Source organism: Hemiscyllium ocellatum, chromosome 4 (assembly GCF_020745735.1).
Source record: "Hemiscyllium ocellatum isolate sHemOce1 chromosome 4, sHemOce1.pat.X.cur, whole genome shotgun sequence".
Lineage (NCBI taxonomy): Eukaryota > Metazoa > Chordata > Chondrichthyes > Orectolobiformes > Hemiscylliidae > Hemiscyllium > Hemiscyllium ocellatum.
In genome coordinates, this window is record NC_083404.1 from 68,895,771 (window position 1) to 69,039,949 (window position 144,179).

Here is a 144,179-nt window from a genome sequence, read left to right on the forward strand (position 1 = left end):
TGGTGAGCTGCCTTTTTCAACTGCTTTGTCCTTGAGGTGCAGGTAGTTACACTATGACAGTAGAAGGGAGTGATAGGATTTGTGACTCTTAGGCAAGTTACTACAGACACCTTGACAAGTTACTACAGTGCATTTTATAGATGGCGCACATGGCTGCTACTGGGAATTGAGTTTTTTTGAGTCAGTTAAAGATGGTGAAATTAAGTATCAATCAAGTGGACTACATTGCCCTGGATAGTATTAACCTTCTTGACTGTTCATTCATTCAGGCAAGTGAAGAATATTTCACCACATTTCTGACATGTGCCTTGACATGTGGAGAGACATTAGGAAATCCGAGTCTAAGTTAGTTGCCACAAAATTCACAGCTTAAATATTTAGATTCTTTCTTGGTGGCAATAGCCATTGCTTGGCACTTGTGTGACCCAAATGTTACTTGCCATATAACAGCCCATTCCTGAGTATAATCTGGATCTTAACGCTCTTCAAGCAAAGTGCTTCCATATGTTATGATGCTATCACTTTAACACGGTTATTTTGTCCTTGGGTCTTTGAAAGAGAGGTTGTAAAGGCAGAGGTGCCGAAATGTCTCAGAGGAGCCAAGTCTAACAATGGCAGGAGCATGTCCAGTTCAGGATTTTTCTATTTTGGTTTATTTTCAGCAGAAAATATATTGGTAGCAGGCATAGAACTGCTGCAGATGATCCCTGGCTGACTTTTCTCTCTGAAATCTTTCCTGCCTGTAAGAACTTGTGTTTGAATTTACCTATTGCCAAGGTGTGTGTTTATGATAGGTTATAGCTCCTTAATTAAGTTGCAGTTTTGAGTCAGTTGAGTTTTCAAATAGTTGTTATTCTAAATGGTTTTCTTTTGTTTGTGGTTCAACTATAGTAATTAAATGTGCTTTGCTTAAAGCTTGACCAGTTGCATTACATCTGGACTATCCACTTCACATCTGCCTTTAAAATAAGAAAAGTTAGGGTCTCGGTTATCTTCTTAAATATTTAGAGGGGGTCTGGTCCATAACACATACCTGTAGAAAAAAGTAAAAGTAGGACTGGCAGCATCTATGGAGGGAGAAACAGTTAATGTGGAGTCCTGTATTCCTTTGTAGTCAGCATCCAAATGTTAACTTTTTCTCTACAGATGCAGCCAGACCTCTTAAGTTTTTTCAGCATTCTCTGTGTTTTAACATTTTCAACATCTGCAGTATTTTGCATTTATAGAAGTGGAATGTTCTGCTACAGCTGTACAAAGTATTAGTGGGATCACATCTTGAATATGAGAAAATTATCTCATTTAGAAAAAAATATAAATGAAGATGTAGTTTAGAGAAGGTTCGTTTGATGTGTCAAATAGATTGATTTTAAAAAATGAAAAAAATAAACACTTTGTGAATAAATCTACTTAAAGACTGGCTTTTTTTTGCCTTCACCAACTGACTATCGAGAGTATAACATCCTGTTATAACACCCTTGTGATGAAGGGATGGTCATTGGTGAAGTGAGAAGATGCAGATGGTTGGCCCTAGGACACCAACTTGAGAAATTTTCATAATATTATCCAGGGGTGAGATCCAGCCTCCAGCAGCCACATTTCCCTTGCACGAGGTAGGACTTCAAAAGCACAGAAACTGCCTCCACCCACCAATTCCTATTGACTCCAGTTTTGCTAGAGCCACTTAATATCATTGACTGTCAAATATTGCCTTGCTTTCAAGGGCAGTCATTTTCATCTCGTTTTTGGAATTGAACTCTTGTGTATATTGGGACCAAGTCTAAAAGAAGATTCAGCCCATAGCTTTTGCAGTTATGAGTATGTATAGTTAGTATCTTGCTATCAAGTGGAACAAATTATATGTTTTTTTCCTTTAATGTGTAAGGCTCTGAAGTCATTAAGGGTAGGTATATTTATGTGGCAACCCTCTCCAGTGATATAGTTTACCAGCATTCACAAGTGGATATAGCAGGACAGCGGATCCATCGTTCACGGAATCACTTAACTCTACCACTTACTGTTTCGACTGTTTAGCACATAAATAGCTCCATTCAGTAACTTAGGTTGATACCTTATTTTAGGTATGCCTGGTGCTGCTCCAGGTACACTCCCTTGCACTCTTCATTTAACAAAAGTTGATCTCCTGGTGGAACAGAGAAACCATGAGGTTACAGTTTGTGATTAAGTACAATTCTGCTCCTTATGGTCCATATTAATTCTTGGAAGCCCAATTTTGAATCATCAGATCTGTTCGAAATCTATCCCATTTAGCTCTGAGGTAATGCTACACAACTTGATGTGAAGACAAACTTCACCTTTCCACAACAATTGGCAAGAGTAACCACTGCGCAATGCCATGGACTGATGCATGTGGCAGGCTGGTTGGTGAGGAATACAAAGTTTTTTCCCCTTGTTGGTTCCCTCATCACTGCAACAGACCCAATCTAGCAGCTATGACCTTTTGGACCTGACTAGTAGTGGTGCTACGGATTACTCTTGTTGGATATTGAAGACCTCAACCCAGAGTATATTCTGTGCCCTTGCTATGCTCAGTGTTTCCTCCAAAAAATTAGAGGTTTACAGATTTACGAGGTGAAGGAGAGTTTTGGAGGAGAGTCAATAGAAAGCAATCAGAAAGTTCCCTGACTTGCATTTGACTTGATGCGTTTGAGACTTCTTACACTCTGGAGTCAGTGGGAACACCCAGGGCAGCTCCCTCCTGACTGTATAACAGTATGCCACCATCTCTGCTGACTCTGTACTGCTGATAGGACAGGATACAATCAGGGATGGTGGTATCATACACACAATTATACTTCTAGACAATATAAAGCTGTTGTTCAACTAGTCTGTGGGACACCTCTCTCAACTATGTTAAGCCCACTTTGTTAGCAAAGAATGTTTTTCAGGCCGTTGTCTGTGACACTTTGGTTGATGCCAGAAAGTCTATGTTGTTATGACATTTTCTTTTTTAAGAACATTAGTGAACCAGATGGGATTTTGCTACAATCTACAATGTTTTTGTAGTCAACATTAAGCTAGCTTTTAATTCAAGAGTTATTACTTGAATTTAAATTCAATTACATTCCATGATAGGGATTGAACCCAAGACTCTAGAGCCGAAGTCTGGGGACCTGGATTACTAGGAGAAAGTGAGGACTGCAGATGCTGGAGATCAGAGCTTAAAAATGTGTTGCTGGAAAAGCACAGCAGCATCAAAGGACTTATGCCCATAACATCGATTCTCCTGTTCCTTTGATGCTGCCTGACCTGCTGCGCTTTTTCAGCAACACATTTTTAAGACCTGGATTACTAGCCCAGGGTACATTAATACTAAGCCACCACGATGAATGATTATAGGGGGCATGCAGGAATATAGAGTTAAGATTAAAATCAGATGAGGCATGACTTTACTGAATGCAGAAGCAAGCTCGGAGAGCCACTTTTGTTTCTATGTTTTCACCTAGATTTTTTTCTGTCATTAGTAAACCATAACAAAAGTGTTCAATTTTTATGAAGTAAAGTTACAACCTTTTGGCAGGGATGAAGTAATGGTGAAGAGACAAAGACTATGCATTATTGCATCATCCTGTAGGGAATGGTACTGACAATTTCTGGTTTGACTAAATTCATCACGTGGAGTGAACAACAAAAAATCTGACTTCGTCAAGAGGAGAAAAAACTCCAGGTTCATGAAACATGCAAGGGAACTTCTTGCCATACCTGAAGATTTAGTCCTAGCGTTTTGCCTGTTGCCTGACAGTTCAGAGACAAGTCTTTGCCTATAATCATCTGGAGAGCAAATGCCAACTGTGTTAAGTACTGAGTTGTGCAACTAAATTGAAAGCAGAAGTAAGTATCTTGGAAATAGATCTATCAATGTTAGTCAAACTGTTACCAGCATAATAGGGAATATTCAAATGTTTTTTATATTCACTGTTTGATAATTTTCAAGCACAAAAACGGTGTTCATGGCTCAATAGCGTGTGAACAAAAGATGGAGATGCGAACTGGATGCTTCAGCTCACTCCAACCATACAAAACGCTAGGTCTAAATCTTCAGGTATGGCAAGAAGTTCCCTTGCAAATCCATTCTTCTTTCAACATTATTCTGGTTTGTCTGCAATTCTTAAGCTTAAGTTTGAACTGATTAAAATGTTGAAACACCACTGAATTTACCATTTATGAATATAACCAGGCATGCATAACTACATTCCCCAAAAGCAAAACCAGCTGTACCAAATATTTTAGGAAGAATATTCAATTACATACATCAAATGCTCACCTTCAAGTGGTATGACTATTTCATGAAATACACAAGAACATATAAATTAGCAGATCATTCAGCCCTCGAGCTAGTTCAGCCTTTTAAGATGATCATGGGTTAATTTGGTGTTGACTTGCACACTCCCCTCTATGCCAATAACCTTAGACTTTCTAACCTTACAGGAAGTTACCTACCTCCATCTCAATAGTATTCAATGAGCTAGCCTCCTTAAACAGAGTATTCCAGAGTCGTATGTTGTTTTGAGAGAAAAACAAATTCTTCTCATCTCCATTTTAAAAGGGTGACCCTGATTTTAAAAATTGCCGTCTGGTTCTGGACTCAAGAGGAAACATCCGTTCAATATCCACATTGTTGAGACCATTTAGGGTCTTAAGGCAGTTCAATCAAATCATCCGTAAATCTTCTGAACAAGAACAGTCTGTCCAATCTATCCTCAAATTAACCCATTTATTTCTTTAATCAAGCTAGCTAACCCCTTCCAAACTGCCTCCTATGCATTAACACTTTTTCTTACAGAGCAAAACTGCACACAATTTAAGATATGGTCAAGGCTCCATAAAATTGAAGCGTAATATCCTTCGTTTTATGTTCAATTCCTTGTGAAATAATGAATTGCATCCATTAGTCTTCTTAATTATTGGCTGTATTTGCATACTAATGTCTTGCTACTTGTGTCCAAAAATACTCAGATTTCTCCATTTCAGAATTGTGCATTCTTCATTTATGTAAAAATGTTTTTTTCAATTCTTCTTGCCTAAATGAAAAAAATCACATTTTCCCACTTCATACCCCCAACGGCCAGATTTTCACCGACCTTTGTAATTTTGAAATTTAGTTTTCAGTGACCATAATTCAGTTATGTTTAGTTTAGTGATGGAAACAAATAGGTACATGCCACAGGGCAAAAGTTATCGATGGGGCAAGGACAATTATAATGCAATTAGACAAGACTTAGGATGCATAGAATGGGGCAGCAAAATGCAGGGGATGGGGACAATCAAAATGTGGACCTGGTTTAAGGAACAGATATTGGATGTTCTTGATAGGTATGTCCCTGTCAGGCAGGGAGGAAATGATAAAGGTAAGAGAACCGTGGTTTACTACAGAAATTGCATCTCTTGTTAAGTGGAAGAAGGAGATTTATATGATGAGACGAGATGGTGCAGATGAGGCGATGGAGCGTTACAGGTTAGCTAGGAAGAATTTAAAGAGAGGGTTAAGAAGAGCAAAGAGGGGACATGAGCAGTCTTCAAAATAAAGGAGAACCCTAAAGCTTTCTATAGGTATGTGAGGAATAAAAAGGATGACTAGGGTAGGAATAGGGTCAGTCAAAGATAGAAGTGGGAAGTTGTGTGTAGACCCTGTGGAGATCAGAGAGATGCTAAATGAATATTTCTCATTAGTTTTCACTCAGGAAAAGGAGAATACTATAGATGAGAAGAATGAGGTACGAGATATTAGACTAGAAATGATCAAGGCTAGTAAGGAAGAGGAGTTATCAATTCTAGGAGTGAAAAGTAGACAAGTCCTCTGAGCCAGATGGGATTTATCCAAGGATTCTCTGGGAAGCAAGGGAGAAGATGTTGGCATCTTTGGCTTTGATCTTTGAGTCATCATTTTCTACAGGTTTAGTACCAGAGGACTGGAAGATTGCAAATGTTGCACCCTTGTTCAAGAAGGGCAGTAGATATGACCTAGGTAATTATTGACCAGTGAGCCTTACATCTGTTGTAGGAGAAGTTTTGGAAAGGATTATAAGAGATAGAATTTATAATCATCTAGCAAGTAACAGTTTGATTGGAGATAGTCAACTTAGTTTCGTCAAGGGCATGTCATGTCTCACAAACCTGAGTTTTTTGAGAAGATGACCAAGCATATGGATGAGGGTAGGGCAGTTGACGTGGTGTACGTGGACTTCCGTAAAGCCTTTGATAAGGTTCCACATGGTAGGCTGTTGGAGAAAATGCAGAGGCATGGGATTGAGGGTGATTTAGCAGTTTGGATTAGAAACTGGCTTTCTGAAAGAAGGCAGCGAGTGGGGTTGATGGAAAATATTCAGCCTGGAGTCCAGTTGCTAGTGGTGTGCCACAAGGATCTGTTTTGAGACCACTGCTGTTTGTCATTTTTATAAATGACTTGGAAGCAGGCATAGGTGGATGGGTTAGTAAGTTTGCAGATGACACTAAAGCCGGTGGAGTAGTGGACAGTGTGGAAGAATGTTGTAGGTTGCAGGGGACTTGGATAAACTGCAGAATTGGGCTGAGATGTGGCAAATGGAGTTCAATGCAGATAAATGTGAGGTGATTCACTTTACAGGAAGGCAGAATATTGTGTCAATGGAAAGATTCTTGGTAGAGTGGATATGCAGAGGGATCTTGCAGTCCATATACATAGATCCCTAAAGTTGCCACCCAAGGTTGAGAGTGCTGTTAAGAAGGCATACGGTGTATTAAGTTTTATTGGTAGAGGGACTGAGTTCTGGAGCAGTAATGTCATGCTGCAACTATACAAAACGCTAGTGCGGCTGTACTTGGAATATTGTATACAGTTCTGGTTGCCCCATTACAGGAAGGATGTGGAAGCACTGGAAAAGGTGCAGAGATTTACCAAGATGTTGCCTGGTCTGGAGGAAAAGTCTTATGAGGAAGGGCTAAGAGACTTGGGTCTGCTCTCATTGGAAAGAATAAGGATAAGAAGGGATTTGATAGAGACATACAAGATGATCAGAGCATTAGATAGAGTGGACAGTGAAAGTCTTTTTCCTAGGATGAAGATGTCAGCTTGTATGAGAGGGCATATCTACTAATTGAGGGATGATAGATTTAAGATAGATGTCAGAGGCTGGTTCTTTTACTCAGAATGGTAAGGGCATGGAATGCCTTACCTGCCAATGTAGTTAACTCAGCCACATTTGGGAGATTTAAACAATCCTTGGATAAGTACATGGATGATGATGGGATAGTGTAGGGGGGTGGGCTTAGATTAGTTCACAGGGCGGTGCAACAAAGGCCTTTCTTCGCTATATTGTTTCATGTTCAATATTCCCTCATCTAAGTCCAGCATATAAATTGCAAAAAGATTGAAGCACTTGTTACATCCTGTCAATATGGAAACAATCTATATTTATGCATACTCTTTTCAGTCAGACTGTCTCCTATGTATGCTGGCATGCTATCCACCACACCACATCCTTTTATTTTTTGCAAAAGCTGTTACATGCAACTTATGCGAACAGATTTTCCTTGTTTATTCCTTTAAAGAATTCCAATAAATTGATCAAAGATGATTTGCATTTTACAAAAACCATTCTGACTCACGATTATCTTGAGTTTTTTTTTATTCCCAGTTAGAACCTTCTCATGATTAATTCAAACAAACATCAGACTAACTAGCCCAGACTTTGCAGTTTTCTGCCTCTCTCTCTCTCTCATGGGCTAAATTTGCTACTTTCCAGTGTTATGCAACTGTTTCATAATCCAAATTTTATAAAATTAACACCAATTAATCTATTACTCCATGAACTACCTCTTAAGACTCTAAAATGAAGTAATCAACAATTGTAAGAGGAGACAAAATAACTTAATTTATTCAGAAAATATGCTTCATAATTACTGGATCAAACAATTTAGCTTCTGCAGGGTTATTTTATTGCATGGAGATAAAAAAGGGAAAGGGGCATAGTAGTAAACAAAAAATATTTTCCTTGATGCCAAAATGGATTTTTATTTGTTTACATTTCTCTTCAGGTTCGAGACTCAGTTTTCAGGACATCCAATGAGTCTAAATGGCTAAAAATAAAAAATAATGCAATTCATATCAAGAGAAATAAATAAATAAAGACAACATCTTAGAAAGTTATGGAAAAGATGTGTAAAAGCAGAAACTTAAGTTATAATTTATTTCCATTCTACATATTAAAACATATTTATACATTCATATTTTGAATGCATAATACAAACCAAAAATATCATATGGAAGATGTTACTATGTATTTGGTTGATTCCCATAAATCAAAGTAAAAGGCAATAAATATTGTATGACAGCCAGAAAAATCCAGTTTTCTTTCCAAGTACCAAAAGAATTTCAAAGTCACAATGTGCACTGTACCAACAGGAGCATAAATAAAATTAGTTGATGTACTTAATGTTTAGCAGACAAGCAAGGATTCATCATCACTGGTTTCATTCTTCAATGTTGCTTCAAGGCATTCCTCAGGGATCTGGGCTGTATGTACCATCCCACAGTTCTCACAAGGTCCATCTCTATTATTAGACTGTTCTCTGTGAGGAAGTGAAACGCAATTCTTCCTGCATCCCTGCAAACTATTAGAGCCAGGGTCAGTTACTGGTCTGCAATGGTCCCTCACATCCACACCTGATGCTGCATCAGAAATTGGAATTAACAATTCAACATCATCATCATCATCATTATCATCTCTTCCATGCACTCTATTATCAAGCTGTCTCAAGGGACTCTGGTTCTGTCCTGCTAAACTGCATCTCCCAATAGAAATCCGCACTCTGCGCAAACTCTGTGTTACCCTACTCAGTGCGCTGCTCAACTGCTGTCTTGCTGGACTAATGCTTGGCTGCTCTGAGGTTCCCAATTGTGAAGGAACAATGTCTGTAGTAATAGTAGTATGGCAGCCAGTGGAGATTCCAGTTGCTCCAACAATAGCTTCTACTACAGAGGTTGGTGCAGCTTTTTGAGGTAGAGGGGCAACAACACCACCAACCGCCCCTGGTATGTCTCGCTGCTCATCATCTCTATCTGCATCATCAGAATCAAGCATCAAAAGACTTCTGTGCAGACTGCTCCTTTCTGGTTCTCTTGTAACGTGTTGCTCACCAGCTGTGTCACTTCCATCAGTTGACACAAGCGCTAGAGATCCTGAATTCCTGGATCTTGCAAAGCTAAAGACACGGTTCCAGAGGTTAGATTGTCGAGTGGATGTGGTGGATCGAAAAGAGGTTAATCCAAGTTGTGATCGTACTGCCAATCGGAGATTTTCCAAAATGGATGCCTAAAACATAATTGAAGACAATTAGCTTCAGTAGCAAACCTTACAAAAACTAGTTTATATTGTTCCAATCATGTTCTCTTCAAATCCTTGAGAAACTTAAAACAAATATTACAATAAAAAACATTTTGCAAACAACCATGCAGCAGAAAATAATTTATTGGTTTTGGTACTGTTGGGTGAAAGAAAAACATTTAGTTGTATATGAAAGCTTTCATTAATCAGATTGATTGAGTTTTTTGAAGAAGTAACACAAAGAATTGATGAGGACAGAACGGTGGATGTGATCTATATGGACTTCAGTAAGGTATTTGACAAGGTTCCCCATGGGAGACTAGCTAGCAAAGTTAGATCTCATGCAATACAGGGAGAACTAGCCTTCTGGATACAGAACTGGCTCAAAGTTAGAAGACAGAGGGTGGTGGTGGAGGGTTGCTTCTCAGACTGGAGGTCTGTGACCAGTGGAATGCCACAAGGATTGGTGCTGGGTCCACTATTTTTCGTCATTTATATAAATGATTTTGATGTGAGTATAAGAGGTATAGTTAGTAAGTTTGCAGATAAAACCAAAATTGAAGGCGTAGAGGACAGTAAAGAAGGTTATCTCAGATTACAACGGGATATTGATCAGATGGGCCAATGGGCTGAGAAATGGCAGATGGAGTTTAATTTAGATAAATGCGAGATGCTGCATTTTGGGAAAGTAAATCTCAGCAGGACTTATACACTTATTGGTAAGGTCCGAGGGAGTGTTGCTGAATAAAGAGACCATGAAGTGCAAGTTCATATCTCCTTGAAAGTAGAGTCGCAGGTAGAAAGAATAGTGAAGGTGTCTAGATTAGATTAGATTACTTACAGTGTGGAAACAGGCCCTTCGGCCCAACAAGTCCACACCGACCCGCCGAAGCGCAACCCTCCCATACCCCTACATTTTACCATTACCTAACACTATGGACAATTTAGCATAGCCAATTCACCTAACCCGCACATCTTTGGACTGTGGGAGGAAACCGGAGCACCCGGAGGAAACTCACGCAGACACGGGGAGAACGTGCAAACTCCACACAGTCAGTCACCTGAGGCGGGAATTGAACCCGGGTCTCTGGCGCTATGAGGCAACAGTGCTAACTGCTGTGCCACCGTGTCGTTTGGTATGCTTTCCTTTATTTGTCAGAATATTGAGTACAGGAGTTGGAACGTCATATTGCAGCTTTACAGGACATTGGTTAGGCCACTGTTGGAACATTGCATTGAATTCTGGTCTCCTTCCTATCCAGCATTTATTGCCCAACCCTAGTCACCCTTGTAGTGATGGTGATGATCTGCCTTCTTAAACTGCTACAGTTCACATGTTGTAAGTTGACTCAAAATTTGGTGATTTATAGTGAAGCAGATTTGATTAGGGGACAGTGTATAACATGATAGAATTGGGTATCCAATGAACACAGTCGCTGATTTCTCAGCAACAAACCCAATCAAGCAGACAAAATGCATCCTAGCCACTCTCCCCTACATCGAAAACATTTCGGAAATGACTGCCAGAATACTCAGACCCCTTTTGCATTATGGTAGCCCACAAACTCACCAACACACTAAAACAGCAGTTAATGAACATGAAAGACGCTATACAGACAACAAGCAAAATTAATGTCATTTACAAAACACCATGCAAAAACTGTAACAAACACTACATTGGATAAACAGGCAGAAAACTAGCCACCAGGATACATCAACATCAACTAACCACAAAACGACATGACCCTCTCTCATTAGCACCCTTGCAAACAGATAAGGACGGACACCACTTCGACTGGGACAACACATCCAATCTAGGCCAAGCCAAACAGAGACATACACAAGAATTCCTAGATGACTGGCATTCCAACTGGAACTCTATCAACAAACACACTGACTTGGACCCCATTTACCACTCCCTGGGAAAATGAACAGGAAATGACATCACCAGAGGAAATGACGTTATCAATCCAAGGAAACTCCAACATATAAATAGAAAGCAGGAAACACCATCAGTGCTTCATCCGGAGATTAACTGAAGATGTTACCTAGTATGGTGTTGAAATGTCTGAAAATGAACCTTCTAGCTCAGTGAGCAAACCTACATTCAGATGGCAATAACTTGTGCCAAAATGCTATCACAGGCATTACATTGTCAATTGACCTTTTAAATCCACAAAACATTGTCAATAACAGAACAATGCAGCATTACCACAGGTTAAACAAATATTACAAATCACAAAATCTACGATTTACAGGGAAAAGAAAAACAGATAATGTTGCCTTAGAGAGACACGTGGGCTGTATGAGAGTTCCTACATTGCAGAAATCTATTATTAATTTTGAAACTAATCTGGGTATGTTCAAAAACAATGTGTTGAATTTACAGAATTGTAAGCACTGGTTATTACTCACTTCTAAAGCTGAAAATAATGGAGAAAATATCATTCTTTGCAAATGTAAAACTACCCTGCGTGACAGTCTAACTAATTAGATATATCTGAGCAGCATGCTATATTATTTTAATTTTCTTTTTGCACGTTAAACCACTCTTCTTCACTTCAAATGCTCAGTTCGATTTTTCTTTGCTACAGTATTGCAAAATTAAATGAAGGAAAATTACATACAGCATACTCCTAACTCTATCAGAGGAGTGATACACTTTATTTCCTCTTATATTCCAGGCATACAGTCTCTTCAAATGTACCTTGTTGAATAGGATTTAACAATAAAGGATGCAGGGCACAAGAATCTCAACTTCTAGAGCTTTACCAATGCCAGCACCACGAATCCCTAGGATTAGCATATTTGTAGGAACACCACCATTTCCTAACACATATCATTCTGACTTGGAATGTCCCTGTCCCTTCATTGTAGTTGGGTCAAGATCCTGAAACTCTTAAGCAGCACTCCCTACACCTTATGAGCTTATGAAGGTGGATAACCCATCATCTTTCCCGAGCGTGGGCCATAAGTGCTGTCTGAGCATCCTGTGAATGAACTAATAAAAAAGTGGGCAGCAGACATTAAGGAAATTGTATAATAGATGGAGGGGTCAAATCAGTAGGAACTTCACCTCATTTCTGATGGCCTGCGATAAAATGGGAACCCCACCTTTTAAAATGAAAGGGGTCACTTGTGACATTTTTGTACCTTTATCCCATGCAGTAGTCCTTTGGGGGTCCTGTACTTCTGCTCACTTACAGTTACAGGATTTCTTAGCTGACAAAGATTATTTTTGCAGTTGGAATGACTCCAGTGCAAGAATTCCTTCTCTGTTTCAGGTATAGCAGGATTAAGTGGGGGAAGTGCAGAGTCCAGCAAATTACACATCTTCACTCTGAGCACAGAAGCAGGTCCTTCTGTCTATTTAATTCTAGGTAGATATTCACAGCTAACAGTCACACAACCATCTCTTGGATTGCTATACTGGTGTATTGTCATGGTGTGCATATCTATGCTTTACCTTGTTGCCTTTGTGTACTAGCTACAATCAGCTATATAAAGATACAGCTATGTGCTGCACTAACAAACTTCTCATGTTGGAATTTCAATGTAAAACACCCAGATGGCAAATGCTAAATGAGTTGAAGATCTCAATTATTCAAAGACACTCACTAGTTCAGTTCAACACATGGTTCTGAATCTAAACAACTTCATCTAATACAATGAATCCATTGTTTTGATATATTAATGAGATGTTAACCAGATGGTTTATTTTATGATAATATCACCATTAGACTGGCTTTTAATTGCAGATTTTAATCAAGTCCAAATTTCACAAACTACCATGCTGGAATTTGAGCCCAGAACAGCTTGCGTCTCTGAATTACTAGTCCAGTGACATTACAATTACACCACTGCCCTTCCATATTATTGGAATTGAAAGTGATCACCTATTAATCACAACATCTGAAATGAAAATTTCATATCTATTTAAAATTAAGTTGCTTGCAACTTTCCTCTTAATATTTCATGAGAATTCCTATACCACAATGTCACAAAAGCGTCAAAATGTAATCATAGTAAATGCTAGGATTTTTGAATGCTAATTGTCATGTATGCATAGGTGATCTGACAGATTAGCGATTGAACCAAAAATAGTTTATTTACTTGCAGTTGAAGATGCTTGTCCAAGGTATGATAAATTAACTAAATTTTACAGCTCAGGAGGCTAATTTGTCTTTGACTGCTTTGAACAAGATATTCAATTCATCCTACTTTTCTGGTCTTTTCCAATAGTTCACACATTTTCAAATTTTCTTCCTTTCAAATATTTATCCAAGTACTTTTTGAAAAGCAATTGAATCTGCTTCTTCTACACTTTGTGCACACTTCTAATCACAATATCTTGCTTAATATAAGCATTTTTTTTAGATTATTCACAGTGTGGAAACAGGCCCTTCAGCCCAACAAGTCCACGCTGACCCACTGAAGTGCAACTCACCCAGACCCATTCCTCTACATTTATCCCTTAACCTAACACCATGGACAATTTAGCATGGCCAATTCACCTAACCTGCACATTTTTTGGACTGTGGGAGGTAACCGGAGCACTCGGAGGAAACTCACGCAGACACGGGGAGAATGTGCAAATTCCACACAGTCAGTCGCCTGAGGCGGGAATTGAACCTGGATCTCTGGCGCTGTGAGGCAGCAGTGCTAACCACCGTGCCGCCCACTATAGAAAGCAGGAATTTTCAGCAGTGCTTTGCCTGAGGCCCACCTAAAATGTTTTGATTAGATTAAATTAGATTACTTACAGTGTGGAAACAGGCTCTTCGACCCAACAAGTCCATACCGACCCTCCGAAAAGCAACCCACCCAGATCCATTACCCTATATTTACCCCTTCAGCTAATACTATGGACAATTTGGTATGGCCAATTCACCTAACCTGCACATTTTTTGGATTGTGGGAGGTAACCGGAGCACCCGGAGGAAACCCACGCAGACACGGGGAGAATGTGCAAACTCCACACAGTCAGTCAGTCTACTGAGGCGGGAATTGAACCCGGGTCTCTGGCACTGTGAGGCAGCAGTGCTAATCACTGTGCCACCGTGAATCTTACCAATCATAACAAAAGTGAAGACTCTGATGGAAAATTCTCATTCCAAACTAAATAGGAAATCACAAGATGGCTGGGAAAGTGTGGGCTTTTATTGGGAATTTGTGCCTAACTTCAGCATAATAGCTGCTTCTTTTGTAGATTTGATATGAAAATAGGCAAAACAGCATAGTCAGCAGAGTCATAAGCAGCTTTAAGTAAGTGAATCGATATCAGTTGCCCCTGACTTTTAAAATGTCTTTCGGACCTATATACCTCAGAAGTTTATAAACGTCTATCAAGTTTCCCCTCAGCCCCCGCCGCTGCAGAAAAAACAACTTGGGTTTTTCTAGCCTCTCTTTTCAGCTCATACCCTATAATCCAGGCAGCATCCTGGTAAAATTCTGTTGCATTCTCTCCAAAGCCTCCACATCCTGTTGTGGTTCTATTCGCTGAGCTGGGAATTTGTGTTGCAGATGTTTCGTCCCCTGTCTAGGTGACATCCTCAGTGCTTGGGAGCCTCCTGCAAAGCACTTCTGTGATGTTTCCTCCGGCATTTATAGTGATTTGTACCTGCCGCTTCCGGTTGTCAGTTCCAGCTGTCCACTGCAGTGGCTGGTATATTGGGTCCAGGTCGATGTGCTTATTGATTGAATCTGTGGATGAGTGCCATGCCTCGAGGAATTCTCTGGCTATTCTCTGTTTGGCTTGTTCTATAATAGTAGCGTTGTCCCATGTTCTATAATGTTGCTTGTCATCTGAGTGTGTGGCTACTAAGAATAGCTGGTCACGTTGTTTCGTGGCTAGTTGGTGTTCACGGATGTGGACCATTAGCTGTCTTCCTGTTTGTCCTATGTAGTGTTTTGTGCAGTCCTTGCATGGGATTTTGTACACTACATTGGTTTTGTTCATGCTGGGTATCGGGTCTTTCGTCCTGGTGAGTTGTTGTCTGAGAGTGGCTGTTGGTTTGTGTGCTGTTATGAGTCCTAGTGGTCGCAGTAGTCTGGCTGTCAGTTCGGAAATGTTTTTGATGTATGGTAGTGTGGCTAGTCCTTTGGGTTGTGGCATGTCCTCATTCCGTCATCCTTCCCTTAGGCATCTGTTGATGAAATTGCGGGGGTATCCGTTTTTGGTGAATACATTGTATAGGTGTTCTTCTTCCTCTTTTTGCAGTTCTGGTGTACTGCAGGTGTGTTGTGGCCCTTTTGAACAGTGTCTTGATGCAACTTCTTTTGTGTTGGGGTGGTTGCTTTCATAGTTTAAGACTTGGTCTGTGTGAGTGGCTTTCCTGTATACCTTTGTGGTGAATTTTCCGTTCGGTGTTCTCTGTACCATCATATTCGTAAACCGATTTGTTCGTATGTCGAGGCGCTACTGTATTTTCCATATATTTCATGTACAAGTCAACCCTACTATATTGCATTAAATCGTATTCATTCACTCATACCAGTAACTCTATTGATTGCTCTTTGTTTACTATATCACACTTCATTCATAACACTACTCACCACACTTGGTTTACTCCAGCATGTTTTGATTCATTCATTCAGATCGGTACTAAGTCTATTTGTACTTATCACACTTCGTTCACTATATATCCAAAAGTTAATATCGTTCAAAAGTTAACCATTATGCCATTATATCTGAATAAGAGAGAGAGATATTAGTTACATAATGTATATCTTTAAATTCTTTGACAAATGTGTTAATATTGCTGAGGTTCATAACATACGAGATTAAATGGGAGGGAAACGGGACAATTTGGTGGGAAAGTTCAAGACAGTTACACATTCAGAATTTAATAAATGTTTCATTTTAAATGTGCCATTTATAACAGGCCATGATGATGTTGAACAGTGGGATTCTGCCGGATTTCAATGAAACTTTCACGTGTTAAATTTTCATACCAGTGTCTTGCTTTTATCCAGTAATTACCTTTACTGTAATTCATTGTTTTTTCAGAATTTGAGCCCTTCAAAACTTATGCCTGTGTATTAGTTGACCCCTCTAATTTCAGCTTTAAAAAATGTCTTCAAAATTTGATGTATACACAAGTATATATGGTCGACCTTGCCTTTCCAAACTGCCATAAAGCCCATTCCTGAGAATTCTCTCCAATAAGCTTTCCAACCACCGATGTGAGACTCTCTGATCTATGGTTTCCTGGATTGTCTCCATCTCCCTTCTTGAATTGAGGACCAACATTAGTTACTCGTCAGTTTTCCAGGTCCTCTCCAGTGGCTAGCGAGGACACAAAGATCTTGGTCAAGTCTCCAGCAATCTCCTCTCTTGGTAGATACCATTGAGCACTGGGGACTTACTCACCCTATTGCTCTTCAAGAGACCCAACATTACTTCTTTCTTGATCTCAAAATGCCCGAGCATATTAGCATGTTGCACACAAATCTCACTATTCTCCATATCCTTCTCCTAGGTGAAAACTGATACTAAGTACTCATGTAGGACCTCACCCACATCCTCTGCCTCCAAGCACAAGTTCCCTCATTTACCCTTCAGTAGTCTTACCTTCAGGTTGTAAGTTTGCTCACTGAGTTGGTGGGATTGTGCTCAGATTAACATAATCAGTGAGCCTCTGGTGAAAAGTCAACGTTGTCCCGCTTGCTATTTATCTGTCTTGGTTTGTTGTGGTGATATAATTTCCAGTTGTTTCTGAGTGGTGTAAGTTTGCTTACTGAACTGATGGGTTTGTGCTCAAATGTTTCATCAACATGCTAGGTAACATCATCAGCGGGCTTCTAGTGAAGCATTGATGTTCTGTCCCGCTAGCTACTCGTGTCTTGGTTTGTTGTGGTAATGATATCATTTCCAGTTCTGAATTTTATGTAACTGCTCAGAGACACCTTGACCCTGGCACCTGGGAGGCAACATACCATCCTGGAGTCTCAAGTGTGGCCTGTCTGTGCTTCTAGCTAGCAAGTCTTCTACCACTATCACTCGATTGGATCTCTTCCATTCCAGCTCTGCAGCAGAGCTGGTTGTGGTGCCACAGATTTTGCTGCTGCTGTTAACTCCCCTAAGAGACTACTAAGCAGATGCATCACTAAAAGTCCTGGTGAAGTTATATACTGAGAGGATGTGTAGAATTGGGCTTTTTGGGTTAACCATAGGGATGTGTAAGATGATCCAGAGGTGCAGAAAATTATCAGCAAACATAAGTCCATCTTTGCAACCCATAAACATGATTGCAGTCAAATAATGGGTTAAGTGTTCATAGAGGGAATTGTTCCTAAGCTACAGAAACAGAGTCTCGGTTTCCAAAGCACGCAGAAAAAGAAGTTCTGAAAGTGATAACCAGTTTGTTACAACTGAGATTGTGCCCCACGGCATCACCAGGAAGGCAGTTTAAAAGATTTTGGAGGGAAATACAGAGGCAATGTGAAGAACAACTTTTCATTCAGCAAGTGGTAATAATCTGGCACTCATTGTAAGGGTGATGAAAGCAAGCACCAATGATTTTGAAAGGGCACTTGCAGAAAATAAACTTGCAGGCTTTTGAGGGAATTAATTTAAGCGATTGGTCCATAAAGAAATGGCATGGTCTTGATGTGTTAAATGGCCATATTTGACTCTTTTACACTGATCTTTCCTAAACCTCTGTCAATCTAATTCCATGATCTCCGGTTTCTGGCCTGTCACTCCAGCTGAGCCTAGACTACTGAATGGTTGAGGCAAGATTGCAGAGAACACTAACTTACCAGGGCAGTGAGACAGACAAAGAAATGGTAGCTACCCAATTGAAATAAGCTTCAAGGCCTTCTAGACGGAAGATAAACACTGGTGAGCACTTACAGTTGATTAATGCATGTGAGCTTGGGTAACAGTTTTCTCTTTTCCTTTCTTAGCAGGCGACGTCTCTTTGTAAATTACGGAAATGGGAAATGGAGCCACAGCCAGTGCCTCTCCATGAACAGGAATGGGGGGCACCCAGGACATGGCCCAAAGATGGAAAAGTGAACAAAACAAAGACATTGTAAAGTGATAAGATCATGGCAACAGGCAGGAAACCCCATTATTCCAACAGGATCACCAGCAGATATGGTGTGGCGTGAAACATGAGATTCCAGATATGCCATTCCTTTTAGCAATGATGTTTACGAATGGTCCCAGGGCATGATGGTTGGTTTTACGGAGGCTCTTTTGACTTAAGTAAATTTAAGGAATGGCAAGAAATTACTCAGGGTGGAGGTAACGATTCCCCCTTGTGACAAAAAAAAAATTGGAGGTCTCGCTGACAGCGAGGGTTACTTGAGAATACAATGGGATCTTGATCATATGGGCCAACTGGCTGAAGAATGGCAGTTGGAGTTTAATTTAAATAAATGTGGAAGTACTACATTTTGGAAAGGCAAATTAGGGCAGAACTTAGATATTGAATATCAGGTTCATGGGGAGTGTTGTTGAATAAAGAGACTTGGAATACAGGTTCACAGTTCCTTGAAATTGGAGAGCCAGGTAGTCAGGATAGTTGAAGGTATTTGGTACGCTTTCCTTTATTGGTCAGTGCATCGAATACAAGAATTGTGAGGTCATATTGCAGCTGCACAGGACGTTGGTTTGGCCACTATTGGAATACTGCATTCAATTCTGATCTCCCTGCTTACAGGAAGGATGTTGTGAAACTTGAAAGAGTTCAGAAAAGATTTTCAAGGATTTTGGCAGGGCTGGAGAGTTTGAGCCATAGGGAGAAGCTGAATAGGTTGGGGCAATTTTCCCTGGAGCATCAGAGGCTGAGGGATGACGATATAGAAGTTTATAAAATCATGACTGGCATGATAGGGTGAATAATCAAAGTCTTTTCTCTGAGGTGGGGGAGTCCAAAACTAGAGGGCATAGGTTTAAGGTGAGATGGGAAAGATTCAAAAGGGACCTAAGTGGCAATAATTTCCCGCAGAGGGTAGTGCATGTATGGAATGAGCTGCCAGAGGAAGTGGTAGAGGCCAGTATAATGGCAACATTTAATGGTTATATGAATAGGTAAGGTTTAGAGAAATATGGAGCAAATGCTGGTAGATGGGTCTAGATTAATCTAGGATGTCTGGGTGGATTTGACGAGTTGGACTGAAGGGTCTGTTTCCATGCTATACAGCTCTATGATTCTAAATGCTATACGAAGTCATTGTTTTGTTAAATGGTTAGAGGCTGTGAAGTGTTGCCATCCTCCCAAATCTAAACCTAAGAAAGATGCTAGTGCCTCGATGGGGCTCTACCCCTGGCTTGAATCACTTGAGGATACAGTTATGGAAAGCATCATCCTAACAGCAACTGTGCAAGAACAGATGGTCGATGAAATAGTTGTCCTGAAGCCTTGGTCCCCCTTTGAGGTTAGAAGCATGATCAATGAGGCTTCAAACCCAGTGAAGAACCCAATAACACTTCCATAACTGGCTGGTCCAAACCTGCCAAATTTATGACCCCTTTCCTGGAGATGTTCTTCTCCTACTCAAAGTTGCAAATGGCACCTCCTGGGTGGCTATTAAAGATTCCTTTTCAGTCCTGGCCAGGGAAAATGGGGATTGGATAGAGGAACCCACCCAGGAGTAGTGGGGTCAGGAAAATATCCTTAGGAACAGTAGCTCTTAGAAACAAGCTATGCAAGCCATTTTAAATGGAGCCACGCAGCACAGTGACTTTGGGGAGGTCACTCAATGCCTTCAGAAGAAAGGGGTATCCCTTGTTGATTTTGTTGCCTATTTTAAGGGCAGATGGGAATCATCCGCGGGAGTGCCTCTGGAAGGAAGTGATCCTTTGGTGGTACAGATTCTGTTAAATTATGTTGAGCTCCAGATAGCTCAGGCTTTCAAGTTTACCAATCTCACCTAGCAACAACAGAATTGGGGATGGCTGTAGTTAGTTCCCTCACTAATGTGGGCCGACAAGATCTATTCAGTTAAAAGTCTGAAGGTCCCAAGGATCAGTTTGTCCAATATCACCAATCTTATAACAAAAAAGATAAAGATATTTGCTGTCAGTGTGGTGGGAAGGGTCATTGGACTAGGGGCTGTTGGATGCAGTTGGCTGCTCCACTGCAGTAATTCAACCCTGTGTTCCTGCCCCAAATTTTATCCTCATTGACCCTATCCAGACTACATAATAAGGGTTAACTGCACAGGCTGTCTTGATCCAGCTACCTTCCTCTCTCCACAAAGACCCACTGATGGAAAGTAATGCTCAGGGGAAGCGAGTTAAGGTTTTAGTCGACTCTGTCGACTAGTCACCTATTTTTGTCTGTACTCCACCTCCATAGAACTTCCGATAGGCACTACAGCTGTATCCATCATCAGTAAAGCCAGAATTCCCATGGTGGGATCTCTCTCCCAACCTGCTCCTATTCAGATAGGTCAGCTCCATGCAGAGGAGTAATTTGTCATTGCCAAAAATTCACCTGTTCGCCTGTTGGGTCGGCAAGACCTGTGTAAACTCGGTGCTTTGACCCACTGTTCTGATCAGGGCCTGTTTGAGGAGCTCCTTGATCACTCTATGGCGCAAGTCCTGAGTTTGCCGATGCAATGCTCTGACCCTGTGACACAGACTGTAATGTATTGCTGCCAATTACAGAACAACCCTGTTGAACCTCTCTTGCGCCCCTGATGACTGACCTAGAAAGAAGCACCGATCCCACTGAAATGCAAGCCTCGCTGCCTTTTGATTAGGTCAGTCAGGTTCACTGCAGTTCAACGGCGAGTTTATTTCAGTCCTGTGGGTGTAGGGGCTTCCATCCAGCTTGATCTGTACACTCACCCTTGTACGCAATGGATCCCTCCTCAGTGCCCTATGCCACTGTCTCTTTTAAGTCCCCGCATTGGCCTGAGGAAATTGGTCCTATGATCTAATCCTTGTCCTGTGGTGAATCTTTAAGGGAGACCCACTGCGTGAACTTTTGGATTACTGTATTCTCCGATGAGGCCAGTTGTGTCTGGGTTCCTTCTGCCCACTGGCTGGTAGTTTTTCTTCAGTATCAGCCACCATCACCCCATGGCTATATGTTCCCATCGCTCCTAGCATTCATCCACTCTTCCCTGTGGGCACTCCATAAACATCATGTGGGTTTGGTGCTTACTGCACTGCCGCGTTGTATTACTGTCTGTCCAGGCATCCGTCAATATAATCTGTACCCTGACTTGGAAATAGGCATTTGGCCTGTTATTAATGTTCTGCTCTCTCAGGGTGCGTTACGCCCAACTTGGAAGTTTCAGAAATATTCCCATTTTACCTATTCCTAAACTGGGGAAGAACAATGAGGGGTGGTCTGTTCAGTATTTGCGCACCATTAATCAGATTGTTATCCCTATGGACCGGTTGTCCCTGATGCTACCCCCGGATTTGGCTTATTGTACTGTCAAAGACCTCTGCTCAGCGCTTCTCTCCATTCCTCTGCATTAAAATAGCCAGGATCGCTTTGCCTTCACCTACGGGAGCCGACACCTGGACACATCTGCCTCAGGCAGTGTGCGCTGTGGTGGTTCAAAGGGATCGGTTTCAACTTTCCTGGCCTTGTGGAAGCACGGAGTTGCAATATGCTGATGACCTCGTCACCTCATGGCCCACACTGATGCTCAGTGGTACTCTATATGACTTTGCTGAACCACCTAGCCTCCTAAGGGCACAGTGTTTCTGTTGCCAAGCTACAATTATGTCAGAGCTCAGTACAATATCTAGGCTGCATCCTGGAGAACGTTCCTGTCGCCTGGGTCCTGATCATGTTGCTGCTATTCTCAACGCCCCGTCTACACAACTGAGGATGCTGTCTTTTCTTGGCATGGTGAACTATTGCTGTCAATGGTGCCTGAATATTGGTGCATGGAGGCGATTTTGTGTTAGGTAACGCTCGAAGGTCAGCTTTGTTCTATTAATTGGACCCCTGAGTGGCTGCGAACGTTAGAGGAACTCTGGACTACTCTGACATTGGCCCCAGCCTTGGGCGGACCCAATTATCACAAGCCTTTCATCCTTTATATTAATGAATGAGAGGGCTTCGCCAGCAAAGTCCTCGTCCAAAACCATGGGAACTTACAGATTGCTCTTGGCCATATGACTCCCTTAGGAGGGTTCAAGTACATGCTAGTCATAATAGATATGTTCTCTAGATGGATAGAGGCATTGCCCAACAGTAGTAAAGTGTATTATGAAACCGACTTGGAATATGGGACAAAAGAATAGTGATGGGGTACCCACTTTACTGGGAAAATTGTAAAGCACCATGTGTAATATTGGGATTTGTGTGGAAGGTTCATATCCCCTATCAACCCCAGTCCTCAGGATTAGAAGACTGAACTAAAGGGATGCTAAAAAAAATACCTTTGCAAAGACTTGCCAGAAAACTGGACTAAAGTGGCCTGGGACCTTGTCTATTACCCTGTACATCCTCCAAAACCTGGTTAATAAAACCATGGGTCTAACCCTATTTTAAACTCTTATGGAAAGGCCTATGACTATAAGTACACAATTCCCTCTGTCTACATCGGAAATAGGATTCTGGATCAGTGGTGCTGGATGAGCACAGCAGTTCAGGCAACATCCAACGAGCAGCGAAATCGACGTTTCAGGCAAAAGCCCTTAATCAGGAATAAAGGCAGTGAGCCGGAAGCATGGAGAGATAAGCTAGGGGAGGGTGGGGGTGGGGAGAGAGTAGCATAGAGTACAATGTGTGAGTGGGGGAGGAGATGAAGGTGATAGGTCAGGGAGGAGAGGGTGGAGTGGATAGGTGGAAAAGGAGCAAGGGAGGTCGGACAGGTCCAGACAAGTCATGGGGACGGTGCTGAGCTGGAAGTTTGAAACTAGGATGAAGTGGGGGAAGGGGAAATGAGGAAGCTGTTGAAGTCCACATTGATGCCCTGGAGTTGAAGTATTCTGAGGCGGAAGATGAGGCATTCTTCCTCCAGGCGTCTGGTGGTGAGGGAGCGGCAGTGAAGGAGGCCCAGGACCTCCATGTCCTCGGCAGAGTGGGAGGCGGAGTTGAAATGTTGGGCCACGGGGTGAAATGTTGGGTGTGGTTGATTGGTGCGGGTGTCTCGGAGATGTCCCCTAAAGCGCTCTACTAGGAGGCGCCCAGTCTCCCCAATGTAGAGGAGACCGCATCGGGAGCAACGGATACAATAAATGATATTAGTGGATGTGCAGGTAAAACTTTCATGGATGTGGAAGGCTCCTTTAGGGTCTTGGATAGAGGTGAAGGAGGAGGTGTGGGCACAGGTTTTACAGTTCCTGCGGTGGCAGGGGAAAGTGCCAGGATGGGAGGGTGGGTCGTAGGGGGCGTGGACCTGACCTCCAGCACCACTGATCCAGAATCTGGTTTCCAGCATCTGCAGTCATTGTTTTTACCTCGCTGATTTTAACCCTACTGCGAACCCTCTTTGCAAGGATGCCTGCCTTGAAGAAGTTTTCCTCCTCTTTCTACAAGAATCTCAGGAAGTCCCTCTCTCACTGCAACTCCCAGGTCATTTCCTCTGCCCTGAAGCTCATCAACCATGTTGTGCTATGCTATTCTCTCCCCACCCCCGCCCTCCCCTAGCTTATCTCTCCATGCTTCCGGCTCACTGCCTTTATTCCTGTTGAAGGGCTTTTGCTGCTCGTTGGATGCTGCCTGAACTGCTGTGCTCTTCCAGCACCACTGATCCAGAATCTGGTTTCCAGCATCTGCAGTCATTGTTTTTACGTCGGAAATAACCTTGATATGGATAAATGAGAAAATCCTACAGTATACCCGGGCCCTGAGTGAAGCGGCCTGGGCCAATCATTCAAAGGTGGAAAGGACCACATCAAGTATTACTGACAACTCAAACTACAGTTCAATTGGAAGGATGTAAGGAATGGGTGCATGCAACTGATTGTAAAATATATAAGCCCATCAAAACAAATGAAAAGAATTCTGTGGATGCAATTCCTGGGCCTCTTCAACCTGCAAACAACCGAAACTAGAGATGTATGGCCTTGTGGAGGGCATGTCCAAAGTACTCATCAGTTATAAAAACTGATGACATAATACAATGCATCTCGCACTCTAACACAGAAGATAAAGGAATGAGTTAGGGTCTGGGAAGAATTCCTGATGAAGGGCTCTGGCCCGAAACGTTGAATTTCCTGTTCCTTGGATGCTGCCTAACCTGCTGTGCTTTAACCAGCAACACATTTTCAGCTCTGGGAAGAATGAACCATCTTTCCTCCACTGTAGTGAGAGGTCAAAAAGTGCATTAGAGATTTTGCAATGTTGGTCCTTGTAAGTTAAGCTTCCGCTGTCTGGAAGATTTTACAGGATTCCCTTGTGTTGGGGGGACAGATCACAATCTGCAAGGAAATGGGGCAGATTGCAGGGATATGTCAGACAGAGAGATTTGAATTGCTCCCGATCCCATATCAAAATCACCGATAATTCTCATATGATACACTGGGCTTGTCAAATCAGGAGTTGGGGAGGCAGAGTGTATTTTTCCTGGTGCAGAATCTCAGGTTCGACTTTTAGAGATGCCTTGGCTGCTGGAGAGTATGGCTCAGACAAACGACTTCCCCTCTGTTATGAGAATTAAGCAACTAAAACCATCAATACACCCTAATACCTTTTGTATCTGGCCTATCAAAGCAACCGTATGGCAGAAAAAGAAACTGCCTGTTGGGCATGTGCCCATATACCGACCCATTCACAGGGGGTATTCCCTTTGTGGCCTATATCCTTTAGCTGGCCTGAAGTTGGCAAATAACCAATACGCCAAAACTCCTCAGGCAAATCCAATAACTGAGGACGTGCAGGAGTGGAACTCAGCAGGGTATAATAATCTGGCCTAATTTCAAGACTGGTACCAACCTGACTATAACAGATCCCATATGCCCCCTTTCCTTGTGGTCCTTAACAATACTGTTAGAGATACGATTTGTTCCACACGAAGTGGGAGCGTCTCTACTGACACTAATGTGGGAACAACGTTCTTTTATTATCCCTTGGACTGAACCATCCAATGAACCAAGGTCACTTTTCGTTTAATTGGTCTAGTGTCCCAAGTTGTCGAGGGTCGGAGATTCTAACTTAACTTTGTACCTATTTTGTTTGCAGTCTTAAGGCCTATTCTAGGCTTCCCTCAGATTGAAGGGGCTCGTGTTTTATGGGCTACATGGTACCTTGCATCAGAGTTTTGGATGGGTCACCTTCACCCCTGAAGCCCAAGAGATCCCTCATCAGACTCCTTACCTGGATTGTGATGGCTTTTCCTTCTACTGGAATCTAGCTGCATTTCCAAGGATTGAGCAAATTAAAAACAGGATTGGAAACTGTTGCCATTTATGTTGCTGAGGCCCTAACTGGGATCAATGCTGAGCTAGTCGCAGTTAGATCAGTGGCCCTTCAGAATTGCTTGGCCTTGGATTTTCTATTATCCAAGGAGGTGGGTACGTGTTCTGTTACCGGGCAGGAATGCTGTACCTACATATTGGACGTTTCTAATTTGGTGACTTTCATCAGCCCAGAAATCAAGTGATTAAGCTCCCCTTTTGATTCTGGGTGGTCTTTTGACCTCACCAGGCTGAGTAAGTGGGGATCCTACTTAGTCATTGGGCTCGTCACCTTTACCATCATACTCCTGATATTTAATCTCATATGGAGAACTACAGGCTGTTGTTGTGCACAGTTTATTGCTACCACATTTTCCAATCAAAACCGGTGATCATCTACTGGCCTGTACCCCATAACAACCCCTACGATTAACAGGCATGTATGACCATGCGCCCTTTTCCAGAATGATATGCGCCCTCTTTTGTTTGGGCGAACCGGTATTCTTAACTTTGGTGTCTATCTGGAAGAAATCAACGAGGAGGGAATTGCGGAAGTAGTAAGGACTTGGCGTACTGCTGCATAATGGGACACTTGACCAAGGTAAAGTTATCTGGCTCGCAGTTGTAGTGGAACAATGTTGCTGGAGATAAAGATCGAGGTTGTGTAATTATAACGAAATATAGGGAGTGAATCTTAAGCTTGTTAGACTCTCTGTCCTTGAGCAACATCAGGAACAAAGGTAGTAGCTGCATTGTGCGTTTCGTTATCTTTAATTATTGTACTCAACATTATTTGAGTGCTGAATGTAATCTCAGTGAAACAAGCAAAGTTATTTGTATCGTTGTATAAATACAGGCTGATTGTTCAGCTTGCGAGGGCTGAGACACAGACAGTGAACACTGTGGTAGCCTCTCCGTAAATTCATGAAAAATAAAGCTTCTTGAAACAAGACTCGAAGTCTCAGACTCCGTAATTTCCTCAACAACCTGAAACACTAAAGTTGATTTCCTCAAGGTGCTATAGTGATGCAAGCTAGCTAAATATATTCCATTGTATACTGTGTGCCACTGCATTGGCATAGGATGACTGTGCCACTGATGACATGAATGAGCTACAAATTAGAACTAAGCATCAACTACAGCCACATGCACAATGCCTCTAATGCTCAAAGAACGTTTGCCAAACTCAGTTTGCTTGCAGTGCCATTCTGCATGCCCCAGCATCTGCTTGCCTCTTCATCTGGGCCCTGCTCGGTTATATGGCACACTTCGCCCCACCTGCTTACTATCTCCCTGTATTCCCACTTACGACCTAGTTCCTTGGTCTCGGAGACAGTGATGTAGCACAGTGGTGAGCAGGGGAGAACCAGTGAGGGGTTAATGGCAGGGGAGACAAGTGTTTGGAACAGAGCAGCAATTGAGTTGTAATTTCTGGATGTGAACTAATTTAAAACGTATGAAAAAACAAAATTCTTTCATTTTTGCTCCTGTCTCAGTATCCATCCCATAATTGTAACTTATTCACCAGCCAATATCATGCCCCCCAAGTCCATAGACCTCATTGCTGTTCTAGTGAATTCAGTAATAATCTGATACCATAATCCATTAGATGCTAGAGGCAATCCAGAATACAAGTAATTAACTGGAGAAGTGACAATTTTACTGAGGTTTGAACAGATCTGTTCCACGACAGAAAAATGAATCGGACCATCAGGCAACCTTTGAAGAAATTGTTTTAAGTACAGGTGAGGTATATTCACAAAATGGCACAGTGGTAGTGACCTTAACGTTCTGTAAAGAAACACAAGTTCAAATCCCACTTGCTTCAGACATGCATAATACCCTCTCTGAACAAGCTGATTAGTAAATATTTTAGAAATCTTCTTGACGAAAAACAAGATAGAGATTTTAGTGAAGTAGCAGAAAGCCACACATGACAGATGTCATGTTGCTATGATAGTAATAGCCAAACTGCAAAACCACAGATTAACAATCAGAAAAAAAAACACAAAACTGTGACTAAATAAATAAATGAGCATGACTCCAGAAAAAGCAATGGCACAGCAATTTCAATTTCTGTTCAATTATACCTTAATATCTGTCCATGGGTTTGTATTCAAGTTCTTACTGATTTATATTCTAGATCAGATTCACTTGATTAAAATCTTACAGAAAAAAGCATTTGCAGTCCCGTAATGTTACTTGTACAAAAAGATGGAAAACAGGGAGAACTAACCATTTGGACACAGAACTGGCTCAAAGGTAGAAAACAGAAGGTGGTAGTGGAGGGTTGTTTTTCAGATTGGAGGCCTGTGACCAGTGGAGTGCAACAAGGATTGGTGCTGTGTCTACTAATTTCATCATATATATGAATGACTTGTATGCGAGCATAAGAGGTATAGTTAGTAAGTTTGCAGATGAGACCAAAATTGGAGGTGTAGTGGACAGCGAAGAAGGTTACCTCAGATTACAACGGATTCATGATCAGATAAGCCAACGGACTGAGGAGTGGCAGATGGAGTTTAATTTAGATAAATGTGAGGCGCTGCATTTTGGGAAAACAAATCTTAGCAGGACCTATACACTTAATGGTAAGGTCTGAGGAAACGTTGCTGAACAAAGAAACATTGGAGTGCAGGCTCATAGCTCTTTGATGGTGGAGTCACGGTAGATAGGATAGTGAAGGCGGCATTTGGTACTGAGTACGGGAGTTGGGAGGTCATGTTGCAGCTGTACAGGACAATGGTTAGGCCACTTTTGGAATATTGCGTGCAATTCTGGTCTCCTTCCTATGTGAAGGCTGTTGTGAAACTTGAAAGGGTTCAGAAAAGATTTACAAAGGATGTTGTCAGGGGTGGAGGATTTGAGCTATAAGGAGAGGTTGAATAGGCTGGGCTGTTTTCCCTGGAGCATCGGAGGCTGAGGAGTGACCATATAGAGGTTTATAAAATCATGAGGGGCATGGATGGGATAAATAGACAAAGTCTCTTCCCTAGGGTGGAAGTGTCCTGAACGAGAAGGGTGAGAGGGGAAACATACAGGAGAGACCTATGGGGCAACGTTTTCATGCAGACAGTAGTACGTGTATGGAATGAGCTGCCAGAGGAAGTGGTGGAGGCTGGTACGATTGCAAAATTTAAAAGGTATCTAGATGGGTATTTGAATTGGAGGGGTGTGGAGGGATATGGGCTGGGTGCTGGCAGCTGGGACTAGATTGGGTTGGGATATCTGGTCGACATGGGCGAGTTGGACCGAAATGTCTGTTTCCATGCTGTACATGCTGACTCTATATCCAAAATAACACTGCTTGGAGCAGGAATGTGTCAATCAAGAGACAAACTAAAAATCTTACAAGTTACTACCTGATTTGATGAACAAACAGGGAAATCTTCAACTGGTGGAATCAAGCCCTGTGCAATTAACTGGCCATAGGATGGAGGAGCCTCCCTTCGCAAAAGCTCAGCTTCAACTCTTGATAGATGGGTTTCAAAAGATCTTAGAAACAAAGATGGAAACAACAGAGTCATCCTGACACTGACATAAATACAGCAGCAGTTATCAAAAAAGTGCCAAATTCAACTCTATGGATTAACCACATCTCTCTTCAGAGACTGCCAGACCTGCTTAAGATTTCCAGCACTTTGTTTTCATTGCAGCAATGTTAAAAATCACACAACACCAAGTTATAATCTAATAGGTTTTCTTTGGAAGCATTAGCTTTCAAAGCGCTGTTTTTTCATCAGGTGATTGCGAAGCAGGATCATAAGACACTGAATTTATAGCAAAACATTCTGTAGCAGAATTTATAGCAAATTTATTGCAGCAGTTAGAGATTTATCATTTCCTCTGTTCGAGCTAAAGAAAACAAATTATTGGGTTAAAAGATATTTCATTCAAACAGCAGCTAATGGACAATTAGGGATGGCGGCCTTGTCAGTGACATGTACCGCCTGTGAAAACATTAATTTCATATATGATCTGATAAATGGTGCCTTGCCATCTCCAACTTTTCCATTTGGGCTTTCAATTTTCTCAATCTTCAAAGACATTAAACAACTGCCTTATGAAACTGAGTGACCAAATTTTCTTCTGAAGAAATGACCTTGCTCCAATTAGGTATTTGCATGCTTGGTGAACCTCGTACTGAGCATTTGCACTGAACTCCATTTAGTCAAACGAACCTGCTGCATGGTGCAATAGACTCACAAAAGATCTTTTAGCTCAATTTCACCTTAGACTTGATTACAAGGATCAAAGGATTAAATGCGTTGATTGAGATATTATACTGCATTAAGTATTTTTAGTCATATTTTTGAAATTGCAGGTCTCCTCTGCATGACTAGTCTGAAGATTGCAATGGTACTGCTCTCATTGATCAACCTCCTATAAAATAGTTAGTTTCTAGTTTTTTTTTAAAATCACATTACTCATTGCATTCTCTAATCAAACTGCTCAGATGCGAAGTAAGGCACAAGCCATTTCACAACAGTGTGACAATAAAGACTCTGATACACTAAGGCACTTTCACACAACCATTATTATGTAAATTGTATGAATTCTGATTTTAAAAATAGTCTAATTTGACTCAAGTGATAAATTCTTGATAATTCTGCTATCAGGTGACTTTACCCATTAGAAATCTCTACTTGCAAATCAAGTCCGCAAATGTTCTAAACTTCTCTTCACAGCTAGCAATTTGGATTCAAAATTGGTTTGAAGATCGGAGACAAAGGGTGTTAGTGGAGGATTATTTTTCCGCCTGGAGGCCAGCAGTTTGTTGCAAGGATTGGTACTTTTTGTCAAATATAGAAATGATTTGGATGAGAGTATAGGATGAATGATTAGTAAGTTTGCAGATAACACCAAATAGGTAGTGTAGTGGACAGTGAAGAAGCTTATCACAACAATAACGTGACGTTGATCAGATGGTCCAATCGGCCCAGGAGTAGCAGGTGAAGTTTGTTTAAATAAATGTGAGGTGTTGCATTCGAGTAAGACACGACATATACACAGTAGGAGCCTGGGAAGTGTTGCTGAACAGAGACCTCGGGGTGCAGGTTCATAGTTCCTTGAAGATGGAGTCACAGGTAGGCACGGTAGCGAAGGCGGCGTTTGGTAAATTTGCTTTTGTTGGTCAGTGCATTGAGTATAGGAGTTGGGATGTCATATTGTAGCAGTACAGGACATTGGTTCGGTCACTTTCAGAATACTATGTTCAATTCTGGTCTCCCTGCTTTCGGAAAGATGTTGTTAAACTTTAAAGAATGCAGAACAGATTTCACAATGTTGCCAGGTTTCGAGGGTTTGAACTATAAGGAGACGCTGAACAGGCTGGGGCTGCTTTCCTGGAGCATCAGAGCCAACAGGTCATAGAGTCATAGAGGAGATGTACAGCACAGAAACAGACCCTTAGGTCCAGCTTGTCCATGCCAACCTGATATCCCAACCCAATCTCGTCCCACTGCTAGCACCTGGCCCATATCCCTCCAAAGCCTTCCTACTCATATACCCATCCGGATGCCTTTTAAATGTTGCAATTGTACAGCCTCCACCACTTCCTCTGGCAGCCCATGTACCACTGCCTGCGTGAAAAAAGTTGCCCTTTAAGTTTCTTTTATATCTTTCCCCTCTCACTCTAAACCTACGTCCTCTAGTTCTGGATTCCCCCACCCCAGGGAAGAGACTTTGTCTATTTATCCTATCTATGCCCTTCATGATTTTATAAACTTCTATGAGGTGACCCCTCAAGCCTCTGGCACTCCAAGGAAGGGTCGGGTATGTTTTGGCACCGTCCTTTTGGCTCTAGACTGTTTTGGCGCTCATTACTTTGGCGCTAAACTGTTTTGGCACCAATTCAGAATAATAAAACAGTCTTGCTTGGTTAAAGAAGAGAGGACGACCCGATGTAATTTTCTCAACTAGCAAGAGTTGATAGTCAAAGCTGTAATGACCCGCTGTAGATTCAAATCTTGTTTTGTAATCAATTTCTCATTTAACAATTGTTAGTAGTCATCTACTGCCTTGATGATACTTAAGTCCTTCTTTCTTCACATTGGAAAGCTGAAATATAATTTTCTATTTTCTTGTAGAGCCCATACCAGAAATGGCTGAAAACATTCTAAGCAAGTGAGACAAACCAAAATTTTCACACGATGGTTATCTACATGAATTGGCGCCAAAACAGCTCAGCGCCAAAGTAATGAGTGCCAAAACAGTTTAGATCCAAAACGACGGGGCCAAATGTTTGGTGCCAAATAGTCCCATTCCGCCAGGGAAAACAGTCCATGCTATTCAACCTCTCCCTATAGCTCAAATCCTGCAACATCCTTGTAAATCTTTTCTGAACCCTTTCAAGTTGACCTGAGAAGGGTTTATAAAATCATAAGGGGCCTGGATAGGGTGAATAGCCAAGGTTTCTTTTCCAGGGTAGGGGACTCCAAAACTAGAGCGAATAGGTTTATGGTGACAGGGAAACAATTTAAAAAGGATGTTTGGGACAACCTTTCCATGCGGAAAGTGGTGTGTAAATGGAATGAGCTGCCAGTGGAGGAGACTGGTACAATTACAACATCTAAAAGGCATCTGGACAGGTACATGAATATGAAGAGTTTGGAGGGACATGGGCCAGTTGCATCAAGATTAATTTGGGATATTTGGTTGGCATGGGAGAGTTGGACCGAAGGGTCTGTTTCTGTGTTGTACAATTCTATGAAAATCAAGGTGCAGAATAAAATTATTAGATAATACAACACAAAAATACGTAGAATTATCGCTATACTCCACATTCAGGTGGAGACCAAGGGAAGGGTTTGTGATAATTCTATTCAACAAATGCTACAATTTACAACAATGAGTCAATTTCAATTATCCTCAAAAGCAATGAGCCTGCAGATTTGCTGAACAAAGTTGTAATTTTACCTACAATCTGATGTAAAGGCAAGTTGAGTCTCAACAGCTCCTGGATTGTGGAGCTCTCACTTTATTAAGCAAAAACATCACTACTTATTCTATTCCTGAACTCCAGTCTAGATGAAAGTACAACAAGATAACACCATCCATTATCTGTACAAACAAACAATTTTAATGGAGGGAATTATGTAACCATTGTGAATAAACAGTATTGATTTTGCTCTAAAGTTCAAATTAAGGTTTGATTATCAGATGTGAAAAAAAGCTTTGCTCTGCCACTAGATTGTAATGCACCTTAACATAAATTAGGTGACCTGTTGTGAAAGTGAAAACTGATAATGCATCCCAGGAACATTAAAAGTGGAAACAAAAGCCTTAAATTATTGACTTAGCATACAAAAATATTGTGGACACAGCTCTTATTTAACCGTTACTACCTGGAAGAATAAGTGTACAAAATAAAGTATAAAACTTTGGTTAGGCCACAGCTGGAGTACTGTATGCTGTTCTGGTCACCACATAAAAAGGAGGATGTGACTGCAATGGACAGCATACAGAGGAGGTTCATCAGGATGTTGCCAGGGATGGAGCACTTTACCTATGAAGGAAGGCTGGATAAACTTGGATTGTTTTCTTTAGAGCAGAGAATGCTGACAGTGAACCTGATTGAGGTGTATAAGTTATGAGAGGCAGATGGGTGAATAGAAACAGCTGTTCCCTTAGATGAAATGTTAATAAGAAAGGGTCATAATTTTAAGGTGAAAGGCAGAGATTTAGAGAGGATTTAAGGAAACATTTGCTCCACCCACCAGAGTTGGTGAGAATCTGGGATGCACTGCCTGGGAGGGTAGCTGAGGCAAGAAGCTTCATAATCTTGGGATGACATTTTAAATGTCATAACAGTATGGGCCAAGTGCTGGAAAGCTGGACGAGTGCAGTTTTTGTCAGTGCAGACCCGACGGGTCGATGGGTTTGTTTTTGTACTGTATAATTCCAAGTGCTATGGTCACAAAATTATCCATGCCCAACAATAAAAATGTATTTCAAACTACGGTTGGTTCTGCTATAACACGAATTGGGTTTAATGCAATTGAAGAATTTAGATCGTTATTTGTAGAATGTGAACTTTCCTTACCTATATTGGCTATAACATGATTCCAGCCCCATTAGTTTAAATGGTGTAGCTGCTGCACAATTTTCTTAATATGTGAGATCACACAAGAATGGAACTATCGCATTTTATCAGAACTGACCGCAATAAATACCTGACCAAAAATACCTCAGCTTTAGAGAAGGGAAGGCCTTGTTGGTCAGGTTGAAAATAATTGAGCTCCCTTCCATTAATTATTAGCCGCAGTATTGATTCACAGTCAACTGACATTTAATAAATATTGACATTACAACATCAGAATTTTAACACGAGTATTACAACAAGAACAACTAATGGTTTGTACAATAAAAAGTGTGTTATTGCAGCCAGCATATTGGCATTCTTGCCAGATTTGGAATCCATTCAAAATACATACTTGCCTCTCCATGAAGCCGCCTTCTCTCTGCAGAAACATAATTTATTGGTACAGACAAGGCCTAAGAACAAGTTTAATTAACTATTCTAGTTCAGAGATTCCACAATAACATTCTCATTTTTCCCTCTCTCCACTTATAATACAGCTATTCTAAATCTCTGCGTGATGAGACTACCACCATCTTTTGAATATAATGGAGAGAAAAATCTTTCTTCCTCAGCCCACAGCAAGAACAAATGCATCTGCTAGGTCCATTCAGATTGGCAAAAGACAAAGTTAAAATAAATTATCTTGCATCTGAAATGCTAGGATTCTGCTTCAATTCTTCTACAAATCAATCTATTTAACTTTTGCAGTCAGCACTTACCTGCGTTCAAACATTCTCAGAGAGTACAGTTTGCAGGTACATCCTAGTGCAATCACAAGGAGTAGCCCACAGATTAAACTTCCAATGACTGCTGCAGTTATCACCCGCGTTGGTACAATCACAGGACAGCTCTCTTCATCACTGCCATCACCACAGTCATCCTGTGCATCGCAAACCCAGCTCTCAAACACACAGCGGTTGTTCTTGCAGTGGAAGTTACCAGGCTGACAAAAGAAGCAGTTCTTCTCATCTGACCCATTCGGGCAATGGTTCTGGTAATTGCACCGGTCTGCTAGAGGATAGCACACTCCATTGCGAGAGCAGGGAAACTCATCCTTTTGGCATGAGCTACAGTTGAGCTCATCTCGTCCATTTGGGCAATGCCAATAACCATCACAGCGCTGTTGCTCAGTATAGCAACCCCAATTGCCTCCACAGGGAATCTCCCATGGAAGGCAAAACCCTGCAACTTGATAGGTGGCATTAAAACCTCTGGCTGCATTAACTTTGTCAGCATAAAAATGCACCCGCACCTGTCCAGAAGAAGAGACAACAGTGATTGGTGGCCGAGAATCAAAGGATGTCAGGACACGTAGCAGTCTGTGAGAGTTCTCCTCCAGGCCATCATACACTTTAATATAATCTCCATAGCCAGTGCCATCCAGCTTCAAATCTGTGATACGTAAAATGACTTTGCGTCTGTCTCCAGTGTCAATCAGCCATGTGCAATTGCTGCCAGGTGGATAAAATGCAGGATAATTAGGAGAACTGAATGTTCCATAAAAGTTTCTCAGCCACTCGCCACAACTAGGGGGTTCACAATCTATTTCATCTTCCAAATCAAGGCAGTCAATATTTCCATCACATTGCAAGGTCTCAGGTAAGCATGTATAAGCTGCTGTATACCTTGACAAACATTGGAACTGATCATATGTGCAAGGCTGAAATGGAAAGGCAGTTGGTGGAATTGGCCGTTCGCACAGCTCTTCATCAGAGTTGTCTCCACATTCATCCATTGTGTTACATTTCCAAATTTCAGGGATACATTTTCCATTGTTACAGTGGAACTGGTCCCAGTCACAGCCTACTTCCTCAGATCTTCCTGAAAGGAAAACATACTCAAACTCACTATGGAAAAAAGTAGCAATTGTTGAAGTGAATAAATTGCTTTTATTTCTTTAGAAACTAGAGAAACAGACTAAAAATTAAACTTGAAAAATGTGTTGCTGGAAAAGCGCAGCAGGTCAGGCAGCATCCAAGGAGCAGGAGAATCGACGTTTTGGGCATAAATCCTTCTTCAGGCTGTTACGGGATGTCCAGGTGGATGGGGTGTGTTGGAGGCAGGAGAAGGGGTCGTCAGAGTGTAGGCGAGAATCCTGGTTGAAGTAGTAGGCGCGGAGGCGAAGGCGGAAGAATTGTTCGATGTCTCGCCGCATGTTGAACTTGTTAATCCACGAGCGTAGGGGGATGAAGATAAGGCCTCTGCTGAGGACTGATCTTTCATCCTCAGAGAGGAGGTCTGGAGGGATGGTGAAAATACGGCAGGGCTGGGAGCTAGGACCTGGTGTGGGGGTGGAGTTAGGTGTGGGGGCGGGGATCGGCGTGGGGGCGGGTACGCATGCGCGTGGTCATTGTGCAGGTGAGTGACATCACTGGGGGCGGAAGTAGATGCGGCGACGGCAACTCCAGGGGTGGAAGTGGCTGTGGCGACGGCAGAAACGGTGTTGTTCCCGGTGGCTGTGGACCCTGCGGAGGCCGCGAATCTGTCGGCAATGATCTTGCTGGTGATCGTGGAGGCGGTTGTCTGAGCAGCGATCGTGGAGTCTGCTTGGTCGGTGAGGGCAGAAGTAACATCATGGTTCGCTTATGCCCAAAACATCGATTCTCCTGTTCCTTGGATGCTGCCTGACCAGCTGCGCTTTTCCAGCAACACACTTTTCAGCTCTGATCTCCAGCATCTGCAGTCCTTACTTTCTCCTAAAAATTAAACTTGAAAGCATACTTTTGTTTTACAGAATATTTCAGAATAAACAATCACCTTCAGGGCCAAGCTTTGCGCTTGACACATTACAATGAATACTGATGCTGCTATTACATGTCTCCTATTGGAATGACAAACTTCGTTTCACTGTAAACAAAATGCGTGTGCACATCTCCATCTCTACATAGTTCCATATGCCAAAAAGGTGATAGTTCAGAGGGGGTGGAGGAAGGATAGAGAATGAGCCATTTCTGAAAAGATTCTTCATACTTCTTTCCTAATAAAGTCTCAATACAAAATACAGAGAGGGCAGAAATGGAAACAGGAATCGGCAAAGTCATTGATTTAAGCTAGACTGTTCCTGCTTTTCACTTCTTAAACTTTCAGAAGTCGGGCATCTTTACCTTCATACCAGGGAACAACACTGCTCCATGACATGTACCTTGTGCACTGAAGGCAAAAAGATAAGCTGCCAGCTTTATGGTTGTTAGCAAGCAATTACTTTGATAGTGGTCTGGAACTACACAAGAAGAGCCCACTGGAGATTTGGGTGACAGGGGAAAGATATAAAAGAGACCTAAAGGTCAACAATTTCATGCAGAGGGTGGTATGTGTACAGATGAGTTGCCTGAGGTGATGATGGAGACTCGTACAATTGCAACATTAAAAGGCAACTGGATGGGTATATGAATAGGAAGGGTTTGATGGGACTAAATTGGGTTGGGATATCTGCTCAGCGTGGACAAATTGGACCGAAAGGTCTGTTTCGTGTTGCACATCTCTATGATATGTCTGGAATAGGTGGGATTTGAACCCAGCCCTCCTGAAGATATAGAATTCAACAACTATTTAAAAGGTCAGTGACAATAATAAAATAACAGGAAGAAAACATGCAACCTGCTTCTTTGGAAATCTTAACTGAACAAACATTGTGCTTGGCCAATAATGAATGCATTAAGGATTCAGCAATATGGAACTGGAAAGGTTTTAGCTGTTCATACATTCAAATTATATTTAAAGCAATTGACATTTCAAAATTAGTTTAATTGTCCTGTTAGTTAATCAATAGCATACATAATAATGAAAGATGTAATTCAAAGTGGAGGATATGAAAGCATACAACTCAAGACAGTTGGTAGGTTAGAGGGTAAAAGATACCTCATGTACCTTCAAATTTCACCTACATATGTAGGATCTCTCTAACCAGGAATGGGACTTGCCAGCTTCTATTCACTACATTGGGCAGGGTAACAAATCCTATAGCCCCAGGAATTTAAATTCTTTGAGGTTTGGTCTAGGTTACTTGCAACCTTTGATTCATAACGTAATTCCCTTTCTTTCTTTGCCTCCAACTTTGTCTTCTCAACTGTTCTTCTACAAACAAGCGGATACTACATGGTTCTCCAGTGCATCACTCCCTTTAGTTTACTATAATTTAAGTCAGAGAACAGCGGTCAGCAGTCGTCTAAGTTCTGATTAAAAAGTGATTACCTTAAAAATACTGTTTCTCAAAGCATGATTGCTGCCTGATTGACTAATCATTTCTAATGTTCAACTTGTATTTCAGATTCCCAGGATCAGGAGTATCCTGCATTTACGTTTCTAATCTTAAACCATTACTATTTTTAATCAGAGGTCACAAATACACGCTCTGTTTTCTGCTATGACTTGCTGGAGAGGAGCATCACTTTTATTTTGAGAGAGTCAAGGGTGTCTATTGATTGACACCATCGAAGCAGCTGCTTTTTTTAATCTGCTGTGTAAGTAGTAATGGGTTCAGATAATGGATCAATCCAGGTTGATTTCAGGATTTTACTTTTGGGTTTGGTTTTTATTCTCAGTTTGTTTCTTGAAAATGTATTCCTCTTTCTTTTACATCATAAACCACCAGGTTCAAAGAGCAAATACATCCTTCTGGTTCTCCATTAACACTTCGATCTGCTTAAACACTAACTTGAGCTTGGCAAAGATGCTGTCCATTAAATCATCTTAAACTCTCACACCACTATACATAATCAGAAGTCAAATTTCAACATTGTGCAGAATTGCTAAACCAGAAATATAAAATCTCCAATTTAAGTCTGTGACAAGAGAGGAGAATCTGTTTACAAGACAATTGAGGCAGATGTAAAAAGATCCCAATGCATTAAAGAGGAGCTGCGGATTTCCCAAATCATTTCTCAGAGAGATTGCTCATGAAATTGGGAGGACATCAAACTTTCAAGCAATCCACTGACAAATAGATATTGGTTTATAGGCAGAAGATAGATACAATGGGCCAACTGACAAAACGTAATTAGAAGTAACTTAAAAACATCTGTAGAAGGCCACCATCATTTCGCTAAACAGAGGAACCTCAATTATCCGAAAGACACAAGTGGAGATTATTTCATTCAGTTAATCGAATGCTGGATAACGTAGTTTAGCCAAGCATCGGGACCTTGCGATCTTGTTCGGATAATTTGAAATTTGGATAATTGAGTTTCCTCTCTAGTTTTCAGTGACTTGGAAGATAAAATAGAGACATTAGATCCAAGTTTACTGACTTCACAAAGTTAGGCCCTTTGGCCCAAGAAACATAGATCAGAATTTTTTAAAAATCAATTTTTTTTTGTTTGAGATATAAAAACTGACTAAGGTGGTTGACTTTTATTTCAAGAGGGTTGGGTTTCAACAGATGTGCAAGCATACCGATTGAAAATTTGCAAGCTACTAGTGAGACTATGTCGGGAGTAATGTGAACAATTTTAGCTCCCTTATTTAAGGCATCATTTCATTGAGGCACTTCAGAAAAAGTTCACAAGGATGTTTCATGAATGGAGGAATTGTCTTATACGCAAAGGAACACTACAGCGTGAGCACGAAGCAGAGAGAGAGAAAACACGTGAGGAAGAGAGAGCAAGACAGAGAGCGCAACAGCAGAGAGGTGGAGAGAAAGCTGTCAAGAGATGGGCAGAGGAGGAGGCTAACAGCAGGGCAGGCAAACTTGAGGGGGGGCTGAGCAGGCATGGGCGAGATATGGAGTGTGGGTACGGGGCGGGCAAGAGGGAGTGCTTTGGGTATGGAGAGCAAGAGGGAGAGTGAGTGGTACAGGGAGAGAGGACGAGGAGTACAAACAGAGAGAGAGGGGGAGAACGAGCCACAAAGAGAAAGAGAGAGGGCGAGAGTGTGAGCAGTGAGAGGGGGAGACAGAGAGAGAGAGCTAGCGAGAGTGAAGGGGGCCGAGAGGGAGCACGAGGCATCGAGAGTGCGGGCGAGGGGGCACAGTGAGAGAGGAAGCGAGAGGTAAAAAGAGCGAGAATACGTGAGAGGTACAGAGAGCACAAGCATGAAAGCAAGGGTAAACAGGGAGAACACGAGAGCGCGAGGGATACAGAGAGCACGCGAGGGGTACAGAACAGAGAGCGCGAGAGGGTGTGCAAGGGGGAGCGAGAGAGTGTGAGGGGGACCGGGCGAGAGCGAGGGGTACAGAGAAAGCGAGAGCGAGGGGTACAGAGAAAGCGAGAGCAAGGGGCATAGAGAGAGCAAGCAGAAGGTACAGAGGGAAAGAGCGAGTGAGAGGTACAGAGAGAGCACAAGAGCAAGGGGTACAGTGAGAGAGGGGTACATAGAGCGCAAGTGACAGACAGCGAGGAGTACAGAGAGCGAGCGAGAGAGCACAAGAAAGAGAGCGCGCATGCGCGAGAGGTACAAAGAGCATGCGTGAGGGGTACGGAGAGCGTGCGCGAGGGGTACGGACAAACAGCTCGCAAGGGGTATGGAGGGGGACAGCAAGGGTAACAGAGAGAGGGGAAAGCAAGGAGTACAGAGAGAGGGAGGGGTATAGAGGGACAGAAGAGTGAGGGCAGAGATGGGTAGTGGAGGTATGGGGGGGCAGAGAGAGAGAATGTTGGGGAGAGAGAGAGAGGGAGGGGAGCAGAGAGGGGGTAAGGGGCAGAGGGGTGAGGGGAGGGAGAGAGAGAGAGATCTTTGATCAATCAGGGAATAAGGGTGATGGGGAAAATGCAGGAAAGGAAGAATGTTGGAACAGTTATGAACCTACTGAATGCCCAATGGCTTACTGCTGTTTCTACCTCCTATCGCCTTTTAAATTAGTGCTTATACACTCTACACTCAAAAATGATTGTTCCGAATATGTTAGAAATGGGAAAAGCTCGGATCCTTGCAGCAAAGTTTAAGGATCAAGCCTCCAAGCATTACTAAAAGCTAGTAAATATGACGTTCTTTTCTTTCATATCCATCATAGACAAGGAATGGAGAAACAATAATGTGGAGTCTTTACCAATAAATTTATCTGAAGGCTGTATATGCTATATCTGGTCACTGTTTGCATACTGACTGCAAATTATGTGACAGATACATCACATCCTGTTTCAACATGGTAATGACTGGCAGTAGTAAAGGTATTTGCACATCATCCTGCAACATTAGACTGATGCAAAAAATAATTCAATTAATTTAACAGGGTGACAGTAACATGAAAAGGTGAAAACTGATTTACAATTATAACAATCTAGTTAGATTTCCAGTTAAACTATTACTTTCATTCCTGGACACTGAACCTCAAGAAATCTTCAACAGCCTCGAAGAGCAGACCTAACAGAATTATGCCAAGGCTAGAAGATTTAAAATTCTGGCGACAAATTGCTGACAATCTTTATACTTCACAGGATAGCAGAATAAGATCCAATCTAATTGTATTTAAAGATTGAAGGTAAACAGAAACTTCTATTGGGGGATACTTCATAGGGAATTACCCCCCATAGTGCGGCACGGTGGCTCAGTGGTTAGCACTGCTGCCTCACAGCACCTGGGTTCCAGGTTCAATTCCAGCCTTGGGCAACTGTGTGTGGAATTTGCACATTCTCCCCGTGTCTACGTGGGTCTCCTCCGGGTGCTCCTGTTTCCTCCTACAGTCCAAAGGTGTGCAGGACAGGTGGATTGTCCATGCTAAATTGCCCAGACTGTTGGGTGCATTAGTCAGAGCGAAATAGGTCTAGGTGGGTTACTCTTTGGAGGATCGGTATGGACTTGTTGGGCCGAAGGGCCTGTTTCCACACAATAGGGAATTTAATCTAATCAAAATTCATGGAGACTGGTAGGAAGCATTTCTTTACACAAAGGCATTGGAAATCAGGCACTCTCATCAAAATCAAGAATTTTATGACTGAGTTTAACAGTTTTGTTAGGCAAGGTAGCAAGGACTACAGAACCAATAAGACATAGATCAGTAATGATCTAAGTAAATGTCAAAATAGTTCTAAGTGGTGAAAGGCTTAAGTCCCCAGTGTCATGACAACTTTCTCAGTCAGCCCACATCCCAATTCAAAATATCTCCCTACTTTATCTGGGACACTGCTTTATGCCAACTGGCTAGACATTTTGCCTCTACAACAGCAACTTGATTTCAAAAGTTATTAATTAGTGAGTTGTGATGCACTTTGAGACATGAAACAAATTACAAAAAAAAGTTCACAAGCACCATATTCTATTAGTGTATGGGCACATTCATTGTCAAAATCCACTGCTTATAAAGTTAAACGAGGATAGATCTCAGAAGGCCCCAGTGGTGGAATGATTAAAATTAAGAGTGTGAAGGACTGAAAATTATAGGAATGCAGAGGCCTAGAGAGTGATTGGGCTGAAAGAGACTGAAGAGATTAGGAGGGGCATTAGAACGAACAAACTAGCTGCATTTCAACTCAAAGAAAAAGGCCACCAAGTTTACACATACCTGTGACATAAGACAGTCGGAAACCTTTTCCAGTATACCTGTCATCTGAATGAAACTTAATCCAGACATGGTCCTTTGAAGAAATGTAAGGTGCTGGAATGGATGAGCCACACACTCTAATTCCGTCAACATTTTTATATGCTCCTATAGTTAGCCAGTCGGAACTACACCAAGCAGAGCTCTGGATATCAAAATCCTGGAAGCTAAGGCAAAAAAAAATGCAATAATGTTCAACTTGCAAACAAAATATCTATCAAGATGAATAGATTAGATTAGATTAGATTAGATTAGATTTACAGTGTGGAAACAGGCCCAACAAGTCCACACCGACCCACCGAAGCGAAACCCACCCATACCCCAACATTTACCCCTTACCTAACACTACGGGCAATTTAGCATGGCCAATTCACCTGACCCGCACATCTTTGGACTGTGGGAGGAAACCGGAGCACCCGGAGGATACCCACGCAGACACGGGGAGAATGTGCAAACTCCACACAGTCAGTCCGCTGAGGCGGGAATTGAACCTAGGGCTCTGGCGCTGTGAGGCAGCAGTGCTAATCTTGTGCCATCATGCCAACCGCTGCAGACCATTTGGATTAGGTAGACACTGTTGTTAGGAAGGGAATTTGATCCATTGACATTGAAGGAACAGTGGCATACTTCCAAGTTTGAATTTTAAGTGGCTTGGGGAGATGCTTGTAGATTGTGGTGCTGCTATCAATCTGCTGCCCTTGTCCTGCTACAGAGGAACCTCGATTATCCGAATACCTATCATCCGAAAATCAGATTATCTGAAGGAGATCCCGAGGTCCTCATAGAAACATTACATCAAAGACCTGTTTCCAACAGTGATCGCATCTTTTGTTAACAGTAATTAAACAGGCACTGTCTCTAAATGACTGACCTCCCGGCCTCTGTCTCTGCCCACACTTTCCTGGGAATTCTTCAGAGGGATGTACCCTAACCCCACCCCCCCTGCTTCCCCAGATGATCTCTTGAACAGGGTAAAGGTGGAACCTGTCAAAAAGTTGCATTAAAAAGTTGTGTGTGTGTGTACACGCGCTCTGTTTGGAGACTTACCCTACAAAGGCAGTAGTAGCAGCAGCAACTATTGTTGATGTATAGTCCAGCTGCTCTGGAGAAGGGGCAGGGGTGTGATGTTGGATGGGGTTAGGGGAGGGGGCGGAGGGGTTTGGACAGGGTTGGGGCGTCTGGACAGGGTTGGGGTGTCAGCGTTGGACAGGGTTGGGGGGGTAGGAACAGAGTTCTGAGGGCAGGGGGTGTTGGAAGGAGTTTGAGGGAGCAGGCGGGAGTGGTACTGGACGGGGGTAGTGGGCGGTGGTGGGGGCAGGGGCTCACGCTACGTGCTGCTGCAGTCTCCTGAATGAGGAGCAGACTTTAAAAACGCTGAGCCCCAGAGGAAATCAATGAAACGAATAATCGATTATCCAAACGAAATAGTACCTGTCCATCTCATTCGGATAATCAAGGTTCCCCTGTAATAGATAATCAGCGATTTGGGACATGCTGTCAAAGCCGCCTTGGTGAATGTCTGCAGTCCATCTTAGATACAGTACACACCGCTGTTACGCTCGTGATGGAGGGAGTGAATGGTTTTAAATGTTTTGCTTCTAAATAAATTAATTTGTTAGAACACTCCTTAGACTTTCCTGATGATACAAAGCCCAACATAAATGCAAGATTTCCTTATACTTACTTCATTTGCTTTAAAATCTTTCTGATCTACAGATTTGCTTGCATAGCAAGTCAATCCGCAGTGAAGAAGACCTATGGGTGCTTTGAAATTTTGTTGTATTTTACAAAACTCACTATCAAAATATTGTTGCTGTATCCTGCCTTGCACTGTTATAGATATCAGGAATTCAAGAGTTTTTTTTAAAGTATGCACGCTAGCTTGCTGAGCTTGAAGGTTTGGTTTTAGATGTTTCGTCTACATAGTAGGTAACATAATCAGTGAGAGTCTCCAGTGAAGCGCTGGTGGTATGTCCCGCCTCTCTTTTTAAAGGTGTTGAGTTCTTAAGGTGGGTAATGTTATTTCCGGCTTTTTCAAGGGAAGGTAGATAGGATCTAAATCGATGTGTTTATTGGTGGAGCTCTGATTAGAATGCCATGCCTTTAAAGAATTCCTGTGCATGTCTTTGTTTCGCCTGTCCTAGGATGTGTGCGTTTTCCCAGTCAAAGTGGTGTCCTTCTGTGTCTGTATGCATAGAAACTAGTGATAGTGAATCGTGGGTTTTGGTGTTGGTTTTGGTTTTGGCCAGTTGGTGTTCATGAATCCTGGTGGTAAGTTTCCTGCTAGTTTGTCCGATATATTGTTATAGTTCTTGCATGGTAACATGGTTAGTTTTACTGGTAGTATCTAATAGATCCTTTAGGTTCATTTGTCGCTATTAAGTGCGTTGGTAGATTTGTGGGCTACCATGATGCCAAAGGGTCTGAGTAGCCTGGAAGTCATTTCTGATATGCCTTTGATGTAAGGTAATGTGGCTAAAGTTTTTGGTTGTGTTGTGTCTGCTTGGTTGGGTTCGTTTCTGAGGGATCGGCGGATTGTGTTTACTGGGCACTCGTTTTTCTTGAAAACATTGTGTAAATATTTTTCTTCTGTTTTTTCTAGTACTTGGATGCTGCAGTGCGATGTAGCTCATTGAAATAATGTCCTGATGCAGCTCCATTTGTGGGTGATGGGATGATTGCTTCTGAAATTAAGTATTTGATCTGCGTTTGTTGTTTTTCTGTAGACGCTGGTTTGAAGCTCCCTGTTAATTGTATGTTCAACTGTCACGTTTAGGTGTATGTTGTCATTCTCCTCCTCTTGACAAAAGTGTCATCTATTTAGTGGACGTAAAGTTTGGATTGGATAGGTGGGAGGACAGCTTGTTCAAGTCTCTGCATTACTGATTCCGGTCTCATAGATATTGGTGACCCCACAAGCGTTCAATTGTTTGGAAGTTTTGTTATTGAATATGATGTGGGTGGTGAGGTACAAGTCAACTAGCTTGGAGGATGTTGTGTTTGCTGATGAATTTGGTGCTGTCAGGTGTTTGTGGTCCTGGCTTTCCTAGTAGTGATACCAGTGTTTCTTTGGCCAGGTCGAGGTTAATTGATGTGCAGACCATTATTTCGTCGTCTTCTATCTTGTTGTGTACGATGGTGCTCAGGAATTTTTGGGTGTAATGAATAGAGTGATGTGAATCTTTAAATAAGTGTTTTAGTTTTTGGTGGAGTTCTTTGGCTAGTCTGTATGTTGGTGTACCACGTAGGAAGACTATGGTCAAAGGGGGCACCAGGTTTGTGTATTTTTAGTAATCCATAAAAGTATGGTGTGTTGGATCAATCTGGTTTCGTGTTTTGGATGTCTGTCTTGTTTAATTCTCCTGATCTTTTAAGTTCTGTTAAAAAGGATGGAATTCTGTTTAGTTGTTGTGGGGTCGGGTCTATTGCCACCTGCTGGTAAGTTGCATATATCTGCAAACAGAGCATTTGCCTTTTAAGACAGTCAGATTTTTAAAAAAAAAGTCATGTGTCCCTTGTCTGCAGGTAGAATAATGATGTTTTTGCTATTTTTAAGTCTTTCTAAGGCTTTATTTTCTTAAGCATTAAGTGTGTTTCTTTCCTTCTCTTGGCCTGATATAGGTGCAACAGCTTGTCTTATGGTCTGCTGTATTTATTCTGAAAGACTTATTTATTTGTGCCTTTTAAATTGAATGCCATGCCTCTAAAGAATTCCCATGCATGTCTTTGTTTCGCCTGTCCTAGGGTGTGTGCTGGATTTAAAGAAAAATCTTTCAGACCGTCAACTTACTGATACAGAAAAAAAACAGTCCTAGTCAGAGGGTTAAACTACAATTACAAAGACAATTACAAAGATTCACAACACTCTATTCACTCCATTCATGAATTACTGAACACCAATGACACAAAAGATGGAAGAAAATGAAATAATGGTCTCCTTTAACATTACAGCCCTTTTCACATTATTTAACACTGACCTGGCCAAAGAAACACTGGTATCACTATTAGAAAAACAAGGACTACAACACAAGACAGCACTAACTTCATCAGCAAACACAACATCCTCCAAAGTAGTGAATTTGAGCCTCACCACCTACTTTACATTCAATAACAAAACTTCCAAACAAGTCAAAAGAACACCTATGGGATCACCAATATCAGGTCTCACAGCGGAAGTAGTAATGCAGAGACTTGAACAACCTGCCTCCCATCTATCCAACCCAAACTTTGAGTCCGCTAAGTAGATGACACCTTTGTCATCACAACACGGAACAAATTAGAGGAAACATACAATACCATCAACACTATCCTGCAGGCATAAATTTCACAAAAGAGGAGGAGAACGACAACAGACTCCCATTCCTAGACATGACAGTTGAATGTACAGTTAATGGAGAGCTTCAAAACAATATCTGCAGAAAAATAACACACATGGACCAATCATCCCAACACCCACAAATGGAGCTGCATCAAGACATTATTTCAACAAGCTCAATGACACTGCAGCACCCAATTCCTCAGAAACAAACCCAAACAAGCAGACAGAACGCAACCAAAAACCATAGTCATGCTCCCTTACATCAAAGACATATCAGAAATTACTTCCACACTACTCAGACCCCTTGGCATCGTGGTAGCCTACAAACCTGCCAACACACTTAACAGCAACTAATGAACCTAAAAGATCCATTAGATACCACCAGCAAAATTAACATCATTTACAAGATACCATGCAAGAACTATTACAAACACGATATCAGACAAACTAGCAAGAAACTTGCCACCAGTATACATGACCTCCTATCGCTAGTTTCCATACATACAGACAAAGAAGAGCACCATTTTGACTAGGACAACACACACATCCTAGGCAAAACAAAGATACAGACATGAATTCTTAGATGCATGGCATTCTAACCAGAACTCCATCAATAAACAAATCGAATTTCAATCCTATCTACCTTCCTTGAAAAAAAGAAGCGGAAATGACATCACCCACCTTATGAAACCAAGACCTATAAAAAGGAGAGCTGGGACATACTACCAACGCTTCACCAGAGACTCTCACTGATGTTGTTACCTAGTATTATGATGAAACATCTGAAAACAAACCTTAAAGCTCAGAAAGCTAACTTACATACTTATCAACCTGAGCTACAAATCTTCTCAAAAAATTTGTTTTTTTAAATTTCTTCAGAATGTTTGAAGCATATAATATGCTACCAGTCAGAACGGATTTTGGCTTAGAGGGAAACTTAAAGGTGGAGGCATTTCCATTTATCTACTTCCAAGTGGTAAAGTCTTGATTTGGAAGGGATGTCTGAGGAGCATTGGTAAGTCGCTGCAATATATTTTGTAGATGTATGAAGGGTATGAATGTTGAAGATAGTGGATAAGATGCCAGTCGAATGAGCTGCTTTATTCTCGATGGTGTTGAGCTTGAGTGTTGCTGAAAGTGGAGAATATTCCATCATAAGCCTGATTTGGTCTTTGTAGATGACAGTGAAAGGGAGAGTATTTTGCAACTGATTTCCTAGCTTCTTTGATACAGTGGTTACATGGTTGGTGCACTGACTGCTTCACTTTCTGAGAAATCAGAAAATGGTGCTGAACATTGTTCATTCATTGGCAAAATGACTTTATGCTGGTGGAAGCATCTGATGATGGTTGGCAGCTGAATGGCATTGCTGAAATCCAAGTGTTGACGTAGGAGAGGACTGCAGATGCTGGAGATCAGAATTGAAGAGTGTGGTGCTGGAAAAGTACAGCAAGTCAGGCAGCATCCAAGGAGCAGGAGAATTGATGTTTCGGGCATAAGCCCTTCATCAGGAATGAGGCTTGTGGGCAGGGGGGAGCTGAGAGATAAATGGGAGGGGGGTGAGATTTGAGAATGCGATAGATTGGTGAAGGTAGGGGAGAAGGTGATAGTTCGGAAAGGAGGGTGGAGCAGATAGATGGGAAAGTTGATGGACAGGTCACGAAGGTGGTGCCATATTGGAGACTTGGGACAGGGATAATGTGGGGAAGGGGAAATGAAGAGACTGGTGAAATCCACATTCATCCCGTGTGGTTGGTGGGTCCAAAGACGGAATATGAGGCGTTCTTCCTCTAGGCGTCAGGTGGTAAGCATTTGGTGATGGAGGCGGCCCAGGACCTGCATGCCCTTAATGGAGAGGGAGTTGAAGTGTTGAGCGACTGGGCAGGGGAGTTGGTTGGTGCGGGTGTCCCAGAGAGGTTCTCTGAAACAATCCACAAGTTGGCATCCTGTCTCCCTGATATAGAGGAGACCACATCGGGTGCAACTTATACAGTAGATAATATTGGAGGAGGTACAGGCGAATGTCTGTTGGATGTAGAAGGACCTTTTGGGACCTCGGATGGAGGTGAAAGGAGTGGTGTAGGCATTGGCTTTACACTTCCTACAGTGGCAGGGGAAGGTGTTGGGAGTGGGGTGTGGGCTGGTGGAGGGCATGGACCTGACGAGGACATCTCTCTGGAACACAGATAGGGATGGGGAGGGGAATAGATCTCTGGTACGTTTGTAGGTGGCAGAAGTGGCAGAGAATGACACGATGTATGTGGGGTTGGTGGGGTTGGTGGGGTGGAAGGTGAGGACCAGAGGGACTGTCTTTGTTGCATTGGGAGGAGTGGTGTTCAATAGCAGTGGTGCAGGAAGTGGAGGAGATGCGCTGGAGGGCATCGATGATCTCATGGGAATGGAATTTGCAATCCTGGAAGAAGGTGGCCATCTGGGATTTTTCTAAGGTGGAATTGGTTACCCTTGGAACAGATGCGGTGGAGGCAGAGGATTTGGGAGTAAGGAATGGGGTTTTTAAACAGGCGGTAGGGTGAGATGAGGTCTAGTCCAGGTAGCTATGGGAGTCGGTGGGCTTGCAGTAAATGTTCGTGGTTAGTCGGTCGCTGGAGAGGGAGAGGTCCAGGAAGGGGAGGGAGGAGTCCAAGATGGTCCAGGTGAATTCAAAAGGTTTTGGTGAAAGTGATTAACTGTTCAATCTCCTCGTGGGAGCATGAGATAGCATTGATACAGTCATTGATGTAGCGGAGGAACAAGCGGGTGGTGGTGCCAGTGTAGCTGCAGAAAATGGACTGTTCCACGTACCCAACAAAGAGGCAGACATAGCTGGGTCCCATGCAGGTGTCCATGGCTACCTCTTTGGTTTGGAGGAAGTAGGAGGATTGGAAGGAGAAGTTGTTGAGGGTGAAGGCCAGTTCAGCCAGGCGGATGAGCATTGGTTGGGTTGGCGTCAGAGGAAGAAACGGAAGGCTTGGAGGCCTTTGTTGTGGCAGATGGATGCGTACACGGATGGATGTCCGTTGTGAAGATGAAGCGTTGGGGGCCAGGTAAATGAAAATCTTGGAGGAGGCGAAGGGTGTGGGTGATGTCCTGAACGGAGATGGGGAGCTCCTGGACTAAGGGGGACAGGAAGGTATCAAGATATGCAGAGATGAGTTCAGTGGGACAGGCGCAGGCTGAGGCAATAGGTTGACCAGGGAGATCAGGCTTGTGAATCTTAGGAAGGAGGTAGAAACGGGCAGCGCAGGGTTCGGCCTAGCAGGGGTAAGCTGCAGAGACTGGGTCTCTGGCACGAGGTCCGGCTTGGAGGTCAGAAGAGAAAGGGGGAAGAGGAGGAGAGCGCTAGTTATAGGAGACTTTATAGTAAGAGGGACAGACAAGCGGTTCTGTGGACATGGGCGAGATTCTCGGATGGTTTGTTGCCTCCAGGGTGCCAAAGTCTGAGACGTCTCGGAGCGTGTCTTCAGAATCCTTAAGGGGGAGGGTGTGCAGCCAGAAGTCGTGGTGCACATTGGCACTAACGACATAGGTAGGAAGAGGGGTGGGGAGGTCATTCATGACTCAGGGAGTTAGGCTGGAAGCTAAAAGTTAGGACGGACAGAGTCGTCATCTCTGGGTTGTTGCTGGTGCCCCGTGACAATGAGGCAAGGAATAGAGAGAGTGTGCAGTTGAACACGTGGCTGCAAGGATGGTGTAGGAGGGAGGGCTTCAGATATTTAGACAATTGCACTGCATTCTGGGGAAGGTGGGACCTGTACAAGCAGGACGGGTTGCACCTGAACCAGAAGGGCACCAATATCCTGGGAGGTAGGTTTGCTAGCACTCTTCGGGGGGGGGGTTTAAACTAATTTGGCAGGGGGATGGGATCCGGACTTGTAGTCCAGCAAGTAGGTTACCTGTTTTTCAGGATGTCTAATAATGTAGGGAGGCTGTGGAGAAGGTAGCACCGACAGGGAATACTTGCGGACACAGAGATGGGTTCAAATGTGTATACTTCAACGCAAGGAGTATCAGAAATAAGGTGGATAAACTTAAGGAGTGAATTGGTACTTGGAACTACGATGTTGTGGCCATCACGGAAACGTGGATAGAAGAGGGACAGGAATGGTTGTTGGAGGTTCCTGGTTACAGATGCTTCAGTAAGATTAGGGAGGGTGGTAAAAAAGGAGGGGGTGTGGCGTTGCTAATTAGAAACGGTATAATGGCTGCAGAAAGGCAGTTCGAGGGGGATCTGCCTTTGGAGGTAGTATGGGCTGAAGTCAGAAATAAGAAAGGCGCAGTCACCTTATTGGGTGTTTACTATAGGCCCCCCAATAGCAGCAGAGATGTGGAGAAACAGATTGGGAAGCAGATTTTCCCAACAAGGGCCACAGGGTAGTAGTCATGGGTGATTTCAACTTCCCAAATATTGATTGCTGCTCTTTAGATCAACTAGATTGGACAGGGCGGTGTTTGAGCAGTGTGTCCAGGAAGCTTTTCTAACTCAGTATGTAGATTGCCCGACCAGAGGAGAGGCCATATTGGATTTGGTACTCGGTAATGAACCGGGACAAGTGATGGGCTTGTTAGTGGGTGAGCATTTTGGTGATGGTGACCACAATTCTGTGACTTTCACCTTGGTTATGGAGAGAGATAGGTGCGTGCAACAGGGTAGGTTTTACAACTGGGGGAAGGGTAAATACGATGCTGCAAGACATGACCTGAGGAGCATAAGTTGGGAGCATAGGCTGTCAGGGAAGGATGTCATTGAAATGTGGAACTTTTTCAAGGAACAGATATGACGTGTCCTTGATATGTACGTACCTGTCAGGCAGGAAAGAAATGGCCGTGTGAGGGAACCTTGGTTGACGAGGGAGGTTGAATGTCTAGTAAAGAGGAAGAAGGAGGCTTACATAAGGTTGAGGAAACAAGGTTAGACAGAGCGTTGGAGGGATACAGGATAGCTAGGAGGGAGCTGAAGGGATTAGGAGAGCTAAGAGAGGGCATGAAAAATCTTTGGTGGGTAGGATCAAGGATAACCCCGAGGCCTTTTATGCTTATGTGAGAAACATGAGATTGAGGGTAGGTCCGATCAAGGACAGTAGTGGGAAACTGTGTATTGAATCGGAGAGGTCTTGAATGAGTATTTTTCTTCAGTATGTACAAATGAGAGGGACCATATTGTTGAAGAGGAGAGTATGAAACGGACTGGTTAGCTAGAGATACTTGTTAGGAACGAATATGTGTTGGGCATTTTGAAAAACTTGAGGATAGACAAGTCCCCTGGGCCTGACGGGATATATCGTAGGATTATGTGGTAAGCAAGAGAGGAAATTGCAGAACCGTTGGCAATGATCTTTTCATTCTTCACTGTCAACGGGGGTGGTACCAGGGGACTAGAGAGTGGCGAATGTTGTGTCCCTGTTCAAAAAAGGGAATAGGGATAATCCCGGGAATTACAGGCCAGTTAGTCTTACTTCGGTGGTAGGCAAAATAATGGAAAGGGTACTGAGGGATAGGATTTATGAGTATCTGGAAAGACACTGCTTGATTAGGGACAGCCAGCATGGATTTGTGAGGGGTAGGTCTTGCCTTACAAGTCTGATTGAATTCTTTGATGAGGGTAGAGAAGTGGATGTAGTGTACATGGATTTTAGTAAGGCATTTGATAAGGTTCCCCATCGTAGGCTTATGTGGAAAGTCAGGAGGCATGGGATAGTGGGAAGTTTGGCCAGTTGGATAGAGAACTGGCTCACTGGTCGAAGTCAGAGAGTGGTGGTAGTTGGTAAATATTCAGCCTGGAGCTCAGTTACAAGTGGAGTTCCGTAGGGATCAGCTCTAGGTCCTCTATTGTTTATAATTTTTATTAATGACTTGGAAGAGGGAGTCGAAGGGTGGGTCAGTAAATTTGCAGACGATACGAAGATTGGTGGAGTTGTGGATAGTGAGGAGGGCAGTTGTCAGCTGCAAAGGGACTTAGATATGATGCAGAGTTGGGCTGAGGAGTGGCAGATGGAATTTCAACCCTGTCAAGTGTGAGGTTGTCCATTTTGGAAGGACAAATAAGAATGCAGAATACAGGGTTAACGGTAGGGTTCTTAGTAAGGTGGAGGAGCAGAGGGATCTTGGGGTCTATGTTCACAGCTCTTTGAAAGTTGCCACTCAGGTGGATAGAGCTTGTAAGAAGGCCTATGGTGTATTAGCGTTCATTAGCAGAGGGATTGAATTCAAGAGTCGTGAGGTGATGTTGCAGCTGTACAGGTCCTTGGTAAGGCCACATTTGGAGTACTGTGTGCAGTTCTGGTCGCCTCACTTTAGGAAAGATGTCGAAGCTTTGGAGAGGGTGCAGAGGGGATTTACCAGGATGTTGCCTGGAAAGGAGAATAGGTCGTACGAGGATAGGTTGAGAGTGTTAGGCCTTTTCTCATTAGAACGGCGAAGGATGAGGGGTGACTTGATAGAGGTTTATAAGATGATCAGGGGAATAGATAGAGTAGTCAGTCAGAGACCTTTTCCCCGGGTACAACAGAGTGTTACAAGGGGACATAAATTTATGGTGAAGGGTGGAAGGTATGGGGGGCATGTCAGGGGTAGGTTCTTTACCCAGAGAATGGTGGGGCATGGAATGCACTGCCTGTGGGAGTGGCAGAGTCAGAATCATTGGTGACCTTTATGCGGCAATTGGATAGGTACATGGATAGGTGCTTAAGCTAGGACAAATGTTCGGCACAACATCGTGGGCCGAAGGGCCTGTTCTGTGCTGTATTGTTCTATATTCTATGTTCACGGACAATAAGGTTGGAGTCTGTGGATGGGAGATCCTCAGAGGGGATGAGACTCCGGACTGTCTGGGAGTTGATGGTTTGGTGATGAGAGGGGAGGTCGTGGTCGAGGGGCCAGTAGGAGGTGTCTATGAGTTAGCACCTGGCTTCAGTGATGCAGAGGTCAGTGTGCCAAACTACTACTGTGCAACCCCCCAGCCTCATGACTGATGAAGGCTTATGCCCAAATTTCTCCTGCTCCTCAGATGCTGCCTGACCTGCTATGCTTTTCCAGACACGACGTTGATTCCATAAGGACTATGTGGTGGTCATGTCTACAATACTGTCATGGATGGATACATCTCTGACAAGTGGTCTGGCGAAGACGAGGTCAAGTCATTTTGGTTTTAAACATCAGGTTGACTTCCTCACTAACTACTAGGCTGCATCTGTGGCTGGTGCCTCTTAAGGACTTAGGAAGCTCAGTTCAGTAGTTATACAACTGAACCAATTTTTATGGTGGACATTGAAGTCCTCCACAGAGTACTTTCTGTTTTCTGACTGCCCTCAGTGCTTCTTCCAGCTGGTATTCATCGTGGATGAGAACTGACGAATCTCCAGGAGGAGTTAGCTGGTAAACAGCAGAGATCTTCTGTTTTAACCTGATACCATGAGACTTCAAGGGGCCCAGTGTTTACGTTGAAGACTCCCAGGGCAAGTTCTTTCCAACTATACAACAGTACCACCACCTCTGATCTGACTCCATGTGTGTAAAGCATGATTCCATTAGCACAACTATCCAGGCTATTGCTCACGTAGATGGGACTAAATAGGGCAGACTTTGTTTCCTAAAGGATATTAATAAACCAGATGGTTTTTCATAACAATCGATAATGATTGTATGGTGACCAATAGAGTTGAGTGAGACAGCACCAAAACAGACTCTTTGGTCCAATCCGCCCATGCCAAATTTCCCAAACTAAACTATTCTTGTTTGCCTGCATTCGGTCCATATCCCTCCAAACTTTTCCTATTCACGTACCTATCCAAATGTTTCTTAAATATTGCAACTATACCTGGCTCAACTCCTTTCTCTGACAGTTTATTCCAGGGCTGTTTTCTCTGAATGGTTGGAGGCTGAAGGTTGACCTTATAGAGGTTTATAAAATCATGAGCAGCATGGACAAAGTAAATAAAGTCTTTTCTCTGGGATGGCGAGTCCAGAACTACAGGGCATGGTTTAGGGCTCGAAGGGAAAAATTTAAAAGGGACCTAAGAAGCAACCCTTTCAAGCAGAGGGTGGTGCTTGTGTGGAGTGAGCTGCCAGAGGAAGTGGTGGAGGCTAGTATAATTGCAGCATTTAAAAGGCAGTTGGATGGGTAAATGAATAGGAAGGGTTTAGAGGGATATGGGTCAAGTGCTGGCAAATGGGACTAGATTAAGTTAAGATATCTGGTTGGCATGGACGAGATGGGCCAAAGAGTCTGTTGCCATGCTGTACATCTCTGTGACTCTTATACAGACCACCCTGTGTGAAAATGTTGCCCGTCAGGTCCCTTTTAAAACTTACTCCTGAAAAATATGCTCTCTAGTTTTTAACACCCCTATCCTACAGAAGCAACCATTGCTATTCACCTTATCCAAGCCTATGATTTATAAACCTCTAAGGTCATCCCTCAATCTCCTACGCTGCGGTGATAAAGTCCCAACCTATCCAGCGTTTCCACATGACTCAAACCTTCTCGTCCTGGTAATATCCTTGTCCATCTTTTCTGCACTCTCTCCAATTTAATAGTATCCTTCCTTAAGCAGGATGGCCAGAATTGTACACAGTACTCCAAAAGTAGCCTTACCAATATCATGTGTAACTGCAACATGATGCCTAACTCCTATACTAACTGGTCTGAGCAATGAAGCCAATCGTGCCAAACGTCCTCTTTGTCATCCTGTTTACCTTTGATGTAACTTTCAAAAAACAATGTACCTGAATGCCTAGGTCACCCTGTTTGGCAACACACCCTAGGGCCCTACCATTAACTGTATTAGTCCTGCCTTTGTCGGTCTTACCAAAATGCAACACCTCACATTCATCCAAATTAAACTCATCTGCCATTCATCAACCCATTTACCCAATTGTTCAAGCTCCCTTTGTAATTTTAGATAACCTGTCCACTATACCTCCAATTTTGGTGCCTAAATTCTAATGCAACTTTTTATATAAATGACAAACCGAGACTAGTATTTTTAATTCCAGATTTTGATTAGTTCGATTTAAATTTCACCAGCTATTGCCATGGGATTTGAACTCATGTCCCCAGAGTATAAGTCTCGGGCACTGAATCCTAGCCCTTTTAATCCTGTACAGTTATGCCAACACCTCACCCTAACTTCATTAGTGACGAAGAAAATAGCTGGATTTTAAAACTGTCACAAGTCACAATTATTGTGATGGTTGCACACTGATTTGTTTGAGCATGTATAGCTTTGCTGATTTGCTAGGTGCTACAAATGCAATGAAAAGAAATAAGTTTTAAAAAATGTCAAGAAAATAGCAAATTATTGTCCTGTGTTCACTGCCTCAACATCTGTGGTTGAATGACTAATTCCAGAGAATTATAAACTTTGTTTGGCTTCAATTCATTTTGGCATTTGTATAGTTATTTATATGGTTATTTGTATAGTTATAAAATAATAAGTTATTTTAAAAATGTCAAGTAGAAAGTTTACTTAACAATTTACTTAACAGTGAAACCAAGAAAAAGTGTCCTAAAGATTTGATTAGATTAGATTAGATTAGACTTAGATTAGACTTACAGTGTGGAAACAGGCCCTTCGGCCCAACAAGTCCACACCGACCCGCCGAAGCGCAACCCACCCATACCCCTACATTTACCCCTTACCTAACACTACGGGCAATTTAGCTTAGCCAATTCACCTGACCCGCACATCTTTGGACTGTGGGAGGAAACCGGAGCACCCGGAGGAAACCCACGCAGACACGGGGAGAACGTGCAAACTCCACACAGTCAGTCGCCTGAGTCGGGAATTGAACCCGGGTCTACAGGCGCTGTGAGGCAGCAGTGCTAACCACTGTGCCACCGTGCCGCCCACTAAATTTGATATTAAACTAATTTGTTGAAACATTTTCTGATATTCTTAACAATTTCAGTGGAGAGAGATGGCTTTAAGGGAGTTAATAAGATCATAAGTAGTGGGCGGCACGGTAGCACAGTGGTTAGCACTGCGGTCTCACAGCGCCTGAGACCCGGGTTCAATTCCCAACTCAGGCGACTGACTATGTGGAGTTTGCACGTTCTCCCCGTGTCTGCGTGGGTTTCCTCCGGGTGCTCCGGTTTCCTCCCACAGTCCAAAGATGTGCGAGCCAGGTGAATTGGCCATGCTAAATTGCCCGTAGTGTTAGGTAAGGGGTAAATGTAGGGGTATGGGTGGGTTGCGCTTCAGCGGGTCGGTGTGGACTTGTTGGGCCGAAAGGCCTGTTTCCACACTGTAAGTAATCTAAAAAACAGAAGTAGGCCATTCAGCCCCTCAAGCCTTCCACCTTTCAATAAGAAGATGGCTGATCTGACATTCTCACATCTACTTTCCTGTCTTTTCCCTGTAACAATGCACAAACCTCAGAGGCTTTTTCTCATCAGTCTTACACTGGTGCCCCTTCAGTCTGAGACAATGCCTTCCGGTCTTAGACTCTCATGAGGGAGAACATCCGTCTGTATTCATCCTATCAAGTCCCTTGAGAATCCTATCACATGACCTGGGATGGGGTGGACGGAATGGATGGACAACTGTAACTAAGGTTAAAGAATGTGTTTTTTTTATAGTTTTATATCACTTCCTTTCAAAATACGGTGGCAAATTGGAGAGATGTGCAAGTTGATGATGTAGATGTAGTCCAGCAGATGTAGAGAGTAAGAGTTGGAAGCAATGCAGTCTCTCATTCCATCAATTAAGGCTAAAATATACAGGTGGAGGTCAGTGGTTGAATGGCAACTTGACCATATCTAAAGAGAGACTTGGGTGGAGAGGTAGCATGCAACAGTGGCATGCCTGAGTGCTTTGGAGACTGGTGGGCACCGCAAGGACTATAGTGCATTATTTTGGCAAAAGTAACAATTTAATTTTAAACTCATTTTGAACATTTTATTTTGCTACAGTTCAACATTTAAGGGGTTTATATTTTAATTTAGCTTAATTTGATTTAATTGGCTAAATTAAATGTTTATTAAAAGTATAAAAAGTATAAATCTGTTAAAAGACTACAGGGAAGTCAGAAGTCAAAATTATAATATTTCACTGTGAATAAAACTATGGCAAACAAAGATTAGTCCTTAATAAAAATCAAAAGAACTGCAGATGCGATAAATCAAAAACAAAACAGATTGCTGGAAAAACTCAGCATGTCTGGCAGCACCCAGAGCTAATACTTTAGGACAAAGGACCCTTCCTCAATGTGGAAAGGTCATTTGACTCAAAATGTTAACCGTTTCTTTCCACAGATGCTGCAAGACCTGCTGAGCTTTTCTAGCAAAGACTCATCCTGGTTTCTTCCTTCACCAACTGTCTGTGTATCAGAAGTATATAATCTTATTATTACTTTCAACCTTTGTAAGCATCCTCATAAGATGTCAATCGGAATTCAGAGCTTCAGTCTCCTGTGTGGATTTCCTCACACAGAGGCAGAAATGTCAACAATGAAGACAAAGATTCATTCTATTTGAGATAATTCTCTCACAAATTAGCAAATCCAATTCTGAAGAACAGTCAGATCGAACTTGAAGCCTTAACTGTTTCTCTCTCCACAGATGCTGTCAGACCTGAGCTTCTCCAGCACGTTGTTTTATCATTTATAAATAGAATGACATTTTGCTTTGCGTCCCTTCCTTTCCTTGACTTTGTGCTTCACACTTTGAAGAACAAAGATGTAAACAATTTGCTCAAGTTTGTGTATAGTTCCAGGTTGTACAAGGGATACAGGCTTCCCTGCTCAACGCATTGTACGACTGTAAACCTGCTTTCCTTTTTCCCCAATAAGAACCTCATCCTGGGATTCAGAACGCAGATGAAAAGAAAATTCCCCCAGCCATGTCTGCAGTTAAAAAAAAATAAGTTGGGTTAAGAAAACGGTAGTGGAGGGAGAGGAGTTCCCCTATCATATACTGCATGGCTTAATTCAGCTCCAACAGAGCTTAGCCCAGCTTAGATTGCTTTAGTATCATGCCTATTTGCTCCATATACACAAAGCCACATTGAAATGTGAGGCCAATGATGCAATGGAAACAAATCCTTGACAGATATAAAGCAAAAATACACTGTTCAACATCTATATTTAGGGTTGATCTTCAACAGCTGATTCAATTTTTCGCAATGTTATCTGTGGTAAGAATCATGGATGGAAATAAAACCCTGCAGGAACAGAACTTCCCTTTATCTTCAAACACTTTCCTCCATCAATCATCCAAATATTGCAGCTGGCAACATGGAAGACTAAAACTGTTCTTCACACAAAATAGAAAGGGGGATTTTTTTTTGACATTAACATTTTGACTAACTTGATTTGCCATCTGGTCCCTGAAAAAGATCATTTTTTTGCTGAAAAAGTCTGTCCAACTTCGATGGCAGATATGGTCATGTTGCAAAATTCAGTATCGTATTGTGCCACACAACATGTACAGCCAGCACATAAAAATGCAACAGTTTTTATACGTTGTGTCTGGTTAGTGCCTTTACTGCAGTAGAATTTGAACTTTATAGATCCAAGGTCATTTAACACTGTACCAAAGATCTCTGCCCCTCAACAAACAAACCCTTTTAATTTCGCCTATATAACAATTCTAAACAGTTTACAATGACAGTATTATCTCAAAGCCATTGCTGAAGTGAAAAGAAACGTGTGACTATGCTAAATTTATAAACAACAGATAAATAATCACAGAAGATTAAACAGCTAATCTTCCACTATCATGATAAAATCAGAAAATCCTCAGTGCAAAATGTCACTCAGCGCAGCATGCTTCTTCCAGCTCTTTGAATACGCTATCCAATTAATTGTTACACTGCTCATTCCCAAGAGCCCTCAAATTTTCTTCCCTTCAAGTAATAATTTAACAGCTTGTTTATAGTTAGTACTAAATGTACTTCCACCAATTCATAACTACAGGCAGTCTGAATCGCAAATGAGTCCCAAATGAGAATTTGGTCGCAAGTCGCTTTGTCTGCAAGTTGGAACATGGCAGGACAATGTAAAACAGCCAACGCTTGTATATCAGGTCATAGAGTCATAGAGATGTACAGCATGGCAACAGACCCTTCGGTCCAATCCGTCGATGCCGACCAGATATCCCAACCCAATCTAGTCCGACATGCCAACACCCAGCCCATATTCCTCCAAACCCTTCCTATTTGTATACCCATCCAAATGCCTCTTAAATGTTGCAATTGTACCAGCCTCCACTACATCCTCTGGCAGCTCATTCCAAACACGTACCACCTTCTGCGTGAAAAAGTTGCCCGTCAGGTCTCTTTTCTATCTTTCCCCTCTCACCCTAAACCTATGCCCTCTAGTTCTGGACTCCCTTACCCCAGGGAAAAGACTTTGTCTATTTATCCTATCCATGACCCTCATTATTTTGTAAACCTCTATAAGGTCACCCCTCAGCCTCCGACGCTCCATGGAAAACAGCCCCAGCTGTTCAGCCTCTCCCTGTAGCTCAGATCCTCCAAACCTGACAACATCCTTGTACATCTTTTCTGAACCCTTTCAAGTTTCACAACATCTTTCCGATAGGAAGGAGATCAGATTGCACACAATACTCCAACAGTGGCCTAACCAATGTCCCGTACAGTTGCAACATGACCTCCCAACTCCTGTACTCAATACTGTGACTAATAAAGGAAAGCATACCAAACGCCTTCTTTACTATCCTATCTACCTGCGACTCCACTTTCAAGGAGCTATGAACCTGCACTCCAAGGTCTCTTTGTTCAGCAACACTCCCTAGGACCTTACCATTAAGTGTATAAGTCCTGCTAAGATTTGCTTTCCCAAAATGCAGCACCTCGCATTTACCTGAATTAAATTCCATCTGCCACTTCTCAACCCACTGGCCCAGATCCTGTTGTAATCTGAGCTAACCCTCTTTGCTGTCCACGACACCTCCAATTTTGGTGTCATCTGCAAACTTACTAACTGTACCTCTTATGCTCGCATCCAAATCATTCATGTAAATGACAAAAAGTAGAGGACTCAGCACCGATCCTTGTGGAACTCCACTGGTCGCAGGTCTCCAGTCTGAAAAACAACCCTCCACCACCACCCTCTGTCTTCTACCTTTGAGCCAGTTCTGTACCCAAATGGCTAGTTCTCCTTGTATTCCATGAGATCTAACCTTGCTAATCAGTCTCCCATGGGGAACCTTGTCAAACGCCTTACTGAAGTCCATATAGATCACATCTACTGCTCTGCCCTCATCAATCTTCTTTGTTACTTCTTCAAAAAACTCAATCAAGTTTGTGAGACATGATTTCCCACACAAAAAGCCATGTTGACTATTCCTAATCAGTCCTTGCCTTTCCAAATACATGTACATCCTGTCCCTCAGGATTCCCTCCAACAATTTGCCCACCAGTCTATAGTTAGTGGCACCACGTTTGCCAACCTCCAGTCTTCCAGCACCTCACTTGTGACTATCAATGAGACAAATATCTCAGCCAAAGGCCCAACAATCACTTCCCTAGCTTTCCACAGAGTTCTCAGGTACACCTGATCAGGTCCTGGGGATTTATCCACTTGTAACTATTCCAAGACATCCAGCACTTCCTCCTCTGTAATCTGACGTTCTGCAACATGTCACCATCTATTTTCCTACAGTCTATATCTTCCATATCTTTTTCCACAGTAAATATTGATGCAAAATATTCATTTAGTATCTCCCCCATTTTCTGTGGCTCCACACAAAGGCCGCCTTGCTGATCTTTGAGGGGCCAACCCTTTGGATTCTCCTTAATTCTATTTGCCAAAGCTATCTCATGTCCCCGTTGTGCCCTCCTGATTTCTGTCAAGTATACTCCTACTTCCTTTATACTCTTCAAGGATTCACTTGATCTATTCTGTCTATACCTGACATATACTTCCTTCTTTTTCTTAACCAAACCCACAATTTCTTTAGTCATCCAGCATTCCCTATACTTACCAGCCTTCCCTTTCACCCTGACAGAAATATACTTTCTCTGGATTCCTGTTATCTCATTTCTGAAGGCTTCCCATTTTCCAGCCGTCTCTTTACCTGTGAACATCTGCCTCCAATCTGCTTTCGAAAGTTTTTGCCTAATAACGTCTAAATTGGCCTTTCTCCAATTTGAACTACAACTTTTAGATCTGGTCTATCCTTTTCCATCATTATTTTAAAATGAATAGAATTATGGTCGCTGGCTCCAAAGTGCTCCCTCATTGACACCTCAGTCACTTGCCCTGCCTTATTTCCCAAGAGTAGGTCTAGTTTTGCACCTTCTCTAGTAGGTACATCCACATACTGAAACAGAAAATTATCTTGTACACACTTAAGAATTTCCTCTCCATCTAAACCTTTAACACTATGGCAGTCCCAATCGATGTTTGAAATGTTAAAATCCCCTTCCATAATTACCCTATTATTCTTACAGATAGCTGAGGTCTCCTTACAAGTTTGTTTCTCAATTTCCCTCTGATTATTGGGGGGTCTATAATACAATCCCAATAAGGTGATCATCCCTTTCTTATTTCTCAGTTCCACCCAAATAACATCTCTGGATGTATTTCCGGGAATATCCTCCCTCAGCACAGCTGTAATGCTATCCCTTATCAAAAATGCCACTCCCCCTCCTCTCTTGTCTTCCTTTCTACCCTTCCTGAAGCATTTGTATCCTGGAACATTAAGCTGCCAGTCCTGCCCATCCCTGAGCCATGTTTCCGTAATTGCTATGATATCCCAGTCCCATGTTCCTAACCATGCCCTGAGTTCATCTGCCTTCCCTGTTAGGCCCCTTGCATTGAAATAAATGCAGTTTAATTTATTAGTCCTTCCTTGTCCCTGACTGCCCTGTTTGACTCACTTCTGTTCTCAGCTGTATCCATCTCAGATCGATCTCTTTCCTCACTATCTCCCTGGATCCCTCCCCCCTCCCCACCCTGTCCTCACCATGTGCTTTGACTGCTCTTCTCCCTTTTAAGCTGTTGTTTTGACTTTTTTTCCCCAAAGTTCCAAAACAATGCAACAGCATATAAAACAGTATTCGTTACTCCTGGATTTCAAGGAAATCACCTCCAACACCAACTCCAGCTCCTCAAAAAGAGGAGCTCTTACAACCAGAAACTTTTCCTGTCCTTCAAATTGGATTACCCAGAATCCTCTGGTCCTTAAAATTACACCCGATATGGAATAGTGCTTTTAAGTATGAGTATTCATAAAGCAAACACTTGCCAATCAAGGACCCAGTCTATCAATTTTAATATTTATTCTTTCGCAAGAAAAAATATGCGCATCTACTGAACCATAAGTATCTGAGTGACAACAATAATTTCACAATCACATGGTTACTTCCAGTTCTGGACTTGCTTAATAAGTGAATTTAGATTCCTCAGCTGTCATAGTAGGAGTTGAACATGCACTAGCCTGGGCTGTTGGATTATTAGTGACGTTACCTCTATGACACAGACTCCCTCAATTCTCTACTCCCACCTCAGTTTCTTTTGTCAATTGCCAACGATCTGTACTGCCTCATTGTTTTCACTGTAAAGAGGGTTAGCAGTTTCATCAGATTTATTCTTTCATGATTATGAAAGACTTAAATTTCCCCTTCACCTTCACAGCTTCAAGAGCAACTTCAGTTCTTCAGTCTCACCATATGACTGAAACCCTTCACCCTTGGTACCATTGATGTACACTTTACCCCAAAGCCTGGCTACCCTTCCTAGGACGTTGTGCTCCAGCTGGGCCTAAGCCAGACTACTGCGACCCTTAGGACTCATAACAGCACACAAGCCAACTTCCACACTCAGACAACAACTCACTAGAACAAAGGACCCAATAGCCAGCACGAGCCAAACCAACGTAGTTTACAAAATACCATGCAAGGACTGCACAAAACACTATATAGGACAAACAGGAAGACAGCTAACAATCCGCATCCACGAACATCAGCTAGCCACAAAACGACACGACCAGCTATCCCTAGTAGCCATACACTCAGACAACCAGGAACATGTATTTGACTGGGAAAACACTACCATCATAGGACAAGCCAGACAGAGAACAGCCAGAGAATTCCTAGAGGCATGGCATTCATCCACAAACTCCATTAACAGACACATAGACCTGGACCCCATATACAAACCACTACAGCTGAAACTGACACCCGGAAACGGCAAGAAGATCCATCAACAGACACATCGACCTGGACCCCACATACAAACTACTACAGCTGAAACTGACACCCGGAAGCGGCAAGAACAAACCACTATAGACACTGGAAGAAACATCAAAGCAGCGCTTCACAGGAGGCTCCAATAGCACTGATGATGTTCCCTAGCCAGGGAACGAAACGTTTGCAGCAAGAACTTCCAGTTCGGCGAACAGAACCACAACAACGGACACCCGAGCTACAAATCTTCAACCAGACTTTAAGCACAAAAGTATGATGTAATGACTGCCACCTCCTTGGATGTGCGCAGCCCAAATAACACTCAAGCTCAACAACACCCAGAAAAAAGCAGACTGCTACACAGATGCTCCATCCATCATTCATTCCCTCTATCAACAGAGCACAATGGCAACATGTACAACCCTGAAGATGCACTAATCTTTCATGAAGGCACCTAAGACAACACCTTCCAAACATACAATCTCTACCATTTAGAAAGACAAGGGCAGCAAACATATGGGAATATGACCTGCAAGGTCCACTCCAACTCACTCACAGACTGACTTGGAATTACTATTGCTGGGTCCTCCCTAAAGCACAGGGCTGCAGCAATGCAAGAAAGCAACTTACGACCACTTGCTCTAGGATAAATACAGATGGGAAACAAATGCTGCCCAAGCCCAAATCCATGAACATTTTGTTTTGAAATACAAGAGTGACTTGAAGGGCTGTTAAACAAATTGGTATACAATCAGAATACAGTTTGCAAATTAAAACTAGCGGCAGTTTATAAGAAACATATTGTCCAAATGCTGTTGGTTTAGGCCTGGCGATGCTTGGCTTTTGAGCAGGGAATTGGTAGCTGAGTTTAAGTCAGGTGCTGTGAAATGGTGCGATCTTGCAAAAGGAACAATTTGGAATATTAATAAGAGACATTCACACGATCAGTCCAGTGAACTGGATAGCAAATAAAATGCTCAGCTGCATTATGAATAATGCAAGATATAAATCAAGAAGGGATTTTAAATGTGTATAATCATGGACAAGACTATGTTTTGTTCAACTCAGCTTCCAAGTTGTTTGGTAAAATTGCCTAACAACAGATGTCTCCTCTTTGTTGCACACTAATATTTCTCAGTATTAATTTTCATAACTCTATCTCCCTGAAGCAGTTTATTATTGTGAATATAGACACTGAATTTTGGTCACTGAGAACAAACCTTTAAAGCTAACCTTTAATCTGTTCTCATTCAATGGCTGCAACCATTCACTTCCAGCAGAAGTCCCTGCACTTCTAGCAAGAATACAAATGACATATTTTTTCATGCCTTGAGACAGTTGTGTTGCCTTCTACGCAATTACACTAACATGTTTGAGAGGTTCGAATCCAAGATCCACTGATCTGATTGATAACATATCATGCATTCTTTACTTATCAGGGTCATTCAGCACCAGCCAATTTTCCTTCCACATCTGTGCTGGATAGTACACATGGGACAAGTAAGCTATTGCATTACACTGTTCAAACTTACCTGATGGTGATGACTTCCTCCCGGTTAGCCTGTATGTGCCAGCTACAATTAACTCGGGTTTGATAGTTAAAGGGCCAGCCTGGACTTGTAATTATTCCACTTGGCGCACTGAGCTGTTCTGGTGTATCACCACATGCTAACAGAAAGAGATGTTGGATAATTAATACAGTAAGTGCATGTAACATTGCGTCTGTACAAGTGTAACAAGAGGAAAAGAAAAATATCAATAAACATCACAACTTCAAATACACAACCCCTTTAAAAATGGAAAAGCTTCCACAGAGACACAAACAAAAATTAGACTCTGATCCAAAGAGACAAAAAAAAAGACATCAAGGAGTTTTTTAAAACTAGAGACTGTGGAATAAGCAGGAAGGGTGCTGCCGCAAGGAACTCCCTCTCTCACATTCTCTGGGAAAGTGTTCACACTATCCTTCAACTGTACATACCAAAACTCCCTCCCTCCAGTCCATCTACACACAACACTCCTCTTTTTTATGCAGTAAAGTGAATTATGTGCAAACGTTCCCAGCATTCTTTTAAGTGCAAAATCACACGCACTCTACTTCTTCACGTGAATAAAAAATTCTCCCATCGAATATGAACAGTACAGAAAGAGGCAATTTGACCCACCTTATCTGTTTCAGGTCCCAAAACAGCTCCCCAGCTAGTCCCACTCTATAGGCCTATCCATATAGCCCTCTCAATTCATCACTTTCAAATATACATCTAGCTCTCTTTTGAAACGTCACATGGAATCTACCTCCCTCACTCTCCCGGACAGCACATTCTAAATCATAACTCCTGAGTAAAGAAGTTTCCAATCTCATCACTAGCTCTCTTCCCGACAATCTTTAAATTGTGATCCCTAGTTACTGATGTACACCAACTGGGAAACAGAATACCCTTATTTACCCTGTCAAAATTGTTCATAATTTTGAACACCTCAATAAGGTCACCTCAACCTTCCCTACTCCAAAGAGACTGAGCCCATTTGTCTAAACACCTTGTATCTAAAATGCGTCAATCACAGAACACTGAACGTTACAGCGCAATACAGGCCCTTCAGCCCATGATGTTGCGCCGACCTGTGAAACCAATCTGAAGCCCATCTAGCCTATTCCATTTTCGTCCGTATGTCTATCCAATGACCATTTAAATGCCCTTAAAGTTGGTGAGTCCACTACTGTTGCAGTAGTGCATTCCATGTCCCTAGTACTGAGTAAAGAAACTATCTCTGATGTCTGTCTTATATCTATCACCCCTCAAATTAAAGTTATGTCCTCTCGTGCTAACCATCACTATTAGAGGAAAAAAGCTTTCACTGCCCACACTATCTAACTCTCTGATTACCTTCTATGTCTCAATTAAGTCACATCTCAACCTTCTTCACTCCAATGAAAATAGTCTTAAGTGCCTTAGCCTTTCCTCATAAGACCAGGCAACCCTTTTCAAAGCTCCAAATCCTTCCTATCATGCGGTGACCAGAACTGTACTCAATACTCCAAGTGTGGCCGCACCAGAGCTTTTACAGCGGCATGACGTCATGGTTCCAAAATTCAATCTCCCTAACAATAAAAGCTAACACACCGTATGCCTTCTTAACGACCGTAGTAACCTGGGTGGCAACTTTCAGGGATCTATGTACATGGACACAGAGATCCCTCTGCTTATCTACACTACTAAACATCCTACCATTAGCCCAGTACTCTGCATTCCTGTTGCACCTTCCAAAGCGAATCACCCCATACTTTTCTACATTAAACTCCATTTGCCTCCTCCCAGCCTAGCTCTGCAGCTGATCTATGTTCCTCTGTAACCTACAACATCCTTCTGCACGATCTACAACTCTACTGACCTTAATGGCATCTGCAAATTTACTAACACATCTTTCTACGTCCTCGCCCAGGTCGCTTATAAAAATGACAAACAGCCATGGACCCAAACAGATCCGTGTGGTACACCATTCGTAACTGAACTCCAGGATGAACATTTCCCATCAACCATCACCCTCTGTCTCCTTTCAGCTAGCCAATTTCTGATCCAAACTGCTAAATCACCTTCAAACCCATGCCTCTGTATTTTTGTGCAATAGCCTACCATGGGGAACCTTATCAAGCGCCTTACTGAAATCCATAAACACCACAACTGCTTTACTTCATCCACCTGTTTGGTCACATTCTCAAAGAACTCAATAAGGCTTGTAAGGCATGACTTATCCTTCACAAAACTGGCTGGCTATCCTTAATCAACTTAATTCTTTCTAGGTGATCCTAGCATCATTCTTGTAAATATCCTTTAAAATTTCTCCAAGGCTTTAACACACTTCCTTAAATAAGGTGCCCAGAACTGAGCACAACATTCCAAATGTGGTCTGTCCAAAGATTTGCGAAGGTGTTGCACCATTTCCTTGCTTTTATAAACTCTGCCTCTATTTATAACACCATGTACATTTACAGGGCAACACGGTGGCACTGTGGCTAGCACTGCTGCCTCACAGTGCCAGAGACGCAGGTTCAATTCCCGCCTCAGGCAACTGTCTGTGTGGAGTTTGCACACTCTCCCTGTGTCTGTGTGGGTTTCCTCCCACAGTCCAAAAATGTGCAGGTTAGGTGAATTCGCCATGCTAAATTGCCTGTAGTGTTAGGTGAAGGGGTAAATGTAGGGGAATGAGTCTGGGTGGGTTGCTCTTCGGAGGGTCGATGTGGACTTGTTGGGCTGAAGGGCCTGTTTCCACACTGTAAGTAATCTAATTGACTCTAATCTAATCTAAAAGTACCCTTCCCCGATTTGCATGTACGCATTCCCTCCTTCAACCTTCACATACAAGCGTAAACACGTGTGTGTGTGTGTGTGTGTTTGTGTAAGAGAGTGAGATAGACATGCAAGGGAGGATTAGGTTGTATATGCGTGCATGCAAGGGAGGGAGTTCATATGTGCATTTATAAATAAAAGGAAGGAAGGAAGGAAGGAAGGAAGGAAGGGTCAGCTTTTGAATGTGCATATGTATAGGGTGAAGAGCTGAAGGGAGAGAGTGAGGGAGGTGGAGAGGGAGTGAATATACTGATGCGTATGCATATATGATGTGTGTGGGAGACAACTGATAGCACGAGGTAGAGACAGGGAGGAAGGGTTTATTTGCGCAGGCATATGAGGGAGAACAACGTACATGCATTAGGTGAAGGGAATGGAGATGGGGAGATTGTATGACGGAAGGGTGACTTGGGGCATACAAAATGATGGACTAAGTGATGTAAAATGGGATGCCTTGACTTGTGCAGATGCAATCAGCTAAAGGGCCCTTTTCTGAGCCATAGGCATCTACAGGGAGTGAGTGCCTCTGTGCATGTGTGAAGGAGATCAAAGCATATGCTTGACAGATGAAGACAGAGTTGGGTGCATTTGTATACGAACGCAGGGGTTGATGAGGGAGTGTGGGTGCATTTCTCCAGGGTGCACATGTACATGTGTGCATTCAAGAGAAGGTCATGGGTAAATGTGTGAAAGAGGGAGAGAGGGGAAAGGGAGGTCAGCCTATGGATGCATGTGTTTAGGGTGGGGAGTTGAAGACTGAACGTAAGGTGGCGAGGGACTGAGTACGTGGGTATGTATGCACAAGAGAGAAGGAGCGTTTGCATGGGCAAGGGATGTGGAGAGACAGTGTATATGGTTGAGGTAGAAATGTGTATGCATATGCAGGAGGGGGAGAACCAGTACATATAGATTGGAGTCATACACATGTAGTGGTGGAAGGGGTTGTGTGCGCACATGTACATGCTCAAGAGGGAGGGGAAGGGAGTGTGTGACTGTAGCAGGGAGGGCAGTGGGTTGTGTTTGACGGTTTTCTCAATGAGCTGCTGAGAGCAATTATCACTGATCCAAACTGAATGTTACCCAGTTTCACATATTTCCAAACTTTAAAATTCAATCAAAAAGGTTGTGAATATATACTGTGCAGCAAAAGGTTCCTGTATTCATAGAGAAAAGGAAGAGCTGGGAATGGACACTTATGCACCAAGAACAGGATTGCACAGTTTCTGTGATTCCGATGGGATAGGCAAAGTTATATCAAGTAATGACTGGACAGCAGAGTACAGTAGTTGGAGGATTCATTAAAAGATATTAAGTGACCATAGGAATCCCAGAGAGATAACATACTGTAGGAAAGTTACAACGGCATACACAGAATTAGAGAATGGTTAAAGTGCAGGAACCAACCTTGGAGTCAGCAAATTGGGTGATCAGGTGTTTACTGGAAAGCAGAAAATTCTCATGGACAAGGTAAGCTTGGAGTGGTCACCAGCGAGAAACAGACTTCAGACTGGTATAAGTAGCACTGAAATGCCTACCGTTGCTAGTGTATTAACCAAGAGAATTAACCAAGATACTAAAAAACTATCATAAACAAATTTCATGCAGTTATGTTTATTTGAAAAATAATAGCCCTCAAATTCCAAAGCAAAGTGAGTGGATGTTCCCTTGCAAAGCAGCAAGCCTTCTGAAGGACACAAAGCACAGGGAGACTGCAAGGTGACATCACTGATGTGTGTAAAATTATGAGGGGCATGGATAGGGTAGATCAGGAGAAACTTTTCCCTTGGGTGGATCAATGACAAGGGACACACATTTGAGGTTAACGTTTAATGGAGATGTGAGAAGGAAAATTTTTCATGGGTGGTACAGGCAGAAACCTTCATAACAGTGAAGAAGTGTTCAGATGTGCATTTGTGATGCCAAGGGGAGGAGCGGGTCAGCTATAGGCAAAGTGCTGGAAAACTATATCACAGTAGTTAGGTAATTGTTTTTGACGGGTGTGGATGTGATGGGCTGTAGATCTCTGTGATTCTCTGTAAACAGCTAAAACTCAAGTTGAGAGTGCCAGTGGTAAAGGAGTCAGAGATTTTTAAGAATAGCAAAAGGTCCTTCAACCCATCTCATCCAAGCAGGTCAAAAATAACCACCTCAAGATCAGCCATTCTATATGCTCCTGTAATCGAAGCTTGTCCTCCTCACTACTTACTACCTAACCAGTTTTTGTATCATCTGCAAACTTACAAATCAACCCTCCTCCATTCAAGTGTAAAATCATTTATACAAACTACAAGCAGCAAAGGTTCCAACACTGATCCCTGTGGGACCCCACTGGACACAGATTTCTCATTAATTATTTTCTTTGTTCTGGGAACTAATGCAATACAAAATTTTCAAATAATATTCTAGTTATGGCATTTTGCTGCAAATACTGTCTCACTTTAGTTTCATAGCAAACACTGTGGAACTTGAAGTAACTAATGCTGGCAACAAGAGATCCCTGAAAAAAACAGAAGATACAAACTTTACAATTGCTGAGAGTGGGGGCAAAAAAGGCAGTTGATATCTGACTTGAAAATATTGCAACAATAAACTCCAAAGTATCACTTTAATGATCTAAGTTACATTAAAGGTCACATTAATCAAGATGCTTCAACTTGCATGTTACTGGGGAATTACTATTTTTTTAAAAAATCACACTTGCTCTGGGACAGGAAACAAAAGAATTAGGAAATTCCTGCATAATGCAGTATCATCATCATCATCCCCTTGTGCATTAGAGCAATCAAAGTAGCTTGGCGAAACGTGTTTAAATGGATGTACTAAAGCCAAAAGCATTACTATGGAACAAATCTGTATTTATAACCAATGCAGCTTTGGATAGCATCTGGAACAGTCATTAATTGCAACAATGCAAAATAAATGTTTAAGTAGACAAACACACAAGGCACTATTACAGACCAATCTAACGTCTCTTTCCTAATGAATATGACCAGGAACTTAATTGATCACTGAACCGATATTAATCTCATTTACTTAATAACACTACTGTAAGCACTCAACATTTAAAATGTATATACCAGATTTATTGAATCCTGCCAATAAAAATAAAATAATCCCTTCATTGCTATAAGCATTATGTCAGGTCCTACATCAACTGTTAATTTCCTTCACATCTGAAAAGAACAAACATACCAGCTGAGATCTTTGAAATCCGTGTATTTCCTGAAACATACTTTCCACCTAGAACGCCATTTCCTGAAACAAAGTTTAAAAAAAATAAATTTAGTATGTCAAGAATAACACCATTTAGCAGGTTTTGTTTACTTCACCTATAAAGAAAGACATTTCCTAATAGGTCTAGAATATATACATATACACATTCAAATGGTTCACTAAAAACTTGATAAAGTGCATCACCTGAAATAAGTTAAAAGACCTCAGCAGCAAAAGTATCATCCTCCACTGTTTCCATCAGGATCCACCACCAAATACATCTCCCCTATCCACCACACTGTTCTGCAGGGACCACTCCCTGAGAGACACTGGTCCACTCCATCATTCTGAATACTCATTCACTCTCCTACGCAATCGCGCAAGGTTTAACACTTGACTAGCCACCTTCTCCTTCTTCATTGTCCAAGGCCCTAAACACCTTACAGAGAAAGCAATGCTTCATTTGTAGTTTTTTCAAACTGCATTTATTACTCTCAATGCAGTCTTCTTTACACCACGTCAACTGCCCTGTCCTCATCTACATGTTTGGTCACCTTCTCAAAAAATTGAATGAGGTTTATGAGACACAACCTGCCCTTGACGAAACCATGTTGACTATCTCCAATCAAACTGTTGCTTGCTAGATGATTATAAATCCTATCTCTTATAATCCTTTCTAAAACTTTTCCTCCTCCAGACATAAGGCTCCCTGGTCTATAATTACCTGGGTCATCTCTGCTGCCCTTCTTGAACAAAGGCACAACATTTGCAATCCTCCAGTCCTCTGGTACTAAACCTGTAGAAAATGATGACTCAAAGATTAAAGCCAAAGGCTCCGCCATCTCCTCCCTAGCATCACAGAGAATCCTCTGATAAATCCCATTCAGCCCAGGGGACTAGTCTGCGTTCACTTCTTCGATAATTGATAACACCTTCTCCTGACTAACCTCGATCCCTTCTAGTCTAATAGCCAGTATTTCAGTCTTCTCCTCTACATTATTCTCCTTTTCCTGAGAGAAAACAAATGACAAATATTCGTTTAGCACTTCTCCGATCTCCACAGGGTCCACACAAAACTTCCAATTCTTCCTTTGACTGGCCCTATTCCTAAGATGTCATCCTTTTACTCCTCACATACCTACAGAAAGCTTTAGGATTCTCCTTTATTTTACCTGCTAAAGATTTCTTATGAACCCTCGTTGCTCTTCTTAACTCTTAAAATCCTTCCTAGCTAACCTATAACTCTCCATCGCCTCATCTGAACCATCTTGCCTCAACGTCACATAAGCCTCGCTCTTCTGCTAACAAAAGATGCAATTTCTGTAGTAAAACACAATTCCCTTACCTTATCATTTCCTCCTTGCCCGACAGGGACATAGCCATCAAGAACATGCAATTTCTGTTCCTTAAACCAGCACCATGCTTCGACTGTCCCCATCTCCTGCATTTTGCTAGCTCATTCTATGCACCCTATATCTTGCCTAATCGCATTCTAATTGCCCTTCCCCCACTTAAAACTCTCGTCCTGTGGCACATACTTTCCATCACTAAACTAAACGTAACTGAATTATGGTCACTCTCTCCAAAGTGCTCACCTACCACTAAATCAAACACCTGACCTGATTCATTACCAAGTACCAGATCCAGTGTAGCCTTCTCTCTTGTCAGCCCTTCGACATACTGTGTCAGGAAACCCTCCTGCACACACTGGACAAACTGATCCATCCAACGTATTATTGTTATAGCATTTCCAGTCAATGTTGGGAAAGTTAAAGTCCCTCATAATGATCACCCTGTTCCTTTCACTCCTGCCCAGAATCTCCTCCACATCCCTGGAACTTTGTGGCAGCCCATAAAAAAACTCCCAACAGCGTGACCTCTCCTCTCTTGTTTCTAACCTCAGCCCATTCTACCTTCCCTGATCTTAATGAAAGCTCTAAACCCTGGAACCTGCAACATTCGTTCCTGACCTCGCTCAATCCATGTCTCTGAAATGACTACCAGGTATCTGTCCATGCTGCAAGTTCACCTGACCTTATTCTGGATACTCCTGGTGTTAAAGTAGATACACTTCAAACCAGCTTGCTGTCTGCCAGCACACTCCTGTGACCATGAAATCCTGCCCATGTCCTCCCTACTCTCATCCTCCTCCGTACCACAGGTTCCCATCCCCCTACTGAGATAGTTTAAAACCGCCCCAATCGCACTTGCAAATTTTCCACCCAGGATATTAGTACCTCTCTGGTTCAAGTGAAGATCACCCTATTTGTAGAGATCCCACCTTCCCTAGAATGAGCCCCAATTATCCATATACCTGAAACCATCCTTCCTGCACCATCCCTGCAGTCACATGTTCAGCTGATATCTCTCCCAGTTCTTCGCTTCACTATCACATGGCACGGGTAACAACTCTAAGATAACAACTGTTTGTTCTAGCTCTCAGCTTCCACCCTAGCTGCCTGACATCCTACCCTCTTTCTGCCTATGTCGCTGGTACATATGTGGACCATGACTTGGGGATGGTCACCATCTCCCTTCAGGACTTCAAAGACACAATCCGAGACACCACGGACCCTGGCACCTGGGAGGCAACACACCAACCGTGAGTCTCTTTTGTTCACAATAAACCTTCTGACTCTCTTACTATTGAGTCCCCATAGAATAATATGCTCCTTCTTGTCCCCCCCTTCCCTTCTATGCAACAGAGACAGACTTTGTGCCAGAGACCTGCACCCCAATGCATGCCCCCTGGTAAGTCGCCCCCCCCCCACCCCCTCCCCCAACATTACATAAAATGGTATACATGTTTTTGAGGGAAATGACCACGGGGGATCCCTGCACTGACAGTTTTCCCCACTTCTAACAGTTACCCAGCTTCCTTCGAACGTAGGAGTAACTACTTCCCTGTCACGCTTATCTATCACAGACTCTTCCTCCTGAATGATCCGAAGTTCATCCAGCTCCTGCTCTAATTCCCTAACGCAGTCTTGGAGAGCAAGAGTTGGTGCACTTCCTGCAGATGTACTTGGATGGGACCGAATGGGATTCCTCACCTCAAACATCACGGAGGAACACTCCTCGCCCTGCACTGCCATCCCTGCTAGTCCCCTAATCAAAGTTAAAAAAAAGAGAAGCTTACCTGATATGTCCCTGGTGTTTAAGGTTAGAGGAGGAGGATTGGTGGGAGGCCCTACGAGGGTAGGGTCTCACATATAGCTGAGGGGGAAAAAAAAAAGTCCCTCCTTTCCCAGAAACCTCTGCTCTCCGAAGCAAGCTTTTAAAAATTTAAATCAGTGACTCGCCTTTCTCGACAGGCCCCTGGTCCAAGCTCCCGTTCTTTCTACTGCTGAAAACAGAAATGCTTTCAGCAGCAGGAAAAAAAAACAAAATATTTCAAAACAAAACAAAAATATAATGTCTGTCCTCCATTTTTTTTGTACACAGTCTCTCTTCACCTCCAGCCTTCACTTGTTTGTGTCTTGTTGGTACTGCTCTTTGTAGAGGGGACCTATTCTCTCCCTTCTATATTGAATATATTTCCACTTTATGTCTCTTTAACTCTATCAAGCACCATTAACAACCCCTTTGACTTTTACAAAGAGTCTTTACATAGGGAACCTTTGCTCGTTCCCCTCTTCTGTCAAAAGTGTAAAAACACATTTTGAACACATTTCAATTCTGAAGTCAGACCTGAAACATTATGATTAGATTAGATTCCCTACAGTGTGGAAACAGGCCCTTCGGCCCAACAAGTCCACACCGAACCTCTGAAGCGTAACCCATCCAGACCCATTTCCCTCTGACGAATGCAACTAACACTATGGGCAATTTAGTGTGGCCAATTCACCTGACATGCACATCTTTGGACTGTGGGAGGAAAGCCATGCAGACACGGTGAGATTGTGCAAAATCCACATAGACAGTCGCTCAAGGCAGAATCCAGCCCGGGTCCCTGGCGCTATGAGGCAGCAGTGCTAACCACTGAGCCACCGTGCTGAAACTGTTTCTTTCTCCACAGAGATCGCCAGACCTGCTACTGTATTTCTAGTATGGTTTTCGTTTCACATATTTGTTTCAATATCCTCAACACTTTAACTTTATTTCCTCTTAGACAGGACATGCTGCTGAAAACAAAATCAGATATGCCAATTCAAGATAGAAGTGATTTAAGATGATGAAATAAAAACACTTCATTTATTGAGAGGGAACTGAACTTTTTGAAAAGCCTGCCAAGTCCAAAGAATTTTTGCTTTAAAAAAGCAAACATTCATCCAAAAATTGAGCTTGAAAGAAGCTTAATTAAGCTGCACAATCTAATCCAAACTGTTTGTAAAATGGATATTTAAAAATAACTGACATGAAACAGCAGCAGCCTGGTATTATTATATTGGCCATTGGGAAGGGTTCACATGGCAACCTCAAAAGGCTTTTGCAATGTTTTTCGATTTCACAACCCATTGAAAACTCTTTTTGCAAGGTTGTGAAGGTTTGTGGCTCAGGTTGAGGTTTAGACTTCAGGTTTGCTTGCTGAGCTGTAGGTTTGATATCCAGACATTTCATTACCTGACTAGGTAACACCATCAGTGGTGACCTCCAAGTGAAGGAAAGCTGTTGTCTCCTGCTTTCTATTTGTTTGTTTGTCCTGGATGGGGTTCCTGGTGGTGATGTCATTTCCTGTTCGTTTTCTGAGGGGTTGATAGATGGTATCTAGATCTATGTGTTTGTTTAAGGCATTGTGGTTGGAGTGCCAGGCCTCTAGGAATTCTCTGGCATGTCTTAGCTTAGTCTGTCCCACAATAGATGAGTTATCCCAGTCGAATTGGTGTTTTTTTTAAAATCCGTGTGTAAGGCTACGAGGGAGAGAGGGTCGTGTCTTTTTGTGGCTAGCTGGTGTTCATGTATCCTGGTGGCTAACTTTCTTCCTGTTTGTCCTACGTAGTGTTTGTGGCAGTCCTTGCATGAAATTTTGTAGATGATGTTGGTTTTGTCCATGGGTTGTACTGAGTCTTTTAAGTTTGTTAGTTTCTGTTTGAGGGCGTTGGTGGGGTTTGTGTGCTACTAGGATTCAGAGGGGTCTTAGTGGTCTGGCTGTCATTTCTGAAACTTCTTTGATGTATGGTAAGGTGGTTAAGATTTTTGGCTGTGTTTGGTCTGCTTGTCGTGGTTCGTTCTTGAGGAATCTGCGGACTGTATTTTTTCAGTATCCATTCTTCTTGAATACGTTGTATAGGTGGTTTTCCGAAGTTTGGCTGTGCTGCAGTGAGTGGTGGCATAAATTGGCTTTTGGCCTCAATAGCAGCAAGGCAAATTGGTCAAGTTAGAGGTCTAACTGGGATGGCTTGCGGGCCAACCCTTTACAGTCAAGGAGTAATAAAAATGCTTGCAAGTCCAGGATATTTGTAAGAGGATTACACCAGACTGGATATGGAATTTTTCTAAATGGAAAAGGTTGCAGTATGACTCTACCAGGTTTCGCATTCTAAAATGAGATGCATTGAACAAGAACAATAAAAAGGACAGAACAATACAGCACAGGAATAGGCCCTTCGGCCCTCCAACCCTGAGCCTGCACAACCAGATCCCTGTGCATATCAGTACTCCCAGGGGTTCTGCCATTCACTGCATAAATTTCAACCTCTACCTGACTTCCGAAATGCATCACCTCACATTTGTCTGAATTAAACCCCACCTGCCATTTTTCTGCCCATTGGAACATTATTTATTGTTACCTGTATTTTACACCAAAATACAATAAAATAGTGAAAAGCTTTAATTTGTTGCCATAATCCAGCACCACTTTAATAATTTAAGAATAAGAGAAAGTGAAAAGATATAGCTGAAGGAGACATTCATCTAGATAGGAGTTCTGAGCTGGCTCAAAATCACCACCGTTTCGCCAGACCCAACTAAAGTCAAACTTGCTGATCCTCAGGTGCCATCTTCACTGCTGGGCTTGCTCTCTTCCCCCACAAGTCTTGCTGATATCAATGCCCAGAGGAGCCAGCTCTGTTGCTGCCTCGCATGCCCTAAAGCGTTTGAAGCAACGAAAACCATTCTGCTGTTGGAACGTAAATCCATTGGGGATATCTACGACATAACAAAAGTCATACTGCTGGAATTAGCAAATAAATTAAAAGTAGAATTGCCTGCTAGAGCTAAGAAGGCAAACATAATGAACATATTGTAAAATGGGGCTGGTGGAAATACAGGAGTGATTAATTATTTAAATGGTGAGTCACTTTAGTTAGCGAGGATTTGAATTATAGTTACAGCAGCTTGAATTTGAAGTGACAAAGCAAATAGAAGTTGATAAAGGAGACGGTTTGGAGTTTAAAACAAAAGATTGAAAGAGAAATGGAATTTAAAGACTTGAGCTTGAAGAAAAGGTAAAAAAGAACTTCAGAAAGAAGAAAAGGACAAAAAGGGTGAGGGTTGAGGGGCAAAAAAAGGGTCGCTTGATGCTTCAGATCCACAATGTCTGGGTGCATCTCGGAAAAGTTTAGATTAGGGTAGGGTATTGATGTAGTACATATGGATTTCAGCAAGGTCGTTGACAAAATCTCACATGGGAAACTCATACAAAAAGAGTAAAGACTCATCCAAAGTAACTTGATATGTTGGATCGAAAATTGGCCGAGTTGGCAGGAGATAGAGGATGATGGTAGAAGAACAATTATGTGACTAGGGGCCAGTTTCCAGTAGTATTCGATAGGGATCAGTGCTGGGTCCCTTATTGTTCCATGAGAACACTTGGGACCGTTGATAAGTCAGTTATGGATGATACAAAAATTGGACAGGTTCTTGACTGAGGAAGAAGGGTTTGTCATGAAGTTGGTGTGAATAAAATGGTAAAATTGTAAAAATGGGGGAAAGCACTGACATCCCTTTAAAAGCTGGTGTCCTATTTGTTGCTTAAAGATTTAAAAAATGAATGTCTCTGGACAAGCAGCTGCAGGTGCTCGAACTGACACAATGTATCAAAAAGCCATTCAGTTGGCAGACCCAAGCAGCATTTTTTTAACAAAGTGGCATCTGAGAAAGAAATAAGAAGCTCTCACAAGAAATCTCCACACTCTTTAAGAAAGCACTATATATCTATAAAGGTACACGGCACGTTTAGCAAACATTCTTAACACTATGATCAGAAAATTATTCAAAAGCATTTTGAAAAACGATAGAAGATGATACAGAAACGCCAGGAAGATAGTTTCTCAAAGTTCACACAGAATGTAAGTTTAGTTTATTGTTCTTATTAATTGGATTTATAAGTGGGACCTGAAACAGCATGCCTATTAGAATTTAGTCCAGTAAAGGAATAGGTAGTTAGAAGAGATTTATTCCGTTTGTTAATAATTCTGTTCATTTGTTCACTGCTCGAGTTAAATAAATAAATTGTTACTTGTTTATTATGGTGTGGGTGAAAGGATTCCATTTCATTTAACATTCTTTTATAACAGATTGGGGGTAAGAGGTAGATTGGAGCTGAAAAATGCTGGAAAAGCGCAGCAGGTCAGGCAGCATCCAAGGAGCAGGAGAATTGACATTTCAGGTATAAGCCCTTCTTCAGGAATGCTGATGCCCGAAATGTCGATTCTCCTGCTCCTTGAATGCTGCCTGACCTGCTGTGCTTTTCCAGGAACACATTTTTTAGCTCTGATCGCCAGCATCTGCAGTCCTCCCTTTCTCCTAAGAGGTAGATTATACCACTTGTCATACTCCTTTATAAGATTACTACGTGAGGCGGTCTTTTCTGATGTTTCAGTTTTAATTGTCAGAGGGATGTCATCCTCCACTTCTTAACAGGTTACAGCAAGAAAGACATGTTTGTCAAATGGGCAGATCAGTGTCAGATGGAATTTAACCTTGATAAATATGAGGTGATCCACTTTGGAAGTAATAAGATGGTAAGGGAGGACTCAATGAATGGCAGGGAACTAGGAAGCTCAGAGAATCCTGGGGTGCCTGAATACGGTTGGACAGGTTAATAAGGTAGTTAAGGATGATGCTTGCTTTTAGCAGTCAAGGCATGTACAGGAGCTGTATAGGACTATATTTTGATCACAGCTATGGTTCTGTATACAGGTCTGGTTGTGCACTGCATTATAGGAAGGAAGCAGAGGATATTTATCAGAATGTTGCCTGGGTTGTAGAACTTTAGCTATGAGGACAGCTGGATAAGCTCAAGTTGTGTTCTTTGGAGCAGTGAAGGTTGGGAAAGACCTGATAGAAGTATACAAAGATTGAGGGGCATAGACAAGGTGAATGTAAAGCAACTGTCGCCCTTAGTTGAAAAGTCAAAAACAAGGGGACACAGTTTTAAAGTGAAATGCAGAAGGTTTAAAGGGATTAGAGGAAAATGCTTTTCATCTGAGGGTGTGGTAGGAATCTGGAATGCTCTACTGAAAGAGATAATTAAGGCAGGTAACCTCAACCTTTAAAAAGTATTCGGATGAGCACTTGAAATGTCATTGCATTCAAGGCTATGGGCCGAATGTCAGAAAGTGGGACGAGGTAGCAGTGTATTTTTTCGTAGCACAGACTCAATGGGCCAAAGGGCCTCTTCTGTACTGTATAATTCATTCTGAGAATTGGAACTAGAATTATAAAAGAAAAAGAGTAAAGATAGATAAGGGATACTGGCTTCAAATGTTGCAGTCAACACTGGAAGTTGAAAAGGGTAAGGACACTGTAAAAACAAAGGCTCATCTCTGCGTGTATGCATTAGTTCCTGATGCATAAAAGCCAAAGTTTAGAAATTTGCAGAAGCAGTCTTTGCAAACATATAGTGAATTCGAAAAGGGTGAAGTAATTTTGACAGGTGGATATGAAAATTACGGGTAAATACTCTATATGAAATTCTCAGAAATCATTCTCTTAGAAGAATTTAAAAACAAAATCTGTCTTATAGTAAGAATCCAGGTTGAAGACCAGAGTTGCATTATTAGACAGGCAGTAATAATGATTTAGCAATGTCCCAAGATCACCCCCTCTTCAGTTCAGGAAAGAGGGCACTGAAAGTGGGGTGGAAATTGAAGGCTGAAGTGTTTCTGTTGTAATAAAGTTGGATATCTCCAGTTACCGTACAATGTTGGAAGCTGCCTGGAAAGCCAATGGCACCTGTTAATGTTCGTATGAACGAGTCTTTTAAAAAAGGGAACTCAAAAGACAAATACCATGGATCAAATCGTAGCGTTGATTGCAACCAGAAAAGGAGATGTTAACACGGGCTGGATGCAAAAGATGAATATGATAAATGAGAGATGAAGGGCTTCTGCAAAGGGAAAGACAAGCCTTTTTCTTCAAATGATGCACAGAACATAAATTTACGCTCTTTAGCTGGAGAAGAGCATGGATTTCCCTTTAAAATGTGGAATGAAATCCAAAATGAGCATAAATGGGGTACATGAATGCAGAGAGTATGTCCTGATTCTGTTATACAAAGAGCATTTGGAATTCAACTTGCTGTCTGGAACAGTGGTAGACGCAGTTAAGAAATTACCTAGAGAAGGAATTGACTTACTCCAAGATAATAACATGACTTTAGTGCAAGCTATAGCTTTGCCTAAATTCAGAGACAGTCCGAGTCAAGTTAAGCCCAGAAAAACAAGCTTCCGATGAAAATGTGTATTCAATATGCACTAGAAAATAAACTGATAAAACTTAGTCAAAGCAGTTGGAGCTCACCCATTGCATTATTCTTAAATCAGATAGGCATACTAGGTTCTGCATAGATTGCTGAAAAATAAATGCAGTAACAAAAACAAATTAACAATCCATTCCTTGGTTAAAAGATTGTGTCGATAGAAGGAAATGAAGCACTGCCCAACCGAAGGTTAATCTATTGATGGTACAGGTGAGTACCATTTAAAAAATCTGAATGAGGTATCAGCCTCTGCTACAGAAAAGGGTAACTATATCACAGTCAAATGAAGCCATTTTATCTTAGAAATATCCAAACAGCATTCTAAAAGCCTCTGAATCAAGCCACTGCCTAACTGTGCAAGTTATTCAGTTGAAGCTATAATATATACCTGCGAAGAATATGTAAAGCAACTAGATCATTTAAGCAACCACTTAGAGTCATAAAGGTGTACAGCATGGAAACAGACCCTTCGGTCCAACCCGTCCATGCCGACCAGATATCCCAACCCAATCCAGGCCCACCTGCCAGCACCAGGCCCATATTCCTCCAAATCTTTCCTATTCATATACCCATCCAAATGCCTCTTAAATGTTGCAATTGTACCAGCCTCCACCATGTCCTCTGGCAGCTCATTCCATACACGTACCACCCTCTACGTAAAAAAGTTGCCCCTTAGGTCTCTTTTATATCTTTCTCCTCTAACCCTAAACCTATGCCCTCTTGTTCTGGACTCCCCAACCCCAGGGAAAAGACTTTGTCTATTTATTCTATCCATGCCCCTCAATATTTTGTAAACCTCTATAAGGTCACCCCTCAGCCTCCGACGATCCAGGGAAAACAGCCCCAGCCTGTTCAGCCTCTCCCTGTAGCTCAGATCCTCCAACCCTGGCAACATCCTTGTAAATCCTTTCTGAACCCTTTCAAGTTTCACAACATCTTTCCGATAGGAAGAAGACCAGAATTGCACGCAATATTCCAACAGTGGCCTAATCAATGTCCTGAACAGCCGCAACATGACCTCCCAACTCCTGTACTCAATACTGTTGATATATCTTTGTTTTAATTTGATTGCAATAAAGTTGGTCATAACATTTCCAGCTTTAAGATTGTTTAGCTGGCTTAACAAAATCTCTCATGAGCAGAGCAAATTAGATTAGATTACTTACAGTGTGGAAACAGGCCCTTTGGCCCAACAAGTCCACACCGACCCACCGAAGTGCAATCCACCCAGGCCCATTCTCCTACATTTACCCATTTACCCTTTCACTTAACACTACGGACAATGTAGCATGGCCAATTCACCTAACCTGCACATTTTTGGGAGGAAACCAGAGTACCCGGAGGAAACCCACGCAGATACGGGGAGAATGTGCAAACTCCACACAGTCAGTCGCCTGAGGCGGGAATTGAACCCGGGTCTCTGGCACTGTGAGGCAGCAGTGCTAATCACTGTGCCACCGTGAATCTTACCAATCATAACGAAAGTGAAGACTCTGATGGAAAATTCTCATTCCAAACTAAATAGGAAATCACAAGATGGCTGGGGAAGTGTGGGCTTTTATTGGGAATTTGTGCCTAACTTCAGCATAATAGCTGTTTCTTTAGTAGATTTGTTATGAAAATAGGCAAAATAGCATAGTCAGCAGAGTCACAAACAACTTTTGAGAAAGTATGTGAATCGATATCAGTTATCCCTGACTGTTAAACTGTCAGTTGATGCTGATAACTGAGGTGTAAATGTAATCTTATTACAATACTATTAATTAGGCATAGAGAAGCCAGTAGGAAACTTTTCTGATACTGCTTTAATTTCTTAGAAGTACTCCAAAGTGAAAAGGTAATTTTTAAATTATTATTGGCTCCAACATGTTGAAATCTATTTCCAACATGGTTGTAAAGAAATATCATGAACATAATTCATTAGCTTTTGTAGACAACTTCCATGATTCAAAACACAAGACGGTTCTGATGGAGGTTATTAATTCAACCAGTTAATGTAGTAACCATTGACACTGTAAGAAAAGATAATTTTATACCAGATGTTTTATCAAGAGTGTGATTATATTGAAATGAATAAGCATGTGGGAAGAAAATAACAAGATATTGTTTAAAAATTGCATTAAGGAATGAGCGAAGGTGGATGCACATATGTGCATTAGTGAGTTTTGAGAAGATTTGTAGCTCAGGTTGAGGTTCTGCATGTTAAGCTTGCTTGTTGAGCTGGAAGGTTCATTTTCAGACATTTCATCACCATACTGGGTAACATCATCAGTGAGCCTTTGGTGAATCGCTGATGTTAGTGACCTGTTTTCTATTTATACATAAATAGAAAGCTGGTCACTAACACCAGTGCTTCACTGGAGGCTCACTGATGATGATACCTAACATGGTGATGAAACGTCTGAAAATGAACCTTCCAGCTCAGCGAGCAAAACTACATATATTGCATGTCGTATCAATTAGTGATAAAATGCATTTAACAAAACCATTTCATTTAAGGCGAATGTAACAGAGCCCAATCTTTGTTTTCTTTGGGAGGGAATTTTAAACTGAAATGGAAATGGGACTATTAGATAGCTAAAATACCAGGAGTGTTTTCTGAGTTGAAAAATAAGTGCTACGTAATTTTGGCCATACTAGCCAATGCTGCTGTTTGAAGCAGCAATGGAGAGAAATTGAGATGCGGCTCAAGTTATAAGAATGTCTACACTGCAACATGTAACAGTATCTACCAAGAAAAGTCTAACATTGTCCAGGCATATCCTGTCCATATTTGCAGTCTAAGAACATCCCATGAAACTTGAAAGGGTTCAGAAAAAATTTACAAGGATGTTGCCAGAGTTGCAAGATTTGAACCAAGATTGTGGTTTTGGAAAAGCATAGCAGGTCAAGCAGCATCTGAGGAGCAGAAAAATTGACATTTCGGGCAAAAGCCCTTCATCAGGAATGAGGCTGGGAGCCTCGGGAGTGGAGCTGGGGGAGGTAGCTGCGTGTGCAAAGGTGGATGGAGGTGGGGGTAAAGATGATAGGTCACAGGGGAGGATGGAGTGGATAGGTGGGAACGAAGACAGACAAATGGGATGAGTCATGAAGACGGTGCTGAGCTGGAAGGTTGGAACTGGGGGAAGGTGGGGAAGAGGGAAAATGACGAAACAGGTGAAATCCATTGATGCCACGTGGTTGGAGGGTCCCGAGGTGGAAGATGAGGTGATCTTCCTCCAGGTGTTGGGTGCTAAGACAGTGGCAATGGAGGAGGCTCAGGACCTGCATATCCTCGGCAGAGTGGGAGGGGGAGTTAAAGTGTTCGGCCAGGGGGCGGTGGGGTTGATTGGTGAGGGTATCCCGGAGATGTTCTCCAAAGCATTCTGCGAATATGCGGCCTGTCTCCCCAATGTAGAGACCGCATCGGGAGCAACGGATACAGTAACTGACGTGTGGAAGTGGAGGTGAAACTCTGATGGATGTTGAAGGTTCCTTTGGGTCTTGGACGGAGGTGAGCAGGGAGGTGTGGGCGCAGGTTTTACAACTGCTGTGGTGGGAGGGGAAGGTGCTAAGAGGGAAGGGTGGATAGTTGGGGGCATGGACCTGACGAGGTACTCATGAGGTGGGGGGGAAAATGGTCCAGAAACGTCAATTTTCCTGCTCCTCGGATGCTGCTTGAACCTGCTGTGCTTTTCCAGCACCACACTCTTGACTCTAATCTCCAGTATCTGTAGTACTCACTTTCACCTGGAAGGTTTGAGATATAGGAAGAGGCTGAATAGGTTGGGGCTATTTTTTCCAGATCTTCAGAGGCTGAGGGGGTTACCTTATAGAAGTTAATAAAATCATGAAAGGCACAGATAAGGAGAAAGGTCTTTTCTCTAGGGTTGGGAGTCCAAAACTAGAGGGACTAGGTTTGAGGGGAGAGATTTAAAAAGGGACCCAAGGGGCAACTTTTCCACACTGAAGGTGGTGGATTCATGGAACAAACTGTCAGAGAAAGTTGAGGAGGCCAGTACAATTACAACACTTAAAAGGCATCTGGATGGATGTATGAATAAGGAGTTTATAGGGATAGGGGGCAAATGCTAGCAAATGGGACTAGATTGATTTGGGCTATCTGGTCGGCATAGACATGTTGGATGGAAGGGTCTGTTTCCACGCTGCAGGAGAAAGTGAGGACTGCAGATGCTGGAGATCAGAGCTGAAAATGTGTTGCTAGAAAAGCGCAGGTCAGGCAGCATCCAAGGAGCAGGAGAATCGACGTTTCGGGCATGAGTCCTTCTTCAGGATTGAGGAAAGTGTGTCCAGCAGGCTAAGATAAAAGGTAGGGAGGAGAGACTTGGGGGAGGGGCATTGGAAATGCGATAGGTGGAAGGAGGTCAAGGTGAGGGTGATAGGCCAGAGTAGGGATGGGGGCGGAGAGGTCAGGAAGAAGATTGCAGGTTAGGAAGGTGGTGCTAAGTTCGAGGGATTTGACTGAGACAAGGTGGGAGATGGGGAAATGAGGAAACTGGAGACTTGCACCTCCCCCCTTACTTCCCTCCAAGGCCCCAAGGGATCCTTCCATATCCGCCACAAATTCACCTGCACCTCCACACACATCATTTGCTGCATCCGCTGCACCCGACGTGGCCTCCTCTATATTGGGAAGACAGGCTGCCTATTTGCGGAACGTTTCAGAGAACAACTCTAGGACACCCGGACCAACCAACCCAACCACCCCGTGGCTCAACACTCAAGGAATCCTGATGAAGGGCTTATGCCCGAAACGTCGAATTTCCTGTTCCTTGGATGCTGCCTAACCTGCTGTGCTTTAACCAGCAACACATTTTCAGCTGTACAGTCTATGTGTCCATTTACTATCAATCACCAGCCATATGATGTAAGGAGTGCCACATTTAGCAATGCTCAGTTTGTATTCCACTAGGACTACTTGGCCCCAGAAGAGTTGAAATTCTAAACACAAATAGCACCAAGGGCTTTGGGAATAGGGTGTATAAATATCTTGAAAGTAAGGGACAAACCCTGACCGGGAATGACAGAGCAGCCAAATCACTAATCATGCTCCTGTGTCCAGTTTTGATTAAAGTATGACTAAGGATCCTTGTAAAGTTAAAGTTATTCGGAATTGGGAACAAATTCTCCATTCGAGTCCTATCAAGGGACCAAGAGATGGTCTTCATTGTTGGACATCAATAATCTCAACCCCAATACATCTCTGCAGGAGTTCCTTAAGTAATGTCCAAACATCATCAGCTGCTTCCTGAATGGCCTTTCTTCCGTAAGGTTAGAAGTGGGGCTTCTGCTGGTGAAACAGGATGTTCAATACAATTCCTCTGACACTGGAGTAATCCATATGTGCATGCATCAACACCTATATAATTTGCAGGCTTGAACTGAAAAGTGGCAGTTAACATTTATGGCAGAATTGCCAAGCAATGACCATCTCCAAAGTGAAAGAATCTAATAGTTATCCCTTGAAATTCAATGGTATTAAAACTATCATCAACATTCTGGGGTTACAAATGCTCAGAATCCAAACTGAGCCCATACAATAACTCTGGCTACAAGTGCAGGTCACTGCCGGAAAGTAACTTCTCGTGAACTTCCTAAAGCTTATCCACCATCTATAATGCATATGTCAGGACTGTGATGGAATACTCCCTACTTTCCAAGATCAATTAGTTCCAATAAAACTACTGGATTGCTACCTTAAATATTCACACTGGCTACACAGTGGCAGCAGCACATACTATCTACAAGGTGCACTCCAATAACCAGTCAAGGCTCCTTCAACAGAATCTTCAAATCTCTCAACTTTTACCACCTAGATCAAGGCTTCCTTCTGATCCTAAACTCAAAACAAGTACGCAGTCAAGCCTCCTAAGATTCTTGTGTGTTTCAATAAGGTCTCCTTTCATTTTTCTAAATTTATAAGGTAGATGGGGAGATGTTTTTTCCCTACTTGTGGGAGAGTTGAGGACCAGAGGCCATACTCTCAGTTTAAGGGGGCATCCATTGAAGAGAAAGGGAATACACTCTGAGGTTAGGGAATTTGCAGAATTCTTTACAATGGAGGGTTGTTGATACTCGGTCATTTAGTATATTCATGGTGAGTTAGAATTTTTAATCAGTAAGGGAACCAAAGATTATGGGGAAATGGCAGGGAACTGGAGTTGAGGATTATCAGATCAGCCAAAGTCTCATCAAATGGCAAAATAGATTTAATGGGCTGAATACTGTCAAAAAGTGTGGTGCTGGAAAAGCACAGCCAGTCAGGCAGCATGTGAGGAGCAAGACAGTCAACGTTTCAATCATAAGCTCTTCATCAGGCTTTTACAACGTTACACTTTTTGACTCTGATCTCCAGCAGTTGCAGTCCTCGCTTTCTCCTTATCAATGGGTTGAATAGTCTATTTACGTTCTTGTGCATGTGAACTCCACTATCCTCGAGAGCTGATCCAAGTAAAACACCATTTTGACATTGATGAAGGAATGGCAAATATAGTCACAAGTGCAATGCTTCAAGAAGGGAGTCAACCCCACTTCAAGAAAAGTAAGGATGAGAAAATTAATGCTGTATTTGCTCATGATGCCCACATTCCATTAATGAACATTTTAAACTACCCAATGGCACACACAATCAAATTTTTTGCATGGAATACAAGTGTCACATTTTTTTTTGCCATAAAGTTTGTAACTAATTTGTAACATAATTCCTGGTTCCACAAAAGGATGTACACATCATCATATAATACAAGCATCAACAAGTCCTATTTTTAAAAAGCAGTGATATCATTTTTTCCCCTTGATTAAAAAGCAATATACTACAACACTTTCTCCAAACTCAACAAAATAAGAGCTGAAGTGAATCTAAATGTGGGCAGTCCTCTTACAGCATTCACAAAGTAGACCAAATTAGTGTGCAAGTCAGCTGTGATTCATTACAACTCCTAGCAGATGAGGCAGCTTAAATCACAATGATGACGCACTCTACGTCAACTGTTTTTAGCAACCTTTAGACTTCCAGTAACTTGCTTAATGATGCAATCTTCTACTCCCAGAGGAAGACAAGCAGCAGATAATGGGTACAATCTAGCGTCCTCCATCACAGACACTGCTTGCTGAACTTTAGCTACAGCTGCTGCATCTGGATTCCATTGTGTTATGGTCAAGAGCTCAGTCAGCAAGATTAAAATGAAAACAATCTGGAAGGGATCAACATTTAGAATAGTTACAAAAACAAGATTTGGGTGAACAAAACTAAGTCTAAATGATTAATGTCACCTGTGGAAATACTTACAATAAATGTTTGCTCCCATTGTTTTGTGGATATCAGATGGAAAGCATTACTGCTTGAATAGATTAGATTCCCAACAGTATGGAAACAGACCCTTCAATCCAACAAGTCCACACCTCCGAAGAGTAACCCACCCAGACCCATTGTACCCATGTATGTTTTTAGCAAGTGTGTAAGAAATTATACCGTGTTGAACAACCCATCTAGCTCACTCTGCCTTTCATTAAGATCATACTGATCCGACTTGAATTTAACTTTAATATTATTTTGTTGCACATCCCCCTTAACTCTTGATTTGGAGATGCTGGTGTTGGACTGGGCTGTACGAAGTTAAAAATCACACAACACCAGGTTACAGTCCAACAGGTTCACCCGGAAGTACCAGCCCTTGGAGCGCTGCTCCCCCACCGGGTGATTGCGACCTGATGAAGGTGCAGCGCTCCGAAAGCCAACGCCTCCAAACAAACCTGCTGCACCACAAAACTGGTGCTGTGCGACCTCCAACTCTTAATTCTTGACATCCTTCCAAATTAAACTTCTGTCTAATTCAGACTTGAATACATTCAATGCCCTATCTTCACTGTTCTCTGTGGAAGAGAATTGTAAACATTAACACTGAGAAAAGAAATTTCTCCTCACCTGTATATAAATGGGAGATCTCCAACTTTGAAACTGTGCCCCCTACTTCTAGATTCTTCCACAGAGTAAACATCCTCTAAGTATCTTTCTTGTTGGACTTTTAAATCTTTCAAGAAGATGACACCTCATTCTTTTAAACTCCAATGAATATAGGCTCAACTTGCTAATATGAGGATTGAGCACTATGACCATATAACAAGATATTAGTACTGACCATTAACCACTGGTTGAATTTGGTTGTTAAAAGAAAATTATCTTGGAGCAGGAAGATCTCAGTTCCCATGCGACCATCCTGTTCCTTAAAAAAAAACATTATTCCTGACAATTTTAAAAAAAATGGGCCCAAAGTTCAAGAAAATAAACAGAAGAAATGACAAAGAGAGACAGAGATCAAAACCTTTATCAGATGTTGAGAGAGAATCAAGGGATGGAATTCAAATCTATTGGGCTGAAGTATTTCAAGGTGTAATTGAAGCATGATCACATCAGATGTCATGACATACCTGCATTTTGATGATCTACGTAAGAGGAACTGAATACAAAGTGCTCGTGGTGGAGTAGCAGTGCTTACCTCTGGGTAGAAGATCTATGCTCAAGTCCCATTTGTCATGGAGCTATGCTATACCATAACCAAACAGGCTTATAAAAATTATAAAGCGCCACTAGTTCCAGGTGAATTCTGAAGCAAACGGAGCAGTGGTCAGACTTTGTCCATTCAAACTTGGAGAGAACACTTTGCGCCATACAACAGAGGGAAGTTGCAGGTGGTTACATGGCATCATAATAAGCGTTAACTTAGTGTCATCGAGCTATACAATATGGAGACAGACCGTTTGGTCCAACTCATCTAGGCCGACCAGATATCCTAAATTAATCTAGTCTTATTTGCCAACATTTATCCAATATCCTTCTAAATTCTTCCTATTCAAGTGCCAATCCAGATGGCTTTTAAATGCTGTAACTGTACCAGCCTCCAACACTTCCTCTAGTAGCTTATTCCATAGATGGAGTTTAATTTCAATAAATATGAGGTGCTGCATTCGGAAAGGCAAATCAGGGCAGGACGTATACACTTAATGGTAAGATCCTGGGGAGTGTTGCTAAACAAAGAGATCTTGGAGCGCAGGTTCACAGTTTCTTGAAAGTGGAGTTGCATTTTGTATGCTTACCTTTATTAGTCAGTGCATTGAGTATGGGAGGCAGTGTTGCAGCTGTATATTGGTTGGGACATTGGATAGGGTACTTTTGGAATACTGTGTTCAATTCTGGTCTCTATGCTATAAAAAGGATACTGTGAAGCTCGAAAAGGTTTAGAAAAGATTTACAAGGATATTGTCAGGGGTTGAAGGGTTTGATTGATAGGGAGAAGCTGAAGAGACTGGGGCTATTTTCCCTGGAGTGTCTGAGGCTGAGGGGTGACCTTAGAGAAGTTTATAAAATCATGAGGGGTAGAGATAGGGTGAATAGCCAACATTGTTTCCCTGGGGTAGGGGAGACCAAAACTAAATGCCATGGATTTATGGTGAGAGAGGTAAGATTTAAAAGGGACAACTTTTTCACCGAGGGTGGTACTACATTAAAGTATCCGTGTGTTCAAATGCAATTATTCATAAATTGCAATTGGACTAGCATATTTTAGCCTGTCTAGGAACTGTATGACAAGCTGTAGAACATTTTTCACACTGTTGCAGCATGGAACACAGTACAATTAACTTCAAGCTACCTGCATCTAGATTAGAATGGTGCTGGAAAAGCACAGCAATTCAGGCAGCATCCGAGGAGCAGTAAAATCGACGTTTCGGGCAAAAGCCCTTCATCAGGAAAACAGGCAGAGAGCCTGAAGGGTGGAGAGATAACTTCAAATCAAGAAAATTAAATGGTTTAAACAGCTTGTTTAAAAATTCTAGAGACTTTATGCTTCTAAAAAATGCACAGTTCATGGGTCAGGCAAATCATTTAACATAGCCCAAAGCTATTATAAATGGTGCAACATCCCAATTGGAGTAGTTTGATCTCAACTGCATACAATATTTTCTCCTTCAGAAGGACATAGACAGTTAGCAGACAGAAAAAAAAGTACAATAGAAATGAACAAACAGAAAATATAATTTTCACATAATTCAACAGAGATGTGGTATGGGGGCAGTGTACCCATAAACACGACACTACATGGTGAAATAACAGATGTACAGCTAAAACTCACAATAAGTTCATGATCCCAAATTGACCCTCAAGGGAAATATCAATGAAGACTGTTCCCCATTAATAGAAAAAAAGCAGACAGGTCAACACTGACAGCTCAAATATTGCATAGCATCTGCTTATACAAACAGGATCAGCAGATGGACCTTGAAGCAAATTAAAAATTGCTAGCTCAAACAAGACATTGGGAATCTACATATAGGGAGGTGAGGAATACAAGAAGACATTACGAGATAAAAACGACTAGATAATTTTCCACACAGATAACTTCTTTTACTTGAAAAAGATCAGGAGATTCTGATCTAACACCTTTGAAAACTTCCAAGTCTCCCATTGTGTAAGAAAGTTGATGCTTACATGTTTTTTTATTAATCGAGGTTTTACAGTTTACAATGAACGTAAAAGTAAATCGCGGAGACAGCTTTAGCTCCTGCCAAGAATAGCCAACAGCATCGATGACCTCTACTTTGAGACTGAAGTGGAACAAAGGAGAACAATGACCTCTTTCCGTTTCAGATGAATTTATTCAGATTAGATAGAAGTTCTATACTCACCAGGGAAGACGAGGAGAATAATAATGACGAGGAGTGCTGATAGCCCGGCCCCCGGTGATGGACGGGAGCTGGACAAGATTCTCCGACCACAGTTGTACGAGTAGGCGAGGGCCATAACCAGGCCCTGGGAGAAGGAGACCCGGGTTGAGGTGAAGAAGAAGCCTGGACACGCGAGAGGCGGCAGGGAGAAGCCTGGAGACGCCGGGAGAAAAGGAGAGCTGTGTGATCCCGGCTCCAGCCTCAGGGTCGAGCGGCCCTCCTCTTCCCGCTCACACGTACCATCATCCCGGCAGCGAATAACTCGAGAGTCCCGGTCCCAGCAAGCGGCCGAGCGTTGCTCCGGGCCTCGCCGCGTTTAGGGAGGTGGGCAGTTAAACAAAAATAGTAGTAACACCAGGCCGTGGTTCTCAGAATTTGCTTGAAAACCAAACGCTTCCCACTGTCTACTTCAGCCCCAGGCTCTACCTCCAATTGTCTGCCCGGTGACCAGGGAAGGTCCGCACTCGCCAGCGTCACCGCCGCTCAGCCAGGGAGGGAGTGAGGCCAGTACCGCCCGCCCTGTTAGTCCAACCCCCAAAACATTTCCCCGCATCGATCTCCATCCCAGTCACAGTACTTCATCCCTCTTCCTCATACCTCCTCTCTTGTCATCAAACCCATCCTTTCTACATTTAATTCCTCTCCTTATCCTCCCTCTCCTTCACACATGGGGGTAATCATGTTTGACAAATATATTGGAATTTTTTGAGAATGCAGTTAGAAGGTTGACATGGAAGAACCATTGGAATCGGTCTACTTAGACTTTCAGAACGTGTTCAATAAGATCCCACATAAGAGATTGGCATGACAAATCGAAACACGATTGAGAGTAGTGCACTGACATAAATAGACTATAAGATAAAGGGATATAATAAGGCCGTTCAGCCCATTGTGTCTGCTCTGCCATTCAGTCATGACTGATATGTTTCTCAACCACATTCTGCTGCCTTCTTCCAGTAACTCTTCTTTCCACAGCCTTTTGTGGCAATGTGTTCCACTGATTCACCAGTGTCTGGTTGGAAAAAATCTTCATCTCAGCTCTGAAGAATTGTCCCTTCATTCTGAGACTGTACTGTTGGGTCATAGTCTATCCTGCTAGTGGAAATGTCTTCTTCAATCTCTCCAAGCCTTTCCATATTCTGTAACTTTCAATGAGTATGATTCCGCACACTCACCACCCCCCCCCCATCTTTCTAAACTCCAAGTACAGACACAGAGCCCTCAATCCCTCCTCATATGACAAGCCATTCATTCCCAGGATCGTGTCTGTGAACTTCATGTGGACACCCTCCACAGGAATCAATGCTTGGATCCAGCTATTCACAATGTTTATTAAAGATTTAAATGTACTAAGCTGAAAAGATGACACTAAGCAGGGAAGAGGATGCAGAGATGACTCAATGTGATTTAAATAAGTTGAATGAATGGGCAAATATACAATAGATAAAATACAGTGAGGAAAATGTAGGATTATCCACATTGAGAGTAAAAACAGGCAGGCAGATTGTGATCGATTGGAAAAGAGGGAGATACAATGAGACCTGAGTGTCCTTGTACACCAGTCATTAAATGTAAGTAGGCAGTGAAGAAGGGAATTTGATGTTGGCCTTCATAGTGAGAGTTTGAGGAAAAAAGCAAGGATCTTTTGCTACAATTGTGCAAATTTGTGGTGAGACTACACTTGGAATATCATATGTAGTTATGGTCTCCTTACCCAAGGAATGATGTTTTGGGGATGGAGGGAGTGCAGTAGAGGTTTACCAGACGGATTCCTGAGATGGCAGGACTGGATTGGTTAGGACTTACCTATCATTCTACCAGCATCCACATCTGGAGGATCATTAGCTGCAATTTCCACCACGTTCAGCGAGGTATCAGCACCAGACACATATGCCCTTCCCCTCCCTTATCAGTCTTCCGCAGGGACCATTCCCTCTGGGATGTTCTGATCCACTCTTCTTTCACTCCCAACACTCCCCGCGCCCCCCCTCCCCCCACCAAACACACACACACAGCCTCACGGCACCTTCTGCTGCAACTGCAGAAAATGAAACACTTGTCTGTTTCATTCCTCCCTCCTCAGTATCCAGGTGAAGCAGCACAATCTAGTCTACTATATTCACTGCTCACAATATGGTTTCCTCTACACTGAGGAAATGAAGTGTAGACTCAGTGACGGCTTTGCAGAACTCTTGTGTTCTATTCACAAAAAGGAGCTTGAACTTTTAGTTTCCTGCCACTTCAACACAGCAGCTAGTTCCCTGGCCAACGTATCAGTCTCAGGCTTGCTGCAGTGCTCCAGTGAAGCTCAACTCAAGCTGGAAGAATAGCAACACTTTACAACTGGGTACCCTGCAGCCTTCCGGGCTCAATATCAAATTCAATAATTTTAGGGTTTGAGCTGTCTCATGTCCTTACCCAAACACTAGACTTTGTTATCCATAGTCTGCTATTACACACCACTAACCACAAACAGTCCCAAATAACAGCTATTCACCCTCCTAGCCAAACCATTATCCAATTCTCTCTTTAACAACTTTCCTCTCTCTTTGGATTCTATTCTCACCAATTGTTTTCTCCTTAACCCCTCCCACCACTGGATCTTCTGTAAATAAACCAACATATTCCCAGCTACCATCAGTACTGAGAAAGAGTCACCTGACTCAAAATGTTAACTCTGATTTCACTTCACAAATGCCGCCAGATCCGCTGAACTTTTCCAGCAATTTCTGTTTTTGTCTTTGGCTAGGACAATATTCATTAGTTGAAAAATATGGTGTTGGAAAATCACAGCAGGCCAGGCAGCATCTGTGGAGCAGGAGAATCGACGTTTCGGGCATAAGCCCTTCTTCAGGAATGAGGCTGGTGTGCCAAGCGGACTGAGATAAAAGGTTGGGGGGAGGGAATTTGGGGAGGGGCACTGGGAATACGATAGGTGGAAGGAGGTGAGGGTGAGGGTGATAGACCGGAGAGAGGGTGGGAGCGGAGAGGTCGGGAAGAAGATTGCAGGTCAAGAGGGCAGTGCTGAATCTGGGGATTGGGACTGAGATAAGGTGGGGGGGAGGGGAAATGAGGAAACTGGAGAAATCTGCATTCATCCTGTGTGGTTGGAGGGTTCCTAGGCGGAAGATGAGGCGCTCTTCCTCCAGGCGTCATGTGGCCAGGGTCTGGCGATGGAGGAGGCCAAGGACCTGCATGTCCTTGGCGGAGTGGGAGGGGGAGTTAAAGTGTTCAGCCACGGGATGGTTGGGTTGGTTGGTGCGGGTGTCCCAGAGGTGTTCCCTGAAATGTTCCACAAGTAGGCGGCCTGTCTCCCCAATGTCGAGGAGACCACATCGGGTGCAGTGGATACAATAAATGATGTGTGTAGAGGTGCAGGTGAATTTTTGACGGATATGGAAGGATCCCTTGGGGCCTTGGAAGGAGATGAGGGGGGAGGTGTGGGCGCAAGTTTTGCACTTCTTGCGGTTGCAGGGGAAGGTGCCGGGAGTGGAGGCTGGATTGGTGGGGGATGTGGACCTGACGAGGGAGTCGCGGAGGGAGTGGTCTCTCTAGAACGCTGATAGGGGTGGGGAGGGAAATATATCCTTGGTGGTGGGGTCTGTTTGGAGGTGGCGGAAATGACGGAGGATGATACGATGTATCCTGAGGTTGGTGGGGTGGAAGGTGAGGACCAGTGGAGTTCTGTCCTGGTGGCGATTGGATGGGCAGGAAGATATTAGGAAGGCTACATTTGGAGTACTGTGTTCAATTCTGGTCACCTTGCTATATGAAGGATGTTATTGAACTGAAAAGGGTGCAAAAAAAATTGACATGAATGTTCCTGCGAATGGAGGATTTGAAGTATAACATGATATCTTGATTTGATTTGTTGTAGTCACAAGGGTGGCAAGTTGGCTCAGTGGTCAGCACTGCTGCCTCATTGTGCCGGGGAACCTGGGTTCAATTCCAAAATTGAGCAACTGTCTATGTGGAATTTGCATGTTCTCCCAGTGTCTGTGTGGATTTCCTCCAGGTGCTCTGGTTTCCTTCCACAATCTAAAGATGAGCAGGTTAGGTAGACTGGGCATGCTAAATTGCCCATAAAATCCAGGGATGTGTAGGCTAGGTAGATTATCCATGGGAAATTTAGGGTTTCAGAGATGGGGTGGGTCTGGATGGAAGCTTTTCAGAGGGTTGGTGTTGACTCCATGGGCCAAATAGCCCACTTACACACTATAGGATTCTATGATTCTACATATAACTAAGTACACTGAGAAGTATTGTTTTGCAAGTAGTAAAGACAGATCATAGCAAACAAGGACATACAGATCATAGAGTACTCAGACAGAATGAGACAAACAAGGTTATGGCAGCACAGGAGGTGCACAAAGCAAGATCAACATTATTTGAAGTTAGAGATCCATTCAGCAGTCTAATAACAGCAGAGAAGCTGTTGGTGTGTGTGTGTGTGTGTGTGTGTGTGTGTGTGTGTGTGTGTGTGTGTGTGTGTGTGTGTGTGTGTGTGTTCAAGCTTCTGTGTCTTCTGCCTGACAGAAGAAGTTGGAAGAGAGCATCACTGGGGAGGGAGGGGTCTTTAATGATATTGGCAGCTTTTCTGCAGCAATGAGAAGTATTAGAACATAAGAACATATCATTTAAGAGAAGGAGTAGGCCATCTGGCCCTTTGAGCCTGCTCTGCCATTCAGTAAGATCATGGCTAATCTTTTCGTGCCCTCAGCTCCACTTACTCACCCTGTCACCATAAATCTTAATTTTTTTTACTGTTCAAAAAAATTATCTTAGCTTTAAAAACATTTACTGAGTTACCTCAACCACTTCACTAGTCAGGGAATTCCACAGATTTACAATCGTCTGGGTGTAGGAGTTCCTTCTCAATTCAGTTCTAAATCTGCTCCCCCTAATTCTGAGGGTATGCCCTTTTGTCATAGTTTCACCTGCCAGTGGAAACATCCTCTCCACTTCTATCTTATCTATTCCCTTAAAAATTTTATATGATTCCATAAGATCCCCTCATTCTTCTAAATTCCAATGAATAAAGTCCCAGACTATCAGTCTGTCCTCATAAGCAAAGCCCCTCAACTCTGGATTCAACCTAGTGAATCTCCTTGGCACTCCATCTAGTGCCATTACATCCTTTCTTAGGTAAGGAGACCAAAACTGCACGCAGGACTGCAGGTGCGACCTCATCAACATCCTACACAGCTGCAACATCACCTTCCTGCTTTTAAATTCAGTCCTTTACCAATGAAGGACAAATTTCCATTTGCCTTCTTAATTATCTATTGCACCAGCAAACCAACCTTCTGTGATTCATGCACAAGGTTACCCAGGTCTCTTTGCATGGCAGAATGCTGCAATTTTTTACCATTAAAGTAATAGTCCTTTTTACTGTTATTCCTACCAAAATGGATGGCTTCACATTATTTAACATTGTACTCCATTTGCCAGAGTTTTGCCTACTCACTTAAACTATCTATATCCCTTTGCAAAGTTTCATACCCTCTGCACACTTTAGTCTGCCACACATTTTAGTGTCATCTGCAAATTTTAACACATTACACTTGGTCCCCAGCTCCAAATCATCTAAGTAAGTTGTGAATAATTGCAGTCTCAACACTAATCCCTGAGCCACAACACTCATCACTGCTTGCCAACCAGAAAACCACTCATTTATCCTCACCAATCCTCTATACATGTTAATATATTGCCCGTAATGACATGCATCTTTATCTTATGCAACAGCATTTTGTGCAGCACCTTGTCAAATGTCTTTTGGAAATCTAGATACACCACATCTACTGGGTCCCCATTGTCCATCGTGCTCATAATGTCTTCATAGAATTCCAGTAGATTAGTTAAGCATGACCTGCCCTTCATTAACCCATGCTGCATCTATCCAATGGCATAATTTCTATCAAGATACTATTTCTTCCTTGATAACAGACTCAAGCATTTTCCCTATTACAGAGATTAAGCTAACCTGCCCATAATTCATTTTTGTCCACCTCCTTTTTTAAACAGTGGTGTCACATTTGCTATTTTCCAATCTGCTGGAACTGCCCAAGAGTACAGTGAATTTTTAAAAATTACCACAAATACATTTGCTTTATTTCCCGCCGTCTGTTTTAGTACCCTGGGATGCATTCCATCAGGGCCAGGAGACTTGTCTACCCTGAGCTCCATTAGCTTGTCAATGCAGTTCATGGAAAGGAGGTTGGCGTCCATGATAGATTGGGCTGTGCACACAACTTTCTATCATTTCTTACAGTCCTGGACCGAGCAGTTGCTGTACCAGGCCATTATGCACCTGGATATATTTCTACCCGTATCTGTGTGGGTTTCCTCTGGGTGTTTCAGTTTCTTCCCACAGTCTAAAAATGTCAGTATTAGGCAGGAGGTAAATGTGTTGCTGGAAAGGCGCAGCAGGTCAGGCAACATCCAAGGAGCAGGAGAATCGATGTTTCGAGCATGAGCCCTTCTTCAGGAATGAAGAAAATGTGTCCAGCAGGCTAAGATAAAAGGTAGGGAGGAGGGGCTTGGGGGATGGGCGTTGGAAATGCGATAGGTGGAAGGAGGTCAAGGTGAGGGTGATAGGCCGGAGTGGGGGTGGAGGCGGAGAGGTCAGGAAGAAGATTACAGGTTAGGAAGGCGGTGCTGAGTTTGAGGGATTTGACTGAGACAAGGTGGGGGGAGGGGAAATGAGGAGTTAATTGAGAGGAGTTAGGATCAGACAAGTCCACATTTGAAATGTGGGAATTGTTTAAAGACTGGCTGATGAGACTTCAGGACCAGCATGTTCCATTAAGGAGGAAGTACAAGGATGGCAAGGTAAGGGACCCTTGCATAATGAGGGAGGTTGTGAATTTAGTCAAAAGGAAAAAAAAGCATATGTAAGGGTTAGGAAGCTAAAATAGGACAGTGCCCATGAAGAAAATGAAGAAACCAGGAAAGAACTCAAGCAAGAAATTAGGAGAGCAAGAAGGGGCCAAGGCATTCTATACATATAGTCAGTTCTTTTATAATGCAATGGCTGCATTCTTGTGCAACCAAGCATTGTAGAAAAATCCGCTTTAGAAACAGTGCTTAGCATTAATGCGGTAATCATGTTACAGCCAACACGTTTTAAAAACTTGTGCTTTAGAAACAGAGTCCATTATTTGTCAATTGCATTACAGTGAATTTGTGTTGACAAAAAGCGCGTTGTAACAGAATAACCTGTACATTAAAAATAATAGGATAGCTAGGACCACTCGAGGATAAAGGAGGAAATCTGTTCTTGGAGGCAGAGGATGTAAGTAAGATCCTAAATGAGTACTTTGCATCGGTATTCACCCAGAAGGAGAGGGAGGATAGTGAGATTTGTTTGGAGCATGCTAATATGTTGCAAATATGTTCTGAAATCAAGAAAGAATGAATCTCTTGAAGAGCATTAAGGTGGGTATGTCCTCAGGGCCTGATAATATTTCCCCAGCTGGTTGAGAGGCACAAGACAGAAGATTACTTGGGCCTTGACCAAGATCTTTGTATCCTCTTTAGTAACTGGAAAGGTCTCAGAGGACTGGTGAGTAGCTAATGTTGTTCATGTCTTATTAATGTAATTGAATTTTTCAAGGAGGTTACAAAGGTGATCGATAAGGATAGAGCTATGAATGTTGTGTACATGAATTTTAGTAAGGCTTTTGACAAGATCCCTCATAATAGGTTCATCCAGAAAATTAAGATGCATCAGATCTATGTGAATTCAGAATTGGCTTGTCCATAGAAGACTGGGGAAAGTTGTGGAAGGGTGTTTTTCAGGCTGACTAGTGATCTCTGTAGGGATCTGCTGTTGGTGATATATGTAAATGACTTGGATGGAAATGTAGATGGATGGTAAGTAAGTTTGCAGATGATACAAAGATTGGTGGAGGTGTGGATATCATAAAAGTTTGTCAAAGGATACTGCGGGGTATAGATCAGTTGCAGATATAGGTGAAGAAATGACAGATGGAGTTTAATCTGGATAAATGTGAGCTGGTGGAATGCAAGCCATGAAAGGTTAACAACCCCATTCCCAAGGGTATTATTTTTAGACTATTAATCAGGAAATCCAAATAATGTTCTGGGGACCCAGGCTTCAATCTCACTATGACAGATGGTTGAATTTGAATTCAGAGTCTGGAATTAAGAGTCTAATGATGACCATGAAACCACTTTTGACGGTATTAGGCAAGAACTTTCAAAAGCTGACTGGGGGCAGATGTTCGCAGGTAAAGGGACGACTGGAAAATGGGAAGCCTTCAGAAATGAGATAACAAGAATCCAGACAAAGTATACTCTGTCAGGGTGAAAGGAAAGGCTGGTAGGTATAGGGAATGCTGGATGACTAAAGAAATTGAGGGTTTGGTTAAGAAAAAGAAGGAAGCATATGTCAGGTATAGACAGGATAGATTGAGTGAATCCTTGGAAGAGTATAAAGGAAGTAGGAGTAAACTAAAGAGGGAAATCAGGAGGGCAAAAAGGGGACATGAGATAGCTTTGGCAAATAGAATTAAGGAGAATCCAAAGGGTTTTCACACATACATTAAGGACAAAAGAGTAACTAGGAAGAGAATAGGGCCCCTCAAGATCAGCAAGGCGGCCTTTGTGTGGAGCCACAGAAAATGGGGGAGATACTAAACAAGTATTTTGCATCAGTATTTACTGTGGAAGAGGACATGGAAGCTACAGAATGAAGGGAAATAGATGGTGACATCTTGAAAAATGTCTATATTACAGAGGAGGAAGTGCTGGATGTCTCAAAATACATACATTTGAATAAATCCCCAGGACCTGATCAGGTGTACCCTAGAACTCTGTGGGAAGCTGGGGAAGTGATTGCTAGGCCTCTTGTTGAGATATTTGTATCATCGGTAGTCGCAGATGAGATGCCAGAAGACTGGAGGTTGGCTAACATAGTGCTACTGTTTAAGAAGGGTGGTAAGAACAAGCCAGGGAACTACAGACCAGTGAGCCTGATGTCGGTGGTGGGTAAGTTGTTGGAGGGAATCCTGAGGATGTTACATGGATTTGGAAAGGCAAGGACTGATTAGGGATCATCAATATGACTTTGTGCGTGGGATAATCATGTCTCACAAACTTGATTGAGTTTTTTGAAGAAGTAACAAAGAGGATTGATGAGGGCAGAGTGATAGATGTGATCTATATGGATTTCAGTAAGGCGTTCAACAAGGTTTCCCATGGTAGACTGGTTAGCAAGGTTAGATCTCACGGAATACAGGGAGAACTAGTCATTTGGATACAGAACTGGCTTAAAGGTAGAAGACAGGGGGTGGTGATGGAGGATTGTTTTTCTGACAGGAGGCCTGTGACCAGTGGAGAGCCACAAGGATCGGTGCTGAGTCCTCTACTTTTAGTCACTTATACAAATGATTTAGATGTTAGCACAAGATGTATAGTTAGTAAGTTTGCAGATGACACCAAAATTGGCGGTGTAGTGGAAGGTAAAGAAGGTTATCTCAGATTACAACAGGATCTCGATCAGATGACCCAATGGGCTGAGAAGTTACGGATGGAGTTTAATTCAGATAAATGTGAGGTGCTGCATTTTGGGAAAACAAATCTTAGCAGGACTTATACACATAATGGTATGGTCCTAGGGAGCGTTGCTGAAAAAAAGAGACCTTGGAGCGCAAGTTCACAGATCCTTAAAAGTGGAATCGCAGGTAGATAGGATAGTGAAGAAGGCGTTTGGTATGCTTTCCTTTATTGGTCACAGTATTGAGTACATGAGTTGGGAGGTCATGTATGGGACATTGGTTAGGCCACTGTTGGAAAATTGCAATTCCAACATGTTAGCAATTCTGGCTCCTTCCTGTTGGAAAGATGTTGTGAAACTTGAAAGGGTTCAGAAAAGATTTACAAGGATGTTGCTAGGTTTGGAGGATTTGAGATACAGGAGAGGCTGAACAAGTTGGGGCTGTTTTCCCTGGAGCGTCGGAGGCTGAGGAGTGACCTTATATGGGATAACAAAATTATGAGGGGCATGGAGAGGATAAATAGACAAAGTATTTTCCCTAGGGTGGGGAAGTCCGGAACTAGAGGGCATAAGTTTAGGGTGAGAGGGGAGAGATATAAAAGTGACCTAAGGGGCAACATTTTCATGCAGAGGGTGGTACATGTATGGAATGAGCTGCCAGAAGAAGTGGTGGAGGCTGGTACAATTGCAATATTTTAAAGGCATTTGGATGGGAATTATGAATAGGAATGGTTTGGAGGGATAAGGGCCGGGTGCTGGCAGGTGGGACTGGATTGGGTTGGGATATCCAGTTGGCATGGACGGGTTGGACCGAAGGGTTTGTTTCCATGCTGTACATCTCTATGACTCTATGACTCATTGTTAATTTTCTGGGAAAATTTGATTCACTACTGTCTTTAGGGAAGGGAACAGCAAACCTCACTTGGTCTGGCCAACATGTGACTTGAAATCTACTTCAGTGTGGTTGACTCAACTGCCACTGCTAATTAAGTATGGGGAATAAGCAACATCTATATTCCATGAATATTTTAAAAATATAATTGCAAGGGGCCACTGCGCATCCTCAACACCTACTCACTTCCTTATTCACCTTGACTCATACTGAGACATTTTGGGAAATTTGAAAATTTACTTATGAGAAATATTGCAGTAAAAAAGGGTGTGTGGCAGATTCCTTCTGCTGCTGTCTCCAGTAATTCCTACACTAAGTTTGGAAGGATCCCACATCGAAGAAGGAAAGTACAAATGTTTTGGTGAAAATGCAAAACTTTTTCCAGTGTTGATCAGAAGGTTTCAGCCAATAGCTTCATCAAACCCGATATCATCATAAAGCCAATTCAGCATCTAAAATTTACAGCACAGATTAAACATACATATCCCATTCATAAAATCTGCTATTAAAATACAAAACATACATTTATTGTAATGATTGTTCATACTTTAGTGGCATTTATAAGATAGTTAATTATTTCACTATGAGTTGAAATCAAGTTGTGATTCATTAACAGAAATTAAATGACTCATTTTCAGTTGTTAAGATTGTAAATTTGCATGATTAGATTATAATGTGCCATTACATTCATGTATACAATACCGGCAGTAAATTAGACATCAAGCTCAAAATTTCCATCGGAGATATAATTAATGACTTTCTATTTGCCACCCAACTATTAAATATAAATGATTAAAGGCAGAACAATTGAATGATGTACAAGTTACAATAAGAATCCAGACAGACATTTTAAGAACAGTAACAAGTCAAAACAGATACTAGTCTCAGTCTTAACCCATTCTTGCTCAGTTATTGCAGAACATGCTTATTTGGTCTTAACTTTAAGACTTAGGGTGCCCATTTATATGTTATCTTTCCTATCCTGTTTTTGCTTTCTCAGACATTGTTTTGCAGAACCAACATTCAAGAAAAAGAGACAATTCCAGTTTGTTACATTGCAAAATGAACTTCTGTCACATTACCCAAGAGAAAGGGGAAGAGAAATTGAAGTTGATATCAAATTATAAAATGAAGACTTTCTGCTTGGTAGTAAATTGGATACCATGAAAAATAAAGCTGCTGGAACAATTACTTGTAAATGTACCTAACACTCAGTACTCTCTTGAATAAGGAATTATACAAATCATAAACAAACCTGATGCCAGTATTTGACATGGAAAAATGTTGAATTTTGACAGGGGTTACCTGCATTGGTTCCAGTGCTTGGGTTGCAAGCTTGCAGCACAAACAATCTGGCTTCGACTACATCTTTATTGAACTGGCTGTAGAGTACATCCATCCAATCAGTGACCCTTGGTGGAGTCACGTGAGTATGGCAGATCAGGAGACAAATTCATGTTGAATTGCATTCCTATCCCAAACATGCCCTTTTCTTATAAAAGCATGATAACAATGCATGAATTATTAGGTAGCAGCAGTATGTACTATCTACAAGATGCACTGCAGAAATTCACCAAAGATCCTCAGACCACTTCCAATGAGAAGGACAAGGGCAGCAGATATATGAGAACCTTAAAGTTCCCCTCCAAACACTCACCATCCTGACTTGGCAATACATCACCGTTTCCCCACTGTTGCTGGGTCAAAACCCTGGAATTTGCTCCCTAATGACATTGTGGGTCAACCATCAGCAGGTGGACTACAGCAGCTCAAGACAGCTCATCACCACATTCTCTAGAGCAAATAGGGATGGGCAATAAATGCTGGCCAGCCAGCGACACCCATATCCCAGAAAATGAATTTAAAAATAATTACATTTTAAGTTAACCAAATTATGCACACCACAGTTTTCATGCACTCATAGTTCATTATTCTTACTAACAGTTGCACATGAATTGCAGTCATAGTCTTTATATCTTAATAGTATAAGTGTGCATTTTTATTGGCTATTCTTCTGGGTGAAGTTCCTTCTTTCGGGAGTATCACTCCCATGTCACTTGTCATCATAGGATTGCTCCATTTCTGTTTTGGAATATACTGGACCTCTAGGACTGATAGATAACCTATAGTCTGTACAGATACTGAATTCATATCTTTCTTTGAGGCTACCTGCAGTTTCTTAGCATTGCATGGAGCTGATGGTTGTATAGGGGTAATGTCTCTCGACTCAGAATGTGGGGTTTGGGGACACAGGTTCAAATCTCATCATGGTGTTTGGTTCAATGTAAATTAAACCAATAAAACCAAAGTCAGAAGTCACATGACACCAGGTTATAGTCCAACAGGTTTATTTGAAACCACAAGCTTTTGGAGCATTTTTCCTTCGTTAGGTGAAGTGCAATGCTCCAAAAGCTTGTAGCTTTAAATAAACCTATTGGACGATAACCTGGTGTTGTGTGACTTCTGACCTTGCCTGACCCAACACCAACACCAACACCTCTACATAATAAAATCAAAACTGACATGAAGAAAAAGAAAACTTCATGCAGTGAGTGGTTAACCCTTGAATGCTGTGAGGTTGAGGCTGTTTCTATCAAGTCATGCAAAACGGAATACGACAGTTATTTGGGAAGTAACAATGTGCAGGGTTCTGCGGAGAAGTTGGGAAAAATCACACTGAGATTCTCATTTCGAGAGCCAGCATAGTCATGAATGGTCTCCTGCATTGTCACAATTCTGTGATTCTATTTCTTAAAGGCAATAGTAAATGAAATTCAATGCGACGAGTTTGTTTTCATCTTGTTTTTATGAGGAACAGCAAACTTTGTATAGTACCCTGTTAAAACCAGATTGCTTTTGAAGGAAGTGATATTTTAATGATGCCACAGTCTGACCTGTTGTTGCTCCATTTATAAAGTTTGAAGACATTTTGTAACTATGGGGGCAAATGATGACAATGTCTTGTCTTTCATGCTCCTTCTGGACCTGTTGCTTGCAGCAAGCAGTTCTGGCGTGTCCAAAAGGAAAAAGGTGCAAGGTTAGGGATGTCTTGTGTTGGGAAAGAACATAAGAGGTAGCTGCTGACACCATCAACAGTTCGAGAATCAGAAGAAATCTGGGATACGAGAAATTGAATCAGATGGGAACTTGCTATCATGTTCCAAAGTCCCGGACTAAAATCACTGGCCACATTCTCAGCGACAACTGCTGTAGTAGTGGCAACTTCCCAGTGGGATTCAGAATATGTAACCACACTTGCCTCCTTGCTGCTTGTTGGCTGTTGCCTGTTCTACCTTGTCATGCAACTTAGATAGGAGTCGACCAGTCAATGTCTTGCAATGCATTTGCCTAAAGGGTAGCTCACAGAACTGTTATAGCACAAAGGAGGTTATTTGGCCCATCATGTTTGCACCGGTGGCGCCTCAGTGAATCTTACAATAGATGGGGGTCATAGATCTGTACTGTTGTGAGAGACTGCAAATGTCTTTGAACAGCTGTACCAGCAGCCAAGCTGTTTAAGTGAGAACAGCAAATTGTATTCACATGTCTTCCACCTGAACCTGCAGCCATCTCTCCTCTCTGAGGGGGTCAGACATTCTTGTCTAACAGCTTCCAATTCTTGTTGCAGCAGTCTTCAAGAGGCCTGGTTTAAAACAGTCTCAGCCTCTCATGTGCTTGGGATTTTGCTAGAATTTATTTATTGCACACGAATGAAAATTTAGCCTGTATTGTACTGAGCATTCAAGGGCATTCAGGTATAGAGCTTCTCCTCTCTCTTGTCATCCAAACTCCAAATCTGTCTAAGATACTTGTGTCAGCAACATTTGAAACTGATTCATGAGATAATAACTCTTCCAGGGCTACTCCGGCTCTCCAATATATGGTTGAATGAGCCTGTATTCACTGGAGACAAGAAGAGATGTAAATATAAATGTGTGCATTTTTCAGCTCATTTTATTCAGGCAGAAGTTTTACTAATGGGGAACTATATTTTCCAAGGGCAAGGGCGGCACGGTGGCACAGTGGTTAGCACTGCTGCCTCACAGCGCCAGAGACCCGGGTTCAATTCCCGACTCAGGCGACTGACTGTGTGGAGTTTGCACGTTCTCCCCGTGTCTGTGTGGGTTTCCTCCGGGTGCTCCGGTTTCCTCCCACAGTCCAAAGATGTGCGGGTCAGGTGAATTGACCATGCTAAATTGCCCGTAGTGTTAGGTAAGGGGTATATGTAGGGGTATGGGTGGGTTGTGCTTCAGCGGGTCGGTGTGGACTTGTTGGGCCGAAGGGCCTGTTTCCACACTGTAAGTAATCTAATCTAATCTAATATTTAATTCATGTAAAGGCCAGCAATTTATTTTTTCAATGAGCACAGTCTGCCTCGGGCACACTTTTGACAATGTTTTGCATGTGTATCTCAGATTCCCATATCAAGAACTGATCATTGACCCAATAATTTTATATCTGGGGATGTGTAGGTTATTGAATGAGTAAAGGTTGGATAAGTTGAGCCTGTATCCATTGTAATTTAAAAGAAAAAAAGAGGTAAACTTAATGAAACACACACGATTCTAAGGAGACTTGATAAGATGGGTGCTGAAAAGACATTTCCCTTGTGGGAAATATTCGAACTTTGTAACACAGTTTAAAAATATGTTGTCTATCATTTAAAATGAAGATGAGGAGAATTTTGTTTCTCTCAGAGGGTCATGAGTCTTTGGAAGTCACTTCCCCTAAGGTCGGTCAGTGAATGAATTTAAGGCAGAGAGATATAGATTCTTGATTAATAAAGGCGTCAAAGGGAATTGGGGATTGATGGAAATGTGAAATGAAGGTCACAATCAGATCAGCCATAATTTTATTGATTGGGACAGCAGGCTTAGGGGGCCAAATGGACAATTCATTTTTCTAATTCATATGTTCATATTTTAGGGTATATTGAGTGGAGCCATTAGAATGTTCAGACAATAGATTGGGAACTGGATGTGCACCAGAGGAGATGTGGTCAGAGGATGGATCCTTAGATATTAGTTTTCTTAATATCTGTTCTGGGATTTCATTCATAGTACTGGTTTTGAAGTGGGTGTCTTTTTTTTAATCTTAGACTGTTCCTTGATGATTTTCTTCCACTCCAGAGCTTTGTGACCTGAGGTGACTGAAGGGCCTGATCTTGCACCTGTTCACCCTGCTGCAGGCAGACGAGGTAGTATTTGAAGTTATGGGTGGTGGTTGGGATTCTTGGGTTATTGCACACTCCTTCTGCTGTTTACATCTCGCCTCTGTCTGGACCTATTGGAGAAGCTAGAGATGGTTGATACCTTCATGAATGCTTCTTCTCCAGTTTGGCTGGTCTTCAGTAAAGGAATCTGATGAGGTGATAGGGATATTGCACTTTTTAATGAAGCTTTAAGGAAGTCATTGAAGTATTTCCTTTGCCTTCCTGGTAACTGCTTGTCCTGATGGAACTCAGAATAGGGAACTTGTTTTGTGAAGTCTTGATTCAAACACTTGGAATATAGGCAAAATACTGCAGATGCTGGAAATCTGAAACAAAAACAGAGAATGTTGGGAAACTGACCTTATTGAGGTTTATAAAATCATAAGAGGCTAGATAAGGTGAATAATAAGGGTATTTTCCAGAGAGCGGAAGAGTTCAAAACTTGGGGGCTTTTTTTTAATTTGAGGGAAGAAAAATTTAAAAAGAACATGAGGGGCAACATTTTTTTTAACATAGTGAGTGGTTTGTGTGTGGAATGAACTTCCAGAGAAAGTGGAGGGTGCAAGTACAGTTACAATGTTGAAAAGACATTCGGATAAGTTCATGAATAGGAAAGGTTTTGAGGCATATGGGCCAAGCACAGGCAAGTGGGACTACTTTAGTTTGAGAACGTGGTTAGCATGGACAGGTTGGACCAAAGATTCATTACATGCTATGACTCTGTGAAGACAGAAGCAGTGTTAATGTTTCAAGCTTGATATGGGCTTATCTTCAGAGCTGAAGTCACTCTGTTTCCCTCTACAGATGTTGCCAGACTTGTTGAGTTTCTACAGCATTCTCTGTGTTTAATGCAGACAATGTGGTTCACCCACCACAGCTGATTGATAGTCACCAGTGTCTCATCGCAGAAAATAATGATAGAACATAGAAAGAACATAGAAAAATACAGCGCAGTACAGGCCCTTTGGCCCTCGATGTTGCGCCGATCCAAGCCCACCTAACCTACACTAGCCCACTATCCTCCATATGCCTATCCAATGCCTGTTTAAATGCCCATAAAAAAGGAGAGTCCACCACTGCTACTGGCAGGATATTGCATGAGTTCACAACTTGCTGAGTAAAGAATCTACTCTTAACATCTGTCCTATACCTACCACCCCTTAATTTAAAGCTATGCCCCCTCGTAATAGCTGACTCCATACGTGGAAAAAGGTTCTCATTGTCAACCCTATCTAAACCCCTAATCATCTTGTACACCTCTATCAAGTCACCCCTAAACCTTCTTTTCTTCAATGGCACAGTGGTTAGCACTGCTGCCTCACAGCGCCTGTAGACCCGGGTTCAATTCCCGACTCAGGCGACTGACTGTGTGGAGTTTGCACGTTCTCCCCGTGTCTGCGTGGGTTTCCTCCGGGTGCTCCGGTTTCCTCCCACAGTCACAAAGATGTGCGGGTCAGGTGAATTGGCCAAGCTAAATTGCCCATAGTGTTAGGTAAGGGGTAAATGTAGGGGTATGGGTGGGTTGCGCTTCGGTGGGTCGGTGTGGACTTGTTGGGCCGAAGGGCCTGTTTCCACACTGTAAGTCTAATCTAATCAAGTCTAATCTAATCTAAAAAACAGCCCCAAGTGCCTCAGGCTATCCTCATACAATCTTCCTACCATACCAGGCAACGTTCACCCTCTGCACCCGTTCCAGTGCATCCACATCCTTCCTATTGTATGGCGACCAAAACTGCACACAATACTCCAGATGCGGCCGTACCAGAGTCTTATACAACTGCAACATGACCTCAGGACTCCGGAACGCAATTCCTCTACCAATAAAAGCCAGTACGCTATATGCCTTCTTCACAGCACTATTTACCTGGGTGGCAACTTTCAGAGATCTGTGTACATGGACACCAAGGTCCCTCTGCTCACCCACACTACCAAGTATCCGACCATTAGCCAAGTACTCCACCTTCTTGTTACTCTTACCAAAGTGAATCACTTCACACTTAGCTACATTGAACTCCATTTGCCACCTTTCTGCCCAGCTCTGCAGCTTATCTATATCCCGCTGTAACCTGCCACATCCTTCCTCACTGTCAACAACTCCACTGACTTTCGTATCATCCACAAACTTGCTCACCCAACTTTCTAGCCCCTCCTCCAGGTCATTTATAAAAATGACAAACAGCAATGGTCCCAAAACAGATCCTTGCGGAACATCGCTAGTAACTGCACTCCAAGATGAACCTTTACCATCAACTACTACCCTCTGTCTTCTTCCAGCCAGCCAATTCCTAATCCAAACCTTTAACGCACCCTCAATGCCATACCTCCGTATTTGTTGCAGTAGCCTACCATGGGGAACCTTATCAAATGCCTTACTAAAATCCACATACACCACATCTACTGCTTTACCCTCGTCCACCTTCTCAAATAACTCAATAAGGTTTGTGAGACACGACCTGCCCTTCACAAAACCATGCTGACTATCCTTGATCACATTGTTCCTATCCAGATGTTCATAAATCCTATCTGTGAGATTTAGATTTGCTTTATTATGCAACAAGAAGCTATTAAGATGTGCATGGTACCCTAGACATTTAATATACAACCAAACTAAATATGTGGTATGTCTTGCTACTTTATTTTATATATACTGGCTGTTTTATTTTAAGGAAATGTTAACGTTTGGGCTAATTTACGTAAAGATTGATCTTCTAACGATCAGTATTGCAATGTAAGCAGTTAGTAAGAAAAACAAGCTAGCTGGGGGCAAGGGGTCAGCTTTGAAAAATAACGAAACCTTGAGCGAGACAATACTTCTGCTAATATGGTGCAAAAACAACCAGATAAGAGTACAAGGTGCGAGACGGTTGCTAAGTTCAAGGGCTGAAAATATCATTAGACAGGGAAGTGGGTTATGCAGCTGGAGTTCGAGACAATGAGGACATGATCATATGCTTTCTCTGTAAGAAATGAGATCATTGTAAAGCAATTACCCTCGTGACCTCTAGGGGCCATAGGGGAGGCTCTAAATTGCTATATAAGAAAGATCGCTGTAATGCTTGGGTACGCTTTCCTTTGGGAGGGCGTCCGATTCTGCAGAATTTGTTAATAAAATCTTTGTTCTCTTGAATTTGTCCAGAGCGATTATTTAGAAGTGAATTTTCATTTCTAACAACTTGGGGGCTCGTCCGGCTCCACACTCCGGCTGCGGTGGGCTCGAGGAAGGACATCGGAGATGGTGCACCCTACCGAGTTCGGTAGTCCCCGATTCCTTACTCGCCGTCCCGCTTCGCGGCTTGAGCGAGTGGTATCCGGGAGGCTCAGGAGAACAAAGAGGGAGGAGACTGGCCAGTCATAAAGGGAAAAACGGGCAGGGGATCGAGTAATTTCAGTGCACCGAAGCCAGGTAGGCACAGATTTCTTCTGTTGCGTTCGGACAGGTTTGGTCTCTGATTGATGCGCGAAACTCAAGGACACCTTGTCTTGTCAGTTGTTGTTTACGTACCGGAGTCTCTGCGCTCAATCGGTTACCAGGGTTTGGTCTCTGCTTGATGCACAGGACTCAAGGACACCTTGTCTTGTCAGGTGTTGTTTACGTACCGGAGTCTCTGCGCTCAATCAGTTACCAGGGTTTGGTCTCTGACTGATGCGAAACTCAAGGACACCTTGTCTTGTTTGGTGTTGTTTACGTACCGGAGACTCTGCGTTCAGTCAGTTACCAAGGGTTGATTACCTGTTGCCGCTACCTGGTCGATCATAAGGAAATCCGGTGAGTGTGGGATATTCTTGTTTCTCGCACGGGCGGTTTATTTGCTTGTACTTATCTTCGGTATGGGAAACGGGGGCGCAAGAGTGCCTAAACCGTTGCCTGATGAAGAATACAAGGGGGTGCCGGATGATAGCCCGTTAGGACGAATGTTACGTAACTGCGGTCATGGAAAAAGAAAGGGGAAGTCTAGACGAAAAATGGTTAAATTTTGCGAAAAATGGTCACAACAACCTATTCAAGGGGGTTCTGTTTGGTGGCCCAAATTTGGATTGGACGAGGATTGGGTTTGTCAAATTTTAAATGATCATTTAAAGAATAAATATAATCCAAGACCGAAACAGAGAGAGAGAGAGAGAGACATGAGGAGAAAAGGGGATAAAGAAGTAGTGAGACTGTCCCCGCACGGGAGGTCCCGGTTGGGGAATGGACAAAGTTTTTTTTTAACCAGCAGTTTGCAGTAAGACCGACAGAGAGAGAGAGAGAGAGAGAGAGAACTGCTTGCAAAACATTTAACTCTCTGTGATTCGGGTTGAATGCACATTTGTTTGTTGGTGATTGAATGAGGAAGTTTTATTCACTGGAACTTGAGTTCCAGGATTGTTTTAAATGTGATTTTTATGAAAACTTAACATGTTTTATTTTCACTATGTGAAGGACAGTTGTAGTTAGGACTTCCATAGTTATTATCTGAGACCTTGGATTCGGCTAAGACAGTTATGATTATTTTATGACCTAAAGTATTGTAATTGAGAAATAGTTAGGAGTACACAAGAAAACTAATTTTGGATCTAAATTAGGATACTAAATTTGGGTGATTACAGTGGGTTTTAAAATTTGGGAACTGTATGTATTTTATATTTTAAATATTAAATACTAAATAAATGGATATATATATATGTTTACAGTTTAGGAACAGGCTTTAAAGTTAGTCAAGCATGAATTATTAAATTGGTGTTTGAGGATATGAGAAGTTTGGAACATTACAATATTTCTTAAAAAGTGCCGATAGGGGACAAGGAAATTGGCTTTGTGTGTGACCCCCTCACCAGTGGGGAGGTCGGAACATTTAAAAGGAAATGATGGTCCTGGATGAGAATCCGATAGGATTGTCAGAACAAATTAATTAATGTTTGAGGCCCAGTCTATATATGTGGGCTGAGTTAATGTCTATTTTTGAATATACTATTTACTGGGGGAGAAAGGAGACTTATATGGGGATACTGAATAGGGAAAGTGTTAATTGAGATTTTTTTAAAAAAAAACTAGTAACAGCGCCGGTATTAAGCTTGCCGGACAATTTGGCATGGGAGGGGGATGGTTAGGGGTGAGGACAAATATCCCCTTCAGAACCCTAACTGAGACAACCATAATATAGAAAAGTGAAATAATATACTAGACATGCAAAATTTGATAATCCGAGGGATACAAACTTGCATCCCCAAACAGCGAAAGTTAGCCAAGGTTTTCGACCTGAGGCAGGGAAAGGACGAGTCTCCCTGTCCATTCTTACACAGATTAAGGGAGCGGTAGAAATGAGTACAAAGGCATGGCCTGATATCCAGAAGAAGTTACAGAAGATGGAGGATGGGAGCGGTAGAAATGAGTCGGAGTTGTTACAGGAGGTTCAGAAGGTATTTGTATAGAGGCATAATGGCGGAGGAACGGAAGGCTAAGATACTGGTAGCAGTAGTATGGGAGGACTGTATGAAAGACAAAAGGAGTTGGATAAATACGGTGTTTATCTAAACCTGAATATTTATGTCTGTGTGGGCCGCCCCCCACTGTAGGAATTTTGTGTTGGTGAAGATTTATGTGTGTCTTTGTGTGTGCAAATTTGATTGTAAAAAAAAGTCTCTGTGGATGTGAGAATTTGTGTTTGTGTATGGATTTTTTTTTATAAGAAAAAAAGGGCTTCTCAGCTAACAAGCAGTTTAACACTTTGTGGTCTGGCTTGAATTCATCTGTTTGTTAGTGCATGAATGTTTGAGTGTTTGTCACCTAGAGCGTGAGTCATGAGATATGCGGCTTCGCTGTTTCTCGTTTACTCCACCAGGGATTCCTGACTCAGACCCCTCCACTCGATATCCACCTCCACAAAGTGGAACCGGGAGACTGGGTTTTGATAAAATCCTGGAAACCGAAGAAACTCCAATCACTCTGGGAGGGACCGTTTCAGGTGTTACTCACCACCGAAGCTGCCATACGAACAAAAGAAAAAGGGTGGACTCACGCCGCCAGACTAAAAGGCCCGGTGTCGCCGCCCAAAGAGGACTCTTGGTCGTGTGAGGCCGGTGATGGACCGTTGGTGGTGAAGTTAAAGAAACATCAAAAATGAACTCTCTTGGGACTCTTTTGCTACATACTGTATTATTATTTGCCTTCCTTTTAGTGGGGAAATTGACTGGTAACTGTGATAAATGCCGCTCTAGGGATCGGGTGTGGGACACTGAGTTAGAGTTACGCGGATCCTTTGTATCCCACTCCTCTTATGCTAATAATACTCGCTGTTATGATATGTACCCACAACAAAAGTGCTGGGAAAAAGGAAAACTATACTATCAAGTAAAAAACAGGGGATATCTCGGTCTATCTATGGCTAGGGTCTATCGTTGCCCCTTTATAAATTACGAATGGTTGTGTATGTCAACAGACAGTTTACAGGGACATGCTGAATTGCTGGAAACAGATAAAAGAAGACCTAAAGGGGAATGTGCCAAATGCGACGCCATAGTTCAACTGGGAGATCCTAATTTCTTCTCCCTTTGCCATGATGAGGAATCACGGGAGGAATGTTGGAAGGATGGGAAATTGTATTATCAAATGTTAAATAAGGGATATATTGGATGGCCTGAGGGGAGGGTCCATGAATGTATTTGGGAAGAACACGAATGGGTCTGCATTAAAAAAAAGACAGTTGGGATAAGGCTAACAGGCCGTGCGACAAATGCCGCCAAACTGTGAAATGGGGAGACCATGTCTTTGCAGGGTCTTTTGTGTTTCACACTAAAATAAGTGGTGCCTGTTACAACCGGGAGAAAATGATACCATGTTGGGAGGATGGGGAACATTACTACCAGGTATTCAGCCTGGGTAATTACACGAGTGGAAATATAGACTGTCCACTTATGGAATAATGGCTCTGTATCAGTTTTACTGGCTCGGCAGCAGACCACTTTGACCGGGTTAAGGAAATATATCCCGGGTTAGAGAAATCTATTCCAAATTACGATGCCAAAATAGCCGCCTCAGCCAAGGTCTCCTCCCTCTATGAGGACATTGAGAAACGGCTTACTCTTCCTGATGTTGTGAAAAATCTCTTTATTGACTTCACGTCTCAAATTGCCAAAATTTTAAATGTGACGAGCTGTTGGGTTTGTGGGGGTCCGCATATGACCGAGCAATGGCCGTGGACAGGGGAGAGTTTGGATGTTCAGGAAATCCTTGAATACAATTGGACTTACTCCACGAATAGAATTTATCAAGTCTGGAAATTGCAGAATACCCCGGCGGGCCACTTCTGCATTGGGAAAAAAGGGTCCCGCCCAGTTGGTGACAGCCCCTGTCAGCGGGTCTTGAATCTCACCACGGACACTTGGTGGCCCCGACCCTTGGGTTGGTTTCTCACCAAACAACCCCTTGGGTTGTCTATCACCCAACAAGGGGATCTTAACTGTAGGCGGTTGCATCCCACCTCTGATTCCTGGAATTGCAGTGGTTCTGGCCCTTATGCGGGAATGCCGGGAATTAGGGAGGCCTGGGACGGTGTTGCCAGGGACAGTGGAGGGGGTCCGGCTCCCGATGGTTTATTTTGGATTTGTGGGGATCTGGCGTATTCCAGGTTGCCCGAGAAATGGGGTGGCTTATGCTTCCTCGGTATAGTCAGACCGGAGTTCTTTTCTCCTCTCACGTGATCAAGGGGCTGACCTGGGGGTTAAGTTGTTCGACTCCCTGCAACGGAGGTCCGGAAAGCTAGCACGGAAGCGTAGGAGTGCTAGTCAGTGGAATGTCCACAAGTGGGGCGCAGATTGGCCACCGTCCCGTATCATTGAGTATTATGGGCCGGCAAGTTGGGCTCAGGATGGCTCTTGGGGTTACAGAACTCCAATTTATATGCTTAATCGCATCATTCGCTTGCAGGCGGTGATGGAAATAATCACCAACAAAACCGCCTTCGCATTGGAATTACTGGCTAGACAGCAGTCTCAAATGAGGGCTGCAATATATCAGAATCGTCTTGCTTTAGACTACCTGCTTGCCTCTGAAGGGGGTGTCTGTGGGAAGTTTAACACGACAAATTGTTGTCTGGAGATAGACGATAACTACTAGGCTGTCCTAAAAATCACCCGGGACATCCGTAAAATAGCCCATGTACCTGTCCAGACGTGGCGACCTATAGGGGACGCTAGTTGGTGGAACACGCTTTTTGGGGGTGGCTGGTGGCGCATGGCATTAATAATGATGGTGGGTGTCGGGGCCCTGTTCCTCGTTATTCCCTGTCTGGTTCCTTGTGTTAGGGTATTGATCCAACGCCATATCGCCCAGATGCAAGCCATTGCCATACCCCAATATGGTACTCATGAACTTAAAGTTTTACTATTGAAAAGACAGAAGGACCTCCCTGAGCCGTAATTCAGCCTATTCTGTTACGCATGCACATCTTAAAAAGAAAAAGGGTGGAGTTGTGAGATTTAGATTTGCTTTATTATGCAACAAGAAGCTATTAAGATGTGCATGGTACCCTAGACATTTAATATACAACCAAACTAAATATGTGGTATGTCTTGCTACTTTATTTTATATATACTGGCTGTTTTATTTTAAGGAAATGTTAACGTTTGGGCTAATTTACGTAAAGATTGATCTTCTAACGATCAGTATTGCAATGTAAGCAGTTAGTAAGAAAAACAAGCTAGCTTGGGGCAAGGGGTCAGCTTTGAAAAATAACGAAACCTTGAGCGAGACAATACTTCTGCTAATGTGGTGCAAAAACAACCAGATAAGAGTACAAGGTGCGAGACGGTTGCTAAGTTCAAGGGCTGAAAATATCATTAGACAGGGAAGTGGGTTATGCAGCTGGAGTTCGAGACAATGAGGACATGATCATATGCTTTCTCTGTAAGAAATGAGATCATTGTAAAGCAATGACCCTCGTGACCTCTAGGGGCCATAGGGGAGGCTCTAAATTGCTATATAAGAAAGATCGCTGTAATGCTTGGGTACGCTCTTCTTTGGGAAGGCGTCCGATTCTGCAGAATTTGTTAATAAAATCTTTGTTCTCTTGAATTTGTCCAGAGCGATTATTTAGAAGTGAATTTTCATTTCTAACAACTAGGAACCAGACAGGGAATAACGAGGAACAGGGCCCCGACACCCACCATCATTATTAATGCCATGTGCCACCAGCCACCCCCAAAAAGCGTGTTCCACCAACTAGCGTCCCCTATAGGTCGCCACGTCTGGACAGGTACATGGGCTATTTTACGGATGTCCCGGGTGATTTTTAGGACAGCCTCGTAGTTATCGTCTATCTCCAGACAACAATTTGTCGTGTTAAACTTCCCACAGACACCCCCTTCAGAGGCAAGCAGGTAGTCTAAAGCAAGACGATTCTGATATATTGCAGCCCTCATTTGAGACTGCTGTCTAGCCAGTAATTCCAATGCGAAGGCGGTTTTGTTGGTGATTATTTCCATCACCGCCTGCAAGCGAATGATGCGATTAAGCATATAAATTGGAGTTCTGTAACCCCAAGAGCCATCCTGAGCCCAACTTGCCGGCCCATAATACTCAATGATACGGGACGGTGGCCAATCTGCGCCCCACTTGGCCAAGTGGATGTCTCCGTACTGGTGGACATTCCACTGACTAGCACTCCTACGTTTACATGCTAGTCTTCCAGGCCTCCGTTGCAGGGAGTCGAACAACTTAACCCCCAGGTCAGCCCCTTGATCACGTGAGAGGAGAAAGAACTCCGGTCTGACTATACCGAGGAAGCATAAGCCACCCCATTTCTCGGGCAACCTGGAATACGCCAGATCCCCACAAATCCAAAATAAACCATCGGGAGCCGGACCCCCTCCACTGTCCCTGGCAACACCGTCCCAGGCCTCCCTAATTCCCGGCATTCCCGCATAAGGGCCAGAACCACTGCAATTCCAGGAATCAGAGGTGGGATGCAACCGCCTACAGTTAAGATCCCCTTGTTGGGTGAAAGACGGCCCAAGGGATTGTTTGGTGAGAAACCAACCAAGGGTCGGGGCCACCAAGTGTCTGTGGTGAGATTCAAGACCCGCTGACAGGGGCTGTCACCAACTGGGCGGGACCCTTTTTTCCCAATGCAGAAGTGGCCCGTCGGGGTATTCTGCAATTTCCAGACTTGATAAATTCTGTTTTTGGAGTAAGTCCAATTGTATTCAAGGATTTCCTGAACATCCAAACTCTCCCCCGTCCATGGCCACTGCTCGGTCATATGCGGACCCCCACAAACCCAACAGCTCGTCACATTTAAAATTTTGGCAATTTGAGACGTGAAGTCAATAAAGAGATTTTTTCGCAACATCAGGAAGAGTAAGCCGACTCTCAATGTCCTCATAGAGGGAGGAAACCTTGGCTGAGGCGGCTATTCTGGCATCGTAATTTGGAATAGATTTCTCTAACCCGGGATATATTTCCTTAACCCGGTCAAAGTGGTCCGCTGCCGAGCCAGTAAAACTGATACAGAGCCATTATTCCATAAGTGGACAGTCTATATTTCCACTCGTGTAATATCCCAGGCTGAATACCTGGTAGTAATGTTCCCCATCCTCCCAACATGGTATCATTTTCTCCCGGTTGTAACAGGCACCACTTATTTTAGTGTGAAACACAAAAGACCCCGGAAAGACATGGTCTCCCCATTTCACAGTTTGGCGGTATTTGTCGCACGGCCTGTTGGCCATATCCCAGCTGTCTTTTTTTTGTGCAGACCCATTCGTGTTCTTCCCAAATACATTCATGGACCCTCCCCTCAGGCCATCCAATATATCCCTTATTTAACATTTGATAATACAATTTCCCATCCTCCCAACATTCCTCCCGTGATTCCTCATCATGGCAAAGGGAGAAGAAGTTAGGATCTCCCAGTTGAACTATGGCGCCGCATTTGGCACATTCCCCTTTAGGTCTTCTTTTATCTGTTTCCAGCAATTCAGCATGTCCCTGTAAACTGTCTGTTGACATACACAACCATTCGTAATTTATAAAGGGGCAACGCTAGACCCTAGCCTTAGATAGACCGAGATATCCCCTGTTTTTTACTTGATAGTATAGTTTTCCCTTTTCCCAGCACTTTTGGTGTGAGTATATGTCATAACAGCGAGTATTATTAGCATAAGAGGAGTGGGATACAAAGGATCCGCATTTATCACAGTTACCAGTCAATTTCCCCGCTAAAAGGAAGGCAAATAATAATACAGTATGTAGCAAAAGAGTCCCAAGAGAGTTCATTTTTGATGTTTCTTTAACTTCACCACCAACGGTTCATCACCGGCCTCACACGACCAAGAGTCCTCTTTGGGTGGCGACACCGGGCCTTTTAGTCTGGCGGCGTGAGTCCACCCTTTTTCTTTTGTTCGTATGGCAGCTTCGGTGGTGAGTAACACCTGAAACGGTCCTTCCCAGAGTGATTGGAGTTTCTCCGGTTTCCAGGATTTTATCGAAACCCAGTCTCCCGGTTCCACTTTGTGGAGGTGGATATCGAGTGGAGGGGTCTGAGTCAGGAATCCCTGGTAGAGTAAACGAGAAACAGCGAAGCCACATATCTCATGACTCACGCTCTAGGTGACAAACACTCAAACATTCATGCACTAACAAACAGATGAATTCAAGCCAGACCACAAAGTGTTAAACTGCTTGTTAGCTGAGAAGCCCTTTTTTTCTTATAAAAAAAAATCCATACACAAACACAAATTCTCACATCCACAGAGACTATTTTTTTTACAATCAAATTTGCACACACAAAGACACACATAAATCTTCACCAACACAAAATTCCTACAGTGGGGGGCGGCCCACACAGACATAAATATTCAGGTTTAGATAAACACCGTATTTATCCAACTCCTTTTGTCTTTCATACAGTCCTCCCATACTACTGCTACCAGTATCTTAGCCTTCCGTTCCTCCGCCATTATGCCTCTCTATACAAATACCTTCTGAACCTCCTGTAACAACTCCGACTCATTTCTACCGCTCCCGTCCTCTATCTTCTGTAACTTCTTCTGGAGATCAGGCCATGCATTTGTCACGAAGTGAACCTTTACCACCCGTCATCCTATTTCCCCATCTGGGTCTATACCCGAACATTTCCTAACCGACTCCCTTAATCTGTGTAAGAATGGACAGGGAGACTCGTCCTTTCCCTGCCTCAGGTCGAAAACCTTGGCTAACTTTCGCTGTTTGGGGATGCAAGTTTGTATCCCTCGGATTATCAAATTTTGCATGTCTAGTATATTATTTCACTTTTCTATATTATGGTTGTCTCAGTTAGGGTTCTGAAGGGGATATTTGTCCTCACCCCTAACCATCCCCCTCCCATGCCAAATCGTCCGGCAAGCTTAATACCGGCGCTGTTACTAGTTTTTTTTAAAAAAAATCTCAATTAACACTTTCCCTATTCAGTATCCCCATATAAGTCTCCTTTCTCCCCCAGTAAATAGTATATTCAAAAATAGACATTAACTCAGCCCACATATATAGACTGGGCCTCAAACATTAATTAATTTGTTCTGACAATCCTATCGGATTCTCATCCAGGACCATCATTTCCTTTTAAATGTTCCGACCTCCCCACTGGTGAGGGGGTCACACACAAAGCCAATTTCCTTGTCCCCTATCGGCACTTTTTAAGAAATATTGTAATGTTCCAAACTTCTCATATCCTCAAACACCAATTTTAATAATTCATGCTTGACTAACTTTAAAGCCTGTTCCTAAACTGTAAACATATATATATATCCATTTATTTAGTATTTAATATTTAAAATATAAAATACATACAGTTCCCAAATTTTAAAACCCACTGTAATCACCCAAATTTAGTATCCTAATTTAGATCCAAAATTAGTTTTCTTGTGTACTCCTAACTATTTCTCAATTACAATACTTTAGGTCATAAAATAATCATAACTGTCTTAGCCGAATCCAAGGTCTCAGATAATAACTATGGAAGTCCTAACTACAACTGTCCTTCACATAGTGAAAATAAATCATGTTAAGTTTTCATAAAAATCACATTTAAAACAATCCTGGAACTCAAGTTCCAGTGAATAAAACTTCCTCATTCAATCACCAACAAACAAATGTGCATTCAACCCGAATCACAGAGAGTTAAATGTTTTGCAAGCAGTTCTCTCTCTCTCTCTCTCTCTCTCTCTGTCGGTCTTACTGCAAACTGCTGGTTAAAAAAAACTTCAGTTGTCTGATATCATTTGAGTTTAATGAGGCTACAACAAATCCTGTGGTCCGTTCCCCAACCGGGACCTCCCGTGCGGGGACAGTCTCACTACTTCTTTATCCCCTTTTCTCCTCATGTCTCTCTCTCTCTCTCTCTGTTTCTCTCTGTTTTAGTCTTGGATTATATTTATTCTTTAAATGATCATTTAAAATTTGACAAACCCAATCCTCGTCCGATCCAAATTTGGGCCACCAAACAGAACCCCCTTGAATAGGTTGTTGTGACCATTTTTCGCAAAATTTAACCATTTTTCGTCTAGACTTCCCCTTTCTTTTTCCATGACCGCAGTTACGTAACATTCGTCCTAACGGGCTATCATCCGGCACCCCCTTGTATTCTTCATCGGGCAACAGTTTAGGCACTCTTGTGCCCCCGTTTCCCATACCGAAGATAAGTACAAGCAAATAAACCGCCCGTGCGAGAAACAAGAATATCCCACACTCACCGGATTTCCTTATGATCGACTGGGTAGCGGCAACAGGTAATCAACCCTTGGTAACTGACTGAACGCAGAGTCTCCGGTACGTAAACAACACCAAACAAGGCAAGGTGTCCTTGAGTTTCGCATCAGTCAGAGACCAAACCCTTGGTAACTGACTGAACGCAGAGACTCCGGTACGTAAACAACACCTGACAAGATAAGGTGTCCTTGAGTCCTGTGCATCAAGCAGAGACCAAACCCTGGTAACCGATTGAGCGCAGAGACTCCGGTACATAAACAACACCTGACAAGACAAGGTGTCCTTGAGTTTCGCACATCAATCAGAGACCAAACCTGTCCGAACGCAACAGAAGACATCTGTGCCTACCTGGCTTCAGTGCACCAAAATTACTCGATCCCCTGCCCGTTTTTCCCTTTATGACTGGTCAGTCTCCTCCCTCTTTGTTCTCCTGAGCCTCCCGGATACCACTCGCTCAAGCTGCGAAGCGGGACAGCGAGTAAGGAATCGGGGACTACCGAACTCGTTAGGGTGCACCGTCTCCGATTTCCTTCCTCGAGCCCACCGCAGCCGGAGTGTGGAGCCGGACGAGCCCCCAAGTTGTTAGAAATGAAAATTCACTTCTAAATAATCGCTCTGGACAAATTCAAGAGAACAAAGATTTTATTAACAAATTCTGCAGAATCGGACGCCTTCCCAAAGAAGAGCGTACCCAAGCATTACAGCGATCTTTCTTATATAGCAATTTAGAGCCTCCCCTATGGCCCCTAGAGGTCACGAGGGTAATTGCTTTACAATGATCTCATTTCTTACAGAGAAAGCATATGATCATGTCCTCATTGTCTCGAACTCCAGCTGCATAACCCACTTCCCTGTCTAATGATATTTTCAGCCCTTGAACTTAGCAACCGTCTCGCACCTTGTACTCTTATCTGGTTGTTTTTGCACCATATTAGCAGAAGTATTGTCTCGCTCAAGGTTTCGTTATTTTTCAAAGCTGACCCCTTGCCCCCAGCTAGCTTGTTTTTCTTACTAACTGCTTACATTGCAATACTGATCGTTAGAAGATCAATCTTTACGTAAATTAGCCCAAACGTTAACATTTCCTTAAAATAAAACAGCCAGTATATATAAAATAAAGTAGCAAGACATACCACATATTTAGTTTGGTTGTATATTAAATGTCTAGGGTACCATGCACATCTTAATAGCTTCTTGTTGCATAATAAAGCAAATCTAAATCTCACACTTGTGTTAGGGTATTGATCCAACGCCATATCGCCCAGATGCAAGCCATTGCCATACCCCAACATTGTACTCATGAACTTAAAGTTTTACTATTGAAAAGACAGAAGGACCTCCCTGAGCCGTAATTCAGCCTATTCTGTTACGCATGCACATCTTAAAAAGAAAAAGGGTGGAGTTGTGAGATTTAGATTTGCTTTATTATGCAACAAGAAGCTATTAAGATGTGCATGGTACCCTAGACATTTAATATACAACCAAACTAAATATGTGGTATGTCTTGCTACTTTATTTTATATATACTGGCTGTTTTATTTTAAGGAAATGTTAACGTTTGGGCTAATTTACGTAAAGATTGATCTTCTAACGATCAGTATTGCAATGTAAGCAGTTAGTAAGAAAAACAAGCTAGCTGGGGGCAAGGGGTCAGCTTTGAAAAATAACGAAACCTTGAGCGAGACAATACTTCTGCTAATATGGTGCAAAAACAACCAGATAAGAGTACAAGGTGCGAGACGGTTGCTAAGTTCAAGGGCTGAAAATATCATTAGACAGGGAAGTGGGTTATGCGGCTGGAGTTCGAGACAATGAGGACATGATCATATGCTTTCTCTGTAAGAAATGAGATCATTGTAAAGCAATGACCCTCGTAACCTCTAGGGGCCATAGGGAAGGCTCTAAATTGCTATATAAGAAAGATCGCTGTAATGCTTGGGTACGCTTTCCTTTGGGAGGGCGTCCGATTCTGCAGAATTTGTTAATAAAATCTTTGTTCTCTTGAATTTGTCCAGAGCGATTATTTAGAAGTGAATTTTCATTTCTAACACTATCCCTTACAATTCTCTCTAAGACTTCGCCCACAACAGAAGTGAGACTCACTGGCCTATAATTACCAAGGTTATCCCTACTCCCCTTCTTGAACAATGGAACCACATTGCTATCCTCCAGTCTTCTAGCACTATTCCTGTAGACAACGAGGACATAAAAATCAAGGCCAATGGCTCTGCAATCTCCTTCCTTGCTTCCCAGAGAATCCTGGGTTAAATGCCATCAGGCCCAGAGGACTTATCTATTTTCAGCCTGTCCAAAATTTCCAACACCTCTTCCCTACATACCTCAAAGCCATCCATTGTAATTAATTGTGACTCAATATTCACATCGGCAACAATATCCTGTTCCTGAGTGAATACTGACAGAAAGTATTCATTCAGTGTCTCCCCAATCTCTTCAGCCTCCACACACAACTTCCCACTACTATCCTTGACTGGACCTATTCCTACCCTAGTCATTCTTTTATTCCTGACATACCTATAGAAAGCCTTTGGGTTTTCTCTAATCCTACCAACCAAGGACTTTTCATGTCCCCTCCTTGCTGCTCTTAGCTCTCTCTTTAGATCCTTTCTGGCTACCTTATAACTCTCAATGATGTAAGAGAGGACAGTGCTACTGTTCATTGAGCATCATTAGGTTGACTATGAATCATCTTTCTGTTTAGATTCCTTGAATCCATCAGTATTGAATTTCTTACAACAGTGTTTGTGTTTGTCCACTGGCTAAGAGAAAATAATCTACATGGGAGTCCACAACTGACTCTTATGTCAGACCTCAGAAGAGAAAAGGAGAATGTTGTGAGGAATAAGTCTCCCTTATATGAAGGAGTCAGAAGGTTGCAGTTCAGATTGTTGGGATTGGGATTTTCTGAGTAGAGACTTTCTGGCGCAGATGTCTCAAATGCTCCAATTGGTCCCTGTGAGGAAAGCATGGCCACCAGAAATGTTTAAATGTGCTCTCACTCTGTAACATCCAGTCAATCGAATAGGCAGGTGATAATTGGTGCGTAAACTGTGATCAAAAACCTTAGTAAATTAGAGACCATAGTCTAGGCTATCGTTCAAAGCAATAATGCCTGATACTCTAACATCAAAAAGCCCCATCAAATGCTAATCATTATATTAGCATTCCAACAGTTCTGTTAGGTATTGCAATTCTCATTGATCTGCGAGCTGTTCTGGGCATCAGACCTCCCATTTCCTAGGACAATTTAAATAGAAGAGCTGGTCCTTCAATTTCCTGCTAAATGGCACTTTTACCCACATGTTGTAAGGATTACCTTTTTTTTTCTTTTTTGGACTATAAGCTGAAATGGAAATTGGGCATTACTGTATAACTGAGATACCAGGAAATATTTGCAGTTTGGAAATGTATTGGTGTACAGTTTTAGCTGTACAAGGCAATGTTATTTTTGAAAATGTGATACTGCAGCATTATTGAGATGAAGTAACACCAGGAATTTTTGAGTTAAGGAAAAAACTACGTTATAAATCTACGTTGTACATTGGATTGATTTAGCTGCATTTTGTTACAGACTCCAAGGACAGTACAGACAGAAACATGCAGAGCTAGTGAAAAGTTCTCTCTCCATTCTCCATTCTCCATCTATGAGTGAAAGACAAAAAAAGATACTTAAAGAACTCCAATTCAAGAAAAGACCTAGATAAATCTGGTTGACTATTTAATGAAAACCATAACAATTTTTGCTGTGCAGACATCATCATGCCATTATTGCTAAAATTAAAATAACAGAGAGACACTCTCCACCATGGAAAGTCCCAGATGATTGGAAGACCGCTGATGTAACCCTACTGTTCAAGAAAGGATCAAGTCAAAAGATGGAAAATTATAGGCCAATTAGCCTAACCTTGGTTGTTGGTAAATTCTAGAATCATCATTAAGGATGAGGTTTCTAAATACTTGGAATAGCAGGGTCGGATTAGACCAAGTCAACATGGATTTAGTAAGGGGAGGTCATGCCTGACAAACCTGTTAGAATTCTTTGAAGAGGTGACAAGTAGGTTAGACCAGGGAAACCCAGTGGATGTGGTCTATCTAGACTTCCAAAAGGCCTTTGATAAGGTGCCACACAGGATGCTGCTCAGTAAGGTGAGGGCCCTTGGTATTCGAGGTGAGCTATTGACATGGATTGAGGATTGGCAGAATCTGACAGAAGGCAGAGAGTTGGGATAAGAGGTTCTTTTTCAGAATGGCAGCTGGTGACAAGCAGTGTTCCATAGGGTTCAGTGTTGGGGCTGCAGCTGTTCACGTTATATATTAATGATTTGGATGAAGGGACTGGGGGCATTCTAGTGAAGTTTGCCGATGATACGAAGATAGGTGGACAGGCAGGTAGTACTGAGGAAGTGGGGAGGCTGCAGAAGGATCTCGACAGTTTGGGAGAGTGGTCCAGGAAATGGCCGATGAAGTTCAATGTGAGCAAATGCAAGGTCTTGCACTTTGGAAAAAAAGAATACAAGCATGGACTACTTTCTAAACAGTGAGAAAATTCATAAAGCCAAAGTACAAAGGGATCTGGGAGTGCTAGTCGAGGATTCTGTAAAGGTAAACATGCAGGTTGAATCCGTGATTAAGAAAGCGAATGCAATGTTGTCATTTATCTCAAGAGGCTTGAAATATAAAAGCAGCGATGTGCTATTGAGACTTTATAAAGCTCTGGTTAGGCCCCATTTGGAGTACTGCGTCCAGTTTTGGGTCCCACACTTCAGGAGGGACATACTGGCACTGGAGCGTGTCCAGCGGAGATTCACACGGATGATCCCTAGAATGGTAGGTCTAACATATGAGGAATGGCTGAGGATCCTGGGATTGTACTCTTTGAAATTTAGAAGATTAAGGGGAGATCTAATAGAAACTTACAAGGTAATACATGGCTTGGAAAGGGTGGAAGCTAAGAAATTGTTTTTGTTAGGCGGGGAGACTGGGACCCGTGGGCACAGCCTTAAAATTAGAGGGGGTCAATTCAGGACAGAAATGCGGAGACATTTCTTCAGCCAGAGAGTAGTGGGCCTGTGGAATTCATTGCCGCAGAGTGCAGTGGAGGCCGAGACGCTAAATGTCTTCAAGGCAGAGATTGACAAATTCTTGATATCACAAGGAATTAAGGGCTATGGGGAGAATGCGGGTAAGTGGAGTTCAAATGCCCATTAGCCATGATTAAATGGCGGAGTGGACTCGATGGGCCGAATGGCCTTACTTCCACTCCTATGGTCTTATGGTCCACCTTGTGGTCTGGACTTTAATCTGCAGAATTTGTTTTCCCTGTTATAATTTTCTTTCCATAGTATTATGTCAAACTATCTGCCTTATTTGTGATTGAGTGTATATGCATGCTTGGTCTTTTAAAAGAATATAATTTAAGTCAAATAGTAGTAGATATTTTTCTCTCTGCCATTTGTTAAAGAATACATTTGTTTACAATAAGTAGTTATTTTCCTGTTAATCATAACTTTTAACATATTTGATCAAATTGATCATCTTGTTTGTTTAATGTTTGTTGGAATGATGGATCTCAATTATCAACATTGTTTCTAATTAAATCATAATAGTAATAACTTACAAAAAAGAAGAATATTTTTTTCATAAGAGGTTATTACCATGAGGTGTTTCTATGGTACAGTAAGACACCATGTAAAACAACTTTTCTCTCTCCTTTATCTATCTTAAGCATAAAAGGCTTTTTGGACAAAGTAAATTATTCAAATTCATTATTAGGATATATGTGGTATCAGACTAAAACACAGGAAGCATCTGCAGAGGAATTGTTGCCTGCCCTCATAAACAAGCTGGTAATGGAAGGAATGTTTAAGAACTGGGCTGAAGATGCCAGGCAGCTTTGAGTGCCTCATGTGTACACTTAATGGCTCCTTATATTTGAAGGAATTCAGTGGTGGCTGTAAATCTGACAGCTTGGGCACTGCAATCTGATTCCGTGCTGAACTGGATAGATTGTGAAGGATTTTGATGACCCCATGAATGCACGATGGGCTGCTGATTGGGTGATGCCACACTTTTCCCCAGTAGCAGTTTAAAACAAGCAAATCATGAGGAAGCTCAAAATGACCTCAGGCTCCTTCCATTTCTACAGCATATTCTCAGTGAGGCATTCCTTTATACACAGCCCGAAGAGAATGGTTTGTGTGAATTTATTCTTTCATTCCATTCAGCCTCAATCTTCTGCCTCTAACCTACACTGTCTTCTTTCCCTTGGCCTCCACCCTGTTATGCTTCAATCACCACTGAAACTGTGACCCTTTCACCACTTCCCTTGACCTCACTGATCTTTCCTCTGAACCCACACCCATCCAGCTCTCCATGTTGACACCACTCCTTATATAATTCACCTACTCCATTGCTTTCTTTGATAACTCTTAATTATGTACCCTCATCTCAATTTACATTTCTCACTCTTCTTTGTCCCCTTTCTCCATCAATGTATTTCTCCCCTCTGCTTTCCAGTTCCCTGTCTCTATTTCCTAAGATCTTCCTTAACAATCACATCCTTTCATTTGGGGAGCTTATGTGGGAGGGGGTGGCCTAATGGTATCTTCCTAATACAGAGACCTAGGGAATGTTCTGCAGACCTGCATTCAAATCCAATCATAACAAATATTAAAGTTTGAATTCATAGAGTCATAGAGTCATAGAGATGTACAGCATGGAAACAGACCCTTTGATCCAACTCATCCATGCCGACCAGATATCCCAAACCAATCTAGTTCCATCTGCAAGCACCTAACTCATAAACCCTCTAAACCCTTCCTATTCATATACCCATCCAAATACCTTTTAAGTGTTACAATTGTACCAGCCTCCACCACTATCTCTGGCAGTTCATTCCATACACGTGTGTGTGAAAAACTTGCCCCTTAGGTCACTTTTATATCTCTTCCCTCTCACCTTAAACCTATGCCCTCTAGTTCTGGACTCCCCCACCCCAGGGAAAAGACTTTGTCTATTTATCCTATCCATGCCCCTCATAATTTTGCAAACCTCTATAAGGTTACCCCTCTGACGCTCCAGGGAAAACAGCCCCAGCCTGTTCAGCCTCTCCCTTTAGCTCAAATCCTCCAAACCTGGCAACATCCTTGTAAATCTTTTCTGAACCCTTTCAAGTTTCACAACATCTTTCCAACAGGAAGGAAACCAGAATTGCACGCAATATTACAAAAGTGGCCTAACCATTGTCCTCTACAGCCGCAACATGACCTCCCAACTCATGTACTCAATACTATGACCAATAAAGGAAAGCATACCAAATGCCTTTATCACTATCCTATCTACCTGCAACTCCACTTTCAAGGAGCTATGAACCTGCACTCCAAGGTCTTTTTATTCAGCAATGTTTCCCAGACCATATCATTAAGTGTATAAGTCCTGCTAAGATTTGCTTTCCCAAAATGCAGCACCTCACATTTATCTGAATTAAACTCCATCTGCCACTTCTCAGCCCATTGGCTCATCTGAGCAACATCCTGTTGTAATCTGAGGTAACCTTTTTCACTATCCACTGCACCTCCAGTTTTGGTGTCATCAGCAAACGTACTAACTATACCTCTTATGCTCATATCCAAATCAGTTATAAAAATGATGAAAAATAGAGGATCCAGCACTGATCCTTGTGGCACTCCACTGGTCACAGGCCTCCAGTCTAAAAAACAACCTTCCACCACCACCCTCTGTCTTCTACCTTTGAACCAGTTCTGTGTCCAAATGGCTAATTCTCCCTGTATTCTGTGAGATCTAACCTTGCTAATCAGTGTCCCATGGGGAACCTTGTCAAACTTACTGAAGTCCATATAGATCACATCTACTGCTCTGCCCTCGTCAATCTTCTTTGTTACTTCTTCAAATAACTCAATCAAGTCTGTGAGACATGATTTCCCATGCACAAAGCCATGTTCACTATCCCTAATCAATCCATTTCTTTCCAAATACATGAACATCCTGTCCCTCAGGATTCTCTCCAACAACTTGTCCACCACCGACATCACTGGTCTATAGTTCCCTGGCTTGTCTTTACCACCCTTCTTAAACAGTGGCACCACATTAGCCAACCTCCAGTCTTCTGGCAACTCATGATTATTGATGATACAAATATCTCTGCAAGAGGCCCAGCAATCACTTCCCTAGCTTCCCACAGAGTTCTAGGGTATACCTGATCAGGTCCTGGGGATTTATCCACCTTTATGCAGTTCAAGACATCCAACATTCCCTCCTCTGTAATCTGGACATTTTTCAAGATGTCACCATCTATTTCCCTACATTCTATATCTTCCATGTCCTTCTCTACAGTAAATACTGATGCAAAATACTTGTTTAGTATCTCCCCAACTTTCTGTGGCTCCACACAAAGGCCGCCTTGCTGATCTTTGATGGGCCCTATTCTCTCCCTAGATGCATGTTCTGGTTATGAATGAATCATTTCATTAGCTGAGTGAAATGGACAGTCTGCTCCTCGAATATTTAGTGAAAATCTGCCATTAAAAGTCTAATCATGACTCTGAAGCCATTTCTGATTGTTGGGGAAAAACTTATATGGTTTACTAATGTCTTTGAGGGAAGGAAATTGTTGTTTCTAACTGGTCTGGCTGACATGTAACTCCAGACCCATAGCAAATTGGTTAATTCCTAACTATCTTACTGACATACATTCACACCTTTTATTGATAACACTTCTATTGAACTCTTTCATACTGAGTCCCTGATGCCTGTCTGGTCAGCCTTGTTTGGGCAGGTTAGTTGAACTGGACAGCCTGCACTCTTTACATTGTTAGCAGGAGTCAATAACAAGGCCTGGTATGTACTGGTTATGAATGCATCCTCTCATTAGCTGAATACTGCAGCAGTTTAAGAAAAGAAACATCTTGATCATGAATGACAATGTGACTAAAGAACCTTGTACTCACCAGAACTCCCAGCAAGTAGAGCACACCAGGGACAAACCTCATGTACACGGTCAATTTTATGGACATATATTTTTCTCACTCTTTATAGAATCCCTAACTTGTATAAAGAGCCCATTCAGCCCATCAGATCTACACCAACCCATTGAAGAGCATCCCACCCAGACCCAGCCTCTAACCAATCATCATAACTCCATATTACCATGGCTAATCCACTTTACCTACACATCCCTGGACATTATGGAGCAGCTTAGCTTGGCCAATTCACTTAACCTGGACATTTTAGTTAAAAATTACAATACCAGATTATAGTCCAAGTGGTTTATTTTTCAGAGTGCTGCTCCTTCATGAGGTTGCTAGCAGAGCAGGATCATAGGACACAGAATTTACAGCAAAAGATCATAGTATCATACAACTGATGTGATGTATTTAATAAACCTAGATTGCCATTAAGGCTTTATCTTTTAGAATGGATTGCAGGTTTCAATTCATTAATATACAAATCCCAGAACTTCTTTTAAGTCACATTTCCAAGACAACTTAAGATTTTGTTTTGAAAGAGAAGGTGGATCAGAAGGAGTATCAGAAATAAGGTGGGTGAACTTAAGGCGTGAATCGGTACTTGGGACTATGATGTTGTGGCCATCACGGAAACGTGGATAGAAGAGGGACAGGAATGGTTGTTGGAGGTTCCTGGTTACAGATGTTTCAGTAAGATTGGGGGCTGGTAAAAAAGGAGGGGGGGGTGGCGTTGCTACTTAGAAATGGTATAACGGCTGCAGAAAGGCAGTTCTAGGGGGATCTGCCTTTAGAGGCAGTATGGGCTGAAGTCAGAAATAGGAAAGGAGCAGACACCTTATTGGGTGTTTACTATAGGCCCCCCAATAGCAGCAGAGATGTGGAGAAACAGATTGGGAAACAGATTTTGGAAAGGTGCAGGAGCCACAGAGTAGATTAGATTAGATTAGATTAGATTACTTACAGTGTGGAAACAGGCCCTTCGGCCCAACAAGTCCACACCGACCCGCCGAAGCGCAACCCACCCATACCCCTACATACACCCCTTACCTAACACTACGGGCAATTTAGCATGGCCAATTCACCTGACCCGCACATCTTTGGACTGTGGGAGGAAACCGGAGCACCCGGAGGAAACCCACGCAGACACGGGGAGAACGTGCAAACTCCACACAGTCAGTCGCCTGAGGTGGGAATTGAACCCAGGTCCCTGGCGCTGTGAGGCAGCAGTGCTAACCACTGTGCCACCGTGCCGCCTAGAGTAGTACTCATGGGCGATTTCAACTTCCCAAATATTGTTTGGAAACTCTTTAGATCAAGTAGATTGGACGAGGCAGTGTTTGTGCAGTGTGTCCAGGAAGCTTTTCTAACTCAGTATGTAGATTGTCCGACCAGAGGGGAGGCCATATTGGATTTGGTACTTGGTAACGAATCGGGACAAGTGATGGGATTGTTAGTGGATGAGCATTTTGGTGATGGTGACCACAATTCTGTGACTTTCATCTTGGTTATGGAGAGAGATAGGTGCGTGCAACAGGGCAGGTTTTACAATTGGGGGAAGGGTAAATACGATGCTGCAAGACAGGATCTGAGGAGCATAAATTGGGAGCATATGCTGTCAGGGAAGGATGTCGTTGAAACGTGGAACTTTTTCAAGGGACAGATACGATGTGTCCTTGATACGTTATGTACCTGTCAGGCAGGAAAGAGATGCTTTTGTGAGGGAACCTTGGTTGACGAGGGAGGTTGAATGTCTAGTAAAGAGGAAGAAGGAGGCTTACATAAGGTTGAGGAAACAAGGTTCAAACAGAGCATTGGAGGGATACAGGATAGCCAGGAGGGAGCTGAAGAAAGGGATTAGGAGAGCTAAGAGAGGGCATGTAAAATCTTTGGCGGATAGGATCAAGGGTAACCCCAAGGCCTTTTTTGTGTTTGTGAGAAACATGAAAATGATGAGAACGAGGGTAGGTCCGATCAAGGACAATAGTGGGAGACTGTGCATTGAGTTGGAAGAGATAGGAGAGGTCTTGAATGAGTACTTTTCTTCAGTATTTACAAATGAGAGGGATCATATTGTTGAAGAGGAGAGTATGAAAAGGACTGGTAAGCTAGAGGAGATATTTGTTAGGAAGGAAGATGTGTTGGGCATTTTGAAAACATGAGGATAGACACGTCCCCCAGGCCTGGCGGGAGTTTTTTTTTTAAGATTACTTACAGTGTGGAAACAGGCCCTTCGGCCCAACAAGTCCACACCGACCTGCCGAAGCGCAACCCACCCATACTCCTACATTTGTCCCTTACCTAACGTTACGGGCAATTTAGCATGGCCAATTCACCAGACCCACACATCTTTGGACTGTTGGAGGAAACCGGAGCACCCGGAGGAAACCCATGCAGACAAGGGGACAACATGCAAACTCCACACAGTCAGTCGCCTGAGGCAGGAATTGAACCCAGGTCTCTGGCGCTGTGAGGTAGCAATGCTAACCACTGTGCCACCATGCCGCCCATATATCCTAGGATTATGTGGGAAGCAAGAGAGGAAATTGCAGAACCGTTGGCAATGGTCTTTTCGTCTTCACTGTCAACAGGGGTGGTGCCAGGAGACTGGAGAGTGGCGAATGTTGCGCCCCTGTTCAAAAAAGGGAATAGGGATAACCCCGGGAATTACAGGCCAGTTAGTCTTACTTCGGTGGTGGGCAAAGTAATGGAAAGGGTACCGAGGGATAGGATTTATGAGTATCTGGAAAGACACAGCTTGATTAGGGATAGCCAGCACGGATTTGCGAGGGGTAGGTCTTGCCTTACAAGTCTTATTGAATTCTTTGAGGAGGTGGATGTAGGGTAGAGAAGTGGATGTAATGTACATGAATTTTAGTAAGGCATTTGATAAGGTTCCCCATAGTAGGCTTATGCAGAAAGTCAGGAGGCATGGGATAGTGGGAAGTTTGGCCAGTTGGATAGACAACTTGCTAACTGGTCAAAGTCAGAGAGTGGTAGTAGATGGTAAATATTCAGCCTGGAGCCCAGTTACAAGTGGAGTTCTGCAGGGATCAGTTCTGGGTCCTCTGCTGTTTGTAATTTTTATTAATGACTTGGAAGAGGGAGTTAAAGGGTGGGTCAGTAAATTTGCAGACGATACGAAGATTGGTGGAGTTGTGGATAGTGAGGAGGGCTGTTGTCGGCTGCAAAGGGACTTAGATATGATGCAGAGTTGGGCTGAGGAGTGGCAGATGGAGTTCAACCCTGTCAAGTGTGAGGTTGTCCATTTTGGAAGGACAAATAAGAATGCGGAATACAGGGTTAACGGTAGGGTTCTTAGTAAGGTGGAGGAGCAGAGGAATCTTGGGGTCTATGTTCATAGATCTTTGAAAGTTGCCACTCAGGTGGATAGAGCTTGTAAGAAGGCCTATGGTGTATTAACATTCATTAGCAGAGAGATTGAATTCAAGAGTCGTGAGGTGATGTTGCAGCTCACATTTGGAGTACTGTGAGCAGTTCTGGTCGCCTCATTTTAGGAAAGATGTGGAAGCTTTGGAGAGGGTGCAGAGAAGATTTACCAGGATGTTGCCTGGAATGGAGAATAGGTCGTACGAGAATAGGTTGAGAGTGCTAGGCCTTTTCTCATTGGAACAGCGAAGCATGGGGGTTGACTTGATAGAGGTTTATAAGATGATCAGGGGAATAGATACAGTAGACAGTCAGAGACTTTTTCCCCGGGTACAACAGAGTGTTACAAGGGGACATAAATTTAAGGTGAAGGGTGGAAGGTACAAGGAGGATGTCAGGAGTAGAGTCTTTACCCACAGAATGGTGGGGGCATTGAATGCGCTGCCTGTGGGAGTGGCAGAGTCAGAATCATTGGTGACCTTTAAGTGGCAATTGGATAGGTACATTGCTTAAGCTAAGACAAATGTTCGGCACAACATCGTGGGCTGTTTTGTGTTGTATTGTTCTATGTTTCTATGTTCCTATGTTTCTATGTGACATCTCAGCTCAGACAATGCATTAAAGATGTGAGGTTAGAGTCAGTATGTATTCCAGTCTTGAGTCAGCATGGTTCTATTTCCAAAGTAGGAATTTCTAATATGTCCCATGGATTGACTGCCTACAGATTGTCTGCATTGCCAACAAAATAGAAAGTATCTGCAAATACAATTGTGCAAATTTACCCCACTGACTTGTGTGTATGTGCATGTGAGAGACAGAGAGACAGAGACAGACAGACAGAGAGAGACAAACAGAGAGAGGCATCTTCCCTCCCAGTCAGGAAATGCCACAGCTGTCAGGGACATTCGGCCTCGGAACTTCAGGCGACCGTCCTCCAAGGTGGACTTCAGGCTACAGAACAATGCAGAATGGCCGAGCAGAGGCTGATAGCATAGTTTGGTATGCATGAGGATCACCTCAACTGGGACCTTGGGTTTATGTCACATTACAGGTTAACCCCAATGCACTCTTAAACACTCACACTTATATACTCACACTCACGCAGACCATCTCTCATACACAAGCTCTCTCTCAGTGCACACACACATTCCCCCTGCACCCCACCTCCCACGCTCACACCTATGTGCACACCCTCTCACAAGCATATACTCCATCACACTTGTGCACACTCTATCAAGTACGCATATGCACATCCTCACACTCTCTCCCCCTCTCTCTCACACACACATACATATACACTCTCAGTCTCTCTCCCTTACATGCATGCACACACACATACGTCGATGGGGTGAATCTGCATTTGCAAAATACATTCTATTTTCTTCAAAGAGCACGCAATCTGTAGGTGGTCAATCCATGTGACAGTTTAGAAATTCCTACTTTGGAAATAGAACCAAACTGACTCAAGACTGGAATACATACAGACTCTAACCTCACACCTTTGATGCATTTCTTAGCTGAGGTGTCACTTTTTTAAATTAAACCTTAAATTATCTCAGGAATTATCTCTGGGATTTGCATAATAATGAATTGCAACCTGCAACCCATTCTAAAAGATGAAAGACTTGACAGCAGTCTAGGTTTGTTCAATATATCACATCGGTTGTATGACACTATGATCTTTTGTCATAAATTGTATCCTCTGATCTGCTCAACTAACTACCTGAAAGGAGCAGTGCTTTGAAAGCTTGTACTTCCAAATAAACCTGTTGGACTATAACCTGGTGTTGTGTGATTTTTAACTTTGTCTAAACCAGTCCAACACTGGCACCTTCACCTCATGTACATTTTAGGATAGTGGGAGGAAACTGGAGCAGTTGGCAGATACCTATATAGACATGGTGAGATCATAAAAACTCCTCACACAATCACCCAAGGCTGGAACTGAACCAGGTCTCTGGTGTTGTGAGGTGTTGTTGCTAACCACTAAGCTACTGTGCAGCCTTCACTTGACTAAATTGCCCCTATGAATGTAATTCCATTGGTTGGGCTGATCTGACTATTCACGGTGTGTGAATGAACACAGAGGTTCTGAGAAAAAAACAGCAAAATTTTAACTTGATATTGGTAGATGAATTTCGATCTCCTACCAATCTCCCCTCTTATCTATCTCAATAATCCAGGAGATCCTGGATGACTCTGCCTGTAGTCTTTCAGATAAAACATTAAACCTCTCTTGCCAATAGCTATAACAGATCCCATTGAACCATTTAAAGGAAAACAACAGATCTCTCAGTATTCTGGTTGATCCTCCAACAGCATTGCTCAAGTTATTGCTATTTATGATGGCTTTTTGTGAAAATTGGCTGCTGTGTTTTTCACATCACATTAATAGCTACACTTCCAAAGTATTTTATTGACTTCTTTTTTCTTCATTCATGTAATGTGTGCATCACTAGCTGGGCTAGTATTTATTACTCATCGCTAGTTGCCCTTGAGAAAGTGGGGGTGAGCTGCTTTCCTGAACTGCTCCAGTCCATTTGGTATAGGTATGACCAACAATTATGTAAGGGAGGTTCCAGGATTTTGATCCAGTGATATTGAAGGAGCAGCAATAATTTTCCAAGTTATATTTCCAGGGGTAAAGGAGCGTGACCCTAAACAGCTTCTGGATACTGTTATTGGCGAGGAGGAGTTAAGTTTTGAGAAACTGTTAATGGAACAGAGAGCATCAACAGGTTCAATTTATTGTTAAAAGTATTTGACATTGTTAAGTTAAATGGGTAAAACATGGCAGGAGAGCTCCAAATTGTAATCTGGTCCTCTAGTTTGATGTGGGAAGCTGGGCACATTTCCACTGCCTGGGAACTGCATGTGTGCAAGAACAAGTGTCTCCTGTTACAGCTCCTGCAAGCTTGAGTTTCAGAGTTGGAGTGGCATCCAGGGACACTGTGGAACATTCGTGAGGTGGAGAGTATCAGGAATAGCACATATGGAGAGGTGGTCACACTGTAGAATTTGATTCCACAGATAGGAAGGGAATGGGTGAGCACCAGGAGGAGAAGAAGGGCAAAGCAGGAGGTGCAGGAATCTCTTCTAACTATTCCCCTGAAAAACAGACATACTGTTTTGGATACTGTCGAGGGAAATGGCCTCTCATGGGAAAACAACAGCAGCCAAATTCATGGTTGGCCCTTCTGCAGAGGAAGGGAGAAATAGGCATAGAAATGCTATAGTTATAGGAAATTCAATTGTAAGGAGAACAGATAGGCATTTCTTTGGCCTCACATGAAAGTCCAGGATGGCATATTGCCTCCCTGGTGTTAGGGTCCTGGATGTCTTGAGCAGTTGCAGAACATTCTGGAGGGGGAGGATGAACAACTAGTGCTCATGGTAGACGTTGGTATGAACAACATAGGTAAAGAAAGGGTCATGAACGCAGAATATGGAGAATTAGGAAGAAAGTTGAAATGTAGGACCTCAAAGATAGTTATCTCAGAATTGCTATCAGTGCCATAAGCTAGTCAAGAGTAGAAACAGCAGGATACTTAGGATGAATGTGTGGCTGAAAGGATGGTGTGAGGGTAAGTATTTCAGATATGTGGAGTTTGGGATCGATTCTGGAGGAGGTGGGGCAACCTAGATGAGTTATACCTGAGCAGAACCAAGGCTATTGTCCTCGGGGGGCTACTTGGTAGAGTGGTTTGGGGGGGAGGGATGTGTTTAAACTAATGTGGCAGGGCATTGGGAACCAGAGGAGTAGGACAGTAGATGCAGAAGCTGAGAGGGAGAGGTAGAAACAAAAAAGTAAACATAATTATGAACGTAAACAGGCAGGAAAATGCTGCCAGAAAGAACTGGAGAAGTGGTCTGAAATGCATATGTTCCAATGTGAGAAGTATAATACACAAGATAGAAAACTTAAAGTTTAAAATAGTATTTGAAACTATGACATTATTGCAATTATGGAGACTTGGTTGAAAGAGGGACAAGGATAGCCTTGGGCACACGTATGGGCCCCAGCTATGCCTGTCTCTTTGTTGGCTACGTAGAACAGTCGATCTTCCGTAATTACACTGGCGCCACTCCCCACCTCTTCCTCCGCTACATTAATGACTGCATTGGCGCCACCTCATGCTCCCTCGAGGAGGTTGAGCAATTCATCAACTTCACCAACGCATTCCACCCTGACCTTAAATTTACCTGAACCATCTCTAACACCTCCCTCCCCTTCCTGGACCTCTCCATCTCCATTAATGACGACCGACTTGACACTGACATTATTTACAAACCCACTGACTCCCACAGCTAACTGGATTACACCTCTTCCCACCCTACCTCTTGCAAAAATGCCATTCCGTATTCCCAATTCCTCCGCCTCCGCCGTATCTGCTCCCAGGACGACCAGTTCCGCCACAGAACACACCAGATGGCCTCGTTCTTTAGAGACCGCAATTTCCCTTCCCACATGGTTAAAGATGCCCTCCAACGCATCTCGTCCACAACGTGCACCTCCACCCTCAGACCATATCCCTCCAACTGTAACAAGGACAGAACGTCCCTGGTGCTCACCTTCCACCCTACCAACTTTCGCATAAACCAAATCATCCACCGACATTTCCGCCACCTCCAAAAAGACCACACCACCAGGGATATATTTCCCTCCCCATCCCTTTCCGCCTTCCGCAAAGACCGTTCCCTCTGTGACTACCTGGTCAGGTCCACGCTCCCCTACAACCCACTCTCCCATCCTGGCACCTTCCCCTGCCACCATAGATACTGCAAAACCTGTGCCCACACCTCCTCCCTCACCTCCATTCAAGGCCCTAAAGGAGCCTCCCACATTCATCAATGTTTTACCTGCACATTTATTGTATGCGTTGCTCCCGATGCAACGGTCTTCTGTACATTGGAGAGACTGGACGCCTCCTAGCAGAGTGCTTTAGGGAACATCTCCAGGACACCCGCACCAATCAACCCCACCACCCTGTGGCCGAGCATTTCAACTCCCCCTCCCACTCTGCGGAGGACATGGAGGTCCTGGGCCTCCTTCACCGCCGCTCCCTCACCACCAGACACCTGGAGGAAGAACGCCTCATCTTCCGCCTCGGAACACTTCAACCCCAGGGCATCAATGTGGACTTCAACAGTTACCTCATTTCCCCTTCCCCCACCTCACCCTACTTCCAAACTTCCAGCTCACCATTGTCCCCATGACTTGTCCTACCTGCCTATTTTCTTTTCCACTTATCCACTCCACCCTCCTCCCTGACCTATCACCTTCATCCCCTCCCCCACTCACCTATTATACTCTATGCTACTTTCTCCCCACCCCCACCCTCCTCTAGTTTATTTCTCCATGCTTCAGGCTCTCTGTCTTTATTCCTGACGAAGGGCTTTTGCCCGAAATGTCGATTTTACTGCTCCTCGGATGCTGTCTGAACTGCTGTGCTCTTCCAGCACCACTAATCCAGAATCTGGTTTCCAGCATCTGCAGTCATTGTTTTTACCTGAAAGAGGGACAGGATTGGCAGCTGAATATCTGAGGATTTAGATGTTTCAGGTATGATAGGGATGGAAAAGGGGTGGGGGAGTTATGTTACTGTAAAGGAGCATCTCACGGCTATACTGAAGGAGGTTACATCAGAGGACTTGTGCAGTGAGGCAATATGGGTAGAATTCAAGAATACAAAAGCTGAAATCGTAACACTTGGGGGTATACTACAGACCTGCCAACAGCCAGTGGGACGTACAGGAGAGAATATGTAAACAGAGTTTGGAAAGATGTGAAAACAGCACGGTTGTTGTGGTGGGTGACTTTAAATTCCACTATACTGACTGGGTATCACTTCGTGCCAGTGGCTTGGATGGGGCAGAATTTGTAAGGACTATTCAGGAGGGTTTGTAAACAGTATGTAAACAGTCCAATCTGGGAAGGGGTTATACTGGTCCTAGTTTTAGGAAATAAGCCCGACGAGGTGAGTGAAGTTTCAGTGAGCATGCTTTTCAGGAGTATTGACTATTATACTGAGAGTTTTAAGATACCCTCTGGTCAAAGCTCTTGCAGCATACTTGGAAAGTAGGAAAGAACTTAAACAAGGAATTAGAAGGGCTAAAAGGGGTCATGAAAAGTCATTAGCAAACAGGATTAATGAGAATCCCAAGGCTTTTTATATATATGTAAAAACTAAGTGTAACCAGGGAAAGGGTTGGCTCACTCAAGGACAAAGGAGGGAGTCTATGTGTGGAGCCAAGTGAGATCCTAAATGAATATTTTGTGTTGATATTCACAAAAGAGTAGGAATTGATGGAGGACAATCTCAGGAAAGGGAGTGCCAAATTTCTAAACCAAGTTGCCCATTAAAAAGGAAGAGGTGTTGTGCATCTTAAGTATTAAAGTAGACTAGTCCTGGGTTCTCAATGGGATCTACCCTAGAATATTGAGGGGGGGGGGGGGGGGGCAAGAGAACAAATTGCAGGAGTATAGACAGACATCTTTGTATCCTCTTAGGCCACAGGTGAGGTCCCAGAGGACTGAAGAATAGTCAATATTATCACATTGTTTAAGAAGGGTTACGGGGATAATCCTGCAAATTACACATCTGTGAGCTTCACATTGGTGGTAGGGAAATTGTGAGAAAAATCTCTCAGAGACAAGGCCTATGTGCATTTAGAAGAAAACTGATATTAATGATAGACACAATGTTTAGTATGGGGGTGGTCAAGCCTTGCTAACTTGATCTAGTTTGAGGAGGTGATGAATATGATTAATGAGGGAAAAACAGTTGACATTGTTAACATGGACTTCACAAGGTCCCTCATGGCAGACCTTGGTGAAGTCACATGGTATCAGGAATGATACAGAACTGACTTAGTCATAGGAGACAGAGGATAGTGATGGAATGATACTTTTTTGGAATGGAGGGTTGTGAGTAGTGATGTTTCACAGGGATCAGTGCTGGGACCTCTGTTGTTTGCCATCTACAGGAATGATATGATAAAACATTGCTGGTTTAATTACTAAGTTTGCAGATGGTATAAAGACTGGTGGAGTTATGGACAGTGAGGAGGCTGTCAGAGGAAATAGCAAGATTTAGATCAGATTAGAGTAGATTAGATTAGACTCACAGTGTGGAAACAGGCTCTTCGGCCCAACAAGTCCACACCGACCCGCCGAAGCGCAACCCACCCATACCCCTACATTTACCCCTTACCTAACACTATGGGCAATTTAGCGTGGCAATTCACCTGACCCGCACATCTTTGGACTGTGGGAGGAAACCGGAGCACCCGGAGGAAACCCACGCAGACACGGGGAGAACATGCAAACTCCACACAGTCAGTCGCCTGAGTCCGGAATTGAACCCGGGTCTTAGGCGCTGTGAGGCAGCAGTGCTAACTACTGTGCCACCGTGCCGCCCAGTTGGAGCCATAGGCAGAAAAATCGCAGTTTAATCCAGGCAAATATATGAGGTGGTGCATTTTGAAAGGTCAAGTACAGTTTGAAGTTATATAGTGGATGGCAGAACCGTTAAGAATACGGATATGCGGAAGGATCTAGGTGTGCAGGTCCACAGATCACTGAAGGTGGCAGCACAGGTAGATAAGATAGTAAAAATGGCCTATGGCATGCTTGCTTTCATTGGGAAGGGGCATTGTTTATAAGGATAGACAAGTTATACTGCAGCTTTATAGAAACTTAGGACACACTTGGAATATTGCATAGAGTTCTGGTCAGCACACCACCAGAGAGGGCACAGAAAAGGTTTACCAGGATGTTGCCTGTTATGAGGGATTTTAGCTATGAAGAAAGTTTGGGTAGAGTGGGTTTGTTTTCAGTGGAACACAGGAGATTGAGGGGCAACCTGATAGAAGTTTATAAGATTGTGAATGGCATGGGTAGAGTGGAAAATACAGGGCTTTTTCCCAGGGTGGAAAGGTCAATTACTGGGGACACAAGTTCAATTTGCAAAGGATGAAATTTAAAAGAGATGGGAGAGGCAATTTTTTTTTTACACAAAGCGTGTTGAGTACCTGGAACGTGCTACCTGAGGAGGTAGTGGAAGTAAACACAATAGCAGCATTCAAGAAACACCATGATAAAAGCATGAATAGAAAGGGAATAGAGGGATATGTATTCTGTAAGTGACGACAATTTAGTATGGAAGGTCAAAATGTGTCGGCACAGGCTTAGAGACTCCTTGTCAGGATGGTGTGTTAGAGGGGACTTTGCAGGCAGCGATGTTGTCATATATCTGCTGCCATTGTCAATTTAGGTGGTAGTCATTGTGGTGTTAGAAGATGAAGTATAGGGACATTCAATATCCATGGGAAGCTCTTTTGTAAATCCAGTCTGTCTTTCTCAATTCATATCAATTCTTTAAATGTGCCCATAAGCACATAGTATTTGAAATGTGATCTCACCAATGTTTTGTATAACTAAGCATAATATTTTTTTCCTTTGGTGTTCAATTCCTCCAATAAAGGATAGTATTTCATTAACCTTCTTGTCCAAACACAAACAAATCGGCCATAATATTACTGAAGGTTGAGTAGGTTCAAAGGCACAAGTACTGTGGCTCTGCTCTTACTTAAATGTTCAAATGTCCATATGTGATTTTCTTTCTTAATGTAAATGTGTTGGAGACAGTTCAGAGGAAGTTTACTAGATTGATACCTGGAATGAACACATTGCCTTATGAGGTTAGGTTGGATGTGGGCTTGTATACACTGGAGATTAGTAGAGTGAGGGGTAACTTCGCTAAGGTTTATAAAGCCCTGAATGATCTTGAAGGTGGATATGGAAACATGTTTCATGATTTCAGTCCAGAACTATGGGACATTGTTTTAAAACAGGGCTTTAAGGACAGAGTTGAGACATTTTTTTTCCCTTTCAGAGTTGTGCAATTTCAGGATTCTCTGTCTCAGAAGGTGATGGAGGTGGAAATATTTTCATCTATGATGGATTCTGGGTAATTCAAGATGGAGGTTGGGAAAATTTTCTGGCTGTAACAGCTACTCCTGCTTTGAGGTATTTTAAGTGTTGGAGGTGATTTCCTCGAATTTCAGGAGCAGCATTTACTGTTTTATATGCTGTTGCATTTTTTTTGGAACTTTGGAGGATAAACAAGTCAAAACAACAACAGTTTTAAACAGGAGAAGAACAGACAAAGGAAGCACATGGTGAGGTCAGTGCAGGAGAGAGACAAAGAGAAAGAACCCACACTGCTAACTGACAGAATTAGCAGTTACTGCCTTTGCTGTTGAATTCATGGATCGCTGGATATCGGAGTGCATCTAGGAAAATGAAAAATAGTGAAATTCACAACTTAGAGGAACCTGTTTGGGAAAGGTCACAACACAGAAGCAGATAAGTGGATATTAGGCTTGACCTTAAAATAAGTCTGCAGTAGTGAGCAGAGTGGGTTCTTTCTTGATTAAATGTTTTATTGAGCTATGTCTCTTGATTAAACTTAAAATATAAGTCATAAGCATTCATTTAACCTGGAGAAGCGTTTTTTTAGAGGAATACGACAGTGCTTTTTTCTGGGTCTATAGATTGAAAGAATCAAAAATGGCCCTGAGTAGAGTGATATGCTCTTCTTGTCAGATGTGGGAGTGTAGGGAGATTTTATGAGTTACTGAGGATTATATATGCAAGAAATGTTGTTGGTTGCGAATCCTATCAGATCGAATGGATCAGTTTTAGAGGCAGGTAGAGGCAATGAAGAATTTATGAGAGCAAAGGGATGTGATTGATGGCAGTTATAAGAAGACGGAAAGTCTCAGATACAGTCACATAGATGGGTTAACTCCATGAAAAGTAAGAGAGGCAGGCAGGTAGTGGAGGAGTCTTCTGTGGCTATCTCCATTTCAAACAAGTATGCTGTTTTAGAAAATGTAGGGGGTAATGAACACTCAGGGGTACGTAGCACGAACAGCCATGTTTCTGTTTTTGAGACTGGCTCTAATGTATTGAGAGGTATGTCAGGTTCTAAGTAATCAATTGTGTTAGGGGGACTCTCTAGTCCGAGGTACAGACAGAAGTTTCTGTGGCCAGCAGCAAAAAATCAGAATGGTGTATTGCTTCCCTGGTGCCAGGATCAAAGATGTCTCAGAGAGGGTGCAGAATGTTCTCAAGGGGGAGAGGGACCAGCAGGAGGTCATTGTACACATTGAAACCAATGACATATGAAAGGAAAAGTTTGAGATTCAGAAGGGAGATTACAGAGAGTTAGGCAGGTATTTAAAAAGTAGGTTCTTGAGTGTAGTCATATCTGGATTACTTCCGGTGCTATGAGCTAGAGAGGGCAGGAATAGAAGGATAGAGCAGATGAATGCATGACTGAGGAGCTGGTGTACGGGAGAAGCATTCACATTTTTGAATCATTAGAAGCTGTTTTGGGGTAGAAGTCACCTGGACAAGAAGGACGATTGCACCTAAATTGGAAGGGGACTAAGATACTGGCAGAGAGATTTGCTGGAGCTACTTGGGAGGATTTAAACTAGTAAGGTTGGGGGGACCCAGGCAGATAGTGAGGAAAGATTTCAATCTGAGACTGGTACAGTTGAGAACAAAAGCAAGTTAAACAGTCAGAGCAGGCAGGGACAAAGCAGAGAACAAGGTGAGACTGATAACTTAAACTGCATTTATGTCAATGCAAGAGGCCTAACAGGGAAGACAGAAGATCTCAGGGCATGGTTAGGAACATGGGACTGGGATATCATAGCAATTACAGAAATGTGGCTCAGGGATACAAATGCTACAGGAAGGACAGAGAGGGAGGCAAGAGAGGAGGTGGAGTGGTGTTTTGATAAGGGATAGCATTACAGCTGTGCTGAGGGAAGATATTCCCAGAA

At 42.7% G+C, this 144,179-nt stretch overlaps 1 protein-coding gene across 1 annotated transcript; it reads right to left on the reverse strand.

Moving 5' to 3' along the window:
* Nucleotides 1-8,276: 8,276 nt before the first annotated feature.
* Nucleotides 8,277-92,065, reverse strand: lrp12 (low density lipoprotein receptor-related protein 12). Its single transcript, XM_060824316.1, has 7 exons — nucleotides 91,548-92,065; nucleotides 71,204-71,266; nucleotides 65,198-65,333; nucleotides 42,162-42,364; nucleotides 34,447-35,548; nucleotides 29,007-29,139; nucleotides 8,277-9,308 (listed from the first exon to the last, which is right to left on the reverse strand). The coding sequence occupies exons 1-7, from the start codon at nucleotides 91,660-91,662 to the stop codon at nucleotides 8,433-8,435; spliced, it is 2,628 nt and encodes an 875-aa protein (XP_060680299.1). The 5' UTR covers nucleotides 91,663-92,065; the 3' UTR covers nucleotides 8,277-8,432.
* Nucleotides 92,066-144,179: the final 52,114 nt, after the last annotated feature.

Bases quoted from the DNA above. Each gene is read 5' to 3' on its own strand.
- lrp12 (XM_060824316.1), bottom strand. From the start codon at position 91,662: ATGGCCCTCGCCTACTCGTACAACTGTGGTCGGAGAATCTTGTCCAGC. The intron at 65,334-71,203 runs GTATGTTTGTTC...TCTTTCTGTTAG, and splicing joins GATTTCAAAGATCTCAGCTG to CATGTGGTGATACACCAGAA. The intron at 9,309-29,006 runs GTAGTAACTTGT...ATTATGTTTTAG, and splicing joins CTGTTTGTTCATCAAATCAG to GCATCCATTTTGGAAAATCT.